At 55.7% G+C, this 114,246-nt stretch overlaps 3 protein-coding genes and 1 long non-coding RNA gene across 4 annotated transcripts; 1 reads left to right on the top strand and 3 right to left on the bottom strand.

The window, feature by feature from the left end:
* Window positions 1-43,805: 43,805 nt before the first annotated feature.
* Window positions 43,806-51,534, bottom strand: LOC148091591 (uncharacterized). The gene is made up of 3 exons (XR_015715543.1): window positions 51,358-51,534; window positions 51,050-51,138; window positions 43,806-44,555 (listed from the first exon to the last, which is right to left on the bottom strand). It is a non-coding gene; the product is annotated as an uncharacterized LOC148091591 (long non-coding RNA).
* Window positions 51,535-58,340: 6,806 nt separating this feature from the next.
* On the bottom strand, window positions 58,341-64,453 carry RRM2 (ribonucleotide reductase regulatory subunit M2). Its single transcript, XM_087823337.1, has 10 exons — window positions 64,160-64,453; window positions 64,004-64,078; window positions 63,530-63,673; window positions 63,239-63,355; window positions 62,707-62,840; window positions 61,591-61,685; window positions 61,329-61,462; window positions 60,201-60,305; window positions 60,006-60,119; window positions 58,341-59,929 (listed from the first exon to the last, which is right to left on the bottom strand). Exons 1-10 carry the CDS (start codon window positions 64,265-64,267, stop codon window positions 59,777-59,779), a joined length of 1,179 nt encoding a protein of 392 aa, XP_087679463.1. The 5' UTR covers window positions 64,268-64,453; the 3' UTR covers window positions 58,341-59,776.
* A 13,277-nt stretch (window positions 64,454-77,730) lies between these two features.
* On the top strand, window positions 77,731-86,925 carry CYS1 (cystin 1). Its single transcript, XM_087823808.1, has 3 exons — window positions 77,731-78,048; window positions 84,133-84,185; window positions 85,344-86,925. The coding sequence occupies exons 1-3, from the start codon at window positions 77,731-77,733 to the stop codon at window positions 85,447-85,449; spliced, it is 477 nt and encodes a 158-aa protein (XP_087679934.1). The 3' UTR covers window positions 85,450-86,925.
* A 1,399-nt stretch (window positions 86,926-88,324) lies between these two features.
* On the bottom strand, window positions 88,325-97,584 carry KLF11 (KLF transcription factor 11). Its single transcript, XM_087823336.1, has 4 exons — window positions 97,470-97,584; window positions 95,804-96,073; window positions 93,631-94,594; window positions 88,325-90,902 (listed from the first exon to the last, which is right to left on the bottom strand). The coding sequence occupies exons 1-4, from the start codon at window positions 97,509-97,511 to the stop codon at window positions 90,592-90,594; spliced, it is 1,587 nt and encodes a 528-aa protein (XP_087679462.1). The 5' UTR covers window positions 97,512-97,584; the 3' UTR covers window positions 88,325-90,591.
* Between the last annotated feature and the right edge of the window lie 16,662 nt (window positions 97,585-114,246).

Genomic DNA, 114,246 nt, shown 5'->3' with positions numbered 1-114,246 from the left:
GGGATCGAACCCGCAACCTGGGCATGTGCCCGGACCAGGAATCGAGCAGCGATCTCCTGGATCCTAGGCCGACGCTCAACTGCTGAGCCACACCCGGCCAGGCCCTCCCCACTTTTTGAAGTCAGAAAGCCTGGCTCACCTGGCTTATACTAGAGCTTGGGCGGGGAGCAGGTGAGCACCTGAACCATCTCCCACAGCAGGTGTGAGTGTGTGTATGTGTGTGTGTGTTCAAGGTCATTCCCTGCCTGCCACTTACACAGCTTCTGTAGTTTGGCTTCTTGTCAGCCACAGGCTCCTGATCAATGTGAAAGGCAATAAAGTTGTTTGTTGCACAGAGCTTATAGCTTCAAAGCCACGCTCTGCTCTTCCCCACACTCGGCCTCACCCTGGATCCTCTCTGGGGTCTGCAGTGGAATCAGCATCCCCCTGGGCGGAGGAGAAGACAGGTTCAGAGAATGAAGTGATTTGCCCAGAGTCCCGTGGGCCTGGTGTGGCAGAGGCCTCAGGACCTGTATCCAGCTCCAAGATCAATGCTGTCTTCAGTGTCCTCACATTACACCTCGGTGGCTCTGATGCTGTGGCCGTGGCTGGGTCTACACCAGCATTCTCAGACGTCATGGTCTCAGACGTTTTGGTCTCAGGCTTAAAAATTTTTGAGGACCCCAAAGATGCTCCGTGTATGGGGGTATATTTGTTGATAGTCACTGTATTAGAAAATAAAACTTTAAAACTTCAGAAATATTTTTATTTATTCACTTAAAAATAGTAAGTCCACTTCATGTTACCATAATAACATTTTAAATGGAAAAAACCCCTCTCTATTTTCTAAAAACAAAAAATATTTACTAAGATTGGCATTCTTTTACATTTTCATAAATATCTTTAATGTCTGGCTTGATAGAAGAGTCTGTATTTAATAGTAATTAATAGATTAGTATTGTTAAGTGTTCCTGCATTTAACCCATTGGAATAGTGCACACATCTGGAAAACTGCACCATGCGTTCATGAGAGAAGGAGAATCATAAAAGCAAATAATGTCTTAGTATTTTTATGAAAATGGTTTTGATCTGCAGACCCCTTGCAAGGGTCCCGGGGACCCCCAGAGGTGCCCTTGGGTCACATTTTGAGAACCGCTGCACTACCCCCTCTGAGGAAGGTTTGCCTCCTGCTCTGCGTTCAGCTCCCCCCTTTGATTCTGGGCTGCATCCCGATGCCCCTCCACACAGTAACATTTGTGAAACCCTAACGCGTTTTGCAGTTGCAATTGGTTGGTGTCCCCCTTCCCGCCTCCCCCGCAGTGCTTTTTTTTGCAATTAATTATAGGTGCATCTTTTAGTAGGTGGCTCCTTGGACTCGGGGACACGGTATTAAAATAATCGTTGTCGGAAGATTCGGCTCTCAGCACAAGGGCCCGCACACATTAGCTGGACCCAAAACGGAGCCAAGGCCAGGGCGCGGCGCTGGGCCAGCCTGCAGGTGGCGGGAGGACCCACCCAGCCCAGCCCCTCACCCCCTCCTCCGCAGCGCCACCCCCCCACCCCACCCCGCATCCCCTCTGTGGGTCCACACGCTTCCTGCTAGGGCCTGTCTGTCGCCCACAAGCTGTTCCTTTATTGATCTCTGGGGCAGCTTCCCACCTGTCTGTGGCCACTTAGAGGGACAAAGAGGGTCTTTTCCATTCTGACAGCCCTGCCCCCAAGCCCGGGACCTGGCACCCAGCTGACTCTGAGCTGCAGGAGAAAGGAGGCTCTGAGAGTGGGGAAACCTTAGTTCCCAACGGCCCCCTCCCACAGCAGGTGGAGGGCAGAGCCGGGGGGGGGGCACTGGCGCAGGGCAGCTGGCGGGCAGCGAGCAGCAGCGCCAGGGCGAAGCTCGCCACAGAGGGGAGTCTGTTTGGGCGGCTGGTCGACACCTCTAAAGATAAGCTGGCGGTGCCAGCAGGCAGGGCGCCTTGCTGCGCCGAGGTGCTGCCTGGAAATCCTCCCAGTGAAGCCAACTCGGAAGGCCATGGCCCCGGGAAGTACCGGCCTGTCCTCTGACCTGGAACTCGGTTCGCGCTGACCTAGCCCATCCGGGCCTGGGCACAGCTCCCTGCCTCTCCTAGCGGCTGGGGAGTTCTTCCCATGCTCGTTGTCTCCGGGACACCAGCATGGTGCCCATCACAGCGCTGGCACCTTGTAAGGGTTTGTGGAATTGGCTATTTTAAATGCATCGGGAAACATGTATTGAAGGAGCCGCAAGGTGACTTGGCTGCCAAGTGCAGTTTTCATCTGTCCTGAGGATGGTGGGGCCCTCGGTGGCTCGTATGTTTTTTTTCTGTATTAGGTTTTCTTACAATGGAGCCCACGAGGTACGTGTAGCCGAGGTGGCTGAAAAGTTCAGGAATTCTCCGCAAATCTGGACAGGACATCCTCCGAGGGGGTGGGCTGCATTCTCTCCCTCCAGAGGAGGTGACCACAGGAGGAAGCCCAAGGGGTGGAGCGCCTGGGCAAACACTGTCCAGAAGCCTGTGGAGGGGGCTTGGGCAGTCCCCCTGGGGCTTTCTCCTAGAGATGCCACCTGTGAGTTGAAAAATTCTAGAAAACTCATAGGCCTTCAAGAAAGGTGAAAGGCAGGAAGGCCGGGGACCAGGGCAGCCTCCTGGTCATTCTAAACTGCTCAGAACCCAGGAGAAAGGGAGTCTGCCTCACCCCCTTTTTTCAGATGAGGTCTGGTCTTCATTCTCATTCCAGGCTAGGCCGAGGGTGTGGTGGATGGAGGAGGGAGGTGCCGCCATAGGGCTTTTGCTTAATCGGTGTTTATAAACTTTCCATAGTAAATGTTCAGTCAGAAAGAATGTCCAGTGTTGCCTGATTTAACCAAAAAAATCCCAGGGTCCTACGATTGATGGTTGAAGAGCATTTTTCTAGAAAAATCCAGGATACAGTAGATGGGTGGAGGCCTCAGGCCCTGTCTCCAGGTCCCCGTTTCAGTTCTATTGGCTTTCTCTGCGCTGCCGGATGTTTGGATCAATAAGCCCCCAGCCTGCATCAGCAGCACAGTGCCGGTCACCAAGGCTTCACTACAAAAATCAACAAAAATGCCCCGAGGCAACTGGGAGGTGGTAAAAATGGCAAAGGAAAGGGGAGACTGGGGACCTGGGGACGGGAGGAGGGAAAGGCGGGCGTGGGGTGATTTGTGGGCAGGGAGGGCAAGGCGCAGGGCTCTGCAGAAATGCAGGATTGTTACAAAGGCAATCATTTGCTCAGCTCTAATTGCAGGTCTCCTCCAGCTGAAGGAAGCCCTTTGTGTCCCTCGAGGAATTTACTAGAGCAATAACAGTTTTAATGGCACCCCTCCCAGGACTGTTCGCCTCACCTCTGGGTGCCAGATGTCGAGGTGTGCCCTAAAAAGTGGGCATTAGCCATCCTTCTAAGAGTGGCTGTGAGCTGCAACTTGGGGGGCTCCCTTTCACTTTCCCTGTCCATCTTCAGAGGCGATGTCCGAGGGTTGGGTAAACTGAGGCAGGGCATTTCCCCCTCACACACACACACACACACACCACACATAGCTCGGCAAACAGCGCCCTCCTGGAGAGTTTTTGACAAGAAGAACCCCCAGTAGCTCCCCACATCTCCTTTCTGGGCCTGCTCGGTGCCCTGCCCATGTCACCTTCCTGGGTGGGGGTGGGGCTCAGAGTGGACTCTCAACATCTCCCCGCCCCCATACCCCCCAGTCTCAGCCAAGCAGACCCTGCTGCCTCCAGGACTGATTCCCTCTCCCTTAATTGTTGGGGCTGCTGCCAACAGCTATGGGATGAGTCACAGCCCAGAGGGAGCCTGCCCCCCAGCCCTGTCCTGGGAACCAGGTGAACTGGGAGGGGTACCACTCACCAAGGCTGTGGCCTCGTGCAGGCTCCTGGGGGGGGGGGGGGCGGTGATCAGACAAGCAGGCGCCTCAGCTGGAGGGGCAAAGCCTTTGGAAGTAAATCGTGGCTCAGATCAGAAGGCAGCAGGATCAGGGATGGCCTGGGAAGTGGCCTGTGAGAGGGCAGGGGAGGGCTGCAGGGAGGAGCTTGAGAACCCCAAAACGGCTCAAGCTGGAACCCCAGGCGCAGTTCCCATCTGTGGAATGGGTATGGTAACTGGGTCACCGTGAGAACTGAAGGAGACACCTGAGTGGAAGCCCAGCAGGTGCCCCGTTAGAGGTCGCTGTCACCGCTGTGGCTGCCGTGGTGTATGTGATCCCTGGCATCGCTCAGCCCCGTCACCTCCCTGCCCCCGTAGGCCCTTCCACACCCTCCCCCCCTCCTCCCCCACCGCCCCCCACCCAGTCCCTGCCTGGCCCACATGCTCGCCTCCCCCAGGGGACTGCCCCACTTTCTTCTCAGTACTCAGTCTGCCAGCCTGTGGGAGGGAAACCATTTCCTGCAAACCCTGTTCTCATGTGACCCCACTGCACCGATCAATACTAATCATGAAGGTAGTGACCCAGGTTTATTGGGCACCTACGGTATGCCAGGCGCTGTGATAAGACTTCAGAGCCAGGGAGACAGCCCCCCACTCCCACCCGGATCCTGTTCCCTCGGGGACAGACGTGTTTACCAGCTTTGGCACCACTTCGTGTGTGACCTCAGACATCTCACTGCCCCCCCCAGGGAGCAGCAGGGGCTCCGTGGCCCCCCCCCCCCCCGATTCTGCAACTGAAATAAAGCCAGTCACACGAGGGCTCCTCTCGCCTCTTGAAGCCCTGGGTCTCTTCACTTCCATTAATTTACACACATATTTTTAACACCCTGCAATGCCCTCGATTTGTTTTCTCATTTCAGCCTCATTTTCACTCATCGTCCCCTGGGACCAGGGGCCTAATTTTATCGAAGGTCAAACGTGGTGTTTCGGGGCGCCCCCCTTCTGCACACAGATGCCTCGGGCCGTGTTTGCTCCTGCTCCCTGGCAGGGACGCCTGGGCCCCACACGGCATCCTGGCTGGTGCACACTGGCCCAGGTGCTTCGGAAAGACCCAAATCTGCAAGAGGCCTGACGGGTCGCTGCTTCAATCTCCTCACTTGTAGTGGGGGACCCCCAGGCCCAGAGAGGGGCTCGTATAACCAGGCCAGGATTCAGCTAAAATCTGACCTGGGATCCTGAGATGCAGCATCCAGGAGAATGGAAGGGAAGTGGGGTCACTCCCTTACACACACTGAGCACTGAGCAGCCCCCCAACATCCACAGCAAACCAAGCACCCCACTTAATCATTGGGAACCACACACCCACCTTTATTCTCTGCAGGCTGCAGCTGGCCTGGGCGGAGACCAACGGGATGACTTCAGCAGCGTTGGCCTGGGCCCAACCTGCAAGTGAATTTGAGTATTTCTTAGAAACACCAGGGGGAGTCACAGGTGCCCTTAGTGGACCTGGTTTACAAGATGCTTGTGCCCAGAAGAGAGGCCACCTGAGTGGATGCAAAGGCACATGGGGGTGTTGGGGGGCTGTTCACGGGGAAGCTTTGAGGGCACTGGTTCCATCAAGTGGCCAGTTGGGCTCAAATGAACCTACACTCTAGCTGTCACCCAGTCCCCTGGGTGAGCCCCGCCCCAGGGTGGCAGTGAGGACTTAGAACTCACAGCACCAAAGCTCTGGACCCTGGGTCCCTGGGCTTTCCTCACCCTCACCCCAGCCTATCCTGGGACCTTTTGTGCCCACGGGCAGCCTCCTGGGGCCTGCAGACCAGGGCTCCTGCCTTCTTGTTCCTTCTGTGTTGCCACTGGCCATGGTTCACATCCATCGTGAGCCTGAGTGGGCCATGTTTGCACATAGTGATTGACCTCCAAGGCCAGGTCTCTGGAGATAAAAGCTGCAGCCATCAGTCTGGGCTTTTCATTATTGGAGACATTTAAGAGTCAGGCAGCCATTCCCGAGAAGCATTCTGGACTCAGGGGTCTTAGGGGGCAAGACACTGCTGGGTGTGGCCTTAAAGAGAGTACCTAGAGCCCTAAGGGACCCGAGGGCAGGGCAGGGGGGCTGAGCTCCTCCAGGAAGGGCCTGGCATCCAGCAGCCCCTCCATGTGCCGCCCAGACTTTTCTCAGACACTGTCTCATCCAAACCTCTTCTGAACCTCATCTGGACCTCATCTGAACCAGAGGCCAAGAGGTGGGGAGGGCCTGGCCTGGGGACAGCTTCTTTACCACTCCCTCCAGACCTGACTCCTGTCACTTGGACACAGCAAGAGTGGGGTGCTCAGGGCCAGGGACACAGCAGAAGATGGGCTCCGAGGAGGTCGGCAGCCGCAGAGCTTCAGCTTGTCCCAGGGCAGCTCCTCACCAGGGAGGGGGCAGCTCCAGGCCTCTCTCGCCAAGCTCCCAGGCACCCCCCCTCTCAGCCCCTGCTCCGTCCCCTGGGGATGTGCCCACCCTGCTCCCCCTGTGCTTAATCAGTCCAGTCTTCCTGCAAAACCTCTGCTCAGCCCTCTGCTTCCCTGACCTAGATTTTTAAGTGTGTGTGTGTGCGTTCGCACATGGGTGAATGTGTGTGTGTGAATGAGTGAATGTGTATGTGCATGTGTGCAGATGTGTTCGTGCACATGGGTGAATCTGTGTGCCAGCTTTATTTGACCCGAGGACACTGTGACTCAGAGAATTAAGGAACCTGCTGCAGACCCCCAGGCCTCTACCCTTCACCTCCCCCTGGAGATTTCTTGCCATGGGATACAGGTTAGGTGGGTGTCGGGGAGTGTGTCCTGCAGGTGTGCCCTGTTCTCAGCCAGGCCAGGTGCCGCCTGGGTCCCTGCAGCTGCCTGTTGGGCTGTGAAACCTGGTCTGCGTGTGGGTCCCTGGGTACTTTGGGGGCTACTCCTCAAAGGTGGGCTCTCTGCCTCCTATAACCACTTCACCCAAGACAGTGGAGGTCCTCAGGGTGGGGCCTGCTGTCATTCACCCCCAGGCTTCCTGAAGGCCCCCCACATATTGGGTGAGTCTAGGCACAAGACGTCTGCCCCCCACAGCCCCCCATCACAAGGAGTGTGCCCACATCTGATTCCCCCAGAAGGGCAGGGCCCACAGCAGGTGAGGAAAACAGGAGGAGGGTCTGAAAGATGCCGAAACACAGCTGGTCACGGTGCATCTCCCTTCTGGGGGGAGCCACTGGCACCTCCATCTCACCTGGGCACCTTCAGAGGGGTCAGTGTGAACCCTGCCCCAAGGGCCCCCTCACATGGACACACACCACTGTGGGGAGAGGAGTGATGGAAAATTCTGCTGTGACTTCGCTTCCCTGAGTGACCTCCTCCCATCGCTGGGCCACTTCCCACAGCTCAGCTGCCTAATTGCTCCAAGCCCGTGAAAGCCTTTCAGGGCTTCTGGGACTTTCCTTTGCTATTTTTTCCTTCCATTTAAAAGAGAATGAAGTGGGTGTGGAAAATGCAACCTGAGCACCTTGGGGTGGGGGAGGGTAGAAGCCCACTTGGAGGAACTGCGCCCCCCCATGCCCGGTGAGGCTGGCCTCTGAGGGGCCCTACTGCCCACGTCACCTGAGGACCACAGAGCTGGGCTGCGGAGGACAGGGGCTCTATGGGACTTTATGGGAACTGACCAAGAAGTACAGCTCATTTTGGGAACCAAAATGCCTCATCAGGGAGCTCTGCTGTCCAGCAAACTGTCCCCGGGGGTGGCTGTAGAAAGACCTGGCCCTGAGGCCTGGGTGGGAGCCTGCGCTCCTTCCTGCCCTGCTTGCTCCAGGCCTCCAGCTGGTTCAAACACCGCGCCCTTCGACCTTCCTCTGCAAGGTGGGAGATGGGCAGGGCTGGCACAGTGCCCCAGTGCCCAGAGGAAGCCAGGACACTTGGGTCTCTCCAGGGCTCAGGACCGAGGAGGGAGCCTTGGGAAATCCAAGGGTGGGAAGATGCCGGGGTGGACAGGGTCATCTACAGACCAGGCCACGATGACATTACCCACCCAGCCACGCGTTCACGAGAATAGGAAGGCCCGCCCAAGATGGTAGAGCTTCTGGATGGGTCTGCTACCCATCCTGGGAGACCCTGGGAGCGTCCCGTCCTGCCTGAGCCTCATAGAGCCAGTGGCCAGGGGAATGAGATGACCTCAAACATCTGAGATGCCACAGCTGCCATCTAGTCTATGCTCCTGCAGAGGGGCCCTCATTCCAGGCAGCAGGCCGTGGGCACGGCCTTCACTGCCTCGGCAGGCATTCCTGGCAGCCTCGGGGGCGCAGGTGAGGAGCAGCCATGGATGAGGGGGCTGTGGCCGCCCCTGTTACCCTGCCCTGCTATCCGGGGGACGGTGCTTTGCTGCTGCTGCTGTTCAGAATCTGCTCTGAGGAAGCTGCACTCCTTCTAGGGCCTGGCCTCCTGCATCTCCCAGACCCTGCAGCCGTGGGAGCAGGAGCCACGGGGCCCTAGAGATCATCTGGACTTCTCCGTGCCCTTCCTGTAGAGGGGCCCACAGACGGGGGTGCCTTTCTCAGGCTTAGCGTCGAGGTGTTTGAGAGTCGAGGCAGACAGGTTGGGCTCCTCCATCCCAAGGTTCCCCAGCAGGTCTGAGACACAAGGTCAGCCCTGGACGGAGCCTGGCTCAGGGTAGTCACAGGGTGGCTCCGTGTATACCGAGGGAGCAGCAGCGTAACATCGTCAAGGTCAAGTGCCCGGTGCAGCGGGGTGGAGGAGGGTCTGCCCAGCTCTGACCAACACCAGATGGGTGACCTTGGGCAAGGAAACACTCTCGCCTGAGAAATGGGAGGAGAGCCAAACCCACCTCTTCAGGGTGAGGAAGAGAGGGGAAGCCCGGCCCCGGGCCTCTCCTATGGAGTGCAGCAGGCACCCCTATTGTGTCGCTGGGGTAGGGGGTGTGCACCGAGCTTCACAGGGCAGCAAGCTGGCTCCGGCATATGCCCTCTGGCCAGGTCTTCCTTAAACATGGGCAGGGAGATCGCGGTGGGGTCACAGGGCTGCTGTGGACAGGCGGGGGCTGCCAGCGGAGGAGGTTGGCTGGCACTTCATCCTCAAGCGGCCTCAGCCCGAGCATCCCAGCTCCGCCCAGTGTGGTGCCCAGGGGCAGGGCGGCTGCAGGAAGGCACGGGGCAGCAGCCTGAGTGTTTTCACAGATCTGTGCACAATGCCAACGGGGGCAGAACCCTCAGACCCACCCCCATCACCACTGCACTGCCACATGCCACCTGTAGAAAGGAGAAAGGCAAAGAGGACAGACCAGACCTGCTCTTCCATCAGGCACGGTCCCCAGCGCCCTGGCCCCCTCTCCCTCGGCCAGCAGATATCAAATCTTCTCCAATCAGATCACTCCGCTGCCCAGGCCGGGCTGCTGGCTGCATTATCTGCAAAGAGAATTGCCTGTGTATTTGGGGACTGAAACTAGAAAGCGCTTGATTTGATAAATGTCGCCCACCGGAGGCATTTTCAGAAATGTATGCAGCAGCAGCTGCCCCGCAACGAACGATGTCAAAGAAAGCCAGCCTCACGCCGCCCTGTAAATAATGGCTTTGTGCTTTCCCAGGACACTCCTGGGGATCCAACCCAGAGCCTCGCACGACTCGCCCGCACCCACGGCGGCCTGAGCTCAACCAGGAGCTCACCCAAGAGCATGCCCACCCCACAGGCCCCATTGTGTGGCTGTGGGACCCACCTCCCACAACAGGTGGGACCCCAGCCTCCATTACACCCCAGCAGGCTTGGGCTGCAACTGGAGAGGCTCCCATCGCCTTTCCCCGGTACCCCCTGCATCCAAAACATCCATCTGATGATCTGTCAGTGTGATGGGACCACGAGTTAGTGGACATGGCTGGAAAGGAGGGAGGGGTACCTGGTGATGTCTGGTTGGCCTGATTGGGGTGCTGATGTCTGCATTTGGATGAAGATGGGTCCCCAGGGGTGCGGGATGGGGCAGGTCAGGACCAGATGGGCTATATTGCTATCTTTACACAGAGCTGTCTCTGGAGAATGCCCCATGGGGGGTCATCTGCTGAGGGGCCTGCAGGGGACCTCTAGGTAGCTGTGGAAGCAGGTGGCCGGAGCTGCAGGAGGCCCTGGGAGGAGCAGAGCGGAGGATGGTGGGCAGGGAAGTGCCCATTAGGTTCTGCAAAAGGCCAGACTAAGAATCTACCTGAAGCAGAGGGCAGAGTGTGGCTGATGATCTGGGCCCCTGTCCCCTTCCCACCCTTGATTCTACACGATGGGCTGTGATTCCCCCTTTAAGCTGAACCCCTTCTAACCAGCTGGCAGGTTGTAGAAACCATCATGGCATTCGTTTCAGAACATGGTGCTTTCGAGAGTGAAAGAGGGCCTCTCGTCCTGGGAGACACATACGCCACACGTCCGAGATGCAGAGCACCCCGCCGGCCCTGCTCTAGATGACCCAGTCTACGGCGGGCTCAGCACTCACCAGCTGTGCACCCTGAGCATGCACCTGACCCTCTGGCCCTCAGTCTTCCCATCTGCAAAATGGGTACAATCAGGTATAACTCACGGGGTGTCCGAGGGTGAGATGGCGAGGCTTTAGTTTGTAACCTTCACAGCACTTACTGGAGTCACAAGTCCCTGCCACATCCTCTGGCCAGGTGCCCTGATGGGAAGGACAGAAGCGTGGTTATGGGGGACTCTCCTACCCTTTCCGAGGACAGTGAGCTAGCGAGGAGCCCCTTGGGAAATTCTGACTGGTGGCCCTGGAATAGGGATGCTTGGTAATGCCTCTTGTTTCCCTGAGAAACTCTGTCTCACCCTCACCTCCCAGGACAGTCCCATGCTGGTGACAGGCATGGGACTTCCAGCTGCGAATGAAGAAACTCAGTCCCACCCAGATCACAGGCTTGCCCACTGTCCCACAGCCAGAACCCAGACCCCTATAGTTGCTGCCAGGCCTGTTCCCCAGCCCACCTCCCCAGACACCGGGAATTAGAGCGATTCCTACACAGGCACTGGCCTTAGCTAGTGTCCCGTGTGATGCTCACTAAAGAAGAGGTGTCATGGAGAACATGACAGGGAAGGAATCAAAGTCCCCCAAAGTTGAATCCCTAGCTCCAGGGCCAAGTGGGGACTAGGACCCTCCTCTGCCTGACTCCGCAGCCCGGGGCGTCCCTCCAGCCGTTCCCAGGAAAGCCGGCCGGGTCTGGCCTTCCTGCCCGGCAGACAGGAAGCAGCCCAGGGACGCCCACATGGACTTGTGTTTCCTGAGAGTTTGATAAATGAAGCCCACAAGTCCCGCTGGCGAGTCTCACAATCCGCGCCTTCCCAGGGCGACCTCAGGTGACCACGGGTGACCCGGTTCCCGCCTGGAAGGCTGGGATGCCTCCCCTCCTGGCACAGCTCCGTCCTGGACCCTTCTGTAGTGTGGCCCCCAATCCCACCCCCATCTCTGCTCTTCCAAGTGGCTGCTGAGCCGGCTTCATCAGGGAGGGTCCCCCCTCGCTAGGGCGGGGGACCAGCTCGGGTCAGAAGCTTCGGTTCCCACCCTCCCCGTCGCGAGCTCGCATTCTTGCTGAAGGGCCGGCTTCTCCGAGGCCCATGGGGCTTCAACACCCTGGGCACACGTGGGTTCCTTGAACCTGCCCCCCTTTCCTCATCACCCCCCTTCGTCCCGCGCCTCTCACTCATTGACAGTGTCCTCATTCGGCCCAGGTGGCTGGGCTGGTCAGGGTGCTGCCGGGAGGGATGGTGGCGTGGCCCTCGGGTGGGGTAGGACACGCGCCTGGCAGGTGCCCGAGCTAGACTCCAGCATCCATCTCAGGCTTACCTCTGATTCCAGGGGTAGAAAGTAGGAGTGAGGACCGGCCTTGATATCAATGTGGGTGAGCTCTTTTCTGGGAGCAAACTAGGGGGAATGAGTGCCTCTTGGTGGCTGGGCCTCAGTTTCCCTAGCAAGGCCTCCCATCTCCATCAGGTATTTCAAAGAGGAAGGTGGAGCTGGCCCCACCCAGACCCTTGAGGCTCTGCCAGTGAGAGGGGAGGAAGCATCCCCAAATAGTGGGCTCCTGGGTTGCCCCCCAATGTTCCAGCCCCCAGAGCTCCCCACTGAGCCTCCCCTCCATCCTCTCTTCCTGGTCATACTTCCCCTCGGGGCCTGGAGTCACAGCCTGGGGCTCCTTGTGGAGCCTGAAACAGGGACCTTGGAGCCCACAGCCCAGAGGCAGTGCCGTGTCCAGAGGAGACCTGGGGTCCTAGGCATTCTCCCCTTTCTGGATGCATCTGATAAAACAACAACAACAAACTCCATGTGATTCCAGCCTAAGCCATCTGCAGGGGCCAAGTTGGAGGGGCTTCCTGTCTCCCACCTGAGCCCTGGTCCACACCCAAGGGCAGAGGCCCAGGGAGGGGCAGGACTTGCCCAAGGTCACCAGGCAGGTTAACAAACAACGTGTTTGTGTTTCCCAGGGAAGGCTGCTGGCCACCACTCCCCGAGGGCAGAGTTTCAACCAGGAGATAGAGAGCCAGTTAAGTCCTAGGTAAATACCGGGCTTGGAATCAGTTTGGTCGGTGGCACGAACAGGCTTTCTTTAGTGGGGGAGTAGCCTCCGCCGGCTCTTGGACAGTCCCCAGCTGAAGACACCAGTGGGGTCTGAGCCTCTGGTCCTTGGCCGTCACAAAGGGACAGGGACACCTACCTGCAGCCTAGCTGTGGAGCTTGAAAAGACCCAGTGAATCTAGGGGCCCAGCCGGTGCCTTACCCACAGGGATGCTTGAGATGTGGACCTGTGCCCACTTCTTCCCCTCCTGCTGGATGGGGACCATCTTCCCCAAGGGACCCCGCAGCTCCTGTAAGGGCTTCGATCATTCTTGGTACTTCATTCGCCATTGCTGGCCTGCGAGGTCAGCCACCCCAAGGGCGGTTCCTCATGGTAACTGAGCTTCGACGGCTATGGCGGGGGGTGGGCTCCCCTGGGCCTGCAGGAGCAAGGCTGCCTTCATTAAATGTTTCTCCACTCAATTAGGGCTTTTCTGTGAAATAGAACATTTTATTAAAAAACTTGAAGATAAATGATTACCAAGCACTAATGATGATATTTAAAAGAGTGACATATAATTTAGAACAGGTTTAAAGAAGTTAAACCTGTGTATTTTTAGTCGTAACTTTGGTTGCTAACGACAGAAATCCAGCTCCATCTAGTCTAAACAGAAAAGGGGATTTATTGGATCTTGATGCTGAGACGTCCAGGGGGGACATGGGACTGGGACCCAGCTGCATTGGGGCTCAGATGACGCACGCCCAGAGGTTGGCCTCTGTCTGTCATTCTTCTTCATTGCAAAGGTGTCCACTGGCACGTCCCAACTTCCATCACCCCAACGACGCCAGGGGGAGGCACGCCTTGTCCCCGTCGCCCCAGCAGAGGGGACAGCTCTCCAGCATGGGTCCCTCCCATCCCGACCCAGGGAACGGGGGCTCTCGTTGGCCAGACGGGATTCCCTGTCTGATTCTGGAATACCTCAGGGTGGGGGCTCGTGGGGTCCACTCTGAACAGAAAGTAAGGACTGTGAGCAGGTGGGGGGAGGTGGGTCCCCATAAGAGAGACATGGTTCCTGCGTGGTCATGCTAGGAAGCCCGTTTCCGCTGGGCTCTGGATTCAGGAGCCTCAGGCGACTCTCCTTCGCTGCTTGCCCAACCCCGGACTGAGTTGTCCACAGGCTTAGTCATACTCAGCTGAGTTCCTGGAAGCCGCAGGAACCTGCGAGATGACTCCAGGTGCCCGGGTCTGAGAGAACAAGGTCACCAGCTCTGCTGAGCCCCGGCCCTCGAGGAGGGTGCAGGCCAGGCCCAGCGGCCAGTCCACCCTCAGCCTGCATGTGCTCATTAAAACACTTCATCCGGCCTGTCCCCAGGAGCCTCGGTCAGTGGGCCCACCCTGACTCCGTCCCCGCTCAGGCCCTTCACGGCCACACCCTCCTGTCCAGCCCCTCTCCTCCTGCCTGTGTGTCCGCAGGGACAGTTTTGTCACATTATTTTACGGAGGACAAGGCTTGTGATTGAGCCGCATCGCGGTGGGGTGAGCTCTGTCCTGGAGCCAGTCACCTCGGAGAGGAGTGTCCTCCTAACTGGGGTCAATCGGGTGACGCATTTCCTGACCTGCGCTGAGCCTTACCTGGAGAACAAGGATGGTCCTGGAGCCCTCAGGGTGGCCGTGAAGAAGGAATGAGCCACGGAGTGGGAACGTGCAGCGTACACTGTAAAGCGCTGTGCACCTCGAAGGAATGGCTGTCGGCATCATCACCTTCGTCATCACCCGGTAACAGCCGTGCCTCCGAGGGGGGCCACAGGTGACCCCCGCCTCTGTCCTGACAGGTGACTCGGGAGCCAGGCCCTATTTGCCTCCGCTGAGTGCTCAGCTCCCGCAGGGGAAGGAGAGGCCTGAGCCGTGACCCGGGAATGGACGGGATGGGACGGGACTGGACGCGACAGGAGGCAGGGGTGGCCCCGGCCGCTCGGAGGGAGTTCCAGAGAAGCGGCGCTTCGGGCGGGTGGCTCGCAGTGAGAGCAGGACACGGTCATTACAGGGGATGACAGGCGCGGCTGACCGGGCGCCTTCTCCTCAGCCAAACCCCACATTACTCGCGCCACTGCTGGGGCCTGAAGGGGAGGCCGAGCTCTCCCCAGGGAGCCCGCTGGCCCGAGGCAGGGGCCCGCCCTGCGCCCTCAGTCCCGCGCTGCCTCGGGCTCTCAGGGGTCCCAGGGAGCGGGCGCGCTAAGGTGAGGTCGACGCTTGCTGGCTTCTGAATGAACTGGCCCGTCCTCACCGCGGGCATTTGGTACCAGCCCCTGCCCTGCCCCCTCCCTCCTCCCCCCTCCCCGGGGAATTGGCTGCTGCCCGGTTACTGTGCTTCTGTGGCGGGTTCCCAGCTCCCGGTCCCCACGCAGGAAGCACGGCTGTATTTTGTTTTATTGTAAAATAGATCTAACACAAAACTGACCAATTTAGTAATTTTCAGGGCACAGTCCAATGGCCTTAAAGGGCATCAGTCACCATCATCGCCTCCAGAGCTTCTTCATCTTCCCCAACTGAAACTCTGTCCCCATGAAGCGACAACTCCCCATTCTCCCCGCTCAACACCCACCCTTCTACTGTCTGTCTCTATGAATTGCACGACTCCGGGTACCTCACAGAAGTAGAATCATGCAGTATAGTCCTTCTGTGACTGGCTTATTTCACTTAGCGTAATGTCCTCCAGGTCCACCCACACTGTAGGGTATCAGAATGCCCTTCCTTTTCAGGGCCGAATAATATTCCATGGTGTATAACACACATTGTTATCCATTCATCCTTCGATGGACACTGGGGCTGCCTCTGACGATTGTACCTAATGCTGCCATGAGCATGAGTGTTCACATACCCATCCCAGCCCCTGCTTTCTGTTCTCTTAGGTATGTACTTGGACGTGGGATTGCTGGGTCATGTGATAACTCTAAATTTAACTTTCTGAGGACCCACCCGGCTGTTTTCCACAGCAGCTGCTCCAGTTTACATTCCCGCCTGCGCCAGGGTCCAGTTTCTCCACGGCCTGCCCAGCACTTGTGGTTACCCTTTCTCGATGACAGCCATCCTCGAGGGCGTGAGGTGGCATCTCACTGTGGCTGTGCTGCTGCGTTTTGAGGACCTGCTTACGTGTCTGTTTCCTTGTTGGACCAGCATCCAGGGATGGGACCCCCTCCGCACCCAGCGAGGCGCCTGCAACAGGCTCAGACGTTTGCAGGGTGGCTGTAGGTGATGCTGAGTTCACTCTGTCTGCCGCCATTCGCTCTTCCCGCTGGCCCCCCTCCCTTCCCAGCGTTCCCCGAAGAGTGGCCTGACATTCTCCCGCTCCCACGAGCCACAATTTGCTCTTCAAACTGCCAAGCTGTTTACCAACAGGAGACGCCCCTTCACACTCGCTGGTCTGCAAAGCAGTCATTCCTCCAAGCCTGCCGCCTCGGCCCATGTTAACAGTGGCTTCCTAGAAAACCAGCGCTGGGGCTCAGAGGCCCGTCACTCTCCACAGATGTCTGGGAGGTCCTGCCTCCCCTGCTGGGGGTGGGGGGCGGACCAGACAGGGAGGCTGGGCTCAAGGTTCACCCAGAGGAGGGTTGGCTCCTACAGGGAGGGCCCTGCCCGAGCCCAGAGGTCCCAGAAGGCTCCCTGGGCTTGGAAGGGAGCAAAAGTAAAGCAGCGTTACCCAGTTAAAAGAGGGGCAGGGCCCAGCCGGCGTGGCTCAGTGGTTGAGCATCGACCTATGAACTAGGAGATCTCTGGTTCAACTCCCAGTCAGGGCACATGCCCAGGTTGCAGGCTCGTTCCCCACTAGGGGGCGTGCAGGAGGCAGCTGATCAATGACTCTGATCATTGATGTTTCTCTCTCTCTCCCCCTCCCCCTGAAATCAATAAAAACATATTTAAAAAAAAAAAAAAAAGAGGGGCAGGGTGGTGAGGATATGGGCTGGTCCAGGCAAGCATTTGATGAGCTTTCTTCCAACCCAGTCAGTGCCCGGCCACGGCTCCAACAGACTCAGCGACAGCTGGGCCCTGCCTCCCTCACACGCAGCCCAGGCTGGGCCACCAGACCGAGGCTGCAGAAACAGAAGAAAGTCTAGGATCCCGGGGACCCTGCCCCAGCACGGTGGGGATGGAAGTTGAGGAGACTAGCACGGAGCTGTGTGAAGGTCACATCTTCCCCGGAGAGTGGAACTGGGTGGTCACAGGCCAGATGTGTGGCTGCTGCTGGGCTCTCGGTGTCACACCTGGCACCCTAGGTGTCCCTGGGCTCAAAGCAGAGCAGGCTTATTGTCTCCTGGTCGCAGGTACACGGACACCCGGTCGAGGGACGTTGGGTTTGCCTACAGAATCAGGCCACCGTTCAGTCATTTTTTGGCAGAGAGGGGATTTGCCTGTGCACAAGCCTGGGAGATTCCAGAACTTCCCTTCCATCTGCATTTCTACCCCTTACAGGGCTCCCGGTGGGCAGTCCCCACCGCAGGAGTCCAGCTTCAAAGAGGGGTGAGTAGGAGAGGAGGGAGGGCCCCCCTACCAGAGGCAGGGGCTGAAAAAATGCCATGATTCATCCATCATCCCCCAACCTGAGCTGTCATCAATAATGGAACAAATTCGGACGTGGTGATTCAGTGTGTCAAAATATAGAAAGGCCATTTAGCATCAGTGACAAAATTAGATGAAAGGTTTCACTCCTTTGAATGAAGAAGCCGACAGAATGGTGCAGAGGGAGAGAGAGAGGCGGGGCCACACTCATCACCCACTGAATGAACCCCTGAGTTTCCTGACAGCCCCACGACCTCACCGCCCCGGGCTGCTGCTCCCAGGTAGCACATACAAGGTCTGCACCCAAGATGCCTCAGGTTAGGCAAACAATGGCCTGTCTGGGAAAGAAGGAGTTAAGAGCCAGGGTGTTTCAGACCTGAGATCACATATCCTTCTTGCAGGGATTTAAATAATTTAAATGTTTTCTGTAAAAGCACTTTTAATTGCATTCTAGAAAAAGTAAACTGATTGATCAAAACTCACCAAATACCAAAAACAAAAAACTCACCAAAACAGACCTGTTTCTCATCTGCCCTTTTCAAGCCGCACAATGGGGGGGGGGGGGGGGGGTGTCTCTGTCACTTTGGGCCTCCCTGTTGCAACTTGGCCCTAAGCACAGTTAAAGCAAAGGAAGTGCCCCCCAAGTTCTCTGAGCAAAAGACCCCTCAGAGCAGCCATGTGTCTGGGGGTTCCACGAGCCACAGCCCTCTCCCATCTCCTCTGCTCAGACCATGTTCCCCCACATTTTCAGCTAAGGGGCCACCTCGCCATGCCATCTGACCCACCCACACTGCCCCCTCCTCGGTCACCCTCCCCTACCCTGTTTGTTTTCTTCATGGCGCTCTTCAGTATTTAAAATGATAATAAATTTACCTCCTGACTCCAGGACCATGCCCGGGAGGACCTTTCTCACTGGTTCAACTCTATGTCCTCAGAGCCCATACTAGGGCCTGGCACACATAGCAGGTGCTCGATAAACATCTGTTGAATGAATACATATTGTGAGTTCCCCATATAGTGAAACAGAGCAGGTTCACCCAGGCCTGCACTGAAGCACGAAGCCAGATCTGAGCAGGCATGTCCTAGGGGTGGGGGTCCCCTGGCTGCCCCAGAGCTTGCCAACCTAACATCTCCTGAGATGGGGCACAGAGGGAAGAGCCCCTGTCTGGGGGTGAGTTGAGTTTGAGGGGCCTGTGGGACATTGATGGAGAGACATGCAACAGGCGGTGGGATAGAAGGCTCTGCAGCTCAGGGGAGAGTAAAAGTCACAAGCAAACCTATGAAAACCATTATGAAATTATTTTTGTTCACCAAAATTAAATATTAAAGCAGCTCATGAAACAAAGAGTGAATCCATAACCCTTTACACATCTTAAATTAACAAAGACCAGTACGGCACAGCTACTCTCCCTGGCAGAATCCCTCTCCCTGCGAGGTTCAGAGAGGTACTGGCAGAAAGAATCAGGCTCTGTTGCAAGTGGCACGAGTAGAGGAAGCCTCCTTCAGTGTGTCTGTTCGTCTACCCGAATGCTCAACGCCCTCACGATTTTATGACTCAGGATTGTCTATTCCTGCCGCCCGGGTCTCGCCACCCTCCCAGCAACATTGAGTAATGTGCATTTTCAGAATGGGAGTGCGCCTCCCCCCGCTGATCTTTATTTAACCCGCTGGGCGGAGCTGAGCGGCTCCCTTTCCCAGAGCCTCCCACGCCCCCCGCTGGGGCTGGGGGTCTCCGCTCGGCACAATTGTGTCCAAACCTGGGAGGACAGTGAGAACCAAGCATTTTTTCTCATATGATTCTGTTTGGATCAAGCAGAAAAAATCCTTTCCCAGAACCTCCTTCACAGGTTTTCTCTAATATCTCATTGGCCAGACCAGGTCACCCGCTTATCACCAAACCAATGACCTGGCGCAGGGTCGCCATAGGGCCTTCGACCACCACAGGCCATCCCGAGGACCTAAGCACATTACTGCTGTGCAAAATTGGGGAGAAAATGAGAGCTGTCGGGGAGCGGCCGATGTTCCCACCGTCCTGGCCCACCCAAGCCTCTACATGGCCCCGCTGCCTCACTTCCCATCGCTGCAGGAGGATGTCACCCGGGACATCACCGATACCAGTGTCCACTCTCATCCACGCACACAGAAGCTGGGGAGCAGGACGAGTGCCTTCTGGTCCACAGATGAGCGAGCGAGGCTCAGGCTGGATGACAGATTGCCCTACGACCCCCAGAGTCGGACCCCTCGGAGACGCGTCTGCACCCTGCCCGGGCGGCCTTTCTCCAGGACTGTGAAGCTGGCCCCGGGCAGTGTCCACCAGGGGAGTCGGCAGCTTCCTCTCGGTAGCTTTTCCAGCTCCCTTGGTTACGGTCCCAGGTTATTTGCCGCCATACATCTCTCTCTTCTTTTCCTTTCAAAGATGACTCATGAGATGAAATGAAACATTTTGGAGTAAATGATGATGGAACTGAATTATTCAAACTCCTCCGGATTCCGAAACGACTTTAATGTGTTTATGTTTTGCATTAAGTGTTGAAATGGGCTGAGGGTTCGCAGGATTTATCTTAATTTGTGAAATGCCTCTTAGCTTCACACTCCAGCCCAGGACCAGCATGGTGGAAATGTCTGGGGACATCCAAACCAGTGCCGCTTCCCCGCCAACTCCCCATGAGTCTTCCTTCCTCTTCTGTTTGACAGCTCTGGGGTTTTGCTGCAATCTCAGGTTTGCCCTGCTAGGACCCAGCCCTGTCCCTCAGGTGGGAAGGGGCTGCTTTGCTGCTAGGACCCAGCCCTGTCCTTCCGCGGGGAAGAGGTTGCTTTGTGGCCGGCCCCAGCTTTGTGAGGAATCCTGGAGCCCCGGGTCTGTTGTCACAGCAGAACTGCCCAGTTAGGGCGCGTGACTTTTGCAACCTGGACTTGGGCTGCGAAGCAGAAGGTATCAGAGGACGGTCATGTCTTGACTCACAAGTGCTCATGTGGTCCCCTGGCACAGAGCAGGCCCTCACTTGGTGCCAGTTGCCGGAAGGAGTGTCTTGGTGCTGTGTCCTGAGCAGGGAGGACAGGCTCCTGCAGGCGCACCCAGCGTCACCGGGAAGAGCCTGGAGTGAGGGGCGTGGTGGAGAGGCGGGAGCAGGAAGGATGCTGAGGCCCGGGCGTGCAGCCCTGTGGAAACCTGGTACCCTCCCCAGGCAAAGAGCAGAAAGAAGCCCCTGTCCCAATGGAAGCTCCAAGGTAGGAAGGAGCACAAACACCCCAGCCCCTCTCTCCTTCTGCACTGAGTCTCCGCCCCGGGCTTCCCGCCTGCCAAGCCCAGTGGGTGTTGGGGGACAGGTGAGTCATTGACACATCTATAGAGGCCAGGCCCTAGGACCCAGACAGAGCAGAGGAGAGTGGAAATGGACAGGCGAGAGCTGGCAAAAGTCCCAAGTGGGTGGCCACATGAGACCTCTGGCTCATCATTTAAGCTCTTACGCAGAAGGGCCTCTGCCCAGCCCCAGTGAGTCTAGGGGGTGTCAGAGCAGAGAGGGGCCTAGGCAGGTCTCTGTGGGAGAGAGAGCATAGCGGAGGGGCAGGGGGACAGAGGCCCAGAGGCCTATTCCACTGCACCCCAGAGGAGAACGCAGCCTATCGCTGGGAGGGGCTGTTGAGTTGGAAACTGAGTCATGGGGAAGGCCCAGAGCCAGGAACTTGGGTTTTCAAGGTCCAAATGCACCACCTGTGGGCACTTCCTGCTCCCACAGACCTGGCCCCAGACAGGCACCATCACCCTCTCAGGCTTCCCCCCGGGAGGGCGGTAATGGGGTCGTCTTTCTGCATCATTCCTGAGCCTTAGGACAGGTTCACGGGAAAGAGCTGTATCTGTGCCTGAGTGAGACTGAAGGCAGCAGGCTGACCGCGCCCACAGTGAGGGTGGCTGGGGGCGTGGAGAGGAGTCAGACCTGGGCAGGCCTTCCGGAAGCCCGCCTGCTGTTCCCAAGCCTCCAGACAGCCGGTTTCCACACTCAGCCCTCACCGTGTGAGGCCCACACCTGCGCTCCCTTGACACAGATGGGAGATGGAGCCTGAGAGAGGTCAAGGGCCAGGCCCAGGCTCGCACGGCTGCCTTCTGGGGGGGGCGGGGTGGACGGCAGGGGCTGTGTTGTGCTGGAGCCCCCACCAGCCCCGGACCCTGACCTGGCTCCCCCAGGCTGGTTGTCACCGGCCACCAAGGGGTCTCCTTCGAGGCTCCTGTCCCAACAGGGGTCATCGGCCCCAGCCAAGCTGAGCTGATGCACAGGTCTTGGAACCCCATAAATTCGGAGCGTGTGCCGTCCTTTCTTGCCCAGTGTGACGCTGTCACCTTTAGCTCCCAGTCTCCAGTTTGCTCTGGTTTAATGGCGATGAGTCATCCTCTCTCCTCCAGGAAGCTCCTCGAACCCTGTTCCTTCTCAGACTGTTTCTCCACCTGACCTTTTCGGACTGTGAATCAGTCGGTCTGGCCGCCCCCGGGGAAGGCGCTGCTGCAGGAAGGAGGCTGCCCTCCCTGCGCCCACCTCGGGAGAGCGGCTCCTCTCCTTCTGGCCCCTTTGGAGTCACTGGGAGCCTGGGTTTGAGTCCCAGCCCCACCGCTCGGGCACCGCTCAGCCCTCTGAGCCTCGCGTCCTCTGGGAAATGGCAATATTCATGGGGACTCCTCCCCTCCTACAGCTCCGGGGCATGAGAAGCACTTGGCAGGGCCCTGGCTCCACAAATGCCAGGTGCTCAGAGGGATTTGTGTTTTCTAACGAGGCCAGGACTGGGGCCTCTCGACTTCTGACGTCTCGGACAGAAGGTTCCAGAGGACACAGGAGGGCGCACCTCTGGGGAGATCTTCCTGCTGGGGCAGAGAGTATGCTCCAGGCAGCCCACCTGCGGCTCCCACCCGAGCCTCGGCCCTCTCCAGAGACTCTGCACGTTCAGGGTGGAGGCGGGGGATCCAAACACCAGCCCACAGCACCCTCCCACCACTGCCCTGGCCCAAGCCCAGGCCCTAAGACAAGCTGCCCCTGGTGCCCTTCAGCAGGCCGGGCCTTGAGCTGATAGGGCCTGGGGAGGCCAAACGTTGTAGACAATGTGTGTGTCCCCTCGAAATCCCCTGTTGAAGCCTCTAACCCCCAGCATGACTGTATTTGGAGACGGGACCTTCAAGGAGGTGATTGATGTCATAAGGGTGGGGCCCCAGTCAGCAGGACTGGTGTCCTTATGAGAAGTGGACACAGCGAGGGGCTGCTACCTACAAGTCCGGAAGAGAGCTCTCGCCAGAAATGGAATCTGCCGGCGCCACGACCTTGGACTTCCAGCCTCCAGGACTGTGACAGATAAACGTCTGTCTGGTAGCCCAAGCTACGCTACAGAGGGGCCGGCGTCCTGGGCCAGCCTTCCTGCCCCTGACGACCCGGCCCGGCCTCGACTCGCCCGAAGCGGGAGAGGGAAGAGCTGGGGCTGCAGCTCGGGGGTTCGAGCCGACGGTGGGAGGCCGCTCCCCAGGGAACGAGGCGCAGAGGGCACCGCACCAAGTCATCGGAGCAGCGGCTCCCACACTTGGGGGGGCATCAGGACCCCCTAGGAGATGTGTCAAAACACAGATTGCTGGCCAGGCTCTACCCTGGAGTCTCTGACTCAGTAGGTCTGGGGTGGGGGGCTGAGAATTTTCATTTCTAGTGAGTTCTCGGGGGTTGAGATGCTGCTGTTCCAGAGACCCCACTTTGAGAACTGCTTCCCCAGGGACTGCTGGGGCAAAAGGTCAGAGTCAGAGGCAGGGATCTGGGGGCTCTCCTCTCCCTCCTCCACGCAAAATGCCGGGACTGCGATGAGCAGGGAAAGAACTGACATCAGCCAAGCCCCTGCGATGTCACTGGCCCGTGTATCAGCCCATTTTATCTTCAGGACCAGCTGAGGAGGTGGGTGTTCCCACCCCCATTTTATTTATTTATTTATCATTATTATTTTTTAAATCTCCACCCAAATATATTTTTTCCATGGCTTTTTCAGAGAGAGTGGAAGGGAGAGAGAGAAACATCCATGCGAAAGAGACACATGGGCTGGTTGCCTCCCACAGGCGCCCTGACCAGGGCGGAGCCTGCAACCGAGGTACATGCCCTTGGCCAGAGTCGAACACGGAACCCTTCACTCCGCGGCCCGACGCTCTAACCACTGAGCAAATGGGCTAGGGCCGCATCCCCATTTTAGAGAGATTCCCAGCTCTGAGAGTTGAGCTGACTTGGGGTCCCACAGATACTCATGAGGCCGAAGCCCTTGCCTTTCCCGTTCTCTGGTGACCATCACTGTGTCCTGGGACACACAGGGACAGCCCCAGGCCTTGGAGCACCTGTATCGCCCCAGATGCAGATCCGGACTCCGAGAAAGCCTTTCTCAGACCACCGGACCCTGGGTCTCCTGCTACTTTCACAGGACTGGACTTAGAGGGCTCTCTGGCGCATTTATCGTCCCCTCCCAGCTCTCCCTGGGGGTCCCTGGCCATCCGGGCTGGGTAGGAAGGAAGGCATGTCCCGGCTGTGGCTGCCGGGTAGGGTCGAGAAGCTACAGGCCTCCAGAGGAGCTGCGGTCCTACAGACAAAGGCAGGCGCTGCGGGTTTCTATGACAACCCGGCTGCAGTCGCCCGTAATTATAATTAAGTTCAGAGTCGATCACTCTCCTGGACCCTCTGGTGGGAAGGAGGAGGCAGCACTTGGAAGCAGGGGACTCGAGGGGGGTTGATTATCTGAGCCTCGGAGTCCCTCCTGGTCAGGGGCCTTCAGGGAATGAGACTGGAGAGGGACGTGCTGGGCAAGGCTGGTGGGCACCGCTGGGCTGGGCAAAGACCCCCCAGAGGCTGGCTGCATGGGGACAGTGTCAGGGACCCTGCTACCCAGCACTGCACTTACCTCCTGAGTCCCCTCTGGAGAGCCTGGGAGCAGAAAGCAGGGTCATGGGCACAGAGCGCCTGGGTCTTCGTCCGCCCTGCCTGACTTGGGTGGTTCAGACCAAAGTGTCTCTGTGACCTGAAAACATAGAGTGAAGACTGGTGACCCCGAGCCCCTGTGGAGGGTGGGGGCTGGCCCCAGGTGAGGAGAGGGGCAGTGGGCAAGGCCCAGCCAATCCTGGCCCCACCCTGCCCCAGGCGGGGCACAATGAATCATAGTAATGGCTGGTGTTTGCTGGGCACGGACTACGTTCCAGGCCCCAGACTCTGCCCCGCAGGTGCATCTGATCCAGAAAAGCTCTTAACTATCATCAGACCCATTTGGCAGATGAGCAACTGAGGCACAGAGCAGGTGGGGGTTGAGTCCAGGCAGCCTCTCTCAGGGCCTGCTACCCTGGACCACGGTCTCGGTTTTGAGGGCAGCACATGTTGGGGTTCACCGAGGCTTTGACTGGAAAACAAAGGACTCTGCTTCCGAACAGTGTGAAAACCAGTGTCATGGTTCCACTTTCCTACTTTCCAGAGAAGGAAACAGGCTCTGGAGGTGAAGCGGCCCGTCCAGGATCACACAGCTCTAAGTCGATGCATCAAAAGGCCGGCTCAGCGCTGGCCAGGTGGCTCAGGTGGCTCAGGTGGCTGGAGAAGCTTCCCATACACCAAAGGATGGGGGCTTGGTTCCCAGTCAGGGTGCACCCGGGAGGCGGCCGATGAGCGTTTCTCTCCCACTCTGATGCTCCTCTCTCCCCCTCCCTCTCTCTCTTCCTCTCTCTCTCTAAAGTCAATAACCTCTGGTGAGAATAAAAAAGACCAGTTCAATCAACACAGCCATTGATTCGGTCGGATCTCTTTCTCTCTCATCAACATCCAAGGTTAGCAGCTGCTAATTCTCCTATTTTTCCTCCAAAACACTTGTTAAAATACTGGTACAGAGGAAAAATAAATGTTAGTCAAATACAACATCACAGAAACCTTCCAAATCCATGCTGTCTTGCTCGATTTTCTAAGCATGCGACAAGTTTGACGATTTGGCCATTTGTCCAGCGGGCTGTGGGTGAGCCCCCTGTGGGCACACCGGCCACTTCAGTGCTGGTTCTCACGGCAGAAGCCGGTTCACCCCCAGCTCCTGTCCTGACACCCACGAGTTGCCATTATTATTACTTGGGAACGTCTCCTCCCTTTCCTGGCTCAGTTTCCCCATCTCGGAAAGAAGCGGGAGGACGGGATGGCCCCTGAGCCCCTCCCAGCCCCTCGCAGCCCCGGATGTGATGCCGCTCAGCACCAACCTTCTTCCCGGGGGTTCGTTCCCGGGAGACGGAGAGCACCCGGTGTCCCACTGCAGCCCTCCACTCCGGCCCCAGTCCCTGCACGGGGCCATGGAGAGAAATGGGGGCTCAGGGCCCAATCCCCAGCCTATCCAGCCCTCTGTCCAGGTCCTTCTAGCTCCTGCTGGCCATGGACCACAGGGGTAGCCGAACATTCCCGAATGGGAGCCTCCCAGGCGGGGTGACTGGGTGTCCGAGTTTGCCCAGCCCTGGGTGTCCCCACAACTTGGACCTTCAGTGGTAGAGCCGGGCCAAGCTGGTCACCTGACTCCCAGGCCGCTGGCTGCACAGATTATTAGAAAAGAAGGGTGTTGGAGAGAAGAAAGTTGAAATTTGTGGGGACGGCCCCGTGTGGGGAGGGGAGGACGGCAGGGGCTGTTCGGGAACTGCAAGTCCTGTGATTAAAATAGCAAAGCCCCCGCCTGTGCTGGCCAGCGAGGCCCGGCCGCGGGAGCGCCTGCCTCCCGCCGTGACTAAGATCTGTCTCTCCGAGCCTGGGGGAACCTGGCGTCTCTGTGCGGGTCAGTCAGCCAGTGGGGGACAGGTCCCTGCTCTGCGTGTGAACCAGAAAAGCCACTGAACCAGGGAGGGACAGGCCAAGGGGACCCGGGCCTAGAGTGTCTGCCCCATCACTCTGCCTCCGCCTATCAGCTCCCAGAGGCCACCCCACCCCGTCCATTCCGAGGACGCCCGGTGGGACCTGAATCTTCGGGCCCACACGTGGAACGACATGGTGGAAGCAGCTGGCACCGCGCCCTTCTCTGCCCATGACACTCAAAACACATATCACATTCGAAAGGTGGGAAAACAGGGATGCGGGATGCGTAGGTGGCGAGCAGACCTCGAATTAAGGGGTCCCTGCTCAAAACATACGCCCAGGAAGCCTGGCGCACCAAAGTTATGAAGTGCTTGTTTTCGTGGGAAAGCAGGAGAGAGTACGTGGTATTCCTGTGGTCACACTGCCCTCGCCCAGTTGTCATCGTGACCTCCAGGTGGCACAGAGGCACGTAACCTGAGCCCACCTAACAGGGGTGGGGGGAGGCGATGGTGCCACCCTGCTGTGGGCCTGGGGTGGGGACACAGACCTGGACCATTGGTCCAGCTGGAGGGACAGAGGTGGAAATGAGCTGCTCGATCCCCAGAATATATATCATGAAAAGCAAGCGTGAGTCCATCAAAGGTGAGCACAGGCCCAGCTTGAGATCATAATGAAATCAGAAAATACCTTGAATGGAATAATAAACGCCTGCAGAGCAAAGCGTGCGGGAGGCGACAGAGGGGGCTTCGGGGGAAATCCCTCGCCTGTGATGCAGAAAGGAAGGAGCGGAAAGTGGCGACTCAGATCCATCTCGAGAAGCTACAAAAGGACCCGCGCGATAAAGCCAAAGGAAGCAGAAGGAAGGAGTAAAAATCCGAACATAGATGAATGAGCCAAGAAACAAACAAAAGCAACAAAACCTAAAGTCGGCTTCTTTAAAAGGATGAACCGAGTAAACGTCCGGGGAGGGTGATCGGGAGGAAAGGGCTGAGTACACTCCTTTCCTGCACACAGGTTGCAGCTCTGCCTCTTACCAGCTGTGTGTCTTTGGGCGAGTTAATCAACCTCTCTGAGCCTGCTTCTTCCTCTGAAAATTGAGAAATATAGTATCTGCCTCGTCAGCTATTAGGAGAATTCAATGCGATGAAGCGTGCTAAGCGCCCGCCTGGGAGTAGAAACTAAACAAATCATAACAGTGATTGTCACGGCGGGGACGGTGGTTGTAGGTGTTCTATTAGAGCCCAAATTGCCACTGGGGGGCGCGCAGGGAGGACCACTTCCTGTCCTGGGAGGAGTCAGGCAGGAGCGACGTCCAGGCTGAGCCTGGGGATGAGGTGGGGAGCGTAGCAAGCAGGACACTGGAGGGCTGGACGCCTGAGGTCCGTCTCTTCCCCATCAAATAGGAGCCCCAAACCCCTTCTGCGGGTGAAGCAGTGGGCTGACATCTGAGGCCAGTGCTGAAGATACAAATGGGCCTGGCTCACGGGCTTCATGCATTATGCAGCCACGGTAAATAATGAATGACTTGGAATTTTTTTTTTAACCATTTGGTCCCTGATTTCCACCCCTGATGTTGAAAATGCCATGGTCGTCCCAGCCCGTCTCTAGGGTTAAGGGAGTGATTGGATTATGATGATCTCCAGCCTAACCGAGACATTTTCTGCTGGAAGCGAGTGAGCAAGTTTCCAACGGGTCAGGCCAGCTTCTCGCGGAGAAGGGACCTCTCGCAGGCTCTGTTCACCCCCACGGGCTGTGCTGTCTCCACAACAGGCAACACACCCCGATTCTCCCACGTAAAGAGGGCTGAATGCGCCCACCTGTAAACTTCGTGGACCCCGCCTCTGGGGAGAAAGGGGTAGCAAGCCAGAGTGCCCTCTGCCCAGGTCTGCGGGCTCCACCTCCTACAGGAGGATGGTCGCTGGGGACCCCCTCAGAGGGAGGCTGGTGGGGCGAAGCACCTCCCTCCCCTGGAGAAATGTCTCCAGACCTGGGTTAGGCAGAGGGAGGCTCTGATCCCCCAAAATAGGGATGGGGGGTCTTCCTAGGGGTCATAATAAAGACTTCAGGGTCATAGAAAAAGTTCCCATGGGAGTGTGTTATTGACAGTGACCTATGACCTTGGGCCCCTCCAAAAATACTTAGGAGGCAATAACCTTCTGACCCAGGAACTGAATTCTTGTGTGAACTTACATTCTCACAAACATCAGGACACGAGTGTTCACAGTCGATGTGTAACAGGCGCAAACTAGAAACAGCCAGAGGCCCTTTAAAGGGTGAGTGGTAAACACACGGGCACATCCATGCCACCGAACACCTGTCAGCAACAGAGAAACGAACGACTGACCCACACAACCCAGGGCGGGTCTCAGAGGGCTCTGCCGAGGGCGCCAAGCCAATCCCAGGTTACACACTGCTCGGGTCCGTTTACCTGACATCCTCAGATACAAACTCTGTATAAAGATGGGGAACAGGTGGGTGGATTCAGGGGTACTGGAGGGAGGAAGGGGGTGTGATCATAAAAGAACACCTGGAGGGCCCTGGCCGGTGTGGCTTGGTTGGTTGGGCGTCAACCCTGTGCCTGGGTTGTGGGCTCGATCCCCGATCCCCGGTAGGGGACCTGCAGGAGGCAGCCAATAGATGTTTCTCTCTCTCCCCGTCTCCTTTCCTCTCTCTCTAAAACCAATTAAAAAATCTATATATATATTTTAAAAAAAGATACCTGGAGTGTCTTGACGATGGAGGTGGAGCCACAAACCTACCCAGGTGGCATCGTGCATGAACTACACACACCCACGAGTACAGAGGAGGCGGGAATCTGAATGAGGCAGGTGGGTTGCATGGATCCATATATGATTGTCATGCTGTACTAGGGTTTTGCAAGATGTTACCATTGGGGAGACTGGGTGAAAGATCCCCTGAATCGCTGGCTTATTTCTTATAATTGCACCTGAATCTGCAATTATCGCAAAACAAAAGATAGAATTTGAAAAATAGTGATCCTAGAATGCTGAGTGTAAAGGGCAGGCACAGAACTTAATGTGTATTATGATCGTACTATATCAAGACCTCAACACGTACAGCCATCTACCAAAGCTAAGCAGCGGCCCACCCACAACCCAGCAATCGCACCCAAACATATTCCCGAGAGAAACGGGCACATGGGACCAGGAAACGCTCAGGGTTCACAGCCAGCAGGCGGGACAATCCAGATTATCAACAGCAGAACTCATTGACTGTTACGTTCAGCCAATTGGTGCAAAAGGCAACCAGTCGGTGTGTCTCTCACATCGATGTTTCTCTCTGTCTCTCCCTTCACTCTCTCTGAAAAGCAATGGAAAAAATATCCTCTGGTGGGAATTTTTTTAAAAAAGTAAAACACACAATCCAGGGCCCTGCACAACCTCCATGAATCTCCCTGGTAAAATACCAACCACAGCCAGCCCCTTAGGGTGTCGCCATGCATCCCACACCACCACCCAGAGCGCCCTCCCGGTGCCCCTGGCTGGGGGCAGGGGGCTATCACGCTCCCATTTTGCAGATGAAGAAACTGAGCACAGGGAGTTCAAGTCACTTGACCCAGGACTTAGCACTATAAGTAGCAGAGCTGAACTGGAACCCAGGCAGCCAGAGTCCACGCTGGTCAGCGCCGCAAGGAGGAGGGAGGAAGCAGAATGGGGATGGGGGGAAAAAAGGGGGGACAAGGGGGAGGGGCAAGGAGGCCCAGTTATCGGTCAGCAGGTGTTTCCCGAGTGCCTGCTACCTTCCGGGTGCTGCTGTAGGTCCTGGTCCAGTCAGGGCGGCCCAGGGGCATTTGACCTGTGCCGAGGGCCAAGGACCCAATGCTTGCTTTAAAGTTCTGCTTAATGTTGAAACTCTTAATAGTTTTTGAACAACGGTCCCCACATTTTATTTCGCAAATGATGTCTCCAGTCCTGAATGCAGTAATGAGGCAAAGACCTCAAATTTCTCCCCTGCGGCCCCAGGTCAGAGGACAGAGGGAAGGGATGTCTGGGGGCCTCCTGGGAGGCCTGGGGAAAGGGCACCATCGCCCTTTGAAGCGGGAGGCATAACTCAATGCTTCTTACAATTTCATTACTGGAAAAATCTATTGGCCCCAGGAGCATCCTGCTCACAAAATTGAACTGAAAACAAAAGGGCACTCGCTGTGTCTTCCCCGAGTGCAGAGCTGGGCTGCATTGCCATAAATCACTGCCAAGCGGGGACAGGAGAGGCGCTCAGCCTTGGGCTGGCCACCTGGCCGCTTCCTCCAGCTGGACGCGGAGGTGGGGAGAGCAGCCCCACCCAGGGCCACGGGGGTGCCAGCGCAGGGCCCACCCCGGCACCCACTGTCTCTGCAGCCCTCCCCGGAACGAGGGAGAGACCAGCTCCCACATTTAGAGCCAAGAAACTATAAATAACTTGTCCAGGGTCCCACGGCAAGTGAGGGGTTGGGGCAGGACCCCACCCTGGTTTGTCTGGCTCCAAAACCTACGCCCTGTGAACCCACAATGTCCCTTCTCTTAATATATTTATGCTAAAATACATGTTAATCCCCCAGGAGCCACCCTGCCCTTACCTTTGGGCCTTGGCCGGCGGGGGCACTGGGCCTGGAGCAGCAGCATCCCTGCCCGGCCCCACCCCGTGCCCCACACCAGGTTTCCTTCCCTCGCCTTTAGCTGCCAGTAAAGCAGGACTTTCTCAGTCCACCCAGGTCTCAGCCGGGCCAGAGCACCCTCACGGTTCCCCATGCCCTGCTTTCACCCGGACTCCACGAGGCCAGGACGTCTGTCTGTTCTGTTTGCCACTGAGACCCTGCGTCCAGACAGTGCCTGACACACAGCTGACCCTCAATAATTTTAATGAGAAAAACGAGTCGAGCGATGTTGGCCCTGGGGATGTGCCCGTGACTGCTCGGTCTCGGCCCGGCTGCCCTGCTCTGTTCCCTGGGTAAGGAGGGTGTCACCCAGGGATACCACCGTGTTGGTCCCGATCCAACGCCTGGGGCAGCTCCTTGGGGGCTCCTGGTCGAGCCTTCGCTCGGGCCCTTCTGACGTTCACGGGTCACACTTACAGCGACTCGGTGCTGGCCGGTGCCGGCGCCTTGCCCAGCCCATGTATTTTACGGACAGGCCCCTCTTTAGAAGCCACTGCAGGAACCCAAAAGGCAGCAGGGGGCTCAGGGCTGGACTGGAAGCAAGGCTGAGTAGGCCTGACACCTGTCGGGAAAGGCAAACAGCGCACAGAGCGGGGCTCCTGAGCCAGTGCTGCCGGCCAGCCTGTCCCCCTCCCCCCTCTGGTGCCCCGTCCCTGTGGTCACATCAACAGCCCTGGGGGTTCTAGGACTAAGGTTACCTGTGAGGAAGCTGGGCCAGGCTGCACGCAAGGAGGGGGGCTCGATGCCAAGTGCCGCCCCACGCCCCACGGCAGACTCGCTGCCTGGGGTCTGTGCAGGCCCCACAGCCTGTCGGGAGAGGCTCCCGTGTGTCTGCTCGGGGCGGAAGGGCAGAAGGGGGGTGATGAGGCCTGGGCCCCACAGCCCAGAGCAGCCGGCAGCCCTGAGTTTTAGAACCGCCTTCCCCGGGCCTCTGACCCCTAATCAGGCTCATCTACCGCACGTTCAGGGGCTGTGCCGGGAGGGAGCACAGGCTAGAAGTCTCCTGCTCCCTCCCCTGCTGGAGTCGTGGGAGCCTTGCAGCGCCTTCCAGCAGGAAGACAGGCTGGGGGGAAGGAGCCGGGAGGGAAGAGAGAGACCCAAGCCTTAAATGACCCCCTCACAGCTGGGGCCTGTGTCTGTCCCCATTACAGGCCCAAATTGACTGCAGCTACGGAGGGAAGCTGAGCTAATCAGCCAGTCAGACGTCTCCTTGGCATCACGCCCCCCACCTCGCCTCTCTGTCTCTCTCTCTCTCACACACACACACCAGACTGGAAAACAAGACTGAATTCAGCCCATCCACACGGGCTAGGCTGGGGGCTGCCTGGCTCCCTCACCCCAAGATCAAAGCCAATGAAGGGTCATTCAGCAGCCTGGCCAAGTGACCCCTTCCTGGGAGCGAGGGCTTTTGTTTCCACGAGAAGCCAGCCAGCTCCTGAATCATGACATATTTATGCTCTACGTCTCTAGCCACCTGCTCAGGCTCAAAAACAAATTCCAGGTTCCAACCACAGAGGAAATGTGACCGTTGATTGGGAAAAAACGGCAAACGGGTCATTCTGGAAGGCGGAAAGAATGGCAAGGGGTCCTGCAGGTGCAGGGGTCTGAGGTCTCCTGAGCAATCCTAGGAGCCAGTCACCCTGCAGAGAAAGGCAGCCCCACCCTTCCCACTGGGTCTCGGGGCGCTCCCTGTGCTGGCCTTGGCACAGCTCCTGGTGCAGGAGAGACATGGGCACGAAGCCTGCAGGCTGGCCCTGGCCCTGGCCCTGCTCTTGCTCCCTCTGGTACCAGAACCTGGATTATGGTCGGCAGGTTGGGCCAACCAATCCCTCAACTGGATGGCAGCCAAGGCCGCTCAGGACACACTAGGAAAGCCTGACTCGAACCCCCCTCTCCTAGTTCTAAGCCTCCAGGCTTCTTCAGACCCCTGGGGGCCACATCCTCCTGGAGGCCTCAGCCTTCAGGCTCCTGCTCCCAGCCCTCAGGAATCCGGGTATGAAACCCAGCTCTCCTTCCAGTCCAGAGAACCTGAACTTCTCGTTCATTCACAGGAGGTTCCAGATGCAGGGGGGACTCTGAAAGAGGGGTTTGCACGGGACCAAGCCAGCAAGCTGAGCAGCCACAGGCCCCACAGCCTCCGTGCGCTCTGCTGGGAGCGCCCGGGCGTCCGGCCCACCTCCCCAGCCCGGCCACCCCCAGCACGCTGGCCGCCTCATCTTTTACTGGCCCGGCTGCAAAATCCAGAGCTGGTCCCTTCTCGGTTACGGTCGCATCGGCGCCAGGGACACCTGGGCCTCCACAGCACGTAAGGGCACTTTCTGAAACAAAACAGTCCCCTTCTTAAGAGCAATTCTGGACCCAACAGTCAATCTAATAGAGCTTTTCCTTTTGCTGTGTGTCTGTAACTGGAGCTAAAAGCGCTGCTTCAGGCTGAGAATCCCTAAGGAGCAGCGTGTGACCAGGGCCCAGCGGCTGCCTTGTGCCGGCCCGGTGCCAGCGCCGGGAGCCCTCGCCCAGCAGCCCCGTGCGGCTGTGTACGCTGGGCCCGGGGGGGGGTCTGGGCGCAGGACGGAAGAGTCAGTGGGTGACCGGGTGGGTGGCCGGGTGGGCAGCAGGGAGGGGTGAATACACACGGGCAGGGGCTAGAAGGTGGAGCCCAGAGGTCAATAGCCCTCACAGCTATTTGAAAGGTGATGGAAGGAGGCAGGGGACCCAGGACCCACTCAGATCCCCATGGTTGGTATGAAAAGTATTTTAAACTGAAAACATTTGAGATTCGACACAGATAAGAGTATGGTGATTACCAGAGGAAAAGGGGGGTCGGAGGAAGTAGAAGGGGGCAAAGGAGGGACAAATGGATAAATGATGGAAGGAAACTTGGGGTGGTGAACACGCAATACAATATACAGATGATGTATATAGGATTGTACACCTGAAACCTATATAATTTTATTAACCAATGTCACCCCATAAATTCAATTAAAAAAAAAAGATTAAAAATATAAACAATAAAATGGCAATAAATACACATCTATCAACAACTGAGTCTAAAAAAAAAAAACACAAAATAAACGAACAAGCAGAACAGAAACAGACTCATAGATATAGAGAACGTTTTGACGGTTGCCAGATGGGAGGGGTGTTGGGGTCTGTGCGAAAAAGATGAAAGAATTAGGAAGTATAAACTGGTAGTAACAGAACAGTCATGGGGATGTGAAGTACAGCGCAGGGACTATAGTCAATAATATTGTAATAACCATGGAGGGTGCCAGATGGGTACAAGATTCATTGGGAATGATCAGTTAGTAAGTTATATAATGTCTCATAGGGGGTGTACACCTGAAACTAATATTGTATGTCAACTGTAATTAAAAAATAATTTTAAAAAATCATTTGAGATTCAACAGATGCAGAAAGAAGCCTTTGGGGAGTTTCTTTATCCGACTAGAGGCAAATACTCTGGGAATGGGGCTGCCACAGCCCCCCTCCCCGCAGGGGGAGTTTCCCGCCAGGAAGACCGGGAAGTCCACCTGCAGAAACAAACCCTGTCACAGCTGCCTCCTCCCAGCACCCACGGGTCTTCCCTGGAAGCTTCCCTCCTCCCCTTCCCCCCATGGGTGGGGTATATAACCCCCCAGCTCTCTCTCTCTCTCTCTTTTTTTTAATATATCTTTATTGATTTCAGAGAGAGGGAGGGAGAGAGAGATAGAAACATCAATGATGAGAGTCACTGATTGGCTGCCTCCTGCACCCCCCGACTGGGGATCGAGCCAGAAACCCGGGCATGTGCCCTGACTGGGAATCTCCTAGATCCTAGGTCGATGCTCAACCGCTGAGCCACGCCAGGCCGGGCCCCCAGCTCGCTTGTGTGCGATTCATATGCACATGAATATACTTTATCTTTCCTCCTGTTAATCTGCCTACTGCCAGGTAAATTCACAGGCTCAAACGCTGAACCCAAATCCACAGGGGAAAGGTTTTCCTCCCACCAGCGTGGTGTGTTGCTTTGAGAGCTTGTCTCCAAGAAAGCTCTCCAGACAATTCCTCTGGACAAGCAGGCATTTGGCCAAAGGGCTTATCAAATACGCAGAGCCAGCAGTCGCCTGGCCTCGCGTGGGAAGAGCCACCATCATCTTCAATTTGGAAAATGGGAAGGGGCAGGCCATAAATATTCGCCATGGAGAACTTGAGGTGGCCCGAGTACACTGCCTCCTGGGCTGGAGGGCCTGATCCCACCTCTCCCATCTCTGCCCGACCTCACCCCACAGCCGGCCAACCTGCCTGGGGGGGGGGGGGGGCGCGTGCTGGGAGAGCCGCTTCCCAACTCCATCGAGGGGTCCATGTGCGCCCAGTCACTCATTTCTCACTCACTTGCTCCTTCGTTCCCTAACCTGCCCCTCCTTTTACTTAACATTTACTGAGTGCTTACCATGGAGCAGGCTGGGCCAGACCCGGGAAACCGAGGCAAGTGAGAGGCAGTGGAGCTGGGCAGACAGGCCTCCGACAGGTGTCAATATGGGTGGGCCCACAGACTTTACATGCAGCTCCTAAAGCATAAGGTTCTTTTTTTTTTCTATGTTTTTATTAATTTCAGAGAGAAGAAAGGAGAGGGAGAGAGAAACATCAATGAGAGTCGTTGATCGGCTGCCTCCTGCACGCCCCCGACTGGGGTTTGAGCCCGCAACCCTGGCATGTGCCCTGATGGGGAATTGAACCGCGATCTCCTGGATCCTAGGTCGATGCTCAACCACTGAGCCACGCCGGCTGGGCACTCACCCTGGTTCTTGAGGATGTTGCCTTCAAGCTGACATCTGCCCCAGCAGTGAGGGGCGGCCCTGGTGCCGACACGCCCATTAATCTGAGGTCAGTCACTCTCGAGACTGAGCAAACTGGCACCCTCCCTGATAACCAAGTCCACACTGTGGTGGCGTGGAACATGCGGGGCGTAGAGTACCCGTGGGGGGCCCGAGATTGAGTGGGCAGGCTCGGGCTCCACCACCTTCAGCAGGGCGCGCCTCAGTCCCCAGCGCCTCCTAGGGGTGGGCCAGCCTGCTTCGTTTTCCTCAGCTGTAAAATGGGACAATAACTATCTACCTCTGGGGTAATTTGGAGGATTAAGGGAGATGCTAGGTGCCAAACACCAGGTGCACTCCCTACACAGTGTGCGGTGAGCAGATATCACGTCCCGACCACCCCTCCACCCAGAGACGAGGCCCCTTTAGTTCTGGTCCAGCCTCAGGGAGCGCGCAGAGCCCGTTAGGAGCTGGCTGGCTGTCAGGTTTGCAGGTTATCGGGAGGCCGGGTGGGAGCAGTTGGGCCGGGAGGAGGAGGGGAGTGGGGCCAAGGAGAAGGGCCACCCCACCAAGGGTTTCGGACCAGCCCCCGCCGCCTGCCGGGCTCTCTCCAAGCCGCCCAGTCTCCAGGTCTCACCGCCCCGCCCCCCGGCTCTGCAAGACCCGGTTAATTTAGAGGAGTAATTGTAATCAATTAGATGAAGTGTAAAATAACTGTTCTGCTCTGCTCGGGAAATGGAGCTTGTCGTCTTTAAGGCTTTATTGAAAAGGCATTAAGATGGAATTGTGTGTGTTCCCGGCAGGTAGGCCGCGGGAGGGGCTGTGGGGAGGCTGGGACTGCAGACAGCTCCGGGGAGCGGGGCTCCGTCAGCTCCACGCCGCCCCAAGCCACTGGGCCCAACCCCGGGCAGAAGGACCCCCGATCCACACACACACACACACACACACACACACACACACACACACACACATACACACACACACACACACACGCCCCGTGACAACCCAGCAACTGCCAGGGCTGCTGTACTCCTGCGCTGTAGAGAGGGCTCTGTACACGCAGTCCACGCCGGCCGCCCCCAGCAAACCGAGAAGGACTCCCCGGTGACCACCTGTGATCACCTGCACACTTGCACACGGGGGCCGTCAGCACTGGCCTGAGCCAAACACCTACTCGAATAAGCACAGGCCTTTTCCAGGTCCCTTCAGGGGAAGAATTCACCCCAATTTCCTCACCATTCCTCCCAGGTTGTGCCTTCAGTGGCCTCACAACCCCGGTCACCCAGGAGAGGACACTCGTCACAATAGCCATGAGCACCTGCAGGCTTGTGCTGTTTCTAGAGCTTGTTGAAAACCATTATTTCATGTAGGCATCACAGGATTTACCTCCCTGTGTCCAAAACGAGGACCTGCGGTCAGACACGGCTGGTCTTGTGTCTGGTTGGCACCCGCAGTTGGCTCCACACACCCTGCTTCCTACACGGAGCGTGGCCCTGGGGAGGTCAGCCACAGGGGCGCGCTCACTGGGCGGCCCACGCTGGGTGTCAGCCCCACTCCTGGCTGGACACTTCATGCCACGGGGCCTGCTCACTGAGCACCGAGTGTGGGGATCTCCACGGCATCCTCCAAAGTGCTGAGGTCAAGACAGCTGAGCGTCTCATGGGGCTGCCCTTTGAATGGGCAAAATGCAAAGCCTTCCCCCTGAGGAGACGCCAGAGGATAAAGAAGTAACACGAGGGAGCTTTCTCCCCGGCCACGGCCACGGCCACGGCCATGGCCACGCAGAGCTGGGGCTGGCGGAGCAGCTCCCACGCCAGGCAGACAGCCCGGGGCCAGGCTGCTCACAGCCCAGGCCTCTGGCCACACCCACACCTGTCACCTAAGTCCCTACATTTGGAGGTAGCCTCGAGGGTCGGTCTCTTCTGTCCAGGGGTGGTATTCAGAGCAGTGAACAACAAAGGTGGGCCAAGCGCAGCCCAATCCAAACGGACACCTACCTGCTCGCCTGGCCGCGAGGGCTGGCTGGGCCTGAGCCCTGCTCCCCTCGGGTCAGCCACGTGGGAACAGATTGGTCCACAGCCCCTGCTAGCACCCGTGGATTTTAGTGTGACCCTGAGCCGTCCGATGATGATGATGATGATGACGATGTTAACCTTTATTGAGCACTTACTAAGTGCCAGTCCCTGTTCTGAGTGTGCTGACAAGTTTACTCCCCATGACACACCTACGAAATGGTGTGACCACGATCTCCACTGAGAAATGAGGAAACTGGGGTCAAAGTGATTATCTCACACACGCATGGTGGGTGGTGGGGCCGGGTGCAGACTCGGCTCCTGGACCCCACGGCTGGGGCTCGGGTACCACGCTCTGCTCCTCTCTTTAAAAGAAAAGAATATGCACTCCGGGCTCCATTCAAAAAAAGGTAGCCCTGGCCGGTTCGTTCAGTGGTTAGAGCCGCAGACCGAAGGGTTGTGGGTTCGAATGCCGGTTAAGGGCATGTACCTCGGTTGCAGGCCAGATCCCCAGCCCCCCTGGGGTATGTGCCAGTTGGAGGCAACCAGTCCAGGTGTCTCTCTCATTGATGTCTCTCCCTCCCTTTCTCTCTCTTTCTCTCCCTCCCTCCCTCCCTTCCACTGTCTTTAAAGATCAATGGAAAAAATACCCTCAGGTGAAGATTAAAAATATATATTTTTCTAAAAGATAGAAAAGGCACAGCCTGTATTTAGAAACACTCTCATCCAAATAGACACACATGCACACACTTTGGTTATGCGAAAATGAGCTTATGGGGCCCGTGTTCCTGAAGCCGCAGCAACGACAATGAGAACAGGTCACATACGGGGTGTCAGACCACAGCTGCTTGTAAAACATATGAATGGAGCCACTTTAAAATGGAGCCAGAGCTGCCATCCGAAGGAGCTGCCTTGCTCGTTTGCCTCCTTACACCTTTGGAAATGTCGAAACTGGGCAGAATAACCTTTGGACGGGGCCCGAAAGCAGCATTGTGTCCCAAACAACTGTCTGCAAAGATAACAGGAAAGCAGTTATTATGGCTACTGGGCTGATGATCCAGGGCTGAGCGCTAAAAATATTCTTTAGATTTAGCCTCACGATGTTGGCTTATCTGCACCAATAGCGACGCCGTCCTTCTTTGGATGCAATTGTCCTCCTTCCCTTCCTCGCAAATACTTTTTGCCTTCGCCTCCTAATCAGAACACTGTTTGGGCTTCTGCCTGAATCAGTGCCTCCTGAACAGCTATTCATTTGGATCTCAAATAAATGCGCGCTGCCTCTCGCGCTGGCCTTTTATTTTTAGGTTAACAGCACTATAATGTATTTAGTTAGGAAACAGTGACTCAGAGAGGCTCAGGAACATCCCCAATGTCACAGAGCTAAGACACAAAGCTGAGATTTGAATTTCCACCCCCGTGACTTGGAAGTCTGAGGAGGCACTCGAATCAGAATTAGAAATTTTCCTCTGATCCGGGCCGAAAACGGGGAGCAGGAGGGCGGGGAGCTGAGCAGTGGCCCGAGGGCCAGGGCTTGCACTTGGCCAGGGAGCTCTCTCCTCAGGCCCTTCCGGCACCATCTGCTCCAGACCCCGGGGCGCCCACCTGTTGTTTCCATGGCGAACAGGCTCCACCTGCTCCCTTTTGCACCCAGGGAAACTGACACCGCAGGAGCTGAGGGACTTGCCCGAGGTCACACAGCCAGTCCCCGCAGCCTGGGGTGCGCACTGCCCGGCTCTCCCCTCTGCCCAGCTCTGGGGTGCGCACTGCCCGGCTCTCCCCTCTGCCCAGCTCTGGGGTGCACACTGCCTGGCTCTCCCCTCTGCCCAGCTCTGGGGTGCACACTGCCCGGCTCTCCCCTCTCTGGGGTGCACACTGCCCGGCTCTCCCCTCTGCCCAGCTCTCCCCTCTGCCCAGCTTTCCCCTCTGCCCAGCTCTCCCCTCTGCCCAGCTCTCCCCTCTGCCCAGCTCTGGGGTGCACACTGCCCGGCTCTCCCCTCTGCCCAGCTCTCCCCTCTGCCCAGCTCTGGGGTGCACACTGCCCGGCTCTCCCCTCTGCCCAGCTCTGGGATGCACACTGCCCGGCTCTCCCCTCTGCCCAGCTCTCCCCTCTGCCCAGCTCTGGGGTGCACACTGCCCGGCTCTCCCCTCTGCCCAGCTCTGGGATGCACACTGCCCGGCTCTCCCCTCTGCCCAGCTCTCCCCTCTGCCCAGCTCTGGGGTGCGCACTGCCCGGCTCTCCCCTCTGCCCAGCTCTGGGGTGCACACTGCCTGGCTCTCCCCTCTGCCCAGCTCTGGGGTGCGCACTGCCCGGCTCTCCCCTCTGCCCAGCTCTGGGGTGCGCACTGCCCGGCTCTCCCCTCTGCCCAGCTCTGGGGTGCACACTGCCTGGCTCTCCCCTCTCTGGGGTGCGCACTGCCCGGCTCTCCCCTCTGCCCAGCTCTGGGGTGCGCACTGCCCGGCTCTCCCCTCTGCCCAGCTCTGGGGTGCACACTGCCCGGCTCTCCCCTCTGCCCGGCTCTCCCCTCTCTGGGGTGCACACTGCCCGGCTCTCCCCTCTGCCCAGCTCTGGGGTGCACACTGCCTGGCTCTCCCCTCTCTGGGGTGCGCACTGCCCGGCTCTCCCCTCTGCCCGGCTCTCCCCTCTCTGGGGTGCACACTGCCCGGCTCTCCCCTCTGCCCAGCTCTGGGGTGCACACTGCCCGGCTCTCCCCTCTCTGGGGTGCGCACTACCCGGCTCTCCCCTCTGCCCAGCTCTGGTCCACCGGCCTGGCTGACGCAGCCCCTCGCGCGGGCCGGCAGGTGCCCCTCTTTTTCCCACTCCTCCCAACTCGGTGCCCTTTGGTTCCCCGGGGAACAGGCTGACATTCACCATGATTAGCTTGCTTCCCCCTCCACCCGCAGCCAAGAGCTAATTGTCCTGATTTTCTTCCAAGAACGGTCTCTCTGAATAGCCTGCGCGGCACAATTAGGCAGGTTCAGCCCGGCTTTCACACTCGGGCTCTGAAAAAAACCAAATCAGCCAGGAAGCCTGCCTCTCGGAAGTTCTCTGAGAGCTCCTTTGTGCGGGAACAAAGCACACACATAATTACCTGCTAGCTGATGAGCTCTAGACCCCAGGGCCCCGCTGGCAGGAGAGCCCCCGCCCCCGCCAGCCGTCTGGACCGAGACCCCCCCTCTCTCCCCATTGGTGGCTATTCTTGGTACACGCTGCAGGGTGGTGATGCCCCAAGGCCCCTGCCTGCTCAGGCCTGGCCATTAGTCCCAGCCTAGGGAAGCCCAGGGGTGAAGCGCTGCAGGGGTGCATCCCCCCAGAGCAGCAAGTCCAGTGGCCTCGTTGGAGCGCCCGAGGCCAGACGGGGAGATGCAGAAGTTCAGGCAGAGTCTCCTGCGGGTGCTCCTGCCTCGTGCTGACCACACGGCTAGTTTAAGATGCACAGTCATCTTGGCCAGAAAAGAGTCAGGGCTTCCAGTCAATGACAGAGAGCTGGCCCTGGCTGGTGTGGCTCAGGGGGTTCGGCATGGTCCAATGCATGGGAAGGTTGCCGGTTCGATTCCCAGTCAGGGCACATGCTTGGGTTGTGGGCTTGATCCCTGATGGGGGGGTGTGCAGGAGGCAGCTGGGAAACATCGATGTTTCTCTCTCTCCCTTTCCCTCTCTCTAAAAAAAAAAAAATCAATAAAACTATAAAAGAAAATAGTTCTCCCCACTAAGCTGGTGCATGCATCAGACTGTTGTCAGGCCAACGAAACAGTTGCCAGTACTTTTCCCGGGGGCAGAGGGGGTGTCCTTTATTTTCATGTGGGGAAACCGAGGCCCTGAAGGAGTCCATTCAACTCAGCCGATAAATGGCAGTGCTGAGACCCATCCTCTGTCCCTGATTCCAGGGCGAGAGCTCCCCACTGATATCAGTAACCCCCAACCCCCAAACGCAGTACCTGTAGCTCTAACGAGACCGCATCCCGACTCCAACAGCCCACGCCATTGACACGGCAGGTCCACCATCCCACTAGCCCACAGCTTTGCGGGCCAGGCAGCTCCAGAGAGACCAGTCCACGTGAGGGATCTTGGCTGCGATCCGGCTCCTCCTCGCTGAGCTCTGTGCGCCCGGGGAAGTCCCTCACCTCCTGGCACCTCTGTCAGTCACCTGTAAAATGGAGACGAAGCCGCCCACCTTGCAGGGAGAGGAAAGCGCCTGGCTCAGCTGCACTGAAGGTCATGCCCGAGTATGCATTTGGGAGATGCCCTATTCTGCACCTCTCAGAGAGTCACGCCGTCCAGCGGCCAATAAAGGCCCTGAGCAGTCCTGCAGGAAGGAAGCCTGGGGAACTGCTGATTCCTAAACCTCATTCCTCGAGCTGTTTTTTCTGGTTGCATGGTTAAAATCCTGCTGGGAAACATTACTCCCAGCCCTGCGTCTCTGTGGGGTCCTCATGGAGACACCCGGAGTCTGATCTCAGGACCACCCCAGAGGCTGGCGGGGGTGTGTGTACTGAACTGAACCTGAGAAGAGGCCTGAGGAAGCTGGTCCTCGGCTTCCTGAGCATTAGACACAGGAGTGGACATAAACAAACACTGCCAGCCAAGGGGACTGGTCTTTGGAAGGAGTACGGTACACACCCCCGAGGCTGAGGGGCAGGAATCGACAGGTTGAAGCGGCCTCCTGGGACCCCTCAGGGCCCGAGCAGGAGACACCAAGGAGCTCTCCTCATTGATTCGCACCCAGAGCATGTGACAACCACTGTCCCCAGTTCTTCAACCACTCAGGCTTAAGCTGAGGGTGTCTCCACTTCCTAGGAAAGTGGCTTTAGTCCTATCTGGGGCCACAGATTCCTTTGAAAATGTCACCCATCCCCACTTTACCTCTCAATAGCAGATGTAAATAAAAATCAGGGCCAGATTTGGTGCCCATTCAGAACTGACATCTACCCTTTGGCCCAAGAGTATATGATATGCATGACTAATTCGTGGGCGAAGCAAAGAGATGGTTCTATCCGAAGGGCTACAACTGCCCCCTGCCCCCAGGCCCCCAGGGCCCAGCTCTGTATGGTCACCATCGTAATCACAGGTTGGCTCTCCAGAGGCGAAGGTGCAGGTGCGGGAGGAGCCCCCCGGCTGCCGGATGGTGCCCTGGGTGGAGGAGCCCACTCCGCGGAAGCACAGACAGCCCCTCTGCTGGGCACAGCCAGGCCTCGCTCAGGGCAGACCCTCAGCCCCTACTCCAGAGCCACATGCTAAGCAGGTTATTACTTGAATTTAAATTAGCATAATTTGTCAGGACGCCCTATTATTGCAGACACAGAAAATGAAATTAGTGGGCAGAGGCCACTGCATTTGTGTTCCATTCTCCCCCTCTGGGAAGGCAGGTTAGAGCAGGGAGGGCGCAGGGTCCCAGGGCTGAGTCTAAACGCATGTTTCATTGGTACCCAGGTTACAGGCAGGGAGAGGACAGAGGGGCCAGGGGTGAGCCCCGCACATCGCCGCTGCTCAGAGAGGAACATGTGCTGGGGCTGGAGCGCTATGGCTCAACCCCTTCACTCTCCAAAACCTCCCAAGGGCAGCAGCGGGAAGCGGTGGGAATTGAGCCGAGGCAGGACGAGGAGAACAGGTTCAAATCCTGCCCTGGCCACTTCCACGCTACGCAACCTCAGACCACAAAGATGGGCCGAGATTTAACGCCCTTTTCTCTGCCGTGACGACGCTCCCGGGTACTGCTTGCTCCTCTCAACAGCCCTCTGAGATCTGCTGTTGCCATTTTGCAGATGGAAAAACTGAGCTCAGAAGAGGTCAATGACCTGGATCCTCTGAACTTCAAGTTGTTGCTTTTTATCCATAAAATCAGTGTAACATCCCATTTCAAAGGACTGTGGCAAGGATTAAATATGGGAACATTAGGGCCCGAGCCGGTTTGGCTCAGTGGTTAGAGTGTTGGCCCATGGACGGAAGGGTCCCGGGTTCAATTCCAGCCAAGGACACGCACCTCGGTTGCAGGCTCAGCCCTGGTTGGGGTGCGTGCGGGTGGCAACCAACCGATGTGTCTCTCTCTCTCCCTCCCTTCCACTCTCTCTGAAAAGCAACGGATAAAATATCCTCGGGCGAGGACAATAAATAATAAAATAAAAAATAAATATGGGAACATTATGAAATGAGCATCACGGTGTCTGACACCAGGTGACACGCAGTGATGTTCTCTTCAGACATGCGCTCCCTCGTCACTCCTCATTCATTCACTCATGCATCTCTTATTTAAAGTAAAAGGCTCGCCCAGACGGGTGGCTCAGCAGTTGAGCGTCCACCTAGGGTCCAGGGGTTCACGGTTTGATTCCCGATCAGGGCACAGGCCCGGGTAGTGGGCTCGATGCCCAGCAGGGGGCGTGCAGGAGGCAGCCGGTCAATGACTCGCATGATTATGTTTCCGTTTCTCTCTTCCTCTCCCTTCCTCTCCCTGAAATCAATAAAAATGTATTCTTAAAAATAAATTAAACAAAGTAAAAGGCCAGCCCTGGTGCCTGAGGCTCCCACAGGAGGCACTCTAATACCACGTGTCACCGTCGCCGGAGTCGGGAGTAACACTGAGCCACCCGCCCTCTCCCAGAGCTGTGGGAGGGAGGAGTGCGCGGGGCTCGTTCCAGCCATGGAGCACCCGCCACAGTGACACAGGAGGCGCCAGGGCCCCACGTGGGTGAGCCAGACCACGGACATGACGCTGCGCCAACAAAGCCAGGCACCGGGGCAGGTTTCCTGTGACTCCTCTTACTTATGGTACCTGACCAGGTGAGCCTGTCTCAGGTGACAGCGGGGACACCGCCGCGTTCATGTGCTGGAGGGGCCGCCAGTTCTCTTTCCTGATCTGGGCGCTGACACCCGGGTGCATTCGCTCTGTGGAAAGCTGTCGAGAGGGGCTCTCATGACATGTGTTTTCTGTCATGATGTCTGGATTTTTAAAAATGTCTATTAAACGTGGCAGGGAGGGGTGGATGGTGAGACACCTGAGGGTGGTGGCCGGGAGGGTCAGGGCTGGACTGGCAGGTCATCAGAGACGGGACAGAGGAGGCGAAGGCTGAGCCCTGGGGCCTGCTGGGGTCCTGGGGTTGGGAACAGAAGACGGCCCAGCAGAGGGGACGGAGGAAGGGGAAGAGCGATGCTGGTGAGAACCCCAGAGGCCATGGAAGCTCCCGGGAGCACGTGCTGCCGGGAGTCAGGGACGACAAGGAGGGAGGACCCGCCTGTGGGCACGACACCATGAAGGTCACTCGGTTAGAGCATCTCAGAGGTGAAGAGGGGCCAAAAGCCGGACTGTAGCGGGCTGCAGAGAAAAGAGGGGCAAAGAAGGGGGCAGGCCCTGATCAATCTTACTCCTCTTTCCAGACTCAGCTCCATGCCACCGCCTCCAGGAAGCCTTCCTTGTGACCCTCCTCCCTTCAAGGCCACTTCAGTCACTTAAGGCTGTCCCCACCGTGTGAGCCAAGTGGTCCCCAAGGGCCACCCCTGCACCTTGGCACCCAGCTGGCGCCTCAGGATTCTTCACTCCTCTCTCGCCCTTTGCAGGTGGCAGAAGGAAGTTCCGAGACTTTCCCAGAATTCTGTCCTCCCGCGTAATGACTCATCCCTCCCCAAACAACTGTTGTTTCTGTATTGCCAGGAGATTATTAGTGTTGTGATGAGACCTAATATTGCATTGATTTGGTTGTGAATTATTTGTATTGTCACAGTTGTTAACTCGGTGATTGCAATTTTGTTTTAATTTAATCGGGCTTCTTGCGCATTCTGTCAAAACTTCCCCAAACAGTACAAAGCCCAGAATCACGTTTCAGAACAGACTAAATATCAAAATTACAGAATTTGTGGAAACCTGGCCTGCAGCCACCGCCCTTCAGAGGGAGAAAACGCAAACAGCAGTGGGGACCGCTGGGCCAGGGCAGGGCCAACACCCCCACCCTCCCACACAGGGAGCGGTTCTCTGCCCCTGTGGGAGGATCATGTCTGTGCCCCTCGGGGCTCAAGGCAACTCCATGCACGGAGCCGGGCTGGCTGCGCTCAGCTCTGGGAAGGCGGCCCAGCCCAGCAGCACTTCTCCAGCACTCGGGAGGGACACGGACGGCCTAGGTGATGACCGGCTCACATGGTGGCCCCAGCCCAGCCCAGGCCACACAGGCGGGTGAAAAGCCTGGGGAGGCTGGAATTCGATGGGCTCTCCTTCACTGAGCTTCACAATCTCAGTGCTTAAACTAAGCATGACCTTTCGTCTTCTCAGCTGCTGGTGGCAGAAACTGGCTGATTGTCCTCCCAGAGCCTCCTGAGACACATGTACCCTCAACTGACACAACTCACTGCTGTGCCGAAGCCACCATGCAGATCGGCTGGCAGGGAAGACTCACATTAGCCAAGCTCACAAGGCTGATGTATAAACCAGAAGCCATGCTTTTCACTGACAAGAGCAATGTGACAAGAACTGGGCTACCTTCTCCCAGAGATGCAGTCTTCCCTTCGCCTGCCACCCCAGCCCTCTGGATGGGGTCACAGGGCCTGGGTGTCCACCAGACAGTGACCTCGTCTGGCCCCCACGTGGCTGTCCCGCTCTGCTCCCTGCAATGCTGTGGGCTGTCCAGCCGTCCCCGCTGCAGAAGCTCGGGCTCCATGTCCTATCGCTGTGGCCAAGGCCACTGCCCACTCCCTTTGTTTCTCTTCCAGGCAGTGTCTCTCCCTGCAGCTTTAGGAAGATCCCGGTACAGGCCTGGACCCAGCTCAGAACTCTCCTCCCTTCAACACTGTGTTTATCTCTGCATTCCCAAGTTCAAAACTGTCCCCCACACAGCAGGAAGCTCGACAAATCTTACCAAATAGTGGATGATGAACATGGCCCAGCTTGGCACCTGGCTGTCTCTTCCCCAGGTGAGTACTTCCCTGGGGGACAAACACACCCAGAGGAGGGGGCTGCCACCCAGCTGTCCAGGTAACCAGGGGGGCCTGCCACCGAGGACCCAGCTGCCCAAGACGGCCTTTCTTTTTTCTTTTTTTAAATATTTTTTTATTGATTTCAGAGAGAGGAAAGGAGAGGGAGAGAGAGAGAAACATCAATGAGGAGAGAGTCATTGATCGGCTGCCTCCTGCACGCTCCCTACTGGGGGATCGAGCCCGCAACCCGGGCATGTGCCCTGGCCGGGAATCAAACCTTGATCTCCTGGTTCACAGGGTGCTGCTCAACTGCTGAGCCACACTGCCGGTCGGGCAAGACCGCCTCTTTCCTTGCTCACGGCATTTACTCAGCTCCTTTCAGGGAGCCACAGAGAGACGAGAACCCAGCACAGGAAGTCTCATGAGGCCAGGTTGCAATTTAACACACGACACTCAGATATCCAAAACATTGAGCTTATTTATTTCTCTGTAAATATCTTACCATTTTCCCAAGACTCCACCCAGTTGGAGAATGTAAACTTCCCAGTCACAGAAACCCCAGCGGCCTGTCCTCTTTCTCTGTTCAGAAACCACCTCAAAGACAGCCACACGCAGGAAATAAACCAGGACCCCTGCCAGCCTGGCCCACCTCAGGGAAGCGGAAATCACCACCTACCCGGGGGCAGGGATGGAGGCTGCTGAGCTCACAGGGCTGCGGGGTCTGGGCTGCAGGCCTGCAGGGGGTCTTTCTCAGGCACAGGCCGAATGAACGGACCACGGGGCAGGAGCTGAGGTCAGACACAGAGCCACTCACACTCCTTCCCCAGCTTCCAGAGCCATGTCCCCGCCCTCACTGCACATTAGGGTCCAAGCCCCTTCCATGACATCTGAGCCTGTCTCTCCACCTTGGACATCTAACTGCAAAAACCAGGAGCCACGGGGCAGAGGTGACCCAGGACAAAGATCACTGAAGTGGGCGTTCAAACCCCAGCTCTGCCTCTCACCAGCTGCGTGACCTCCCTGAGCCTCAGTGTCCTCAAATAGGAGTATCTCCCCAGAAGGTGGGCGGGATCCTCAATAACATATGTAGCCATGCAGCTCAGCACATGTACCTAGGAGCGTGACAAAGGGGGCTGCTGTCCCGATCCCCCCTTTGGCCGCCTCTGATTCCTACAAGCTGACTGGGCTCCAGGACCATCTGCCACATCTGGGGATTTAGCTGGGAGCCGAAGGGAGGGGCTGGGCACCAAAGCCAGAGCCAGCAGAGGCCAGCTGTGCAGACAGGCTGCCCTGGATGCGCAGGGCCAGCTCCCACCAGGCTCCTCTGCTTCCAGTGCAGAATGCCTGGCTCCAGGCTCGATGGGCTTTGTCTCAAAGACGGAATTTCTATTTTGATTCTGTGCGACATTTAATGAAATGACTTTCAGTCCCCATGCGGCGCCTGAGTTATGAAACCATAGCCACTGGATCCCCAACACAATTCACAATAACAGGCCCCTTGTGCGGCTTCAGGAGCTGCCCGCGTCTTTGAGAGGGGCGTGCCTTCGTCGCTTCCCCCCGGGGACAGTGACAGTGGCTTTTGCCCGGGCTCCTGCCTCTCCTCCCCTTCTCCCATCCAGGGAGACAGGAAGTCAGTGGAGAGGGTTGTAAACAGTATTTTTAGAAAAACATGAAACAGAGCAGACTAGAAGACAGAGGATGCCTGGCACGCAGTAAGGGTGACCGCTGCTCACGACACTGGCTATGAGCGCATACAAAGGTCTCTGTAAAATGAAAGAAAGACTGCCCTAGACGGGTGGCTCGGTTGGTTCGAGCGTCGTCACGGACACCAAAAGGTCAAGGGTTCAATCCTGGTCAGGGTTCACACGGGAGGCAACTAATCAATGTTTCTCCCTCTCCCGCTCTCTTCCTCTCTCTCTGAAATCAATTAAAAAATAAAATGAATGAAAGACTGAATGAATGCAGCTCTCACCACCCCCCCTCCGCCACCTTTCTGAAACGCACTCCCCAGCTGAGACTCAGCGAGGGCTTAGAGACAGAGTTCAGTCCCTCAGGACAGCACTGAAAGTCCCTCAGGACCTGGCCTCTGTGCACCCCGGTCCCACCCCCTCCCCACTAGAGATGAGGGTGGGCCAGGCAGACCCCCTGGTGCTCAGCTTACCAAGAGCAGGACTGAGCGGGCAGGGTGTGATGCCACTGGGGCCACCTCCCGGGTGATCCTGCCCTACCTGCTGGCCCCTCCTCCGGGCTAAGATGAGCTCCTGGACCGCATGGCGGCAGAGATATAAATATTTCTGGGAGCCTTCTATTCAGAAGGAAGCAGAGGCCCTCCGCCTTCTCAGCCACTTGGCTGTTCAGAATAGGAATTCCGCCTACATAGAGCCAAACGGCGTGTCAGGATCACTGAAGGGCCAGAATCAGGTCACTCGCATGTTTGGAGCCAAGAAAACTGTGACCGCTGCGAGGAGGCTGGAGCCCCAGCCCAGGCCCCAGGAATCCCTGGAACCACAGGGAAGCCAAATGGCTTCATAGAACCCATTTCCCACCACATCATGTGAACATCTGGGCAAGCCAGGTTCCAAGGGAAATTGGAAAATAAATAAATTGTGCATCAGCAAGTAGATGTGAGACCTTGTCCCTGACCTTGGACGCGCCCGAGGCACTGCCTGGGAGCCAGCTCTGCCCCGCCCTGGGAAGGTAGCGCAGCCTGGCCCGGGGCGTGGGGACCCTTGTGGAAGGAAGAGCAGAGTACCCACCCCCAGGATTCCGCCCTCAGTCCAGGTGGAGTCTCCAAGAGGCCCCGTGGGTGAGCAGTGGCAGGATGGACATACGTAAGTCATTAGCATCTACAGCCACCCGTGGGTTAGCCAGGCCAGGTTGGGGAGAGGAGGGGAGAGGGAGAAAGCAGGGCACGGAAGTGAGCCCCATGTACGGCCACCCCTCAGGGGCCGTGGTTTCCACAAGCTCTATCTCATTCAATCCCCAGCAGCACAGCCGTCCGGCAACAGCAGCTTCCCAGAGGGCAGTCACCCCCGCATTTATTCATTCACTCATTCCTTCAATAAACATTTACTGAGAGAATCTAGAGTCCATGCCCAGGCCAGATGCTGGATAAAGATACTACGGGGACAGCAGACCCCATCCCTGACCTCAGGGGACTCACAACCTGGAAGGAGGGAGGGTCAGGAAAGGGATGGACAGCTACGATTCTGTATGACCATCCCTCGGAGGCCCCGGGAGCGGAGGGAACCTCTAATCAGTCTTGCCAGGTCTTGGGGAGATGCCTAGGAAAGGCGATCTCGGGGTTGAGACCTGAAAGAGCAGGAGCAGTGGGACAGCTGGTGACCCAGGTGAAAGCCCAGCTGTCATTTCCTCTGGGACGGGGCCTTGGAGAGCCCATCGCAGGTTGTGCTGACCGCTGAGGAAAAGGGAGGAGGGCGGCTCCCCCTCCTGGCCCCACGTGCAATAGCAGATCCCCGCCTGGATTCCTGACCTAGTGCCCAGAGTTGGGGACGCCCAAGGAAACAGCAGACCGTGAGCATATCTGGGGTGCAGTTTGGGGCAGTGTCTGCGGGACACTCAAGTGGAGATGTCAGTTGAATGTTAGGTCTGGAACAGAAAACCTGCATTGAGGAGAGTTGCGATTCCACAGACGGGTGGAGAGGCTCTAGGAAAAAACTCTGCAGGAGCAGAAAGGAGAGGGGGTGGCACAGGGCAAAGGAAACAGGGGGAGCCAGCAGAGCGGTAGGTGTAAAGCCAGGTAGGGTGTGGGATCAGAGAGCCAAGTGGACTAGGTGAGAACTGAAGCAGGGCCACTGGCCACAAGGGGACAGCATGAGGGACATAAAGGTTCAGAGCGATTGTGGAACTGGCCTGGCCCAGCTTGGAATACCAGTTCCTCCCCTTACTGGCTGTGTGACCTCAGGCAAGTCACTCACCCTCTCTGTGCCTCGTCCCTTTCCTGTAAACGGCTGTAGTGAGAAGTGACTGAGTCAGAATAGGAAAAGTGCTTAGGAAAGTACATGGCGAAAAGAAAGTAAAGGTCGGGGAGGAAGCCAGGCAGCTGGAACTGAGATGTCAGGGGACATGGGGAGGTGGTAGTGACTACAGGCTCCGCCTTCAAGAGGGCTGGCTGAGCGGGACAGGAGAGGTGGCTGACTCAACGGAACGGATGTCCCCTTTCGAGAACACAAACCAGGAAGGAGAAAGAAAGAAATGATAATTGGGGTGTGGGAAACCTCCGAGGGGCCAAAGCCCTGCACCCTGCACCCCACCGGGTATGCTGGCCATGCTGGCCGACAGGTAGTGAGTCCTGCTCCTGCCCACCCTTCTCCCCCTGTCCTCCCCAACCCCTCCCCCCAAGTTAAACCACTCAGGTGGGCCCACAGACCCAAACCCACCAGGGTCCGTGGGGTGGAGGAGGGGTGTGATTACTTACTCCCCAGGCTCCCTCATACCCAATGGCTGAAGGAAGGCCTAAGTGGGCCACGCTGGTCACTGAGGTTTGGGGCACAGGAGGGGAATAAGACCCCTTAGTCATTAGCACCCCTAACCTAAACCCTGAGCTGTTCAGTAGGTCTGGGGTCCCGAGAATTGGCATTTCAAGCAAATACCCAGGTGATGGCGATGCTTCTGGTCTGAGTCCACCTGGGAAGACCCACCGGGTACACTGCCCTTCGGGGGATCCACTTAGCCTCTGCCCAGCCCCAGAGCTCCTCCCCGGTCCTTTCCGGCCGCCAGCAGGCCACTGCCTGAAACACCCTTTCCTCTGCTAACCATGGGTCTGTCCTCACTTCCTCCCCCAGTTCTCTCCTCGGAGAGCCCTTCCCGGACCACCCCCGAAAGAGCACATGCCTTCCTGTCCCCTCCCGCTGGTTTGCTAGGGCACCGTCCCGCCAGACCTACTGCACGTCCGTTAGTCGCTGGTTTTCTGTCTGTCTCGCAATCCACGCGGGCCTGGGCTCAGCTGCTTTGGCTTCGTGTTTCCCCAGCACCTGAGCAGAGCGGATGCAGAGCAGGTTCTCAGAACTACGGTGAGTCAACCGGCCTCCCAGCCCCCAGCCCCCAGCCGCCCCCCTCCTCCCAGCTGCTGGGTCTGCTCACCTGTACCACTGCCCCCCCCCCTTTCCTTCCCAACCATAGGTAGGGGGTCCTTCCTCTGCTCCTGACTCCCTCCCTCCCTCCCTGGAGCTAGTCACCCTCCTTCCAGTGACCTTGGAACATAGGAACCCTAACTGAATGCTCTGTCCACCCCAAGACCAGGCTCAGACTCCAGGCTCCCTCTGGTCAGCTGGTCACAGTAGTGGTCCATTCACGCGGCCGAGGCCTCTGCTGGCAGTGACCAGGGACTTGGAAGAAGATGTGTCCTTCCCACGAGGGTCTGACAGTCTCCTGGGGGGGGGGGGGGGAACATTAATACAAGGGACATCATCCTAGCACAGCCCAAGATGCGTGTCACTGAAGCTCCAAGAGGGGACACTGTGGGGGGTGGGGAGGGACAGAGGGCCCAACACCCCCAGATGGAGTCCCAGTTCTGCCACCTGAAGACTTAACCCCTCTGAGCCCCTGAGCACAGCGAAGATCCCAAAACCCAAGAGTCTCTGAACTGGAAGGGGCTTTGGAGCCGCCCCCAGCCCACCCTCTTGGCCAGAATGACAGGCTCTGGGTTCCCAGAGAGATTCTGGGCCTTGTAAGCAACACCCAGAGGCAACTGCAGGGGAGTGGGCACACAGGCATGAATCGCCAACCAGCCCGGCCCGGTGCCCCCCACTCCCCACCCCACCCCGGGATAACCAAGGGCAAGCCATCCAGGCCCTTCTGCCCAGGCAGGTGCCGCCCTTTGCTTCTCCAACAGCTCTTCAGCGTTTGTTACAGGAAAGTCAAAATAGAACAGGACAGGAAGCAAAGCTGCTCAGTCCCAGCACCCTGAGGCGCTGTCCGCTTCTGCATTTGTGACACCTCCTTCTCTATCCCCAAGTGCAGTGTCATGTCACTGTGACCAGCACACACAGTCTTGTTCTGCCGTTTCCTGTTCCCTTGTCCTGTCTGCAGCTCTCAGGGTTCTGCGTGACCTGCCTATTTATCATCTGTAATGGCTGGTTAGTATTCCACGGTATCGAGACCCCGTAATTCGTTTAACCGTTCCCCTTCTGCTTGACATTTAGGCTACTTCCAGCTCCAGCTCTAATTGGAGATGAAAGGCTAAGTGCCCTGTTAAAGATTTCAGAACAAATGGGATGATTCAGCCACTCAGCAAGCATCTCGGGGAACCCTCCACCTGCCCAGGACACAGTGCTTGCCCCCACACTCCACACACAGGCCCCACACTAACCCCTCTGGCAGCCAGTGACCACCCTGTCTCTCTCCCTCTGCCTCCAAGACCCTCTGTGGCTCCCCATTACTACCAGCCAAAGCAGAACTTCCTTTGCCTGGTGCTCTCAGTCCTGCCCACCCTCCTCCCTTCACTACTCATCTCTTCCTCTCCCACCCGTGACTCAAACCAACCTGCCATCACCCCCAGCCCCAGATGCAGGGTGCCTCTCCTGCTTCAGGGCTTTGCAAACCCATGTCGCCCCTCTTCCCCCACACCTGGCCAACCCTTACTCGCGCTCCAAGGTGCCACTTGGCATCCCTTGGCCTGTGAAACCTTCGTGGTCTGTGAAGGCCCACCACCCTCCTGGGTGTCAGCACCTAGCGCTCCCACCAGTGGTGCGCTGATCAATGTCTAAACCAGCTCTGGGAGGGGCCCCTGAATGGCAGCATTTACCAATCCCCCAGGTGTGAACACTCCCACCAAAGCGCATTCTGAGCCACTGTCCGTGGAGCTGAAAAGAGGTGCCCAGTGACACACTGTATTCAGTCACTTCCTCCACACGGGCCTGATGCAGAGATTCGGCACCGATGATAGTAACACATAATAAAATACTTTTCAGTATTTATTATATTTGCCTCTAATATTAATTAACTGTAAGCATATGCAATTTAATTTCTAATAATGGCTGTATTGAACAACCAGCTCAGGGAGGTGCGTTACACTGAGTCCCCCCAAATCCATAGGCTGAAGCCTCAACTGCCGATACCTGAGAATGACACTGTTCTTGGAGAGGGTCATTGAAGAGCCGATTACGGTTAAATGAGATCACTTGGGTGGGCCCTAATCCAATCCGACTAGTGTCCTTAAGGGAGATTAGGACAGATACACACCCAGGGACAACCACCTGAGGACACAGGGAGACGCCTAGTAGAGCAGCCTCAGGAGAAACCAGCCCTGCCGACACCTTGGTCTGGGACTTGCAGCCTCCAGAACTGTGAGAACATGAACTTCTGGGTGTGAGCCCCCGCAGCCTGTGGCGGCAGCCCCAGCAAGCTAATCCACTCACGAAACTCCTGGAAATGGGAAGATCTGCTCTCGAGGGGGAACTTGCGGGCTCCAGCCCACCATCGGTGACGACCTGCTGCTGTCCTACTTCCTGGCTAGCCCGTGACCCTTTCAAGAGCAAGGTCATGCTTCAAAAGTCATCAAAGGCCTTTGGAAAGTGCCAAATAGAAAATATTGTAGCTCCAGGTGAAACTACAGGCCCTGTTGCGAAAATTCAACTCTGGTTGCAGGAGCATCTAAGGACAACACACAAACAAGGGCTGTGGCCGTGCGCCAGCGAACACCGCCGGGCCCCAAACGGAGTCGCCGGGGCTAAGCCTCGCCGACGAGCGCCCGCGCGCAGCGTCAGCCCCTCCCAGCAGCGGAATTAGGGAGCAGCCTGGGGCTCCCCATCAACGCTAGTGGGGGCCTGCAGCTAAGATCCCTGCCTTGCCCAGAACAACCCACTCTCGGCTTCCCTGCAGCGCCCCTCCCGCCTACGGGACCCTCCCCTTCTCCACGGCTCCGGGCTCCTTCCCACTAGCTAGACGGGTGCCGCCGGATCCAGGAAAGCCAATTAGACCTTCGAATTTACAGTCGAAGTTTTTAAACCGCTGAAAAGCAGATTTCAGGTAATTTCCACAAGTCAGGAAATACAGTTGTTATTCTGCTGTATTTTTAAAAACATTCTTAGCTGGAAGTCAGTACAAAATCAGGCCTCGGACCAGACCGGACCCCAGGATGTTTCCTGACCCCTCGACCTTGCTCCCGCCCTGCCCCACTGGGCGGGAGGGCTGAGTTAATGTTTGACCCCGGGTGAAGGAATGCAGGCCTTCCAGCCACCTCACGGCCGTCAGCAGGCCAAGTCCCCTTCCAGGCAAGGTAATCTTTTTTTTTTTTTTTTTTATAAACACAAAACATTTTCCTAACATGCCAATAAGAAAACGCTTTCTGGAATGTAAATCCAATCTCTCCGCAAGGCGGACCCACCCCCTTCTGGCGCCTCTAATGTTTTAAACGACCTTTTAGAAATAAAACCCAGAGCCATTCCCACGCATAGCTTCTACTGAGCTTCAAAAACCTGCCAAATGGAACCTGTGGAGACAGAACTGTGCCGACCGGTGGTTGCCAGGGGCGAGGGGTGGGAGGCTAATGGGTGTGGGGTCTCGGGAGTGAGAAAGCCCCACAGCTCTGGAATATATGAAAAACCAATGAACTGTATGGCTTTTTCTTGTAATCCTCACCCCAGGATATTCCTTCCATTGCTTGAGAGAGGGGGGAAGGGAGAGAAACGTGGATGTGAGAGAGACACACCAACTGGTTGCCTCCCGCACTCGGCCTCAGGGCGGGGAACGAGCCTGCAACCAAGGCTCAAGCCCTTGGCCGGAATAGAACCAGGACCCTTCAGTCCACCGGCCGGCGCTCCAACCACTGAGCCAAACCGGCCAGGGCGGAACTATGCATCTTAAGTGGTGAATTGGATGGTATGTAAATTATCTCTCAATAAAGCTGTTTTAAAAAATACGTTAGGCTCTATGGTCCCCTAATTCTCATGATTACAACTTCTAAAGCCAGCCTTTGCTGCCCCAGGCCCCGCCCTGCCCTGCCCGAATCAAAGGGCTCCCTGGGTGTGGACCAGGCCCAGGTACCTATTTGCTGGCTTCCAGAGCAAGTCCCTTCCCAGTTTGGTCCTGGGGTCCCTGCAGTGGAGGATCAGGGAGGCAGCTATTGCTCCAGGCGGTTTCTGGAAACAGCTGGAAGCTCCCAAGTTCCACCGCCAAGGTCGATAGCTGCTCCCACCCGCCTGTTACTGAGCCTGGGATTCCAACAATGTGAGTGCCCGGCTCCCTCCTCAGGGCTCCCAGTGCAGTGTGGGGCATGTCACAGGCGACCAGGACAAGGGGAGTGAGGACACAGTGCCCTGGACAGGGCTCAGACCAGCATAAAGGAGGCCTGGGGTCCCACTCTCATAAAGGGGGGCATGTCATAAAAAATGAGTGTGGCCATGGGACCAGCACACCTGAGTCCTAGTCCTGGGCGGCTGTTTACCTATGTGAGGTCCTCGGTGAGGCAGGTGACCTTCCTGAGCCTGTTAGCCACATCCATAGTGGGTTAATTATCTGGGCCCATGGTGACTGTGGACCAGGTGAACTCAGGGCTGTGGATTGTTTAGGTTTAACTTGATCAAATGTGGTAGGAACATCAACCTGATTCTATTAGAGATTTATTGGCTTACTTAAATGAGTCTGGGGTATGGGCTTCAGGCATGGTTAGGTCCAGAAAGTCATGAGGACCCCGTTTCTTTATATATCAGCTCTCCTTTTGCCATGTGTGGCCCCCCCTCTCAAGAAAAGCCTGCCTCATGCCTGCTGCAGCCCGACACTGCTCCCTAAACTCCAAGGCCAGGGAAAAAACAGGCCTTCCCCACCCTCAGCCCCAACACAGGTCCTAAGCCTAGCTCTGGCAAGTAGGACCCTGGTCCTTGCTGCATGGAGTCTGGGATCCCGGTGGCTGTGACCAGGGGACTTTTGATAGTGGGAGTAGGGTCCCTCAGTGGCCTCTAGAGGCAGAGCTTTCCCAAGGCCCTACCAACCCCTGAAGCAGATTCCATCTTGCCAAAGTCAAGGGACAGCAGCTCCTCCTGCACCATCTCTGCCTCATCAGAGGGGAGCAGAGCTGGAGGCCTTCTCGGGGTCACAGGCAGCCCTTGAAACTCTTGGAATTTATTTTCATAGGATTGTTCAAGTTGTGATTCATTTTGCACCTTTGATCACATTATATTTACCTTTCATCTTATTACCCTGAAGGCCTTAGGATTCCAGGGCCCTTGTTCCTGTAATCATGTGTTTTGTAATTTATGACTATGAGCTCCACCCACGGCAATCATGTGGCCGGGCGGGGTTACCACCTTCCAAGAGTTCCTGGACCACAAACCTGTAGAGTCCAGGAAGATGAAACCCTCCTCTCCCCTGGGCCAGCGAGATTATTTCTTAGCCCCCATTTCGGGGGTATGTGTGTGGGGGAGGTGTCTGTCCCAGGCTTTATGCAGAGGTTTGGGTTCCAACACTCCCCGTCTTGCAGGCCATGCCTCCATCCAAATCCAAGGGGGCGTTGGGTCCCTCATCCTCAGCTTTTCCTAAGGGACTAACAACCACCTCCAGGGCTGCTGCAAGCTCAGGCCTCCATGATCAGTCTCTGTTCCCAGCACCTGGGAATCCCTTCTCGAGAAGCTGTTGCCCATTTAACTTTATCACTGGTAGGTGTCTGAAACAGGGGGGTTTCTAAAGTATGTCTGTCCCCCATCCTTCAGGAGCCACTCTAGTCCTTATAGCCAAGCCCAGGTGACTGTTACTGAACCCATACCTGCAACAGGCTCATTCATTCTCATCAATAAACCTGATGGGGAGAAACCCCTCCCAGGAGTAACAAGGAGACACAGGGGTGATGTTCTTAACACCCAGAGCACAGCAGGAGGGCAGCCCCTCTAGAGTGTGGGGTGGGTCCTAGCAGTCTTCTCTGGTCTCAATGGGCCAAGTCATGCAATCCAGTTGCCTCAAAGCCACGCAGCTACTCACTGGTAAGAGCTGGGACTGTTGCTATGCAGTTAAATCATTAGCGGGATCTCCCACTAACACAGGCAGGGCTACTGATCCTCACTACATGCAGAAACAGCTCCCTGGGCAGATGGTGCTAACAAATACTCCTGAGTTCCAGCCACAGAGCCAGGTTTGGCCACCCAACGGAGCAGCAGCCATGTTCACATGAAATGAAAAGTGCTTCTTAATTAAGTGTGTGTGTGTGGGGGGAGGGGGGTGGAAATCAAGGCATCTGGAACACAGTTCAGATGCAACAGCACCTCATTAAAACTGAGTGGGCCTGCCTTTCCCACAAGCAGGACTCAGCACCGGTTATTTCTAAAAAGCCTGAGTGTGGTTATAATGTGTAACAAGAGCTGGAAATCAATTTGGACTATATGAGGAGCCCATCCTGCCCAGATCTCGAAGGTCTGAGATGAACTGAGGTGAACCTGTTAAGATCGCCAGCTCCCTGGTTTCACCCCAAGACTGACTGAGCAGGCCTGGAATGAGGCCATGAGCCTGCATCTATCAAATACCTGAGACAACTCAGACTCCATGGCCTGATCACACCAGCTCTGATGTAGGTCCTCCAAGGGGAGCGTGGGGGTAGGTTCTAGAAAGAGTGCGGGTAGTGCTGGCATAGGTGGATGGCAGGAGGGGGTGTGACTGTGGCGTCCCCCAGGGAGGCTGTTCTGATAGCTGATGATCCCCAGGCCCTGAATATCCCTCATCATATCACCAACCTGACATTACATGTCAATGACACCCACTGAGTGCTTTGGGGTGCAAAGGCTGTGCTCCCCGCTACGTTCCTCCAGGGCGCAGAACATGCCTTCACCCAAGACATTCTCCACCCCAAAATATCAGCTCAAATTAATTTCCTCACTCAGCAGCCACTCAGTGAGGGCTGAACCTTGGAGATGGACAAAGCCTGGGCCCTGAGTGAGCACCTCCTCCACGGGGGAACCTGGCCGGAATCCTGATGCGAACAGGCAGGAAGGTGGCCTCGGTAAAGCCGGTCCCCAGTCCCACGCCCAGGAAAACAATCCCACCTCTCCACGCCTCCCCCCTCAACACTCCCATCCACTGAGAACAGTTTTTTTAAGAGACTTCCATCCAAATGCATCAGACTAAAACCAGTTCCCCTTTAAACTGATGGGAAATGGAAATCCTAGTTGGAGGAAGTGAATTCTTACAGACACAGCTAATGGGAGGCAGAATTCTAAAACCTGCCTCCGGCCTCCTCCCATGCCGGGAAACGTGTGGCAAAGCGTTTATTTATTTTTGTGTTGCAAGAGTGTCAGGACCACAGAATCTGGATTAACTGCAGTTAACAATAACTTGAAAGGTAGAAAAGGTCCCATATTACAGGAATTTTTAAGTGAACAATTTGACCATTTATACACTAAAGGATGAAAACTGACAATAGTATAGGCCAGTGGTCAACTGACATACAACACATGTTAACAGATGGGGCCAAATAACTGATGCATATTAGTTTGTGAAACATGGACGGGAGGCTGGGAGGGGAAGAGAGAGAAACATAAGTTAGAGACACAATGATTGGTCGCCTCCTACATGCACCCCAACCAAGGCCGGGGATTCAGCCTGCAACCGAGGCCATGTGTCCTTGGCCAGAATCGAACCTGGGACCCTTCAGTCCACAGGTCGACACTCTAGCCACTGAACCAAACTGTCTAACCTATCAGGTGAGGCTGAGATTTAGTAAACACTAAAATTAACTGCACTGAACAATAGATAAAATTATGAACTAAAAGTTAAGACTGGGAAATTATTTCAATTTCAAAGTATCAACTACAGGTATAATGTAAAAGGATAGTTTAAAAAACATTTCCTAGAATCTCGTACCCTTTGGGACAGTATGGATGGACCTGGAGAAAATTGTGCTGAGTGAAATAAGCCAGGCAGAGAGGGACAAACATCACGTAATCTCACTTATACCTGGAATCTGAAGAACTTAATAGACTGATGAACAGAATAGATCCAATGACATGGAAGCATGGATCAGACTGACGAATGAATGTCAGAGGGATGGAGGAGGGCCGGTGGTTGGAGGGGGAGAGATTAACCAAAGAATTTATATGCATATATGCACAACCCAAGGAAAAGGACAATGGTGGGGAGAGGGACTGGGCAGGGGGGGTGGGATGGGTCATTGAGGAGAAAAAGGGACATCTGTAATATATTTTTTTTAAAGTAAAATTTAAAAATTAAAAAAAAAATTTCCTATTAAGCCCATAGCACCTATTTATATGCAAATTAAACACACCCAGGTTGCCAGATGCAGCCAGCAGACCACACTTTGGTGCCTAGTGTTTAAGTTAGAGGGTCCTTCCCGTTCATCTCATGACACTAGGCCCAGGCTACAGAACACAAAACACAACCCACCTCCTACGTGGTGGCAACAGGATTAATACTCAGGTATACACAGGACTGAACTTAAAGATGAAAAGGCACTTCAGCTCACAGATAACATGCTTACATTACAGTTTAACTTGGCCACCTGGTAAATTTTGAGCTGGCCCCCATTAATGGTCAACAGAATACTGTGCATTTGGTGTACAAACTACTCAGCTTAGGCTAAATAGGGCCTTTATACAGACAATATAAGCTATGTTTATCTGCGTATAAAGTGCCAATTTCACATACGAGCAAACTAGCACACCTTGGATTCATTCAGAAGTCAGCATCCAGGGTAAAAGAATTCTCTGTTGGGCTTGACATCACTCCCATCCTCTGGTACTCTCCTACTCTCTTCTCAAAGAAGTTCGTTTTCCCTTCCAGCGAAATATTCTCCATGAAGTCAAATGGGTTTTCCGCGTGGAAAACCTGAAATGTTCACAGCAAAACATAAATGCAGAGCACGGGTCTCACAAGAACTAGGGGGCTCCGAACAACACCTCACCTTGCTGAAACCCAGCTCCAGCATGAGTCTGTCGGCCACGAACTCAATGTACTGCTCCATCAAAATACAATTCATCCCGATGAGGTTCACCGGCAAGGCCTTCGTGAGGAACTCCTAGGGACCAAGGCACAGCTTCTCAGTAACACGGAGGCACAAACACATCTCGGGGCAGCACGCGACCTTACAGCCACCCACCTGTTCAATCTTGACAGCATTGATAATTATGTCTTGCACTCTCTTCTCAGAAGGTTTGTGCAGTAGGTGTTTGAACATCAGGCAGGCAAAGTCACAGTGCAGACCCTAGGACAGAAGGTCCAATGTCACCGTAAAACCAGGAGATGGCCATCATTAACCCGCGCTCAGTAACGGCTTTATCTTTCTCTGCGTTCTCTTTGTACATCCTGCTTGGCCACCCTAAGAGCACTTAACACTGTTGAAAGGAAGGCGAGGGTAACGCAGTCGACTCTGCTCATGTCCCTGGAATAGGCTCAGCCCACTCAAGGCTCTCAATGCTGCCACCTAGGCGCTGCCAGCAGGCCCAGCCTGGTCCTCGCCACTCCGTCACGTGGCTAAGGGTGGCGGATTACTTCCGCTCAAAGCATCCTTCCTGCCTGCATGCCACCCTGCCCTCTTCTTTCGACATTACTAATCGCAGGAGAGGCAAAGCTCTGACTAGGCTGCTTTTTAGATTTACAATCTAATGTGCAGGAAACTGGTAATGCAATTTCAAGTGAATCAACTCTGCAAGTCTCAACGCATTAAATCCCAAGTAATACTGACGTGGCCTAAACTAGAATACCTAGGCCCCTCCCCTCCCCTCTGCAGCTTAATCCAATCACTCAAGAGGCCTAAACTAGAATACCTAGGCCCCTCCCCTCCCCTCTGCAGCTTAATCCAATCACTCAAGAGGCCTAAACTAGAATACCTAGGCCCCTCTCCTCCCCTCTGCAGCTTAATCCAAGCACTCAAGAGATGCACACCGGACCAGAATGGGTTCTCATTTCACCGAGATGCTCATCAACTAACTTTGAATTGCAGGAGGAACATACAGAATACCAGCAAAGAACCACATCCCTTTAAAAATCCCACCATCCATAGAGACACCAATTATAAATGTACTGTGATAATATATTGAGAATGAGTAAAATAATTTCAAAATATTACTTGAAGTATTTCACCCCCTGCCAATATGTACGTGGTTGAATTTCACATGTGAAATGTGGATATAAGGAAACCTGGTATCTTGGGGTCCCCTTCAGTGAACATGCCTCTAAGAGTTGGGGTTGGGGCGCAGACTAGCCTATTACCCTGAACCAGACTCACCTCATCTCTGCTAATGAGTTCGTTGGAAAACGTGAGGCCAGGCATCAGTCCCCGCTTCTTGAGCCAGAAAATTGATGCAAAAGAACCAGAAAAGAAGATGCCTTCCACCGCAGCAAAAGCTACAACACGCTCTCCTATTTGAGAGTTAACACCAAAATAGTTCCAGTGAGTCAAGGTTCACGTTCAGAGGAAGGGCCAACAAACCAGTAACGGAACTTAGAAAATGAAGGACAGGGGCAAGGATGGCCACAGGCACCCTTACCATAGGTGGCCTCTTTGTCCCCAATCCAGCGCAAGGCCCAGTCTGCCTTCTTCTTGACACAAGGCATCGTCTCGATGGCGTTGAAGAGAAACTCCCTGCAGGCACACGGAACGTCGGCATCCCAGCCAAGACCTTGTGCCACAAGTTTCCAGACCAGAGCACCGGGACACAAGGCCGAAGGGCTCAGATGGGCATGTTTTTACTGATTTGTCTTTTCCTTCACTGTTCTTTTAAAATCTCAACATTATTTGGTTTATGTTAATATAAACTTAGGGATTCGTTAGTTTGTATTGGCCTCCAAGACCTACTAATGCTGTAAGTCTTAGTCCATTACACCAAGAGCGTTTACCGGCTTAACTCCTACTTAGAACATGAACCCCCTTGTCCAGCAGGCCCAGGCTGTGCCCACCGCCCACAGCCCCATCAGTCACTGAGCCATCTCTGCTTTCAGAAAGAGACCACATTCACATAACTTTTATTACAGTATAGTTACGGCAGTTGTTTATTAGTTATTGTCGTCACTCTCCCTGTGCCTAACTTATAGGTTATATTTTATGATAGGTATGTAATGTATAGGAGAAAACATAGTACATATAAGGTTGGGTGCTATCCAAGGTTTCAGGCATCCACGGCGTCTTGAAATGTATCCCCTCTGGATGGGGGTGGGGGCATACGGGGCTACTGTACCATGTAATTCCTCTCCCTTGTACTTCCAGGTCACATTTCTGTACTGGATTACTAGGCTCTTTAAAAAAATAAGCTGCGTACTATTTGCACCATCCACTCCCTCCGCTCCACCCCACCCCACCCCACCCCCACACTGTAGATAAGATTTGCTAGAGTAAAACCTGTCACACCTAGATTTTACTTATCACGTGGAGCCTAAAGGCGGCATTAGATAAGAGGATCAGCATACTCCCACCTCTAAAAATGGAGTAGCTTCATAACTGCGTTTAAGCCATCGGCTAATAAAGTGAATCTGGCTTCCTCTGGAAGAAGGCCGGACCGGGGATTTTCTTAGACTTGGTCATTCAGGAGTCACTTTCCCATCCGCAGAAACGTGAAATGAATCATGTGTGGGTCCTCAGCATGTTGGCGTACCACCCAAATACTCACCTATCTTTGGAATCTTTAATGTAGGTGTCAATGAGGAGACTGTACATTTCAGAATGTATGTTTTCCATGGCAATTTGGAAGCCGTAGAAGCAGCGGGCCTCGGTGATCTGAACCTCCTGGCTAAACCGCTCCACCTGGTGGCCAACACACCCAAACGTTCAGGTCCGGGAAAAGCCACCAGCCCTTTTTTGTGCCATTTTAAGATGTGTTTATACAATTCATTATTCTGTGACAAAGCTGGACATTTACGTCATATGTGCAATTTACAGATCAGGAAATAGATAACCTGTTTTTCTGTGAACACTTGGCTAGAACCCGTTACTACTCGACATCAAAGGCTGTGTCAGGGGAAGAAAACACCCCGAGGAAGAAACAACTGTGGAGTATGTTATAAATCGGGACATGCCACGTAAACTACTGGCTTCTAGACAGACGCCTATGCATTTGGGACCAGAAAATTTATAAGACCAGGAAAAAAAGAACTGGTACTCCTTGAAGTGAGTCAGAGAGCGGGTTTCGGGGGCCAGCTCACCAGGTTCTCATTCACTATGCCGTCGCTGGCTGCAAAGAAAGCCAGGACGTGGGAAATGAAGTGCCTCTCCTCGGGCTTCAGGGCGTCCCAGTGCTGCAGGTCCTTGGAAAGGTCCACCTGCAGTTTGGAAGTGCCAGGTGGGGGTCAGACACGCAGGGCCTCACGCACCCCAGGGATTCTCCAACTTTCTGCCCCGCTCGGGCCATGCACCCCTCACAAGGGCTCCCCTTCACCCCTTGGGCGCGAGGCCTGACCTCCCCCGAAGCGCCCGGCGCCCCCGGCCCCGGTTACCTCCTCGGCCGTCCAGAAGGACGCCTCGGCCTTCTTATACATCTGCCAGATGTCGTGGTACTCGATGGGAAAGATGACAAAGCGGCGCGGGTTTTCTCTCAGCAGCGGCTCGTCCTGCACGCCCGCGGCGGGCACCGGGGTTTTCTGCGCGAGGAGGTGGCGAGGGCGCACGTCCAAGTGCCCGGCGAGCCGTATGAGACCGCCACCCTCCCCGCCCCGGGCCGGCAGCCCCATGCGGTTCGCCGTCTCGGTGCCATCGGTCCCTACCCACCTCCCCACGGTGGGCACGGGACCCAGGGGAAGCAAGCAGGAGCTCTGCGCCCCCCTGCACCCGGAAACCCCAGCCCGCTTGGCGGGAAAGCGCGCGGGGGGAGGAGCCAGGCTGGCGGACAAAGCGCAGCCGGAGCCTTGGCGCCAAGGGCGGGCCCGTCCCGCGCGCCCCTCCCGCGCCCGGGGTCCCGGGGCCCCGCTCACCCGCTGGGCCGGCTCCTGGAAGATCCTCCGCGCCGTCTTGCTGGCCAGCACGCGCGTGCCGCTGAGCGCGGGGGGCTGCGGGGAGACGCGCGGTGAGCGCAGCCCGGCCGGCCCCGCCGCCCCGCCCCGCGCCGCGCCGCCCCGCGCGGTGCTCACCGTGTTCTCCTGGCGCAGGCCGAGCCCCTTCAGGGACGAGAGCTGCAGCTGCCGCTGGAGCTGCTGCGGGTCCGGGAGGCTGGCGAGCGGGCGGCGGGGCGAGAGCATGGCTGCGGCGGGGCCGGTGCAGGGAGCGCCCGCGCCTTCCCGCCAGAGCTTTTAAACAGTCGGGGGGCTCTGGGCGCAGCTCCGTCCCCATTGGACGGGCCCGAAGCCCCCGAGGCCGCCCACACCTATGACTGCAGACCCCGCCCCGCGGGGTTGGGACTGGGGCCACCGCCCCGCCCTGCGGCTCCCGCGTCTCTTGGGAAGGGCAGAGGGTTTCAAGGTTGGGCAAAGTGGGGCTTGCAACCGGACCCAACGCGTGGGATTATCTTCTTTTTAATGTTTTTAATTGATTTTAGAGAAAGAGGGAGAAAGTGATGAGAGAGAAGCATCCATGTGAGAGAAACATCGATGTGAGAAACTTCCATCGAACCTGGGTACGTGCCCTGACCGGGAATCGAACCCACCACCTGGGTCTGTGTCTGGGTCTATGCCCTGCCCGGGAATCGAACCCACTACCTGGGTCTGTGTCCTGCCCGGGAATCGAACCCACTACCTGGGTCTGTGTCCTGACTGGGAATCGAACCCACTACCTGGGTCTGTGTCCTGACCGGGAATCGAACCCACCACCTGGGTCTGTGTCTGGGTCTATGCCCTGCCCGGGAATCGAACCCACTACCAGGGTCTGTGTCCTGCCCGGGAATCGAACCCACTACTTGGGTCTGTGTCCTGACTGGGAATCGAACCCACTACCTGGGTCTGTGTCCTGACTGGGAATCGAACCCACTACCTGGGTCTGTGTCCTGCCCGGGAATCGAACCCACTACTTGGGTCTGTGTCCTGACTGGGAATCGAACCCACTACCTGGGTCTGTGTCCTGACTGGGAATCGAACCCACTACCTGGGTCTTTGTCCTGACTAGGAATCGAACCCACTACCTGGGTCTGTGTCCTGCCCGGGAATCCAGCCCACTACCTGGGTCTGTGTCCTGACCGGGTATTGAACCCGCAACCTTCTCGTGTGGGGACTACGGTCCAATCAACTGAGCCGCGCGGCCAGGGCCCGTGGGGTTACTAACGAGAGGAATAAATGTAATCCGTGTAAAATGCTCAGCCCTCCGAAAACCAGGTTAAGTAAGTGACAGGGGGCCCCGGCTGCCGTGTCCCACGGACACTGCGGCTGCCGTCAGAGCCCTGTCCCCCGTGTCAACACTGAGACGTTGCAAACCGCGCAAAAATGGCCGAGAGACTAGCTGGAAACACTGCCGCCCGCGCAAAGTCCCGAGGCAGCGGAGAGGGTGGCTGGGGAGCAGTGTTCGGCGCGCTGGGCTCGGGGCCGAGGAAACCCGGGCTCCACTCTCCACGTGCTTTTTTCGAATGAGTCGCCCCAGCCACGGAAGAGCCGCAGGGACGGGCGGTGCGCCCGGGCCGCGGCGCGCACCGGAGCCTGCCTAGGAGCCGCGCCCCGCTTTCAGTCTCACTTTCCCCCGGCCATTAAAACGACACAGACCTGTGCTCAGCAGAAAGGAAGAGGCGCCACGAGGCCGGGAGCCGCCGCCGCCGCCCTGCCCCCCGCCCCCGCCCCCGCCTCCCCGAGCCGCAGGGGCGGCCCCGTCCTCCCGCCTCCGTCCTTTCTCTCCGGCTCCGCCCGCACCGAGAGGCGCGCGCAGGGCGCCCCGGGGTCCTCCTGGCGCCCCCGCCGGGCCGGGCTGGGGTCCGCAGCGCCCGGTCTTTGACCCCGGGGCCGGGCGCCCCGCGCCGCGCGCAGCCTGCACCTCCCGGTTTCGGGTCCCGCGCGGCTCTGACGGCTCATCCACTAGGATCGCGGTTGATAGCGATGCGCCTATGCGATTGGTCCACCGAGGCCCCGCCCCAGCTCCGGGTTGCCCAATCCCACGCCCCGGCCCCGGCCACGCCCCGGCCACGCCCTGCTGGACCCGCGCTTTTGCGTCCGGCCCCCGCGGCCAAGAAGCGGGCGGGGGGGTGGGTTTCCCGCAGCCGGTCCCTGCTGCGCTGGCCCCACGCCCGCTCGGGGCCGTCCAGGTAAAACTAACGGCAGCAGCCCCGCAGCCAGGGCGCCTGGACCAGGGGGCGCACCCCTGGGACCTAGACCCCGGTGCAGGCAGCGTTTGGCTCTGCTGCATGGGCGAGGGAGCGAAGGCCTGGGAGTCACGGAGACGGCCCAAGGTCACGCGGTGAAACTCGCCTCCCCCAGCTTTTTGCAGATTTGATGCTTCACCCCCGGGTGTTTCGTCAGGTAGCTCCTAAAACTAAGGACGCCCTCGGCCCTAGCCACACCTCGGCTCCGGCTCCGTAGACTTCTGTTTGCTTACGCTCATTTTAAATTCTCCGTCCGCCCCGTCGAATCCCCAGTTTCCTATGGTATCTGTTGTCCAGTCTCGTTGCTTTTCTGTTGCAGCAGTTTCACTTTGGCGGATGCTCTCATGTTCCCCCGGGAAGGGCCAGCCCTGAAGGGCTGTGCAGAGGGTGGCCCACCAGGACCCACTGGAGTCACACCTCCAGGCTGCTTCTGGGGGTTTCGCTGGAGGGGAAGGAGCCCTATCCGAGGAGATGAGGCTGGAAGGAAGTTTCTCCCCTGGCTGGGCCTTGGGGGCGGGGGGAGTGGGGAGTGAGTGCTCTGGGCTGTTCAATTCCTACAAGAGGTATTTTTTTTTCTCTTTGTTTTAAATTTTTGGCCTATAGCCTTTAAATATCCTTATCGTAGGGGTGGTGAACACAGAATACAATACACACAATGCAATACAGTCGATGTATTATAGAATTGTACACCTGAAACCTATATAACTTGATTAACCAATGTCACCCAATAAATTCAATAAAGATCCTTATTGTATAAAAACGAAACACTTTATTGTAAAAAATGCGAACAATAGCCCTTGTCGGGTAGCTCAGTTGGTTAGAGCATCATCCCAATACACCACGGTTGCGGGTTCAATCTCCAGTCATGGGGTCATGGCCCATGCAAGAAGCAACCAACGAATGCATGTGGAAGGAGCAACAACGCTCACTCTCTTTTAAAAAATCAATACATTTTTGAAAATGCAAATAATATAAAAATATATAAACAGAAGAGTAAATGTTTTCCATAATATTAAGCCCCAAAGCGGATCTGTCAGATCTTTCTTTCCAGGCACACCCTCTGGGACCGTTACTCTCACCGCTTTGTAGCTCGCTTTTCTCACAGAAGATGCCCCCACGATCCTCCATGTTCAGCACCTGGCATAAGGCTAAGGTTGTGGGGTGCCAGGCCCAGGCGGCCTAGGTTGCCTTGCGAATGAACGTGTTTCCCTGGGTAATAACTACCTAGAACCTACTTCAGAGGACTTTTGTGAGGGTTAAATGAGATAACATGTGTAAAGCGCTATGAAAGTTCCTGGAACGTGAAAAGCCAGAGTTGCCATTATAATGTGTCTAACAATCCTCTTTAACAAACACTTAGGTCATCTTTCAAACTTGCATGCGCACCTTCCAGCAGCTTGTCAGAATGCTGGCCAATTCACGTTCTCACTCAGCGGTGTGTGGGAGCGCCACTTTATATCCCGGCCGGCGATCTTTGATGAGTGGAAACTAATGTTGCCGTGCTGTCTTAATATGAATTATCTGATTACTGGTAAAATTGAATATGGACATTTATATTCTCTGAATTTCCTGGTATTTGTCCAATTACTGGTTGGGTCCTTTACCACTTTCATATTGATTCGTAGGTGCTCTGTATCTTTTGGATGGTATCCCATTTCCTATTATGTACGTTGCAGTTACTTTGCCAGGTTTTTCATTTATGTCTTTTCTCTTTTTAAATTATAACTTATTTTGAAATAGTTCAAGGTTTTCCATTTGTCTTTTCTCTCCCTCTCTTTTTTAAAAATCTTTACCTGAGGATAGTTTTTCCATTGCTTTTCAGAGAGTGGAAGGGAGAGAGAGAGAAACATCTCACATCAACTGGTTGCCTCCCGAATGCGCCCCGACCAGGGCCGGGGACCGAGCCTGCAACCAAGGTACGTGCCCTTGATTGGAACTGAACCTGGGACCCGTCAGTCTGAGGGGCAACGCTCTAACCACTGAGAAAACCGGCTAGGGCTTTTTTCTCTTTTTTTAATCATAACTTTGTCTTTTGAAATAATTTAAGATACAGAAGTTGCTAAATAGTACCAAGAGTCCTTGTGTACTCTTCCCCCAGTGTTTTACTCAACCGCAGCTCATTGTCAAAATTAGGAACTTGACCTGTTGCAATCCCATTAAGTAAATTATGAGACCTATTGAGATTTCACTGGTTTCTACATGACTTGTGGTTGTGCGCATGATTCTTGGACATTTTATTGGGTGTGTAGATCTGCATGATCATCGCCAGGTCAGGATGCAGCACTGTTCCATCTCCACAAACAAAATCCCTGTTTTATTCACCAGTATTCATGCCTTCCCCCGACCCCGGCTCCTGGTAACCACCTGTCTGGTCTCCATCACCATAACTCTGTCACTCAGAGAATATCATATGAATAGAATCACACATTGTGCGGCACTTGGAGACTGGCTTTTTTCATGCATCACAAAGCCCTTGAAATGGACCGCGGTTGCAGTCAGTTCCTCTTTATTTCGGAGTGTTTACCACGTACCTGCGGCAGACATCTGTTTTTCCCCAGGTTTTAGCTATTGAAAAATAAAGCTGTTATGAATATTCACATACAGGTTTTTGTGTGACTGTGTTTTCATTTTTAAAAAATAATAAAAAATAACCCTTGTTTTAATTTACATTTCCAGCATTAACTTTTACAGGAGTATTTTAATAGGTTGACAGTGTAGAGTTTGAGACAAAATTGATACTATTACCTGCTGCATCTGTCATAATCCTGCCTGGTGAGAAAGGCTGACAAAGTCGGACAAGAGACCAGAGGTTCACCGGAGGGGGCACCTGGAAAGGGCCGTACTTCGGGGCATGGCCTTCGGGGTCAGACAGGCCAGGAGGATCCCCTCCGCCACACCCTGGCCGTGCAACCGGGCAACTTCTTCTTCGACTTCCCCGCCCTCGGCTGTGAGACGGCGTTACTACTGCCCAGGCTGCATGAGGCTCACAGGAGACAGTCTGTGGCAGGCCTAGCACAGTGCCCGGTGTGTGGCGGTCCTCAGAAAATGAATTGCAGGCTTTGGGGCTCTGCTTGAGTGTTTCCCAAGCTCTGTCCGTGCCCATCCTCCAAAAGCCCCGCTGTGTTACCTGATAAGACCCAGGGGAGGTGTCCCTGTGCCCTCTCCGCCTGGGCCTGCTGGGCAGGCCCGAGAGGCTTATCTTGGCCTGGCCCCTGGGCAGTGGGTAGAGCGTGGGGTTGGGGGGTCCACAGCCAGCACTGGAACTAAAACCCGCTGACTTCCCGTCTCATCTCAGGAAAGCAGAAGTCCACATCCTTGTGAGGCCCACAAGGCCCATGAGGTTTAACGGGGTTAACTCCCCATCTGCACCCCTTGTCCCTGAAGGTGTGGGGCGGGCTGTGACCTCTGCAATTTCTAGTCCCTTGACCCCCTAGGAATGGGCAACCAACACCGGCCTTCCTAAGGAAGCCTAACTGAAGCCATTTACTGGCCGTGGAGGGAAAGGGAAGCTCTGCCTTCCCGCCGCATGTGGAGCTTGGAGAACCAAGAGCCTTGCAGGAGCCCAGAGTGGGCAGTGGACTCGCTGGGGGGGAAAGCGGAACCGAGGGAGGAGAGAGACTGTTAGGATTCTTTCGGCTGCAAGTGACAGACACTTAAGCAAAAGGGTATCTACTGGTTTACGTGCCTGAAAAGTCCAGAACGTCTCTCCCACCGCGTCTGCCCCAGCACCCAGCACCCAGCACCCAGCACCCAGCAGCGCCATCGCCTTCTACCCCCACCCCAGCTCCGGCTCCCGCAGTGCTCCTGTCCCCACCCCCAAGTAGCCTAACCCCAGAGGTCCTCCACCTCTCTCGCCCTCCTGTCCTCCTAAGACATGAGGGGGCATGGGTGAGACCCTCCTGTTCTGCTTTCACGCAGAAAACTATTCAAGGGGAGCTAAAAACAAAACAAAAACATGGAACCATGACTTAATGTTAGCTCAGCTAGAAAAAAAGCCAATTGATATTTAGTTTTAAATCTGAACATTTTACTTCTTCATAAAAAGAGCCTAGTGATTAATCTAGGGGCTGACAATAATCCCTGGTATTTAGACAATAATCCACACACACACCCATATATATATGTGTATTATATATAACAAAACCTTAAAAACCATATGTTCTTAAACATTTGCATTAAGACATTTTTAGCCCTGGCCAATGTGACTCGGTTGGCTGGAGCGTCAACCTGTAGAGTGGAAGGTTTCGTATTCGATCCCCAGTCAGGGCACATATGGGAGGCAACCAGCCCACCTCTCTCACTCTCTGTCCCTTCCCTTCTCTCTAACATCAATAAGCATGTATTTGGGGGAGGAATAAAAAACAAACATTTTTATTTCACATTTACTTAAATCTCCATAAGGGGTTTAAACCGGATTTACCATAACCCACTCAGGTGGCCGAGGTGCTGACACTGTCTGCTGACCCTGGCAGATTCACACACACCTCCCCCACCCCCCCACCCCCCCCACCCCCCGGTGGCCGGGAGGACGCCCTGGGTGGACAGCCTCAAAGAGCCTCCCGCCTGGCTTCCGCGGTGCGGCCAGTGGGAGCATCCCTAGGAGACTGGAGGGAGAGAGGAGAAGGGGCAGGTGGTTCTCTCCCTGGCTCTTTACCTGAAGGGTCACATGGGCTATTGTCATCCTTGACCAAGGTCCCAGCTCCTGCCCAACAGCCTGCTCCACAGATCAGGCAAATAATAACAAATGCCGTATGTTCTCACTTATACGTGAAATCTTAAAAAACAACTTACTGACACAAGGAACAGATTGGTGGCTGCCAGAGGCGGGGGTGAAGTGGGGGATGGGTGACTTGGGTGATGACAGTGAAAAGGCACAAACGGTCAGTCATATGATAAAAAGTCCTCGGACATAATATACACATGGTGACTGCAACTCTAAAACAAAACCCCACACAGAAAGACAGTTCTGAGGACGGCTGGGCCAGGCTCCTCCCTGGAGAGAAAGAGTGGCTCCCACGCCCTCCTCTGGCTCTGATTGCTCACTCAGCAGTTACTGAGGGCCGAGCACTGTTCTAGGAGCCACAGTCATAGCAGCAGCAAACAATTCACCAAGAAATCCCGGCCCCCGGGAGCCTATATGCCGGCAAGAGGAAAACAGGCACAAGCAATAAACATAATCAGTGTATTAAATTGTATGTGGGAAGGAGAAAAGCCATGGAAAGGGGCTAGAGCGAAACAGAGGATCTGAGTGTAGGGAGAGGGGGTAATTTAAAACAGGCTTCCCCGTGGTGATGAGATGGAGAGGGAGTGACGTGCGGACGGTGTGAGCTGTGCAGGTTTCTGGGAGAGTCACAGGCACACCCGTGGCAAGGGCCCTGAGGTGCACGTGTGTTTGGCAGGTTGAGGATGGGCCAGGAGATCAGGGGGGCTGCAGAGGAATGAGAGAGGGCGATGGAGGAGCCGGAGGTGGCCAGATTCTAGACAGGCAGTCGGAAGGCAGAACTAAGGACATCGCTGATGGTCTGGAGGTGGGATGTGAGAGAGGAGGTGTCAAGGGCGACCCCATGGCTTTGGGGCCAAGTAACAGGAATAATAAAGATCTAAGAACAACACTGCAGCATTAATAAGAGGCAGCTGCTCTCTCTTTCCCCATGGCCTCTGTGGGCCTTTGCCCAGCGCCGTCTGGGTGACAGGCCTGTGCCAGACCCGGGCAGCGGGAGGGGCAAAGAAATCAGGCAGCATGAGAACCTCCCGAGAGATGCGAGCCAGGACCTCCTTTTACTTTCATGAAAAAAAAGACGCGATTTTAAAATAATTTAACCAGTCCAGGTGTGGCTCAGCATCGACCTAGGATCCTGGCGATTGGGGTTCGATTCCCGGTCAGGGCCCAGGCCGGGTTGCAGGCTCCATCCCCAGTCGGGGGCGTGCAGGAGGGGGCCGATCCATGCCTCTCTCATCATTGATGTTTCTCTCTCCCTCTCCCTGAAATCAATAAAGATATAAAAAAATAAATGAAATAATTTAGACTTACGGAAGAGGCGCCGAGATAGTGCAGTTTCCAGAGGGCACCTGCGCCCCCTGCTGTCCACACGTGGCGTGGCCACGGTGCAATCGCAAAAGTAAGACCGCACCTCGGTTCAGCTCCCGAGCCCCCCGTCCCGTGGCCTGGGGACGCGCCCCGCCCGGGTCCCCCCGTCCGGTCCCCTCCGTCCGCTTCCAGCACCGGCTCCGCGCCCCGGGGCCCGCCCGCTGCCCGTCCCGCGCGGGACCCGGCGGGCAGGGCCACGTGGCAGCGACGCGGGCGCGGGCGCCGGGGCGGGGCCGGCGCGCGGGGGGCCGGTCTCTCCTCTGGGATCCTATTTCATCCCAACTGCGGGTTTCTTTTCCCAACAAAAAGGAGGGCGCCGTGCCCCCCGCGGTGGCGGGACGCCCAGCGCCTCGCGGGCACGTCCCTGCTGTCGCCCGGGGGCACCTCGGCGCCTTCGCCTCCGCTTTCGGAGACTCTCCTGCGCCTCTTTCAAAACCCGGCTTTATGTGACCTTCGTTGACCTTTCCCAGAGACGTTTTTTTTTGTGTGTGTTGTTTTTTGGGGGTTTTGTTTCGTTTTAAATATTACTGATTTCAAAAAATAATAATAATAATAAAATAAATATTACTGATTTCGGCTGCGTCCTGCACGCCCCCTGCTGGGGGCCGAGGAGCCTGCAACCCGGGCCTGGCCCTGACGGGGGATCCCACCTGACCCCTGGGTGGGAGGTTAATTCTTCCTGTGGCTGGTGCCTGCTCTTTTACATTTCTCTCTTTAATTATTTAACACAGCTGCCTTATTGTAGAGTTGGATCAAATAGACTATGTGTGGGTTATATGCTTGTTCAAACAGATTTGGAGTTTCTCTTCTGGTTATTTCATCTTGGCCTAAGTGTTGCTTTTAGTTTAAGTAATCAAAAGACATTTGGATAAGTATTTTTGAGTAGATTAAAATAACTTTTCTTCAAAATAGATCTTTATTGATTTCCGAGGGAGGAAGGAAGAGGGAGAGAGAGTTGAAACATCAATGATGAGAGCGAGTTATTGATCGGCTGCCTCCTGCAGGCCCCCAACTGGGGATCGAGCCCACAACCCAGGCATGTGCCCTGACCGGGACTCGAGCCTCGATCTCCTGGATCCTAGGTCAATGCTCAACTACTGAACCACACCGGCCGGGCTAAATAACTTTTAATATATCTTAGTGTGGATCCTTGTAAAACTGGACATCAAAAGCTTTCCCCCTTTTATTTGTGCCTGCATAAGAGAAAGAACAAGGGAAGGGAAATGCTTTTAACATTTCATCTGTAAGAGGAAAAGAGAAACTGTAGAAGAAGTAGAAAAGTAAAGATGACTTGCAGATCTAGTTCCTGGTTCACACAAAAGAAGGAATTTAAAGATTGGAAAGGCTGATTAGTCTGCAGGAATCTTTTCACTTTGGGTTTCATAACTCAGTCTCGCCTGGGGCCCTAGGTGAGAATGCCGAGTTAGGTATGAAGGCAGAAATAAGTTACTAAAACTCGTAGGTGGTTAATATTAACTTCCTTTCTTTCATGAGTAAACCATACCATCCGGGACTAATGGGTGAAACTCAGAGGGCTTTCAACTGAGACAGGGATTGGCAAACTTTCTGTAAAGACCAGGTGGTAAATATTTCAGGCTTTGCAGGACAAACAGTCCCTGAAGCAGCTACTCAGCCCTCCCTAGTTATGTAAAATTGTTCTATAGGACAGGGTCTCAAGGTCTCGGCAGTCCTAAATGTTATTTCTTACTAAATGTTAAACTGTAGCATAGTATTTTGTAGATGCAGTTATAAAGGATGAGCTGACAGGAACCCAATGGGATGAAAATAGCCAACTGCAAAGCAGAAATCAACATGTAACTGACCAAAGGGTGTATATGATAAGCAATGGCCAAGCCTCCCTTCTGGGCAGACCTTTGGACATGCATCCCCTGTCTCCTTGACTTGCTGTAAATAAAACTACCTTGTAACAACCATGTCTTGTTTTTGAAGAGAACACCCCAAGCAGCTAACCCCTTGTGTTCGATAACAAAATCAGCCAGAGACACACAAATAGGGCATAGCTGTGTTCTAATAAAATTTCATTTATAAAAAACAGTTGAAAGCTGGATTTGGCTTGCTGGCTGTAGGTTGCCTGCCCCTGAACTAAACAGCCCCATTTTCAGGTCTAAGTGACCATTCTCTTACAACACACCATAGAAAAGGCACATAGAAAAGGAAGCTGTGTTGACCAACTGTCTTCTAGGTCTCGTGCCCAGAAGAGAGTCTGCTGGCTGTGTTGGTTTACTTTCGAGCTGGGAAAGCACAGAACTATCCAGAACCTCGGGCTGGCAGTGTGCCAGAGTAAGCCCAAGGCTGTCCCAACTGCCAGTGTTAACTTGTTAAGAAATGTAGGAAAATGAATTTGCTCCTATTACTCATAGACTTAGGCGACTTACTGTATTCGGCAGGGCTATCCAGAGAAACAGAACCAATAGGCTACAGTGCGGCAGAATGGGCCCAATCAATCTTGATACATGCATGCCAACTCTGAGGACTTAATCCATTTCTGAGTAAGTATAAGGGGCTCTGTAACTCATGAATTGTCCTTAATGAATAGTGTTGACTTTGTAAGGAGCCCTGAAACCAAATGCAAAAGCTCGAACACTTTGCCCAAAGACAACAGCAGTTAGGAGATACTGCTGTCCAAAGGCATCAGCAATAACTGATAGCACTGTGGCTCTCAGGTTACTGATAAAACATTAAAAATAGAAATATAGCTTGCCTATGTTTCAGATGCTGTCTCCTTTCTCATCTGAATATAAATGCTATCTTTCTGCATAGTCATAATGACCAGCACCTACACAAGATCTCTGTCCTATGTATGACCAAGTGATGTGTCAGGAATGGTGGAAATTATAGCAGTTCTGAGCAGAGAGAGTAGATCTGGAGGGTCCCTGAAGAAGGGCACTTGAGTGGGCTTTGATGGGGGGACGGAGCCTGTGTCTGCTGTAATGGGGGTGGTCCTGGGGCTGTGGTAAGGGGCTGGACCCCCTTCATCTCCAGATGCCAGGCTAGTCCTGTTGCCAAGGAAAATATCCCTCCTGACACATTTCCTGCTCGGAGTACCAACAACCACAGTTCTCTCCCAAACTGTAATTTGTTGATTGCAAGGCAGTCCTTATTTCCAGGAGTTACACAGACAGCTCCTGGGCTGGGCCTCATCTTCAGCACTCTCACCAGCCACCACCCCAGTCATTGGAGAGGTGTCGCTGCCAGGGTGCTTCCTTCCAGAGGGATTAGACCCCATTTCCCTTCCTCCCTTCCTCCCTTCCTTCCCTTTCTTTTTCTCTCTCTCTCTTTCTCTTTCTTTCTTTAATTGACTTCAGAGAGAGGAAGGGAGAGGGAGAGAGAGAGGAAGGGAGAGGGAGAGAGAGAGAAACATCAATGATGAGAGTCATGGATCAGCTGCCTCCTGCACGCCCCCTGCTGGGGATCGAGCCAGAAACCCGGGCATGTGCCCTGACGGGGAATTGAACCGTGATCTCCTGGATCCTAGATCGATGCTCAACCACTGAGCCACGCCGGCCAGGCTAGACCCCATTTTCAATGTCCCAATATTCCTGGGACTTTGCCATCCCTCTGGGACAAAGAGGTTCTTGTTTATTTCTAGAGATGAACTCAGGCGGCCTTAGTCACATGGGAAAGCTTGGGTGGTTTGCTCAGGGGAGCGCCTAATAAACTCAAGCTGGGCTTTTCGCCTATCTAATGGAAGCCAGGTCTCCAACTGTAGCCGATTTTAAATGCGCTCTCAGAGTGGAAAGAACACAGGCGTGGCAGTCCTCTCACAAGGACGCCAGCTAGACAAGTCTCGGAAACAGGCTCCGGACCAAGAGGGGTTAGAAAAATCCACTGCCCTGGGATCTGTGGATGGAGTTAAACTATGAATCACACAACGAGACTCGAGACTTGACTCAGGCAGAAGCAGAGCATGTTTTCCTTTAAATGATTAAACTTAGTTGAGCTTAGTTAAAAAAAAACTTTCCATGTGAACACTTTTTTCCAGGCTTAAAGGATTTCAAGATGAGATCTGTTTTTCTTAAAGAGAAAACTTGTATCGATAGCTTTCAAAGCAGGCACATCTGTGTGGACTTAGAACACCCAAATGATAGAAAATAATGTATTTGGCCCAACTCCTACATCTGGATGGTTAGAAAAAAAGCAAGGGGAGTAATAAATTCCTCTGTGGCCTCTTGGTAAACTAAATGGCTATGGACTTGAGTCCCATGTTTATCCCATTTTCTTGGGCATAAAGTTTTTAAGGCCTGCTCCTGAAATTTCAAGGATATGGTGGGTAAAGGTTAGCGGAAATTTCATTGGAACAACTATTCTGCAACGGAGTCTGGACTCGGGTTAGTGTCAAGTCAGGACACGTGAGTAAAACCCAGGAATGTCCGCGTTGTCCAGCTTCGGAAAGGCTGGGTTTGTAAGAGGGGAAGGGAGAGGAAGCCACAGAGTTACAGGAAAATACAAGCACCACCACCAACAACATCCCCTGGCTTTTGAGCCTCACAGTCCTGGAGCCTTCCCTGCTCTAACTGTGGGGTTAGTTCACTTTAGAAAGAACACGAGTTTTTCTTTCTTTTTTACTATCCCACGACCAGAAGCAAGAATGAACTATGATCAGCACCCACTCAATCTCCTTTGCTTTTTTCTAGGGGCAGAGAATGCATTTTCTGTCTCCCTCTTTTAAATGTTTTTCTTTCCCCAATGTGATGACTTCCTGATGAGGTTTTTAAATATATATATATAAATGTTTTTATTGACTTGAGAGGAAGGGAGAGGGAGAGAGGAACAGCTGCTGGCTGCCTCCTGCGCCCCCTCCCGGGGAGGAGGCCCTTGGCCAGGCCTGTGCCCTGACGGGGCGCAGCGGTGACCTCTTGGTTCTTGGGTCGATGCTCAACCGCTGAGCCACACGGGCCGGGCTTTGACAAGGTTGCTGATGAGGCTCAGCATTCAGAAGCGATCCCGGGTGCGTCAGGAGGGGGATGGGACGCCGAGGGCCCCCACTGCCCCTGCTGCCCCCCTCCTCGGAAGGCAGGAGGGGCCCCTAGGCCCGGGCGCATCGCCCCCTCCCTTCCTCCTGCGCGGGTCTCAGGTGTGTCCGTGCGCGGCGGGGACAGAGGCAGACAGGTGAGGACGGGAGGGGGGGCCCTGCGCGGTGCCCCCACCCAGTTTCCCCGCCCCCAGGTCCCGTGACCCCGCCCCCCGCTCCCCGACCGAGCCAACCCCGCCCCGGCGCCCCCCCCCCGTCCGCTCCCCGCGCCCCTCCCGCGTCCCCGCCCCGGCCGCGCGCCCGCCCCCCGCGCTCCGCGGGGACCCGCCTGCGCCGCGGGGGCACCATGGGCAGCGGCAGCAGCCGGGGCGGCCGGGCCCGGAGGCGGCCACGGGGCGCGGACAGCGGGCCGGCGGGGCCGGCGGGGCCGGGCGGGGTGGGGCCGGCGGCCTCCGCGACGGCGGCGGGCGGGGAGGGGGCCCCGGGGGCAGCGGGCGCGGCCGGACGGGACCCCGACGCCAGCCCCGCGGCGCCCTCCGACGGCCGGGACGAAACCCTGCGCCTGCTGGACCAGCTGCTGGCCGAGTCGGCGGCCTGGGGCCCCGAGGAGCCGGCCCCGCGGTGCCCCCTGCGGCCCCGACCTACCCGGGATGCGGGGAGCCGGGTGAGTGCCGCTGCGCCCCTCTGCGCCCCTGTGCGCCCCGGGCCCTCCCCGCAGCGCGGCCCCGCTCCTCCCCGCCTGATCGGCCTGCGCGGGTCGCACCCCGTCCCGCTGTCCCCGAGCCCCTGCTAGGCCCCTGGCTCCTCCCTGCCAGCCTCCTCGGGGGGCAGTGCTGGGGCAGCCCCCAAGGGCAGGGCGACAGGCGTCTCCTGGCAGAGGTGCGTCCCCGGCTTGCTTCTGGCCAGAGCTCCCTGTCCCGCTCGGGACTGTCCTCGCGCTCAGCGCAGCTGGCCAGGGGGCTCCCCTCGGCAGCCCTGGGGACCCTGCGGAGGAGGTGCCGGGCAGTGGTCCCCGGGTGCCCTGCGTGGCAGGGTCCTCAAGGTCCCCCCGCGGCCCAGCAGCGCGCCCCTGCGGCTGGAAGGCGCGGCGGCGTCCCCTCTGCGGACCACTCGCGACCCGGCCCCGCTGCTCCACGCAGACAGCAGGGTGAGCGCGCTGCTGGGCCACGGTCTGCACCCCGCGATCCCTAACAGCAGCTCCTGGGCTTGAGAGAGCTGGAGGCAGCCGCCCCCCCAGAGTCCCACCCGCAGGCTCTGCCCAACTGCTGGGGCCCCCAGGGGAGCGTCTTCCTGGGCAGCCCCAGCAGGAGAACCCTGAGGATGCCCCCGGGAGGGCAGGGTGAGGGGTGAGGGCTGGCCCACCCCGGGCAGCGCCCCGTCCTTACACCCATCCCAGCCCCGCTACTCGCCCCAAGTGAGGGCAGTTAAGCAGACTGAGTTATATAACAGGATTCCTTTAAGGCTGCATCAGCACTTGGTTATATAACCCTAAAAATGAATAAACAGTTGAGAAATTGGGGAAATTCTGAGATAGTATGGAAACAATGTTTTAGTGTCCAATTTTCAAGTGCGTTGGAAACTTGAAATGTGAAAACAGGGAAACTGATTTCCCCCCAGTCACTGAGTGTCAGATGCTCTGGGTGCAGGGGCCACCTCACTTCTCCTTTAAGTCGTTTCTTAGGTATTGTTTGAGCTCCTGCTATGTGCCAGGCATCGCTCTAGGTGCTGGAGATACACGTAGATGGTACAGTCTTTGTCCTAAAGAAGCCCACAGTCTCACGAGGGGGGGTGGGGGGAGTGATCTGCAGACAGAGTGGGTACAGTGTGGTCCGAGATCTGTATAGAGTCCGAAGGAGCAGCTGAGCCCTGGAGGAGTCAGGGCGGCATTCCAGAAGGACAGCACTGGACCTGAATCTGGAAGGCCCTGTGGCATTAGCCTGGCAAACAAGCAGGGAGAGAGCGAGCATTTGGGCAGAGAGAACCCCACAGGCAAAGGCAGTCTAGGGGGCTGGGGGGAACACCCCCGTTGATGTGGCTGCTGGCCGTGGCCGTGGCCGGAGGAAGCTAGCGGTGGAGGGGTTGGAGCAGAGCCTCGAAGCACATGGCCTGATGCCAAGCCTCGGGGATTGCCACCCAGTGCTGGATGTGGGAAGGTGTAGAAACGAGTGGACAGGACATCACTGGGCATGCAGTACTTCGAGATACGCTGGCGAAAACTTGGTCCATGAGTCCGAGTTTCCGCAGGGCTGGAACAAGCCCTAACTGGACTCTGGTGAGGGTCAGCAGTGGTTCAGACAGAATGGAGGTGCTTCCACACCTGAGTACCAGGAGCCCGTTACCAGTGAGGAGGCGGCCCCCTGCCCAAGGCCACCAGTTCAAGTTCTCGATGGAGTCTGCCTCCTGACAGCCGGTGTCCAGGGCCCTTTCGTTTCTTGACAGTTTGAGAATCACAGGTTGCTACAGCTGAAGGGATCTTAGCAACCATCAGGGCTACCCTCTCATTTACATTGGAGACCTTTGGGCCCAGCACAGTGGCTGCCCAAGTTCCCCCGTGGGACCAGGTCATCCACCTTTGGGAGCAAGGATCTGGGTCAGGGAGGACACCCAGGGTGGGAGCACGCAGTCTAGCTAAGGACTAAGTGTTTATTGACTGGAGGTTTGGAAGAATTATGTGAGAATGTATGTCAGTGTGCTTCACAAAGTGATAAAACACTAAATGTAATTTATTGTTACTTTCCTCCAATCCCACTCCCTTCAGCTTCTCCAGGTCTCCCTGACTTTCTTTCTCTTTGGAAACACCTTCCTGAAGGCCAGGCCCTATGAAGGGAGGTGGAGGACCTGGGACTGGTGCTCTCATAGTCAGGGCCTCCTTTTGAAAAAGTCCTTTGTCATTTTGGCAAGATAATCCAGCTCTCCCAGCAGCCTCCCCCTGGGCCCTCAGCTTTTGCTGCCTGGGAGGCCATTCAGTGCAGACAACAGCGCCTCCTGGTGGCGAGAGGACTGAGCGGGTTGGCAAAAGACTGAAGTTGGCTGAGGCTGGGAGAGGAGATCTCTGGTCTCTCTACAGTATGTGTGTTAAAATTTCCACAGTGAGACATAAAAAAGAAATCAACCCAGCCTGAGCTTCAAAAGAGAGAACTACTGATCCACGCCACGTGGATGGGTCTCAGAACCTGGATGCTGAGTGAAAGGAGCCAGAGGAGAAAGGGCCCGCTGTGCGAGTCCAGTACCTAGGCTTCTAGAGGGTGCGCACAGATCTGCAGCTGCGAATCTACAGCGATGGAAAGTGGACCAGTGTTGCCAGGAGGCGGGAGGGAGGCAACACAGAGCAGATGAAGAACATGCTTAGTGTCCTCATTGCGGTGATGGGTTTACAGGTGTATCCACAAACACCTGCAACGACGTGGTTACGTATATTATTGATACATGTGCATATACAGCGTGGGGCAAAAGGAGGTTTACAGTTGTATGAGAAACAGGTTTTTTTTTCTTGTATTAGTTATTAATTATTGTAGTATTTTCCATTTGAACAACTGTAAACCTACCTTTGCCCTACCCTGTATATACATATAAAGCTGTTAAGAGCTAAGGGGAAAGCTCTTTATTTTATTTATTTATTTTTGATATGTTTTTTATTGATTTCAGAGAGAGGAAGGAAGAGGGAGAGACAGAAACATCAATGATGAGAGAATCATTGATCAGCTGCCTCCTGCACGCCTCCTACTGGGGATCAAACATGCGACCCCGGCATGTGCCCTGACCGGGAATCGAACCTCGATCTGAATCCTAGGCTGATGCTCAACTGCTGAGCCACACCGGCTGGGCAAGAGCTATTTATTTATTTATTTATCTTCATCTGAGGATATTTTTTCCACTGCTTTTCAGAGAGTGAGAGAGAAAGAGACAGAGAAACATTAATGGGAGAGAGACACATGGACTGGTTGCCTCCCCCACAAGCCCCAACCAGAGCCAGGATGGAGCCTGCAACCGAGGTACGTGCCCTTGGCCGGAATTGAACCTGGGACCCTTCAGTCCAAGGGCCGAAGCTCTAACCACTGAGCCAAACCCTGCCAGGGCAGGGGAGAGCTCTTTAAGTAGAAAAAGCAGGATATAATACATTTTGGTAAGATATGTAGTGGATTTTCTAGAAATTAACTGTTGACATTTCACTAAAAAAAATCCCTACTTGTGAGAAGAGGCAAAGGAGACTAAGAGTTCGTCTTACTCAATTCCTCCTCGTGTTCCTGCGTCTTGTTCAGCTGTGGTGTTTTTTCAGAGCCTCCTAGGATCTTGAGTGAGAACATGTCCCCACCTGGGCCCGACATACTCCGGCCTCCTTGAGCTCAGCCCCGTTCCCACGGCCCAGGCCAGGCTCCCAGTCTAGAAGTCTGACCTCCAGGTGGCAGGCTGCCAGCTGCCTGGTGGCAGAAACGCGTGTCTGCACGAGGCCTGGAGCAGCCACCAGGGGCTGCTGTGTCCCCGCTTTTCATCCAAGCTCCCCTGGCTGCTTCAGCAAGCTGTACTCCTGGGAGGGCGTCTAACAGGTTTCCCATTGCAGAAAGTCAAGTTAAAGGTGTAGGCAGATCGGTGGGAGGAAGGACCACACGTTCAAGTCGCAGGCACAGGAAGAAACAGGTGAAAACTGAACAGACAGAACAAGGCTGAGCCGTCAGGGAGATTACTGAAGAGTGACCTACCCTTTGAACGCAGCTTCGGGGTGTCCAGTTCACTGGCGTGATGGCATCACGGCGTCCCTGCCCTGCGAGGCCGGCAACGCGTCCCCGTTGGTAGTAAGCAGAGCAGCGAGGAAAAATGGAGCCCGGGCTGTTTGTTTAGATGTTTGGTTCCAGTCTTGTGCGCTTTCACCCAGTTGCCCTCCTGATGGGAGAAACTATCTGTAACAACCCTTATTATTTAATCTGGTGATGGAAGGAAAAGCCACCCCAGGTGACAGCAAAAGCTGGTTCTAGCAGTAACCCACAAGAGGGAACTAGGGTCCCTACAGGGTAACTTCATAAAAAATAGCTGAAGGCCCGGCTGGTGTGGCTCAGTGGTTGAGTGCCGATCCATGAACCAAGAGGTCACCGGTTCAGTTCCCAGTCAGGGCACATGCCTGGGTTGCAGGCTCGATAGCCAGTAGGTGGTGTGCAGAAGGCAGCTGATACATGATGTTTCTCTCTCACCGATGCTTCTACCTCCCTCTCTCTCTCTCTCTAAAAAATCAATAAAAACATACTTAAAAAAACAAAACAAAAAAAAGCATGGCTGAAGGATGGTTGGATAGAAATATTGCTTTTCTTCCGTGTGGCCCCTGAGAATATTACCAGGCCAAGGGGAAAACTTTCAGATGTGCCCAAGATAACTGAGAGCGCGTCTCAGATAGAGCTCTGTACACCCATGTGCACAGGAGCCTTAGTCACAGTAGCCAAAAGGTGGAAGCCACCGTGTCGTCGATGGGCGGATGAACAAAACGGGCGAACAGAATGAATAAAGATGTACAGTCCCCGTGAGATACCACCTCACGCCTGTCAGAGTGGCATCAAAAATCAGCAAACAGCCCTGGCCCGTGTGGGTTGGTGGTTAGAGCGTCGGCCCGTGGACTGAAGGGTCCTGGGTTCCAGCCAAGGGCACGTCCCTCGGTTCCAGGCCCAGAGGTCGGGGTCGATGCGTCTCTCACACTGATGTTTCTTTCTCTCCCACCCTCTTTCCACTCTCTGAAAAGCAGTGAGAAAAGTACCTTTGGATGAGGGTTTTTTTAAAATTACAAAATAAAAAATAAATCAAGTGCTGGCAAGGATGTGGAGAAAAGGGAGTCCTTGGGCACTGTTGGTGGGAATGCGGGTTGGTGCAGCCGCCATGGAAAGCAGTGTGGGGGTTCCTCAAAAAACCGAAAGTGGCCCGAAGGGCGTGGCTCAGCGGTTGAGCATTGACCTAGGATCCAGGAGGTCGGGGTTCGAGTCTCAGTCAGGGCACATGCCCCAGTTGTGGGCTCCTTGATCGCCAGTAGGGAGCATGCGGGAGGCAGCTGATCAATGACCCTCTCTCATCATTGATGTTTCTCTCTTTCTCTCCCTTCCTCTCTCTGAAATCAATAAAGACATTTTATTTTTTAAATATGCATTTTATTTATTTACTTATTTTAATATATGCTTATTGATTTCATAGAGAGGAAAGGAGAGAGAGAGCGACAGAAACATCAATGATGAGAGAGTCATTGATCGGCTGCCTCCTGCACGCCCCAGACTGGGGATCGAGCCCGCAACCCGGGCCTGTGCCCTGACCCGGAATCGAACCCCGATCGCCTGGATCCTGGGTCAGCGCTCAACCGCTGAGCCACGCCGGGCCGGGCAAGACATATTTTAAATAAAATGGTGTAGCATTTGCATCAAATCTCTGCACAGCCTCCTGTGTACTTTAAACCATCACTCGATCACTTACAGTGCCAAATACAACGTAAGCGCTGCGTAAATAATCATTATATTGTGCTGCTTGGGGAATGAAGTTCAGGCAAAACTGCGTACGCACGTCAGCAACAGCGTTATATCTTTTTTCTGACTATTTTCGACCCCTGGTTGGTTGAATTTGTGGGTGCAGAACCCACGGCTACGGAGGGCGCACTGTATGTACATACAGTGGAGTGTTATTCAGCCCCGAGCTGAATGTGATGGCCATCGTCTGCCAGCACAAAGCTGAGTATTGGGAGGCTCACCACCGATAACCTGATGCCTCTTCCTTTTGTCCTCCGAAGGTGTCCCCAGAAGAGAGGGCTGAAGGCCACGCAGAGAGCGGCAGCCTGTCCGAGTAAGTCCCAGAAGCTCACCTGCTCTGCCGGACTTCATGGGCTCTTCTGTGGGCTCCAGCTGCCCCCACAACCCTCAGGGCCCCCATCCGTCTTCTCCCCATCCCAGCTCATTTTCCCGACCCATTTCCCTCTCTAAATGCAACACTCTACCTCTGGAGAAGGTCCCAGCCCTGGGGAAGTGCAGACGCCTTCCAGCCTCCCAGCAGCTCTGACCTTCCTTCTGAAAAAGGCCCCGACCCAGGTCACACAGGGCATCCCAACCCTCCCCTTTGGATCCCGATCCCAGGCTCGCTCACTCAGGATGAGACACCATCCTTGGCCTGTAGGAGTTTGCTGCCTAGAGGGGTGACAGGTGGGCCCCTCTAATCCCATTAGTCTTCCTGCACTTTCCCCAGGTGTGGCCAGGAGACCCGATTGCCCTGGAGGGTCTCTGAGGTGCCTCACCCCCATTTCGAACCCCCCTCCCTGGCCATCTCAGTGAGCCCGCAGGGGACAGGAGGACCAGGAAGTAACAGTGGTTGGGCCCTGCCTCCGTCCCGGGTGCTTCGCTGGGACCTTTCTGCCCAGTGTTTCCCGGTGCCGAGCTCTGTGCTAGACACACAACATTCAGCATCTTGTCCACCCTTGGGTGGGCCCATGGAGAGGCCCCGTCTGTCCCCCAGCAGCAGCTCCTGTGAGACCCCCCAGAGGTGCAGGCACAGGAGTGTCGGGCAAACGGCTGTGGGGCCACAGCTCATACCTGCCAAGGGCGAGATTCAGTGTCACCTGCTGTCCATGTGTTTTACCATATTTCTGCCTCAGAAGGAACCTACGAACTACAGCTCCATTTTAGAGAGAAAAAATGGTCACGGAGCTGGTAAGTGGCGGAGCTGGGATTTGAATGCCCCCCGCCTCGGGGCCTCGCCCTTGGACACTGCGGGCCCTGGCCTGCTGGCAGGCAGGGTCTGACAGATAAGGCCGGGGAGATGCAGGCGGAGAGCACAGGCCTGCTCATGCAGGAGACCGGGAAGGTGTCCCCGGGGCAGAGGCTTTCTGGTTTTAGTTATAGGATCAGAATTCCCTAAAGGAGCCACTGTGGTTGTCCAGTAGAGATACCGAGTTTGAAGGCGACATCGCGCCTCCTGACGCCCCCGTCTTTCTGTGTTTCTGGCCCGCAGAGCCCCGGGCAGCAGCCACAAGAGGCCGGAGACACAGTCGGTCATCCTGTACGACTGCTCAGAGGAGGAGCTGATGGCCAGCATCGAGCAGGAATACTGCCGCTGAGGGGCCGCCAGTGCCCGCCGACGGGCCTCTGAACCTGGGCTGGGGGTGCACATCCCCCCGCCCCCCCGGGCTGGACTGGAGCCGGAGGTGAGCCGCTGCCAACATGCAGCTCCTCACGGACCTTTCAAACCCGCCTTTCCAGTCCCCGCGTCTGGAACGCGGCCACTGCTGGCGTCGTGCCCGCTGGGGAGAGGTGGTCAGCGGCGCAGGCTCAGCCAGACGCAGGGGCAGGTGACCTCCGACACCTGCCCTCCTCTCGGTCTCAGGAGGGCCTGTCGACCAGGTCTGCCAGAGCCTGAACGCTCCCTCTTTCTGGTGGCCGGCTCTCCACCTGGGCTGGGGAGGCTCCTTAGCTGAGTGTAGCTCAGACCGGATGCCTTGGGGCCCCTAGCGTCCCACAGCACTTCAGCAAGGTTCCGCTGTGAGGTGCACCCAGGAGGGGTGCCCTGCCCAGGTGGAGGGAGCCACCCTGAGTTTTGCAGGTGAACCTGCTGGAGATGTCAAAATGCAGATTCTAAACTCTGGGCCTTGGAGTTGCATCTCTAACCAGCTCCCAGGTGACACCCACGCTGCTGGCTCCCAGCCACACCTGAGCAGCAAGGATGTAGGGTAGACCCCGGTGCTGGAGGCTGCTCAGAGCCTTGGCCCGCCTGCTTCCCCCAAGGGACAGCCCTCGGCCCGGAGCCAGGGCCCAGCCGTGATCCTCACTCTCTCACTAATTATCACTTTCCCTCTCTGGGCCTCAGTTTCCTTCTCAACTCCCTTGCTCTCCCCTGTTCCCACCCCCTGGGGCACAGGACTGCTCTCCCGCTGAGGGTGCTCGCCTGCCCCACCTGGAAAGGGTCTTCAGGGCCACCTGCTCTCACCTGACGACTGCCCCATGGGGCCTTTTTACCGTCTTCCCACACGGCGGAAGGTAGGAAATCACGGCAGTGAGGCCAGAAGACAGTGGCCAATGAAAAAGCCGCCTTGCCCAAGATGCCCCCGTTATCGGAGGCAGGGCCAGGACCGCAGCCTGACTGGGAGGCGGGTGGTCGTCGTGGCCGGGAGTGGCTGCTTGGAGCGCAGGGAGGTGAGCGGTCAGGAGCCTGGGAGACAGGCCCTCGCTGGAGGCGGCAGCAGTTTTTGCTGAAGCCAGAAAAGGTCCCAGCGTGTCTCTCGAGTTGACCAACACAACGGCCTCCCTTGTGTCGCCTGCAAAACGCAAGAGCATCTCGGAAACCAGCACGCGGCCACTTGGCACAGTACCCAGACCCACAGGCCTGGTGCCCTCATGGGCCAACGGGTGCTTCCATGGACTTTCCTTATTTGACAAGATGCCTTTGACCAGATGTTCCAGAGCTGGGAGACTTTCTGTAAAGCAAGGATGGAGCCCTGGGGCCCCGGAAGGGTTGGCTCAGGACCCCCCAAAACAAGAGCTGTTTCTCACCCGATCCCAAACCCTTTCTTTTGATAAAATGATTAAAGCCATTACTATTTTAATAATACAAATGCTGCTTTTAATATTTTTATTAATTTTTTAATCTTCACCCAAGGATATGCTTATTGATTTTAGAGGAAGGGAGAGAGAAACATTGACCGGTTGCCTCCCACACTTGTCCTAAACCTGGGGTTCGAACCCAAAACCTAGGTATGTGTCCTGATCGGGAACCGAACCCGCAGCCTTTTGGTGCGCAGGACAATGCTCCAACCCAGCCAAATTTTATTTCTCACAACCAGATGGATCAAGCCTGGAACTTTATAAAATATTTACAATTTTACATCATTTTGTTCAGATGGAACACGTTCAGCCCGTTTCCAAGAGGATTACAGCTCTGCATTTTCCAGTGGAACCTCGTAAAACCCTAAATGAGAGAGGTGCTAAGAACAAAAATCCCTCGCAGTTAGTCTATGCCAGTGTCAAGGTGAACACACTTCATCAAAGCTAAAGGCACAGCAGGTGTTCTCAGCCATTGCTTTTATTCCTTGAATTCAGGAGCATCTTCTGAACAGCAGCTGGCCAGACGGAGCCCGTGTACCCGCTGCCCATTCTCTAAGGGTGAGATGGGGTGGCTGAGTGCGAGGGGAGGGTGCTGGTCCTGGAGGCGGCCGGGTGGGCCCAGGGGAGTGCTGCACAACAGAAACCATGCAGAGCACCCACTGTGTGCTAGGTCGGCCTCAGGCCTTCTCCTGGCTGCTTGGTGTTGCTCCTGAGCCTGAGCCTCCTGTTCTGGAGCTGAGGGTGGAACCTGCTCACGGACAGGGAGGATCATGGCTTAAATAAAGGGAGAAAACATCTCGATGTGCCAGTGAGCCCCACCCCATCTGCTAGCAGACATTCTGCATTTTTCTGATGGGCTCTGCATCAGAGGTGTTTCCATGCCCAGGGAGTTGGTGCTCAACTGTGCCCCTCGAGGAGGCCAACCTCAGGCCTGCTGGCCCTGTGAGTGAACTCCGTGGCTTCAAGGGCCCCTGCAGCTGCCAAAGCCAAGATCCCACTGTCTTTTGGAGCCCAGAGGCATGTGTGGACATAACTAAGCTCCCTCTGTGGTATTTTGGTGGGGGTGTCCCTCAGTAGAGCCACCTGGGTACCTCATGTCACTGTTCTTAATTCCTCCACACAGAGCCATCTCCCCCAGGTTCAGACACTGAGCCAGGTCCTGTTCTGCCAGGACCAGACCCAACGTCAGAGTGGCTAACACAGAAGCTGCCTCTTCACACCTTTCTTTCAGAAAGAACCTCCCACAGAACCTAAAAGGTGCCCTGAGTGCAGAACAGAACCCAGGAAACAAAGAAGAGGCTTAGACTGGGCCAACAGACAATGGATTTTGTAGATTATTTTCTGAAAAGTCACTGGGTACACCGTGGGACAGATAAATGACACGGGACACAAGTCCAGTTTGCAAATCTGGAGTTTTATACTATCCAAAGAAAGAAGTTACATCACACATATTCACTTAAATAATTAAGTCCAGGTCTGTTACATAAAACATTTCCAAAACATTTAAAATTTTATTGAAATTACTTAAAAGGCTCAAAGTCAATAAGGGTCAAGCAAAACTGCTCAGGGAGTAAAGTGCACTGGGGGACCGGCCACACAGGGGCGTTCTGCTCCGATGCTCAGAGCCCCGGGCCGGCCGAGGGGCTCCATGCGGAATGAACCACAGGGTTCTGGTTCTCAGGACAGAATTCTTCAGACGAAAGTGTTTCAGGGGACAAACAGAAGGCCAAAAAAAAAACAGTTTGCTTACAGACAAGGCATTTCTAAATCTAATCAGGAAATGGAGGTGTAAATTAAAGCCACGTGTAACACATCTATCCTTTAGACATGATGCTGCTCAGAGAATGAAACTCAATGTGACGAGCAACCAAATACCCAAAGACCTTGTATTACCCACCACAGTAGTAGGACTAACATTAAGAAAAACACCCGAATGGAATGCCAGCTATGGCATGCACAGGGAAATGTTTGTGCTGATTTAAGGTACGACTGGGGGAGAGAAAGGACCAGGCAGTGAGGAAACACCAGCTATATATACCTAATTGCTGCTCTGGTGCACGGCTGTGCTATGTCTCATAACCAGGAGGCATACTACACAGAGCAAGTGTCCAAAAAGCAGGGAAGCCTCCCGAACACACAGCCAGCGCCCACAGATGGCATGTCAGTCACCAGTTCTCACTAAAGGGCAACTCAATGGTATCAACCAATGAATGACCAGGTGATGATTATCAGACTTAAAAGACCTGAAATCGGAGCCTAATTCTATTTATTCAATATTTTACCTTACCATCATCTTAATAAAGGTAAACGCCAATACCTAAGAGGCAAAGACAAACTCTAAACACAGACGGCACAATGAAAACCACCCGTGTTCCTTCCACGTGTTCTGCTGCCCGGATTCCCAGTGCTGCCCAAGAGCAGCCGCGGTGGCTTCTTGGTGCAGTCGCCGTGGAGCCAGGGCCTGTGCTCACACAGCTTCAGCGTGGTGCCCACGGCCTATTTCCTATCAGGCTGCGAAACACCCCATTCCAAGTAGTTTTCTGTTTGATCAAAACAATTTCCTTCAAACAACGTGAATGAAAGGGCAGCTGGCTGGTGTCAGTGCCATTTAGCATAACTTGCATTTCCTCCAGCTCTTAATAAAGGAGTCAGAACACTGGGGATGGGCCGCCTGCATGTACACTTGGCTTCCGCATACAAACCACAACGCTGTACTTGGTGGGAAGTTCCTCCCACCAACAAAGCCATTCCTTTTCCTCTAAGCTGCTCTGCCCACAAAATACTATGGATGAAGCCACAGTAAAAGAAGTCAACTGACACTGACAGAGCAACTGGGCCTGAGAACTTACATTGTCTTTTTTTATTTTGGTGTTTGAGGTACAAACAGGAAACTGCAAAAGGTGTGTTCTCAGCGGAGCAGACACTGACCCTACAGAGGCTCCCTGAACACAGGGCGGCTGTCTACCAAGTGTTTTTAAGTTGTGCTCTGGGTACATCTTCCAAAAGTCACACCACGGACACAGGTGGCTAGTTCTGCTGAACCAGAATTTTAAGTCCTTGGGCTACAGCTGTGAAGGAAGGGCTGCCTGGAATATCCCTTGAGAATGTTACGAAGAAGCTGATTGCAGAGTTTCTCCCCATTTCTTTAAGAGACCCTATCAACCCAGTTCTGACTCTAAAAAATTCTTGCATCCAAAAGGCTTGATTGCGAACGTGATTTTTTTTTCTTCTGGCTGAATTATGTTCCAAGGTTATTGAAAGTAGAGTTATTATAAAAGCATTAAACATTGAAAAGAAGACTGTAAAATAAATCATCTATCTAGAAATTGGTGATCTGAGTACCAACAATATAAACCTTTTCATAAAAAACAGTATAAAGTCATACCCTGTCTCATTTCTACAAAATATGAATAGAAAGGCTGTAAAAACCCAGATTTTGTAAAATTTATTGCCGAAATGTTTGTTTGAATGCTGGTGATTTAGATCGTCCAATTTTTTCCATTTCCTTAAAAAACTTCTGAAACTGTAAAAGACACTGAACCGGGGTGGGGTAGATTCTCAACCAAAGAAGAACAGTTAACATACTTTCATCAGAACCAGCCTCTCCTTTTCCCTCGGCCCCGAGACGATGATCCTGGGAGAGAGAGCCTGAAAGAAGTCCTTTAAAGTTCCACGGGCAACGCCGCGGCCAGCAGTTCAGGCAGAGGCGGGCGTGCGGCCGGCGGGCACCGGGGCTTCTCTGCGGAGGCGATTCTGTTCAGCTTGCCGTCTGCCTGCCAGCCGGGGGGCTTCTTGGTGGTTACGTGGCGCCGGGTGTGCTTCGTCAGGTGGTCGCTGCGCATGAAGCGCCGGTCACACACGGGGCACGCGAACCTCTTCTCCCCGGTGTGAGTCCTGCGGTGGCGGGACAGCTCGTCGGAACGGGCGAACTTTTTGTCACAGCCGTCCCAGCTGCAGCTGAAAGGCTTCTCCCCTGACGGCAAGAAAACACGCGTTAAAGAAAACGTCAATACCCGGCACCTACCGGACAGGCTAATCCTACCGGGAATCACGCCAGAAACCTTTTGATGCATGGACGACGCCCAGCCAGCTGAGCCACACCGGCCAGGGCTCACAAGTCTTTTATTTAATTTTTTTAACTATACTTTATGGATTCAGAGAGAGGAAGGGAGAGTGAGGGAGAGAGATAGAAACATCAATGGTGAGAGAGTCGTCATTGATCGGCTGCCTCCTGCATGCCCCAAACTGGGGACTGAGCCCCACAACTCGGGCATGTGCCCTGACCGGGAATCGAACTGCTATCTCCTGGATTCTAGGTTGATGCTCCAACACAGAACCACGCCCGGCCGGGCTTACAACAGTCTTTTTGAAACCATTGTAAGGAAAAGGGCCTGAACTGCATGGATTTCACAGACCCCATGCTGTAGGCATAAGGATGCCCACATGTTCCCAGGAACCCACCAGGCTGTTGGTAGCACACCAGGATGGCCAGGTGCTGGACAGAGAGGAACCACCCTCGGGCACGGGATTTATAAAGTGCCCCATCTGTTTTGGACATTTCAGAAATGGAGCTTTTGCTCTCTCCACCTCATTCTAAGCTTAAAAATTTCAGTTGGTAGAAATATACGAAAAACTATCTTATCTAAGGTACAATTACCCCAAATTTCTACTTCTTATGAAAATTCCAGTTCAGTGTTATAAAAGAGCAGAAGAAGTTGATTCCTCAAACCTGTATGGCCAGTTAAGTTGAAGCATACCTTGGGAAACCTGAAAAGAACCTGTTCGATCGCCGTGTTTTACGCCACCCTGTCAGTGTTTCTGCCAAGGGAGGCTGACTGAATGAACAGTGAACCTCATCCCACTGCCACCCCAAATCTGGAATCTGTGCTTGGATGTGACCGGAGGGTCACCTCCGTCGTCTCAGTGGAAAGGAGAACTCGCCGAGTCGGGGAGCCCCTCAGAGGGGCCGGTCCACTCCGACAAGCTGCGGCAGCCGCCTGTGGCACCACCTGCGGCACCAGCGACCAGCCACCACTTACCAGCGTTAGGCCCTCAAGTCAGACACCAAGAGTGCACATCCAGACAGCCAAGAACATAAGAAACTAAACCACAAGGAAAAATGAGGTGGGAGACACAGTAACCACCAGGGTCAAGGGAAGGTGAGGTCAGGGAACGCTCGCAAGAAGGACGCTGGGAAGGCCTCAAAGGGTCTCAGAGACAGGAGGCGGGTAACGGGCCGGAAGGTGGACCTGGAGAGAGCGGGTCGAGGGGGGAGCAGGTGCGGGGGGCCAGGTTGGGAGCCTTCACCTGAGGCGCGCAGAGCGGAGGACAGAGCTCCCTTTGCCACGACCTCCCCGTCAGGCTCGGCGTCACCCCCAAGCGGGAGCCCCCCACTAGGGCGGCAGTGTGCCTGAGAAACCGTTCTGCCTCGGCTCCCTCCCGTCCAGCCTTTCAACCCTATTCCGCTATTCACTGGGGTCCCCAGGCCACTAGCAGGTACTCTGGGGGGGGGGGTGTTTCAGGATCGAGAGTTCATGAAGCACATCTTCACTGCACAGCCTGTGGCCTCTTACGTGCTGAGGTGTGTGTATCTGTGTGAACCCTGAAAGGTGAGTTTAACTGCTTAACCACAGGACCCTTCAAAACAATACGACAGGACGCTAGCTCAGGGGACACGAGTGCCGCAGGACTCCTGAGACACTCTCCCCAACCAACTGAAGCAGAAACTACTAGATGCCCTCAGACCTGTCACACACCGTGGTAGCCACCATCCCATGGAGCTATGCAAACATGAACTTAAAGGAAAACGTAAAATTCAGTTTCTTAGTCACACTGTTCATATTTGAAGTGGCTGTGGCTAGCAGCCACCCTAAGGGACAGATAAGATTTCCATCATCACAGAAAACTACTGAACGCAGCTGATTAGATGGTAAAGAGATCGCTAGGTCATTACACTTTCTTGTGTGACTTCTCCTTCTGAATTAAAAACTACATATCCCCAAAAGAAAACTATATTCCTCTACATTTCAAATACTCCAGAATTCATATTTTTGCACCCTTTTTTAAAAATTCTCACCCATGGATATTTTCCCCATTGCTTTTTCAGAGAGGGAGGGAGGGAGACAAAGAGAAACATCGATGTGAGAGACACATCCATAGGTTGCCTCCTGCACACCCCCCCACCTGGGCTGGGGATCAAGCCTGCAACTGAGGAATGTGCCCCTGACTGGAATCAAACCAAAGCGATGAACACTGGGGCCAGGGCAAGAGGCAAAGTTTGCCAGAGCAAACCTTTCCACACTTTGGAGAGACCTCTCCCCGTAGTAAATCTAAGTCCCACTGACGTTTACTGAATGGCGGTGCACATTTTCTAAAATGCAAAGAGAGAACAAGACGTCCACGGCAATGTGAAGGAAAGGGGCAACGAAAGCATCACCCTAAAAGCCTATCTCAGGGTCACAATCACAGACCTGTACTACATTTTGCGTGAGCGGGTGCCATGTTCTAGAAAAACCAGACAGCTGTACTAACGTTAACGCCGATCTCTGCAGCCCGTGAAGGCTTTGCAGAGCCAGAGGACAACAGTCCACTTCCACCTCCTCCAGTGGTTCTCCTGCTTCCCTCCCACTTAAAGAAAGCTCAGGTGTGTTTCCCAACCACGGGATCTGACGTCCCCAATGCCCTGCTGCCTTGGCGCTTACCTGTGTGGGTGCGGAGGTGAGCCTTGAGGTGGGAACTTTTGAAGTAGGTTTTCCGGCAGCCTGGGAAATTGCAGACATAGTTCCTCCTTCGGGAAAAGTCTACCTGAGGGGCACAGTTGTGACTGGAGGCGATGAACACTGGGGCCGGGGCAAGAGGCAACAGCCTGGTATTCCCAGCAGCCATGACACCTGCCGGTGAGCAGGAGGTGGGCTGGGGGAGTGCCCCCTGGGGCAGGACCAGCATCACAGCTCCCTGAGGCACAGATGGTCCCATGAACACAGGCTGGGGCACTGGAGCAGTGTGGGGTAGAATGGGTGTGACAGTCCCAGAAGGTACGTGGGGAGGGGGCTTCAAAAAAGCCGGTAACACGCCACTTTGCCCAGTCACAGGGATCATTTGGCAAAGGACAGGGGGACTGGGGACGGGCACAGAAATCAGAGGGGTGGCTTTCCCTGGCAAGTCATTTTCATAATTCTTTGGTGAGCAGGTTTGAATTGCAACTGGCCAAGCTGCCTGCTGGCCTTTGTCAGGGGGAATCAGGTCACCAGGCTTATTCCAGCAAGGTGGACAGGACGCTGAGTTCACGTTGAGTAAACTGTTCGTGAGGTGTGTGTCCTGCAAAGTTTCTGTATGTCCCAGAAACGGGGCTTCTCCTTCTCTGTCCTCTGAAAGTTGTCCTTGAGTCTGGGTGGCAGGAATGTGGCCAGGAGCAGTACTCCCCACTGTGTGGTGGATGACACTGGTTGCCATAGCCCTGCAGGGGGCGCCAGAGGCTGGCGCCAGCAGCTCTGGCTTCAAACCAGGCAGGCTCCTCTCCTCCCTCCTGCTCAGGATGTTGGCTGCCCCAGCAGAGGCTGGGGGGATGGCCACGACCATGTGTGCTTTGGAATCAGTTACTTGGGAAAGAACAAGTGTCCTCGTAGATGGCTCCATGAGATCAGGACTCTGAGGAGGAGTCATGCACTTGGAGGAAAAAAAAGTACCATGTTAAAAAGGTTGTTTTGGTTAAATTTTAAAAGGCTCTTACTTTGATCATGTTGCCCCCAACGCCTTTAAAAAGTATCTAGGAAAAACTAGTCTAAGCGTGCTCACAACAGTGGATTCTCAGGCTGCATAAGGACCTTTACTTTCTAGTCTTCTGCCCCTTTTCTGACCTCTCCCAAACCTATCCATCTGCTTGGCTGTAAGGTCAGTGCCGCTCCTGGGCCTGCACCATTACTGAAATGAGCAATTTAAGCATTAGGACTACAGATGAGAAGACAAATTTACACTTAAAATGAGTGTAAATAATTTTAGATTCTCAAAAAAAAAAAATACATTTTTTTAAAAATTCCAGAGGTCTCATTTAATACACACTTAGCCACTGCCTATAAGATGAGGCAAGATGAACTTATCAGAAAAATCCCCAAAAGGCCATGCTCTAACCAGCAGTCTGCCTAAACCAAACCTCTCTGTATGTCCCCAACAATTCCTACTTATTTTCAGCCTCCCAGTGGAAGAACCCAATGCCAAGTACTCTGGCAGCCAGGCCAGTACTTGTACAATCCTCTCTCCAAGTGGTTTTCCAGTCTCCTTCCAGTGCAAACTTCCAGCCCAGGACAATTAGCTTATGATTTTCACTTCTGTTAACAACAGACATCTCTCAACTTCTCCAAGCTAAGAAGCAGTTTCTCCCAGCAACTTCATAGCCATAACAAGTTAAGGAGATAAAAAACCAACACTGGCAGTCACCTTACACAAGTAAGAAGTTGGCTGCCACAGGGAGGCAAAGAGGCCAGTATTTCCACCCACCTAACTTAGGGTGTATGTGCCAAAGCACAGGCTCTCCCCAGCTGCCACCCACATATCCTGATCCTGGGCTCCGTCATCTGGGGGAACCTCGCCCCCTCCCTGCAATTCACCAGGGATATGAATACATTTCTGCTTTCTCCAAACAACCTATAGGTTTTGTCCTATGGACATTTTAAGCCTGTGGCTACAGGCTACGCTCAATCAATGGAAAGATCATGTTTCCAAAAGATAAAAGTTTCACCCTTAGGTCCTCCACAAGGTGAGGCTATAAACTTGCTCGCCAGCATCCCAGGGAATCCACCCATGAGTCCCTCAGCCCAGCACATTTATTGAAGGTATGCTAGCCACTGCACAGAAACACTCCTCGCCCCCATCTCTTACCAGAGTCGACAGAGAATGGAAGTCCTTTTGTAGCTCCGGTGTAGCTTCGTCCACATGCATAGCGGTGGCGACATCCCCGGAGTCAGACACAGGTGTGAGGGGTCGTATCTTTAACAGGTCACCGGTCTGGGATCTCTGGCCCCAGGAGCTCATGCAAACAAGAGCCTCGACAGCTTCGATATCATTCTGCTCCAGGACGCTGCACGTAGACCTTTCGCTGTCATGCCGCTTCCTCTCCAGGATGGACTCACATATGTCCACGATGTCAACCTGGAGGCGACACAACGGGGTCTCACTCCGGGAGAAACACGAAGGGGCGAGCGGACACGCATACCTGGAGCCTGCATCACACACGTACCACACACAACAAGCTCTGTTCTGGGAAAAGACGTCAACGGAACGCTGGCGACAGTTTTGCTTTTATGCCAGTGTTCTAAAGAGGGAGGAAGGAAGGAAGATGACGGGACGTGGCTGGCAGGCAGTTTCCACGGAAAACCCTGACTCTTAAAAAAAAGTTATTGATACGAAATTCACATTCTTCTTTGGTAAATGATTAATAAGACGTCAACTCCAGAGATGTGAGCCAGAGAGGCTAGTCACGCCCGGGGAGGCGCGGACACCACCCCATCCCAGCTTTCGGCTGGCGGAGATGAGAGCATGGCTCCTCTCAGTTGGCAAAACCCCCTGGAGAGCGTCCCTAGGGATGGATTTTGTGCAATTCTCGGGACCATTCCCCACGGCCCCGTCAAGCAGAACTTTGGGGAAGGGGGAGGCTCAGCTTCGTGGGCCCCTTGGAGGGAAAGCCTTGCTCCCCAGTCTCAGGAACATCGTCCCTCCTCCATCCCACGAGGCTGGCGGGGGCGGGGTGCGAGGAAGCGTTTGTAGGTCCGTCAGGACCCTACCAGGCGACTGTCCTCCCAGGTGTCGCATCGCACTGGCGCTTTCTCAGGCGGGAAGTACCCCAGTCTCTCCCCAAAGGCACCGCGAGTCTACAGAGACGCGCGTGTCCACCTAGCGTGCGGGGGCGTCCCACCCGCCTGTCCCGCTCAGGGTCCCCACCGGGCACCCAGGTAGCGAGGCGGCCTTTACAAACGTCCCCCTGGCCCAGCTTCTGCCGGGTCCTAGGACACACCGGAGCCACGGGCGCGGGGCTGCCACGTGCTCCGCCGCCGCACGGCTCCCGCACCCCCTCCCCGACCCTCGGCGGGGCGAGGGAGAGACGCCGCGTGCAGCTCAGCCAGCAGCCTCCGCGCGCCCCTCGGGCCTCGACGGCGGGAGACCCGCGAAGGAGGAAGGCGCCCGGGCCCCACCGCGTGCGCCTTCCCGCCAGCCCGCGCCCCGCCCCGCGCCGGCCCCGCCCCGCGCGTTCCCGCCAGACGCTCCCCGCCCAGCGGCCGCCCGCCCAGGGCCGGTGACGTCACCGCCTGGAAATAGCCGGCGGGGCAGCGCCGCTGCGGGGGCGCGGAGCAAAGCTGCGGTGGGACGGCGCGGGGCGCACCCCCCGCCCGGCCCGCGCGGCCGCCCCTCCCGGCTCCGCAGCCCGTCCGGGCCCCCAAAGGTGCGGCCGTAGCGAGGCCCCGCGCGCCCCCCGCCCGCCTTCGCGCTCTGGCCCCGCAAAGGCGGCGCGGCCCCGCCTCGCCCCTGGCTCCGCCGGGCGGCCACTCACCACGCGCGCCTCGCCGGGACCCACGGAGGCCGGCGTGAGCATGGTGCCCGCAGCCCCGACGCAACAAAGCGACGGCGGGGCGGCTGCTCGGGGCGCGGCGGCGGCTGCACGCGCGTGGCCGGGGCAGCCTCCGCGACCCGCGCTGCAGAGGCCCGCACGCGCCTCCGCCCTCCCGCCGGCTGTGCCCCGGCGCGGCCCTCTCGGCGCGGGAGGGGCGGGGCGCCCGCCGAGGGCGCGGCCGCGGGGCGGGGCGAGCAGGCGAACCCAAGCACGCCGCGCCCCCGGGGCGGGGCCGGGGCTCGCCAGCCAATCCGCGCGGGCCCGCGCCCTGCCGGCCAATGGGCGCCGCGGGGAGCCGCGTGATCAAAGCCCGGCCGCGGCGCGGGGCGGGGGGCGGGGCGCGGCACGTGTTTGGGTTGCGCGGAGGGGCGGGGCCTCGGGGCCTGGAAAGTAGGGGAAAGGTCCTGGCGGCCGCGTGGGCCGCGCGGGCGGCGGGGGCGGTGCCGCGGCCGAGGAAGACCCGGTCGGGGGCGCGCGGGCCGGGGCGCGCCCCGCGTTTAAAGGGGCCGCCGCGGGGCACCCGGGGGCCTCGGCCCCGCGCTGCCAGCGCGCGCTGGTTTCCATTAGGGCCTGGCCTGTCGGAGCTGGGGGGCCGCTGGCCGGCTGCAGCCCCCCGCCCCTGCTGCCCCCCGCGCCCCCGGGAGTTCCCAGGCCCGCGTCTCTCGCACCCCGCCCCGGGCAGCTGCGGGCCGCAGCTCCCACTCCTCAGGGAGGCCAGGGGCAGCCGAGGCAGGCGTTCACCCGAAAGATGCCCGGCCCCCGGGAAGCGTGCCCCCCGGACAGTCCTCGGCCCGCAGGAGAGGGATCCCCAGGACCCCTCCTTCTCCCCCCCCGCCCCCCGTGCTGAGAAGGCAGCAGGTGGGGCCCGGGCTCTGCCCACAGCTGGTTCCCACGGCTGCGCTGCCTGGGCACCAGGGCCGAGCAGACTGGCCCCCAGCGTCCTTCCATCTCCCGCTCGGGCCTCCACCGCCCTCCGATGACCCGCAGCTGCGGCGTCTTCAGTTGTTTGTTCATTGGCTCCGCCGCAGGGAACCCTCCCAAGGTCAGGGCACGTGTTTCATGCGGGAAACCCGCAGGGCCCGGCTCACAGTAGCTATTGGCCAAATGAGTGCGTAAGGGTGAGCGCCTACGGGGCCCCCGCTTCGCTATCCTGCAGACACCTCTAATTCAGTGTCCGTGAATCTAAACTCGACCCGAATCTGGATTTCTCACCTCCAGCTACCCCAGAATCCAAGGGTCATCTTTGACTCCTCCCTTTTCTGCACCTGCTTCCTTCTGGCAGTTATTTCATGCCCTTCTTTTTCCTGAGTATCCTTCAAACTATTAACTTCTCTGTCACCCACTCATGCCTCCTTCATCCGGGCTACCACCTTCTCTCGCCTGAATTATCACCATTGTCTCCCAACAGGTCTCCCTACTTCCAGCCTCACCATGTGCAGTGTGCCCTTCCGGAATGGTCTTCCGGAAGTAGAGATGGTATCAAACCCACATTCAAGCCCTCGATTGGAACTCAGACAGCTCTGGGACCGGGGACTGAACCTTGCTGCTTGGGCAGGAATCCATGACTGGGCCACAAAATCCCAGGCAGTGCCTCCTGCATCATTTCCAACCTGTTTTCCAAATACAGAACGCTTGGCACATGGTGCTCATTCCTTCTGTGCAGAACACCCCAACCCTTCTCCAAGTTGACTCTGTAAGACCACAGTGCGACTCCTCCAGGAAGCCTTCCCTGACTCCCAGACAGCAGGGCCACTCAGCAGAGCACAGGGCTTTGAAGTCGGACCTCGATCCAAATCCCAGTTCTGCCAGTGTGGCCAAGTTGAGGCTGGCCATGTCTCGATCCTAATCCCAGTTCTGCCAGTGTGGCCAAGTCGAGGCTGGCCGAGTCTCACTCCTATAGAACAGGAGGCAGTAGCAGCTCCCCAGGAGTCTGGTGCCCGAGCTTCTCTCGCTTTGGTTTCTGTTTCTGCTCCCTGCACAGTAACAATACCTGGAAACTTGGGAGCAGGCTGTCTCAGGGCTCTGCAGGCATAAGGCCCTGTTTTCACATCTAGCCCGTGTTCCAGGCAGGCAGGCAGACAGACAGTTCTTCACTCATGCTGGTCTGTCCTCCTCCCTCCCCCATGTCTACCCAGATACCACTTTTCCATGAAGCCTCCCTATACATACACACACACACACACACCCCAGGCTGTGGTTGCTGCCAAATCCTGGCTCTGGTTCTGCCTATAACTGGAGGGATATTGCTGGGTTTCTAAACTAAAGACAGTTACTCAGAGACATTGCTGAGGCTGTCACCAGCCCCAGGAGCCACAGACTTGCAGTCAGAGCAAGGACTGGCAGGCAGACCGGACACAGACACATAACTCCTATATAACGTAGATGCCCCCAGCTAGGCCGCCACCACTTGCTCATGTGTCCTTCCAGAGGGAGTCTATGTCACATACTGTGGCACAGGATAGTGTTCTGTGCACCTTCTGAGCCTTGCTCGCTGACTATATGTAACAGCTCGGTGGCTGTTATGTATCAGTACACAAAAGTCAGCCTCGGGCTCTGCAACGGTTAAACATTATTTCTTTACATGGATGCACGGATGGGCCCTCATTTATTTAACCACGCTTGCTTATGTCACCAAGGGGCTCATGCTGTTTCTGGTTTGCCAGGACATGGTGTCCACGCATCGTTTGTCTGCATGGGAGGGTAACCAAAGGGTCACTTCCTAGAGTTGGAATTGCTAGGTCAACTGCTCTTGTATTTTCTTACTTTATTTCATTTTTTGTTTTTTGGTACATTTCAATTGACGTATAGGATAGATACAGGGAAGTGCACAACTCCTTGGGCTTTCACAGGGCAAGCACACTTGTCACCAGCCCCAAGATCGAGGAGCAGAATACCGGCAGAATCCTATAGCCCCTCCACAACACCCTTCCACCAACTTCTCACACCATAGGTTACTCTTGCATGCGTTGAAACTTGTGCAAAGAGAATTATATAGCGCCTTCTCTTTCAGGCCTGGCACGTGGTTGCATTTAGTTGGAACTCATTTATTCCTGTTGCAGTAGGACACGGAGAACACACAGTGTCCTGGCCCATTCTTCTGATGGCCATCAGGACTGTTTCCAGCCTGGGGCTGTTATGAATAAAGAGCAGTGAAAGTTCTGATACAGGGGTATGTGCATTTCTAATTTAGAAAGATTCTCAAATTGCCCTCCAAACGTGCTTTTGTGCCCATTTATCTCGCCAGCGGTGGGCTACAAAGCCAGTTCCCTCTTTCTTTGCTCATGCGGGCTTTTTGTTGTTGTTTACTCAAGAATCGTCATATATGTAAAAGCCATCTTGATTTTTTCTGTGAACTTTGGAAGGAATTTGAAGTGACAGTACAGCAACCTGAGCATGTTTACATGCTGAAGGGAAGGGGTCGGTGGAGAAAAAGCATATGGGGGGAGAGGCCGGTGGTGGAGAGAGGTTGGGAAGTGTGTGTTGGGGGTGGGGGCACACACGGGGCCGGCCTGTGCCGGAGGAAGGCCCTCCTTTATCAGAACCGGGAGGGAAGAGAAGATGCCTGCAGATCCAGGAAGATTCTGGGACAGAGAGCAGAGAAGGCCAGGTGCTCGCGTGTGATCCACCTTCTAGGTGATGTGGGAGGACAACCTTGTCACCTGGGGAGGTGGGAAAGGTCTCAGCCAGGGAGGGTGATAGTGATTGCCCCCCACACTGAGGACCCACTCAGAGTGTTGGCATCACAAGAGGACTGGGTTCTTGTCCTTGCTCCTGGTATTAAAGTGCTGGGTCACCCGGGGCAGGGCTATTTGTCATTGTCGAGCCGCAATTTTCTGACCTGTAAAATGGAGTTGGATTAGCTCTGTGATTCTAATCAGTCCTGAACTATGATCAAGTTACTTTTTTCTTTCTCTTTTTTTTCTTTTTTTAATTCTCACCCAAGGATATTTTGTCCATTGCTTTTCAAAGAGAGTGGAAGCGGGAGAGAGAGAGACAGAGAGAGAGGGAGGGAGAGAGAGGGAGAGAGAGAGAAACATTGACTGGTTGCCTCCCGCACACCCGAGACCGGAGCCAGGGATCAAGTCTGCAACATAGGTACATGCCCTTGGCTGGAATCAAACCCAGAGCCCTTCCGTCCTGGGGCTGACACTTTAACCACTGAGCCAAACTAGTTAGGACGTGTGGTTTTTTTCTCTGAATGAGTAAAACAAGGACAAACAATGCATTTTGTCATGGAGTAAATACAATCCGTGGACTATCACTCACAGGTTATGTCCTAACTTTTTTCTTGTTAGGATGTCCCGTCTTTTATGAAAAGATGCTGACAGCAGATGGTACCTAACTTATGAAAATAAAACACCAGCAACCCTGAGGCAGACCCCCAGATGTGTTCTGAAGTTCTGTGGTCAGTGAAAGGGCCGCATCTGGGACGCCCTGGACCAGATGTTTTTGGAGCTCGGTTCCATCTCTGATAACCACGGTTCTACGAGAGCTGCTCTTCCCACATGGAACTTGGAGGAGCTGATTTCAGGCCTCGTCAGAAACAGAAGGTCGATGCTGACCCCACTCTGCCTTGAGCCTGGCAGCTGCCAAGGGGAGAGGACACACAGTGCAGACTCCTTCCTCCTCCAGACCCTCAGCACCTCTTCGGGGGCCCCAGACAGGCCTGCCCAGGCCTTTGCAGCTTCTGAGCATTCAGTCTTTGGTTAGAGCCCAGCTGTAGAGCCGAGAGGAACAAAGGGAGGCTGGGGCTGCCCTCCTGCCCCGCCTGCCTGCCAGGCTGGGTGGGAGGGTCAGGGAGCGCCGGCATGGGAGGGAGAGCTGGCTGCCCACCAGGCCTGGGTCCAGCCCATCCTTCCTGCCTTTCTCTTTTTCCCTGGGTTGAGCTCACCAGGCTAGAAGCTGCACAAGGGCTAGATCTGCAATCTAAATGACCTGATAAATGGTTGACCAGTGGGCGCGTTAATGAATCACTGACCCACCAATCCCCCGGCAGTTAAGTGACTGATCTACCAACAGCCTGGCTGCCAGTATCCAGGCTCCTGTCTCCTCCTGGGGCACTGTCAGGGAAAGGGGGAGCAGAGGGGCTTGGAGGGGCAGTTGAAGCATGTCTAGAGCAAGCCATTCAAGTTACAGACGGAGAAACAAACCTAGTGCGTGCACACGGAGCCCCCTGGCTCAGGAGAGAACTAATAACGATGCCTCTCCGATGTGTTTGTTACAAAGGAGGTTCATTCAGCTCAGCAGACATTCGTTAAACACCAAACGTGGCCCCAGAGTTGGAGGTGTTAGCCCTTCATCCCCTTTTAGCCTCTGATTTTCAGCCCATTTTACAGATGGAGAAGCTGAGGTAAAGCAGCCTGTGCACCATCCCTCGCTGGTGCTGGTGGAGCCAGGATCTGTCTCCAACTCAAGAGCATATGTGGGTCCCTGTGAGTGTGCCCAGGGCAGTGGGGAGCTGGGGCCACTCCCAGCAGAAACCAGTGGTCAGCTCTCTGTCCCTCCCAGGAAGGGTGGGAAGGAGGTGCTGCTTTTTTCCTGCTGCTGCTCCTTAGCACCCCCCTCCCACCACCACCAACTTTGGCTTGGGGCCTGCAACTGCCTTCTCTGTGTGTGTGTGTGTCTCCAGGCCAGGGCACAGCCTCTCTGTGTGTTGTGTCTTCAGACCGTCCCAGAAGGAAACACAGGTTCTGTCTATGGGTCAGGCCCCCAGACTCAGGGGAGAGGGGCCATGTGGCCCTTAGCCTGTGATTTTTGCTGAAGGAAAGCCCTGGGACAGGGCCATGGGTATAGTGGGCCCCTGGAGGCTTCTCTAAGGGAACTGGTACTTGGCAAGGACTCTGGGCAGGAGAACCCATGATGCCAGGAAGGAGAGCCCTACTGTGTGCTCAGTGCTATGGGACCAGGGAGGACTATGACCAACTCTGACCTTCAGATCCTGCCATTTAGCAGGAGAGACTGAACCACAAATGAGGGGATGCTCTCATACCCAGGGCCACACTGCAGGCGCAGGTGCAGGGACACAGAGGAGGCCTGTCCACCCCTGCAGGCGGAGCTGCAGGGGGCCAGCTGGGATGGTGTCCACAGGAGATGCCACTGGAGCTGGTGTTAAGGGACAAGTAGGAGGTAGCCATGCAGAGAGTGGAGATGACATTTCAGGATTGAGGACACACCACCCACCTCTGCACACGGAGTGGGGGCCTGAGAGATTGAAATTAGCCCTGGAAAAGACCGTAAGAGCATCCATCCCAGCATCCAGTCCAGACAATGTGAACAGAGGCAGCAGCCCCGAGGGCGGGTTTAGATACACTGCCGGGCTAGCCCAGAGCTGCTGACGCCGTGCCACTTGCGGAGAGTCTGCACACTGGCATTTCTAGCAAGTTCCCAGACGTTGACACCACCAGTCCAGAGGTCATGCTGGGAACATGACTGGTTTAGTCTACATCCTGGTTTTGTGGAGAGAAACAGATACCGCAGACCAGAGGCAGCTTGTCCCAGTCACCGAGTCTGAGCCGAGAGACGCCTGGACCCCATACCGGCAGACGGCGCCCAACTCAGGGCCCTCCACCACCTTACAAGGCCCCTAGACCAACGCCCAGAGCCACTGTCCTGAGATGAGCCCCAGAAGAAAGACTTTGGAGGCCAGTGGGGCATTGGGCCATGGCACCACTACCTGCTGGCCTGGGAGGGCAACCTTCCAAGTGTCCCAGTGGCCGCCCGGCCCTCTGCCTGGCCAAGCTGCTGTAACTGGTGAGCTGCCAGCCCAGCTTCCCCAGTGACCCAGTATGGTGCTGGAACCTGCCCAGCCGGGCAGCAGGGCCGGCCAGGCGGCAGCTCAAGGCGTTGGCAGAGTGGCCGGTGGAGATGTGTCTCGCCAGGGAACAAGTGTGGGCCCAGCAGGGGCCTGAGCGGGATCTGTTGGAAGCCTGCTCCTCACTCTCTGTGGTCCTACGCCGGCCAGTCCCCTGACTCGGCACAGAAATGGGTTTTAACCCTCAAAGATGCCAGCCCAGCTCAGAGTCGAGCACAGCAGGACCAGGGGGAGTCACCCAGCTCACCCTGAACAATATTAATGTGCAGTAATATAAACAGTATTAATATAAAGTAAACAATTAGTCATAGTAGCCACTACATATTTAAACAGTGTGCCAGACACTGTTGACATACACGTTTTCCCACGGCTTCATCTAATTTTTACATAGACTTTGCATTGTAGGTATCATCGGCCCATGTTACAGAGGGGGACACTGAGGACAGGTGGGGGGTAAGGAACCTGCCCAGATTGCACAGCTGCTCCCTACCCCACCCTGTGGCCTTGCTCACCAGTGGAAGCGTCAGGCCTGGGCCACCAAGTACCGATGTCGCAGACAACAGGGGGCTTTGGATTCCCTGGTTAGACCCTTAACCGGTGTTTTTGAGGCTGGTCCAATTGACGATATTTTATATACTAATTTAAATAAGTTTTAACACTGCAAAAGTAGTTCATCCTCATTATAGAAAAGATATATGGAAAAGTACATACTGAGAAAGGAAAATTTTCTCTCTCCCCCTCTCCAGCCCTTCCCTCCTCTTTTCTCTCTCATCATATTCTGAGAAAGAAGTGAAAGTCTCCCCCTTTTCCATGTGCCTCCAAGGCAGATAACCCTGCCAGGCTCTCTGTGTGTAAACACGCACATGCACACTGGATTCGGCTTTGCTTGGGTATTGAGTCACGCGTGTACACCCTGCAGTTTGCTCTGTCTACCCAGCATGTCTCGCCCAGGCCCAAGGACAGCCCTGGTCCATGAGTCTTATGGACCCTCCGGGAGCCCACGGAGCATCCCGAGTCCTCGGCGTCTTCAGCTCTTAAATGGGAGGAACAGTACCTCCCTGGCTGAGTTGTTCTAAGAACCAGAGACGGTGTTTCACAATACAAGGTGCTTCTAGGTAATCAAAGGGTCCCCTCCCGGAGCGGGGCTTTTTTTTTTTTTTTTTACTTAACTGGGCCCAATCTTCCACTCACGTCAGCCAGAGTGTGAGTGTGTGAGTGTGTGTGTGTGTGTGTAATTTTATGCCTGGGAAGAGGGAGCAGCTGGGGCCTCACACTGTGGGGTGCATGGATAACCCCGGATGTGACCTGGGCAGGGGCAGGGGCTGGCGTCCCACAGGGAAGGGGGTGGCACCCCAAACTCTCGTCTAGGGCAGCACACTCTGTGCGGCCAGACTGGGTGGTCCCGGGCCTTCAGAGAGCACACTCCCCTGCAGCCAGGCCACACTCTCCCTGCCCAGATGCTCAGGGCAAGGCTTGGAGGCCATTCAAGTTCCCAAGGCTCCGCTTCCTGGCTCTCATCACAAAGCCCTGGGTGGAGAAGGAAGGGAGGGGATGAGAGTGTGGTAGGCCCAGCACATTCCTTGGGTGGGAGGAGGTGGGGAGGGCTCCTGGAAGCTGCTTGTCCCACAGGGGCCCAGGAGGGCTTTGTCTGCTACCCAGGAGCAGGAAGCTTCCCACCCCGGGAAAAGGCCTCCTCAGGCCATGGGTGGGCCTGGCCACAACTTCCCCTGCAGGGGGACACACCCAGGCTGATTGCCTCAGTAGCCAGTGCAGAGGGGGGAGAGCGTCGTGGACAGAGGTTCCTCTCTGCCCCAGCCTCAGTTTCCGCTCCTGGGCTATGAGAGGGCGTTGTTAGTATGGGAGTGATGGGCTGGCAGAGTGCAGATAAAACGGCCCACATGGGCTTTAACCAGCCTCTGTTTTCCAGCAGACGTCCCCTGGGCCCCAGAGGCCCTGGCAGCCCAGATCGGGGACTGGGGTTGGGTACTGAGATGGCCCAATTCGTGTGTAGCGCCCACTCCTCATTTAGAGGACATGAAAGGGTTAAATGACCCCCACCCCTTTCAGAAAGTGGACATGGTACTCATTAATTCATTTCAACGGACCCTTGCTGGCCTGAGACAGCCAGCTTCCACTGCCCTCCTGGTACACAGTCTGGGGGAGGAAGGGGGACACATAGATGACCGGACATTGGGGACAGGCCAGAGGAACAGTGCGGGGAGCGGGAACCCCAAGGTAGACAGACATAACTCCTGGCCACGTCTGAGCCGAGCTTCAAAGAGGAAAGGAAAAAGGAAACGGTGTGTGTGTGCATGCATGTGCGCGCATGTGTGTGAGTGCATGGGTGTATGTGTGGGAGCATGTGTGTGTGTGCGCAAGTGTGCGTGCACATGCACATGCGTGCATGTGTGTGCGTGCGCGTGTGTGTTGGGGGAACAGCGATCCAGAGCAAAATGAGTGGATCACAAAGGCCTGGACGTGAGGGGCTGGGGGGCTTGGTCTCCACCCCCTGTCCAGGTCGGAGTTGGGCTAAAGGCTCGTTGACCAAGGGTCTTGCCCTCGTTCCCCTAGGAGAGTGAGTCGGGGCTTCAGACCATAGTCTTCAGTGTGTTTTTTTTTCTCTCCATTTATTTTTATTTTTTTCAGTTTGTAAGCTTTAGGGCACCGGTCCCTCTGAGACACCCCCTGTGGCCATGTCAGAGAAGTGTTGCCACTGAGACAAGTTCTCGGACTTCACACCCACACCCTCTAACCACTCTCAGTGTCAATCAAGGTGCCGGGGGTGGAGCAAGGGGCCTGCATCCTGCGTTTTCACCCCAGTGCTCCTCCGTCTGTCCCAAACCGGCCGGTGGCCTGGTGGCCTCATTTGTGCTTTTCTGTTCTCCCTCCTGGCCTGGTGGAGGCCCTTTGCCGTCAGCACTTGTGACAAGCCCCTCCCCTCCAGTCCTCTCGGGCTGAGTTAAGAAGCCAGCCCTCTGACTGTCCTGTCCTCTCCTTTTCTGCCTCCAGCAGCTTGGAGGCCCAGCCCTGGGCTCCCTCTCCCCTGGGCCCCGTCCACACCTCACGAGCCAGTGTAGGTCAGCCTCGCGCTTGTATTTCCCTCCAGCGCCCCCCCTTCTTCCCCTGAATCCTTCCACATCCTTGCCCCCCCTTCAAGGTGGCAGCTCTGGGCTCATTGCTTGGGGACACGGGTCGGGGTGCATCTTCCAAGCCCGCCATGGAGGGAAGAGAAACGGGCCCAAACTGTTCAAGGAGATAAGGCTGCCCCGCAGCCCCATCTGCAGCACACAGATAGCGCCCAGCACCGCGGGGCGACCCGGCCTGAGGCTCCTCGGAGGCCTGCTGCACCCGTAGAGCCAGAGAAGGGCTCCTGTCTTGGCTGAGGGGCTGCAGCCAGGGCCTTGCAGTACTGAGGTCCCCGCTCATGACACAGGGCTCTGAGCACCCCCAGTGTACTAGGCAGGGAGGGTCCCCCAGAGAAACAGAACCGGTGGGATATGTGTGTGATATACATAGGTATGTACGTGTATATATACTTGTATATGTACGTGTGTGTGTGTATATATATATACACACACATAGATCTGTATGTGTGTATATATGTTGCAGAAGCCAATCCCAAGTCTTTTTATGTACATATATGAGGTTAACATTATATATATATACACATACACAGAGAGAAGAGGGAGAGAGAGAGAGATTGATTGGAAGGAACTGACTAGCACAGTCATGGGGGCTGGTTAGGCACCTGGGAAATCCGCAGGGCCGGGGGCAGGCTGGCCCTCCTGGGCAGGACGGATGCCACAGCCCACAGGTGGAGTTTCTGCTTCTTCAGAGACAACTCTGCTTTGCTCTTCAGGCCCTTCACTGGTTGGGTGACGCCCAGCCACATCCTCGAGGGTGACCTTCACTTCCAGGCCCTGACTGTAGACGTTGACCACGTGGACAAAATCCCTTCCCAGCAACCCCTAGATTAGTGCATGACTGAGGACCTGGGCGAGAGCCTGGCCAAGCTAACAGGTAAAACTGACCATCACGCACAGGGGCCGGAACTCAAGCAGTGCTGGTGGGAACAGGCGAGAACCGGAGTCCCAGCCCTGGAGACCACCGCTTTCAGGTGCCACCAGCCTTGGCCACGCCATTGCCCTGTGGCGCCCTCACTGCTCTGGCGCCTTACTCTTTTGGCTGCCGTGGGGGGAGGGTGTTCCAGGGCTCCCTGGCCAGTCCCCAGGGCTTCACAGAGATGCATACCTCTCCATTCAGGACTCAGGTGGAGGACTTCTGATTGAGCCCAGGGGCTGAGCTAAGGGACAGTACTGGGAGCTGTCCTCTGAGCAGCCCTTGCACTGTGGCCTTGGTTTTCCCAGAAGTGAGGAGCAGCTCTAGTCTGCAAGCCCAGGGTCCCGTCTCCACCCTTCAAAGGAAGAGACCAGAGCACAGGAGTGGCGCCAGCTCCAAAGTTCTTTCCCGCCGACAGCTGCCCTGGAGATAAGGCTGAGCCAAAACTCGAAACTCGCCCTGTGAGAGGGAATGCTTCCAGCCACACAGGCCCCCGCCCGGAGCTCGCTCACCTTATCTGAGCAGCTGACCTTCAGTTTCTGCAGGTCGTCACGAGCTGGAGGGCGGGCCGCCAGGTGGGGGCTGGAGCTGACTGCGCACATCTCTCAATTCCATGTCCACTGATGTCAGGTCTCAGCTTGAAATCAGCCGTGATGGGGGTACTTACACCGCAGAGGCCAGCAGACCCTTCCTTTGGGTGGTTTGCTTGGAAGGGTCCGGCCTCCCCTCTGGTCTCTCCTCCGAGAGTTCACAGCACAGGAACCAACTCAGGGATTGGTCCCAGCTGTGAGGAGTCTGTGAGGGCAGGTTCCGCCACCTGGGTCCCTGTTACACCTCAGTTCTATGCCCCAGGTCTGTTCAACAGGTGTTGAACCAAGAAGCAAAGCAGCACGCACACACACGCACATGCACGCGTGCACACATATACATGCGCACACAGGCGTCCTGCAGTCTTCAGGTGGCCACGCCCTGAGTGCTCTTCTCAGGTACTGGGCAGCGCTCCATGGCCTCTAGCTTCCCAGGCTCAGGTGCAGCCCCATGGGAGTGGCCCAGAGCTCCCGGGCAGTGGGCCCTCAGACCCTCTCACACCCTCTCAGCGCTGCCCGGAGGCAGCGGCCGTCAAAAGGCAGGACTGGGGGTCACTAGATGCCCCTCAACGTGGGAGGGAGCTGGAAGGAAAACAGGAGCCTGCCAGGCCTCTGAGCGAGGGAGTGGGCCAGACCACCGCTATCGCGCGGGCACACTGCTCGGACGACAGGCTCCACAAGAACAGAAGTGGAAGAAGGGAGTCAGCTACTGGGAGAGGGGTGGAAACTCGAAGGGACACCCTGTCTTCAGACAGCCAACGCCCCGAGGCTCTGCAGAGGGCTGCCGGAGGGCCAGCTCTGGTCGGCTGCCCTGCGGCGTGGGGCAGGCCGCTGAGCCTCTCTTCGTGGTGCGGGGGAGGCCCGGGGGCCGTGTCCACCTGGACCACCCTCCCTGCATGACCGAGCCCAAGCCCTGGGCAAACAGGCCGCCAGCATCACGAAGTGGAGGTAACGACCCTGCCCCCACACTTCACAGCGAAGGCAGAACCTCCTCCCCCACGTCTCTGCCCCAGCGCCCTCCTAAAGAGGGGCTACTGTCCCTGGGGCACCTTCGTCCTCTGGAGCCATAGTGGGATGTTTGCTTTCTCTTATCACAGCCGAGTGGCAAACAGAGATGAAGTGCTCCGTGTGGGCACCTGGTAACGGCCCGTGTGGCTGCCAGGCTCACCTCGCGCTCCCTCTGCAGCCGAGGACAAGGCGCCCACTGCCCCGGTCTGCCCTGTGGGACGTGGGCGTGGGAGGGGGAGATGGGGTGGGGGGACCGGAATTCAGGGAACTGCAGCAGAGGGAGCTGGCACCCTGTCCACCTGGACCACCCTCCCTGCATGACTGAGCCCAAGCCCTGGGCAAACAGGCCGCACACATCACACACCTTGGGAATAGGGTCACCCCCAGGCGCTGCCCAGGGATGGGGAGCTGCCCGGGCGGCCTGCGCCCCCCCAAAAGGAGCACTCTCTGACCTCGGGCTTAGGTACCCGGGTCAGGAGTGGATGGCGGGCTGGGTTCTCGTGGGCCCTCAGCCCTCTCAGGTGCCTCAGACGTGGGAGGACAGGCTGTGCCTGTGTGCGAGAACATTTTTTTTTTATTAGAACTTCACTTTTTTAGAGTAGTTTTAAGTTCATAGAAAAGCACAGTTTCCATATCCCCTCTCCCCACCCAAACGCACACATAAGCACCCCTCACGACTGTGGGACATTTGCCGCAATGACACCCAGAGTCCATGGTTCACGTCGGGTTCACTCTCGGTGTTGCACGTTCTATGGTTTGGGCAACTGTATGATCACAGGTTGACATCTACCCATCACAACATCCTCCAGAATAGCTTCGCTGTGCTCTGCCTTATCCATCCCGGCCTCTCTAAGCCCTGGCACACGCTGCTCTGACTGTCCCCCTAGCTTTGCCTTTTCCAGAGCGTCACAGATTTGGAATCATCCACCACGTAGCCCTTTCAGACCGGCTCTTTCACTTAGTCATACGCGTGTAAGGTTCCTCCGTGTCTTTTCACGGCTTGGGAAGCGTCTTTCTTTTTAGCACCGATCAGTATCCCACTGTCTCGATGGACCACAGTTTATTTGCCTGTTCACCTATAAAAGACGTCTCCGTTGCTTCCCAGGTGTGGCTGCTATAAAGATCTCATGTGTGTGCAGGTTTTTGTGCGGACCTGCTTTCAATCCTTTGGGTAAACACCAAGGAGCGCGATGGCCGGATCGTAAGTTTAGCCTTGTGAGAAACCGCCAAGCTGCCCCCCGAAGTGGCTGCACCGAGTTGCGTTCCCCCCGCGTTCCTGCTGCACCGGCCGCCGGCGCCTGGTGCTGGCGGTGCTCTGGGTTTTGGTCGTTCTGGCTGCTTGTGTGGTATACTTACTGTGGTTTCTATTTGCATCTCCCTGATGACATATGATGTGGAGCAGCCTTTCAGGTGCTTATGTACCGTCCACATATTTTCCAGAGATTAAAGATAGGCAATCAGGTCATCGGGAACCTCAGAAAGAGCATCTTTAGTGGGAACAGCGTGAAAGTGTGGAAAGAAATGGTTGGGAGTTGGACCTACTTGTCTCTTCCCAGCAGCGTGATCTCCTGCACCGGAGTCTCATCTGTGACACGGGGCAACATCCCCCCTTTCACCTGACCCAGTGAGGATTGGAGATTGCCAAGGGACCAGTGGAGCTCAGTAAGTGGTGTGGCAGGGGCGGGCGTCAGATTGCCCTCAGGTGCTTAAGAAATAGGTTGGGCCCAGCCGGTGTGGCTCAGCTGTTGAGCATCGAGCTATGATCCAGGAGACTGAGGCTCGATTCCCGGTCGGGGCACATGCCGGGGTTGCGGGCTCCGTCCCCAGCAGGGGCCGTGCAGGAGGCAGCCGATCAATGACTCTCTCATTGATGTTTCTGTCTCCCTCTCCCTCCCTTCCTCTCTCTGAAATTAATAAAGATATATTTAAAAAAAAAATAAGTTGGGACAATGAACAAATTATTTTTTCAAAGATGTAAACACAGGGTTCACAGAAAATGAAGTACCAATGGCCACGGCACACAAAGTTACACCTCAGATCCCTTGGAAAAGCGCAGATCAAAGCAGGACATGCGGACAGGCAGGAGGGCAGGCGGGCTCGCCGTGGGTGGCAGTGTGGCCCAATCGACAGGACGACTACTGAACGTACTCTTGGACTCGGCATTCTCCTGCTTTCCCTGTACAAATATGTAAGGACGGCTGCCGCGGGCGTTTTCTGTCCATCGGAGGCACTGACGGGAAGATACTATCTACAGAATGCTTGGACTCAAAACAGTCATTTAAAAAAACCATCCAAAGGGCAGAGATAAAACATTTGCAAGAAATATCAGGACCCTGTCTGCAAAACCATGTGACTAGCAGGCTCGAGTTTTCCTGAAGGATCCTTGGGTGGCCTCGGAGAAGCCGTCCAAGGTCACCTCTGGGGAGTGAGATTGCGAAGCTGGGCATCTTCCCTCAGAGCCTCTTCTCCCGGAGCTGTACTACTTACCCCAAAGGCCGACGCCTGTTCCTTCGTGTGTTACCTGCGCCACAAAATAAAACTCGGCTGGAAGATTGGAAGGGGCTGAAGGCTAACGGGGCTCAGGACCAAGGGTGCGTGTGCACTTGCGTGTGCGCCTAAGACAGAACTTGAACGGAGGAGAGACCACCTGTGCACCTGTCATTCTGTACCTGCAGTGACCGTCCCTGGGCTTGGGTCCTGGGAAAGCAGGAGGCGGAGGTTCGATGCCACTAGCTGGCTGGCCTCCGCTTGCTATGCTGGCGGGAGATGCAAATGTCGCTCACATTGGATGACACGAACAAGCTCCCCTCACTGGGAAGACGGAGCATGGCAGTCACGGAGGTCAGCGCACTCTGACCCCACCCGGGACGGCCAGCTTGCCTCTGACCTGCAGGCCCTTCCCTGCTTTCTCCGGGAACTCCTTCCCCACGGTGGCTCACTGGCCCCTGGAAACCAGCTTTTCTGCAGTGCCTCGAGGACTTCATTGCCAAGTTAAACACGAGTTCTACCCCCTGGCCTACTGGTCCAGGTCCAGCTGCGGCCAATTTCAGAGCTTCTCATGTCCAGTCTCCCTGCTGATGCCTGGGAAGTGACTGGGCTCCTCTTGGGCACCGACTAGCCACTTACAAGATCACTTACTGAGCGTCTGCTAGGAGCCAGCGCTGGGCTGGGCGCCAGAGGTGCCGGGAGATGAGAGGCACGAGGGGCTGGCAGGTCTATCACACGTGGGGCACTGCAGGCTGCAGAGGGAAGCTGGGGTCACCCACGGGGAGACTGCGAGAGGCTGCACTCCAGGGAAAGCAAAGTGTTGAGACAGAAGTAAGAGTTAAGTGACAAAGGGAGAAACACAGCAGAACATGCGGGGGCAGTGTGAGGGAACCCCAGGGGCTCCCTGCAGCCGTGGCAATGGTAGGGTCCAGACAAGGCCCCCATGGGGGTGGAGGGGACGGCTGAGTGACCAGGAGCGTTGTCTGCCCCTAAGGATTCCTGACTCGTGGCCCACGGATTGGGGTGAAAAACGCACAGATGTGGCAGGAAATCTACATCATTAATTTGGTTTTGTTCATTAGTAACGTATTTTAGTGTCTATCAGGCAGGCCCTGGATCACCTGAATGTGCTCACAACAGCCATTCAATTTAGAGTCTGATGAACTGAAACACTATTGGCAGATTTTTAAACCAAACGTTTTCTGTTACATGGTTAAAAACTATGAACACAAAGATTTTCGGTCTAAAAGTGTTCACCTGCAGCTTTAGTGGTTAAACTGCGTAACAGTTAATCAGTCAGGGCTCCCTAACTAAACAATTACCGGGATCATGTCAGACACCAGGGAGCAGAAATTAAGGCGAAGGGAGAGGCTGGAGGACACACGCTACGAAGGAAGGAGAAGGCCGGGGAGATGCTTTCGGCCCCGCACCTCAGGATCTCGGGCTCTGCTTTCCTGACTGAGGAAAGGGCACATCCCAACTGAGTAACCGGCAATGACAGATTACAAAATAGACATAAAAATTTAATCCCTTTGGTTTAAAATACATCTTCCACGATACAATTAAAAATAGTAAACGAGACAAAATCAATTTCATAAAACAAAATAGAAAATGTTGTTCTGTGACCCGTGTCCCATGATACCTTATCTTAGAAACCAGCATTCAGTTCACGTATTTCATCAGACCGTTTCGGCGTAAGAACATGACTGCCAACCCTACTTACACAAACGAACTAGCTCCCTGAACCGAAAGATACCCGTGATTT

This window comes from Miniopterus natalensis, chromosome 13, assembly GCF_054644295.1.
Source record: "Miniopterus natalensis isolate mMinNat1 chromosome 13, mMinNat1.hap1, whole genome shotgun sequence".
NCBI classification, from domain to species: domain Eukaryota; kingdom Metazoa; phylum Chordata; class Mammalia; order Chiroptera; family Miniopteridae; genus Miniopterus; species Miniopterus natalensis.
This window is presented reverse-complemented; position numbering and strand designations above follow the sequence as displayed.

Bases quoted from the DNA above. Each gene is read 5' to 3' on its own strand.
- CYS1 (XM_087823808.1), top strand. From the start codon at position 77,731: ATGGGCAGCGGCAGCAGCCGGGGCGGCCGGGCCCGGAGGCGGCCACGG. The intron at 78,049-84,132 runs GTGAGTGCCGCT...TGTCCTCCGAAG, and splicing joins CCCGGGATGCGGGGAGCCGG to GTGTCCCCAGAAGAGAGGGC. The intron at 84,186-85,343 runs GTAAGTCCCAGA...TCTGGCCCGCAG, and splicing joins GAGAGCGGCAGCCTGTCCGA to AGCCCCGGGCAGCAGCCACA.
- KLF11 (XM_087823336.1), bottom strand. From the start codon at position 97,511: ATGCTCACGCCGGCCTCCGTGGGTCCCGGCGAGGCGCGCGTG. The intron at 96,074-97,469 runs GTGAGTGGCCGC...TGTCGCCTCCAG, and splicing joins GTCCCGGCGAGGCGCGCGTG to GTTGACATCGTGGACATATG. The intron at 94,595-95,803 runs GTAAGAGATGGG...TTTTCCTCCAAG, and splicing joins TCCATTCTCTGTCGACTCTG to TGCATGACTCCTCCTCAGAG.
- RRM2 (XM_087823337.1), bottom strand. From the start codon at position 64,267: ATGCTCTCGCCCCGCCGCCCGCTCGCCAGCCTCCCGGACCCGCAGCAG. The intron at 61,463-61,590 runs GTAAGGGTGCCT...ACTCTCAAATAG, and splicing joins GGACAAAGAGGCCACCTATG to GAGAGCGTGTTGTAGCTTTT. The intron at 60,306-61,328 runs GTGAGTCTGGTT...CTTCTGTCCTAG, and splicing joins AACTCATTAGCAGAGATGAG to GGTCTGCACTGTGACTTTGC.